The sequence below is a fragment of the Argentina anserina genome, chromosome 1, assembly GCF_933775445.1.
Source record: "Argentina anserina chromosome 1, drPotAnse1.1, whole genome shotgun sequence".
Taxonomy (NCBI): domain Eukaryota; kingdom Viridiplantae; phylum Streptophyta; class Magnoliopsida; order Rosales; family Rosaceae; genus Argentina; species Argentina anserina.
This window is the reverse complement of record NC_065872.1, coordinates 5831479-5947893: the sequence shown is the minus strand read 5'-3', so window position 1 is coordinate 5947893 and position 116415 is coordinate 5831479. Positions and strand designations below refer to the sequence as shown.

Below are 116415 nucleotides of genomic sequence, written 5' to 3'. Positions count from 1 at the left end.
TTAGTTGGCTTAGACTCCATCACCACCACAACTCGTAACTCGCATGTGTTGACGGTTGTCACTGCGTGGCTGAAAGCTACGCAAGCAGGGAGCTCTAACCTGTCCAGCAATCGGAGAAGGTGAAAAGACGAAGGTCAAAGTGTGATGAGCTTTGAAGTTACTGGAGTGAAGTTAATGTGGGAGAGGGTTTTGACTGTTTTACGGCACCCGTAACCTGGGTCTTGTGTAAAGTCACTAAAGTGTACTTTTCAGTACTACGCTTTATCTTTTGGTCACGTTTGGTTAGTAACTAAACCTGTAGGGTTTCAACACTTTATAGATGGAACAATAGGGGTTCTACCTAATTAGATCGTATAAAGTTTTGTATACACTAAATTCATTAAGAACTTGTGTGTATACCCAAACACTAGTTTTTTTGTTAAAAAAAAAAAGGAAATTAAAAACCGAAGCCTCTAGGTCATCCGGTGTTGATGAGATCAAACAACAAAGCAATCGATGCTTCTTTGGGACTCTGTCATGCCAAGAAGACGAGTTGGGGCGCCGCTTTAACATCCCGGAACTTGTGCTTAATAACCAAGAAGACAACACATTTTATGAAACACTTCAAGTACGCTTAAAATAAGCACATATTATGTAAATCATGCATCCTATATGCTATTATTATTATTTTGTCACGTCAAATCACCCACCATATGTACCGCCTAAATGAGTATTTCATTTATTGATTTTTAGTTAACTAACTTGTAAATACTAATCTGCTAACTCTCATTCCACTTAACTATGAGCATTGAAAAATTTTCTCAAATGATCAAATTTATATTTCCTTTTCTAGGTAAGCAAGGGTGAACCATGAGAGCAAACTAGCAACGGAAGGTCTTTACTAGCCAATATGGCTATGAGCCGCAGGGGCCTAACTGCGATGCAAGAGTGGGAAAAGAGTAACTAAGCAAGGTCTCAATTTGCTGCTTTTGTCCCTGAGGAAGACAAGTCGACCCACCACCGTGGCATCTGCATGTGAACCTCGAACCCTCTTCGTTCTTTTCTTTAGGGGTCGTCGTCATGTGAAGCCGAAGCTCCATCTCATCTTCTTTCGATCGCCCACATAATATGTCACATTTGCTCGTGTCAATTTCCTCGCTTCACATCTCCACCAACCTCTCCACCACCTTTTTTGTCCCAGTCTCTTCCCCCATATTTATACAGCATGAGCGAGATACACCCAGTAGATCTGATATGATCTGATTTCCCTGTCGATCACAGAGACTAGCTGTCAATTCAAGCTCCATGCGTGGGAATCAATATTTTTCTAAATATATATGTGTGTGTGTATTCTGTACTTGCGTACTATATGAGTATATGTACATCCATTTTATGCGGAGCTAGCTGGGATATATACGGTTGGGCGGATAAAATGGGATATTTCTAAATCTTCTTTCCCTTTTTTCAGTTTTTTAATTCCTCATAATCTTAAAAAAAATCATAATTCTTCAATTAGAGTGATTAATCACACTTATGAGTTGTGACATTGGGATTGAGCTCACTCCACCAACCAGTTATGCACATCATCCACTCATCCAGTGAGCACTGGATGTCATGATCAAATTGAGAATTTTGTAATTTAGGGTTTCTGCATTTGCTTTCCATCTACCCTCAATTACATATGCTTGGAGGTAATTATTCCTGAATTCATTGTGTTTTCTTCATCTAATGAACTTGATATATGAATTGCTTATTGCTAAATAAAATTTTAGATTTTTAAATTGTTATGTGGCTTGTGTTGAACCGAATTGTTTGGTAATGTATGTCATTGTTTTGGTTGTTGTTTAATTTATGTTTGTTGTTCACTGATTATAGTTATTAGATTAAGTGAATATAATGTCAGAAAGCTCATAACCATATTTTATGGTTTTCAAGGACTGAGTCTGGAGGTTCGAATCTGAATTCTAATACATCCATAATTTTTCCAATTTTCTGATGATGAACCATAACCTCCAACAAAACCTTCATTGCCCAACTCTCAATCTTGAGAGCCACTAAATAAGACAAATGCTCTTCAACGTGATCCAGGATTACGTTGTCAAATATGGGAATGGCCAGTAAATGAGCATGATAGAGTTCGAAAAACCTATATTGCATTGAGGCCTTTTCAACCTAATGTAGCATTTGCAATGACCAAATTTGGGAGTCAACAACATAGGTTTCAGTATTCTTGGTTCAAGATCTACACATGGCTTGAGTACTCGGTTATTGTTGATAGAGCATACTGCTTTTCTTGCTTTCCTTTTGACACTAAAGATTCTAGCAATCATGCATTTACTGTTGAAGGAGCTCAAAGTTGGAACAAGGTTTATGCTGGTAATAATATGTTGTTAAAGCATGTCAGAAGCATCACATCTTCACATATGGTTGCAATGCAAAAATGGGATATGTTGAGAAACTCGGATGGTCATATTGAAAGAGTTCTTGAGACAAGGACAATGAAAATGTTTGCAAACTTGCCAAGAAGTTTTATCCTAAAGATTTTAATGATGGTGAAATGTGTACTCTTCAATTAGAATGCGTATATTATGAGAAGCATATGCGACGTGATCCAAAATTTCAGAAATTAGAAGCTGATTTGTGCCACACTTTGGTTCAAACAAGGAAGAGTGAGTTTTATCCTATTTATTATAGATTGATTTGTTTAGTTTTGGTTATTCATGTTTCTACAGTAACAACTGAAAGGACATTTTCATCTATGAACATCATCAAAACTAAATTTAGAAATAAGATAGGATATGAGTTTCTTGGTGATTGTATGGTTCTTCATATTGAGAAAGAGTGTTGAATCTATAGGGAATGAAGAGGTTATAAAAGAGTTTGAAGAGCTATCGACTCGTATAGTTAAATTTAGTTATTTTAAGCTTTTCTATTATATGCATTTGAGGGATTAGACTCATTATGCTTCCCCCTAATTAGTTGTATCCATTTTGGCTTCGATTAATAAAATTTTCTCGCATTATTGAGATTATCACTATTTTCTTCTTCTTATTCGACTTAAAACTTAAGCATCCCCTATGCAAGCATCTAAGATCCTGGTTCCAATTAATTTGTTAAATTATATATATCTGATGCTAAGTTCCGACGAAGGTTTCCATGTACTTAATTATACTGCATGTAAACAATCGAAGCTCTTCTTCTTGCGAGGAATGTGCTGAACTTTACTATTCTATTGCTTCTAGGGACTGATATATATACTTACATGCACTAAGCTCATGGTCAAACTAAGACTCGATCGAAAGGATTCGAAGCTAGCTAATGAACACTTCTGGCCAGATTTTAGTATAGCCTAATACTCGAAATCTTGCAGACTCGACTATCTCTTTTTCTTTCAATGCGCACGTACAATACGTCGAATAGCTTACTTATTTTTACACTTGGATTTTCCTTTCAAGGTGACAAACTTCACGCATTTAGCAATGCATCCTCCAAGCTTAAGACAATCACAGCATATGTACAACATATATCTGTACGTATTTGTGTGAAATAAGATTATATATACAGAAATGGAAAAGGATTACACACTTCAAATATTAATTATCCTCATACTTTCAACAGAAAGTGAAGGGTAATTCATATCCGTAACTACTACTACTACACATGAATCCACTAGTGTGTTACAAGCCATCACCTTTAGGGTTTCATCAGCAGCTAAGAAGATTCAAAACCCTAGCAAGTATTTGACTCTTAGTCCTTGTATCTAGCAAAGCACGCTTTAGCCAACTAGACAAGACAGATAGTTTGGCGCGCAGTCCCTTCATATATGGCGCCACACTAGCATTCCACACTTTCTTGATTCACGGAGAAAAGGTAACTTACCAGAATCTCATATCCTCCAATAATCTAATAGCCAGCTTTCCTTTCTTTCTTGTCGTAGCAGAACAATATGGTTTATAATTACAAACCTTTAATTAATCCTGCTACTGTGCTACAATATTGTTTACTTATATATATCTAAAGATTAATTAACAATCTAATGAGGCCTGCTAATGTAATCCATGATGTAACAAGATCATGATTATAATAAACACATCCTCATGTGCTCGATAATTATAGTAATCCGTTATAGCTTGGCTAGTACACATAGTCAACACTGAGCAGGGTTTAGTGAAAGAGTTTGGTCATAAGCTATCGAGCATGTGTCTCCATGTGGGTCATCTTTAGCAAGTGATCCACCAATTGGGTACCAAGAAGCTTCTATGTCTATCTATTTCCGTTGCCTTTGGTTTTCGTCTCCGATGATTCTCTGTGATCTAACTCGGCCATATTTATAGGCTTGAGCGACGGAAAAGATGGAATTGAGAATTCGTTGGAACCCTAAAACAATGGACCTTCGTCGAACTGACCACTTTGAATCTGATTAGCTAGTTAGTTGGCGTTGGAGTTAGTACAAAACGGTGTGGATCGACGTCGATGGTGCAAGATCCTATGTGTTAATTAGTTAGCAGCCTCACCGAACTCTTTTAGCTAAGTACGAATCAATTGCATCGAAGTATCGAACCCTGTTCAAGTGATTAAGTCATGAGCCGGTGCAAGATCCTAAGTTGATTGCACTAATGTTCTACCCAACGACTATTCTATAACCGGATGACTCTTTTTTTTTTGTACAAATAACCGGATGACTCTTCAATACAGAGAATTTTGATTGTCAATGTAATTGAGAGTTTACAATCTGATTGTGAAAATCATTATGGAATTTTAATTCGAATAAAAATTATCAATTGATCAATTATCTAACAGATTATGAGCTTTCATCATCACACATATTGTTAATCTAGTTCATGCAAAACACCATTTTCAAACGAGAACTAGGAATTGATCAAGACACACACACATATATATATATATATAACATTTTAGCTTCTATACATGATACTAGTAACATTTGCAGCTAGCTTCATTTTGTGAGTGCTTTTATAAGTTAAAGACAGAATATAGTGGGGGGGGGGGTAAATTGTTGTTGATTAATTAGAAGTATTGAGCTGGATCAAAAACAGAAGTACAAGTAATAGAAGGTGTTAGTTAGTGTCAACAAAACTGTCTTCTCTCTAAGTAGCTTGCACAGTTTAACAGTATATTACGTACGTACGTACGGACCCTATGAACAAATCAATAAATATACACCAAATCCACCCGATAAAAGTACAATTAACAAGTAGCTAGTGCTGAAGTAGTGCATATATATCAATAATTGATTAGGATGCAAATTGAGTTCATTTATTGACCAAAAAAAAATTGAGTTCATTTTCACATTATAATTAATCCAGCATAAGCAAGTTCTCGACTGCATTAAACTTTGGTTACATTAACTAATAGCACAAACGTACCATAAAGATTAAGATCCACTACAACTCTACAAGCATATATATATATATATATATATATATATATATATATATATTCCCTCGAGGTAGCTAGGTTAGGAAAAAAAAGCAGTCAGAGTTCAATATTCCCCTCATCACTATCTTCTTTATTATTGAACCACAATATATGTATGAGTGTGTATATATATATATATATATATATATATATATATATATATATATATATATATATATATAGCTTTGATGAGAAGAAGACTGAAGACATTAGCTTTTGTGTTTTAGGTTGGCCTTTACTAACATATATTGATATACATCTGATATATGAGACAACTACTTTAGGTTTCTGTAATAATCTTGTTCCATACGCACGTCCTTGTCTAGGCATGACCATTACGGTATTAGGCACCCACCATCGCCTACTTCAATTCATATATGACCATCGGTACGTACTACCAACCATCCTCCCTCCTCTCGAGTCTCGATCTAGATCTCCAGTCTCTATCTTTTTGTGCCATTGGCATTAATGGTTGGAAGACTACCATGGATCGAGTGGTGCTATAAGTTTAAAACGTGATCGATGCTCGATGTTAGGGCACATGTGGATGTATGTGTTGAGTAATGTACCTGTTGTCTGTTTTCCAGTTTGGAATTTAGGAATGGTGGTCATGTAGTGAAGCTAAATTTGTGTTACACACATACTTGCTTTGAGTTTGTCAGTCTATATTTGATAGATCCAAAATCATTTCAACAAGAAGCTAGGATTCAAATTTAGGTTATGGCATAAGGATAAATATTCACCTCAGCATTTTATTTATTTTTGTTAAAGGTTATGTGGACTATGCATGTCTCTAGCTTGCTTCTTCTTATTTTGTTTTTGCTTTTAACCGTAAAATGCATGGGTAAGTTTTAAAATCTAATCACGACATGATCATAAAAAATTAGACTACATTCCGGCTATAAAAGAGACTACAATCCGGCTACAATCGAATGAGTTAAAAGAAAAAAAAGATTTGTCACATTAGTTTAAAGAACAAAGCCTCTAGTAACATCACGATCATCCAAAGAAGTCACTTCAAGATACAAATTAATTCAAGAGATAATGTTTCTGATATGTTAAGGAAGGGTTTAGGTTTAAGGCCTGCCTAGCTTGCTTCTGCTACGGAAGGAGAAGACCGTACACTAGATTGCCCATCGTGATGACGTGGCACAAAGTGCGGTAGGTGGTGTTGGTATACTAGCAATATCCGTCGGTGCACGTGCCGCACTGGATTATTGCACAGGACGTTCTAGATTGCGCGCGCCGTTGGGCACCGTTTTCGCGCCATAATGAGCTGTCGCTTTGTGATTGGCTACCGGACTCTCGTGATCCTTCTTCTGTTAAAGTCGGTGGGAAACAACCTCCGTTCATTCTCGTGTGGAATCTTCTATATCTGCCACGCGCCGTGATGGTATTGTTTGAGCGGTGGTTATATGTGTGAGAATTTGAGTGGTTGTTTGAGGAAGGTGTATGTCACGCGAATTTTGGTCGAGGGCTGTGGGTATGTTCAGTTCAGGGCAAAGCTAGACGATAAAATGATGGATTTGACAAGTCAGAAAGAGGATCTTTGTTGGATGCTCTGCTACAAATCCTACAATGCTGCCACGTTAGCTTTCAATGGTTCTCAACTTCTCATCATCTAAAAGTTCCAAGGTTGTAGAGCACTTCTACTTATACCTACAGTATCTACTAAGAAAATTTCAGGTTTTGGATTTTCTTCCGTTAGCACGTAGCATGTTTCTAAATATAGCAGAAGCTTGATATTTTTGAGTCGTATATTTTTAGGTTATAATGATTTAATGTGTACAATTTAGTATGATTGTTTATAATTTATCGGTTCGTTCTTGTTGTTACCATAGTAAAGTTAGTAGAAAACAATTTAGTATGATTGTTTATAATTTATCGGTTCGTTCATGTGTAAGCGTTCATAACATGACATTTTGGGTAAAAGTTGTTGTTAAGTGTTTATGACGCTATATCTTTTTGGTAGTATCCAAAATGTACTTAAGTCGTATATCTTAAACTTCGTTCTCCACAACTTGAGCTTAAAACCAATGCGATATCGAATCGAAGCCACCCTTCGAGCAGGAATTACACAAAACCTAACCTTGCTTGTCCCAAACCTTTTTATTAATTTCCACCCACCCTATAGAGTCTAGCTTCCAACATCTCATTATGCGTGATAATTCACTCTTTTACGAATCCTAACGGCTCTAAAATCCTATCACACACTCATGAACAACTAAGAGTATATTCATCCTTAAGCAGTTAATCGCTTTTCATGCCATCCATCAAGGCCAAGGAGAGAATACAACTGAAAATGTGTAACTAGGAAAATCACTCACCACATCCAAGCAATCAGACAAAAGAACGGTAATATAATTAAGTCGTTAAAACAATGATTAAGATTCTCATGGAACTCCAATCACGATTAAAAGTGAACTAAGAATGTGGCTACCAAACACAATTTCTCGGGGAATTTGATTCATTAGGATTGTGGCACGCGCTTTCGCAAGAGACATTCCTTCGTCTTCAAGATTTGCTTGGATTAGCTAGTGTTCTTTTTGCATCCATAATTATTTCGAAGACAATCTTCTTATCATTCTAAAAAAAAAAAAGACAATCTTCTTCTTCTTCTTCTTCGTATATATGGGACCAAAGGTGGTGTTGGCCTCCATTATAATTCTTAAGGTTTCATCATGCATGGAATATTGGCATTATAACCTCATGCATTATATAACCAACCCTCTAAAAATCCAATCAATGGGTGCTACCTCCCGCAAAGAACACAACAATTGGTGTTTATTAAGTACACTTTATAAAAGTGGATTGGATACCTCATTACAATCCTCAATCTTTATCTTTTCCTTTTCAGAGGGCCATCGACGGAAAAAAAAACTAGGGCAAATGTACGGTTCGTTGAATTTACACTATGCTTTTGAGATTTCCCTATCGAAAGTGATATATGCAAACTAATTTATCATATAATTGTAGAAAATTGTGCCGCTCATGCATGCAAGATAGTGAAGAGAAAAAATGTGAACTGTTAAGTTTTAGATCGGATCATCAATCTATATCAGTCACGCAGACAATGCTACTCAGTACATGTTTTCCATTGGTTTAAGAACATCTGGAGGGCCATCAATGAAAAAGACTAATTAAGGCAAATGTACGAATAAATAAAATGAGAAACAAAAAGAAAAGATATACAAGTATAATGTAATCTCAATTAAAAACGATCTCAAATGCATAGTCAGATAGAAAGAATTATAAACAGTGTCATCATCAAATCAAAGTTCATAATGTTTTGATTAAACAAGGGTTCCACTTAAGTAACGGATCAGCATGCACCTGCTAACTAGTGCTACAATTAATGTGGTTTTTTGCTTGTCATTAAAAGAGTTAACAAGGAACAAGAAGAACACAATAATAAGTTCCCTCCAAAACATAGCAAGAACCGATTCACTTTTACATGTAAATACAGACAAGTGATCGACAAGAAAAAAAACCCTAACCTGAGCTTGAAGCCTTGCTTGAAGGGAGTTGAAGCTATTATTACAAGTATTCCATGCTTTCATTATGTTCCTCTTTTATCAAAACTTTGGGTCGTTAAACGTATCTATCAAGCATCGTATATATTTCTTCGTATAAAAATGACAAACATTCACTATAGCAATTATACTCTCAGTACTTTCTGTCGGTGCCTAACTAGCTTGATTTAAAAAAAAAAAAATCTTAAGTAGAGTTTGGGTCTAGTGAGATCCCAATGTGTGTTGGGCCTAGTACGAGGTAGCCCAAGACTTTCGTCCCCGCCTTTTCTACTAGTATCAAACTCCCGGGAACCAAAACTCCCACCACCCGAAAACTGAAATTCAAATTTTAACGGTCAATTGATTCTATGAGAAAACCAAATTAAATCATAAACCCTAAACCGTACACATGCTTCGAATCTCAAGCTCGGTTTCTAGACTCATCCCCAAGCAACATTTTCTTCGTTTGATTCACGCTAGGTCAAGAAATCGCGGCTATTCTGGTGAGGAAGATCATGATTTCGATAAGGCTCGGAGAAGAGAGGCAAACAGAGATGACTATTTTCAATTGTACAAGAGTAAGGGCCAGCATCTTTTGACTAATCAACGCATTCTCGACAGCATTGTTCGGAGATCAGATATTAAACCCACTGATACTGTCCTGGAGATCGGCCCCGGCACCGGAAATCTGACCCTGAAGCTTCTGGAAGCTGCGAACAGGGTTGTTGCGTTTGAGATTGACAAGCGGATGGTGGAGGTTCTTCACAAACGCGTTGCGGAGCGCGGTGTTGGAGGTCGGCTCACTGTAAGTTGGGTGCAGATTACGTGTTCGAGGAAATTTTTGAGTGACAATGTGGGACTGAGATTTTATTTGGTGATTGGTTTTCGCAGGTTGTGTGCAAAGATGCATTGAAGGTGAAGTTTCCGGAATTTGATCTTGTTGTGGCTAATATTCCGTATGGGATATCTTCTCCTCTTGTGGCGAAATTGGTGTATGGGGAAAGGCAGTTTCGTAGCGCTACTCTGCTGTTGCAGAAGGAGTTTGCGAGGAGATTGTTGGCTAAGCCTGGTGAGTCAGAGTTCAACCGCTTGGCTGTGAACGTGAGCATGGTAGCGGATGTGGACTTTGTCATGGATGTGAGCAAGAGGGAGTTTGTTCTTTGTCCGAAAGTAGATTCGTCTGTGGTGATTATTCGTCCGAAAGCTGAAGTGCCGGATGTTAATCTGGATGAATGGTGCGCTTTTACGAAAGCTTGTTTTGGTAAGAAGAACAAGACACTTGGGGCGACGTTCAGGCAAAAGAAGAAGGTGGTGGAGCTACTAAGGTTGTCCGAAATGACTAATTCAAATGCGGAAACTGGAAATTATATTGCTAGCAATTGCGTTGGTGATGAAGAAGAAAGCGATGAAGAAGAGGAGTGTTCATCTGCTTGCTTGGAAATTGGAGGAGCTAGTTCTTTCAAGGAGAAGCTAATGGGGGTCCTAAAATCAGCTGATTTTGAAAGCAAGAGGCCTTCCAAGCTGTCAAATGATGAGTTACTTCAGCTACTTGCACTGTTCAATCAAGCCGGAATATATTTTCGTGATCGGTCCATGAGTAGAAGCTCAGTGATTGAATCATTTGACTGATTGTTCTAACAGGTTACAGCTACTACCTTTCCTATATACATCGTCTTCTGGAAATTTCGTTCATTATTTTTCTAGTAAAGAATGTCAGTTGAGGCTCTCATCTTTTCTCAAACAAAAACACCAACACATGCCAAGCTTTGTTCCATTTCCAAACTACCATGAACAAAAAGTCCAGGATTTTCTTTTCGCTTTCAATACTAAATTCCACAACTTATTGCGATCTTGCGCACATATTGGATTTCGGGGTAAAAAGCAGCTGACATGTTGTTTAAAAGAGAATCCACAGTAACTAAAAGAACATTCGAATGCATTCTCAGAAGATAACATGTCAGAATTCCGACGAGAATTTCCCTTAACCATAAAAGTAAAATGACGGTAGCATAGTTTGACTCCACCAGCTCAAAATTATTGAGAGATGGCACTGGAGCCCCTTTGCAGAATAGAACCAAATTTGGGGATACAGAATTCAGATCAAACACTAAAATTTAATGTATGGGGACTTGGATATAACCATATTAAGAGTTAGATTCCTTCATAACCCACTTGCATTCATTTTATAAGAACCAAGGGCCCTAAAGCACCTGCAATTGACAAAGATGGTGACACCAGAGCTAACCCTATAATAGAATAGAGCCCATCCTCAATCCACCTCTATTAGGCTGTCTATGGCTACAATGATATCAGTCATATCACCATGATTGATCTTAGCTAAAACATGCTGTGCAGAATTTCTTGGATAAGCTAGAGCAGCTTATGTGCCTGTGGATGTGATTGAAATGGGCAGCTTCCTCTTCATCTTGACCGTCGGGAAGTGGATAATGTCATCTTTCTCAGCTACCCATCTGCAAAGAAAAGGTACCCGATCAGCTAACCATTACAATATTCATTGGGTTCATCTGATAACATTGTCTTAAATTCGAGAGCAACGTTAGTTTGAGCATATCTTACTTATAGCTGGTGACAAGATGATGAAGAAAGATTGATAATTCAAGACGAGATAATTCCAAACCAGGGCAGAGTCTTTGTCCTCCCCCGAATGGTGTAAAACTAGTACTATAGTTTAAGGCAGCTTCTCCCTTATGCAATATCAAAGAAATTAATGTCTTATACGAATGATTAGTAGTTAAGTACACATCCAGAGACACAAGATTAGGGTATATCATCAAGAGAAAGTGAAGTATAAAACTGAATAATGAACCTTTAATTTACCTTCCATCTCCGTGGATCAAACTGATATGGATGTTCATAGTTATCTTCATCCATGTGGACAGAACTAAAAGACGCCAAAACACACCATCCTTTTGGAATCAAATACCCTGTCAAATCCAACAAGAAATCGTAAGCAAGTAGCAACCTCGAAGTGCCTCCCTCATGTACATAAAGATATACATATTCATACTCTCGATTATCAACTGTTTGGTCAAGTGAAAAGAAAAAACATATTAAACAGTTGGAGTGTTTTAAGAGTATATTTAGTGTTCTAAGAGTGTAAAGAACATATATACTGACCTTTGATTTCGACATCTCGGAGAGCTTTTCTCCAAATAGCATTGATAATATTTGCCATTCTAAGAGTCTCACTGATTACCTTCAGATCCAAAATCAATTAGTTTCAGCAAAGAATAAAATTAAGGAATATGCGATATATTATGATATGGAACTGTATATAAGTTATGAGACTCACATTTTGAGTAAAGGGCAAGGACATGTAATCAGTCCATAAATAACTCTCCGAAGAATCAATCTTCTGCTTCTTTAATTCCATGTTCTCCTCCTGCACATATATACAGTAACTTGAAAAGGACCCTCACTTCAAACTTAAAGCCAGAACTGGACTGATTCATCTTCAGTTTCCTTTCACAAAAATGAGCCATCATCACTTCAATTCTTACGGATACAAGGTAACGTACTTGTTGTAGAGATATAGTAAGACTACTAAAAATGAAGGAGCAGCTTTACAGCTATGAGTTCTCACCCACTTTCCCAGCAACTCTTAATATCAGAAGGAAACAATTGGTTTCTTATCACTAGTACTTTGATGAGTTTCCATGATTTTGATACCGGTACTGCACCAGCCACTTATATCACTATTCAGTTCATCTTCCATTTATCTAGCTTTTGAACCACTCTTTCTGACCATATATCTAGTTACTTCCTTTTTTTTCATTTCTAGTACGAATTTATAACATTACAAAATAACACCTCGTGGACATCCTACTCCAAAGAGCATGAAATTAAGAGCCATCACTAGAGGGTGGGAGAAGTTATAACTAATTCCTTTATTCATTCTCATTTAAATCAAAATCCGACACTTAAGATCCGTATATTTAAACACTTCTTGTATTAGAGAAATTTGTCAGGGCCACCATAGCACCACGTGACAATGCCCAGTGGTTTATTATTCCAATCATAATTTAACATGCAAGATTTAATTAGAAAAATTATATTTAAGCTATTTTGTCAAATACTATTTTGAGTTTATTTATAAAACCATACACGCTACACTCTAATACCATAAACTCTAATACCATAAACCTTAAATCCTAAACTCTAAGCCCAAAATCCTAGTTAAAAATCATCAATACTTATTAATGTCATTTCACAAATAATAAAAATATTTTAAATTATAATTTTAATGTAATAAATCCACATGTCGAAATATAACAAATAAGGAAGACCACTAAATATTAACACATGGTACTACAGTAGTATATAAAAATTTCTCTTTATATCACTCGAAATCAAAGCTCTCACAAATATAGAGGACCTCATTTACTATTTCATTGAGTTAGACATTTTTTAAAAACCTACTTAACCTAGAATTTAAACTATGAATCCTAAACATTTCAACTCACTATCATTTTGTCGGTGTGTAGCTTAATTTTTCACATTGTGGTCAATAAAATTATGTAATGTTTTGGGTAGAAAATGGACTGAGTGGTTGCAGTCGCACAGCAACGAAGTCAATAATAGTCTTGTAAAAAAACAAAGTTAATAAAAGTGCCGTACGATTCAAGATCGTACGATTAGGAAGCGTCCGGACTCCACTCAGTGGGTCCCAACTCCCACCACACGGCGTCTCCAACTGCCATTCGAGTGTCTAATAAAAATCCGAAAACCACTTGAGAAAGGTTTGACCTTTCAGAAAGGGCAAACTCTCCGATACGAGTGTGTAAACCAAATCCAGCCGTCGGATACGAGATTACAAAGCAAATATAGAATCGCAAAGTAGATGATCACGTACCCTTAACTTGTCTAGAGCGACGGGGCTGTCACTGAGGTACTTGACGGCAAGGGTCATGGCCATTGGCACCGTCTCCTCTCCCGGAATCATCATCTCTATAATGTTCCCGGCGACGTAGTCCACCGGCAGCCGTTGCCCGTCGTTCGAATCGCAGCTGTCCCGTAACAGCGCGTCCATTGCGTCACAGACTGGTATGGTACTATTTTCCATGACCCTTCTCTTCTCCTCGACTATTTTCCCTACCTTCTTCAACAATCTTTCCCTAGCCTGCACAAGAATGCACAATGTTATTTATATATATGTGTTTGTATTGAGAACTGAAACTGAACCCAAAAAGGCTAAAACCCTAACTGTAAATCTTGTTGTTGTACCTTGAGAGATTTGTAGAGCCTAGTTCCAGGGAGCTTGATAGGTAAGCAGATCAAACCTTTAATGAACTCTTCAAATTCTCTCTTGAGGAAGTTTAACTCTTCACCAGGACCAACGCTCATTAATACTCTAACCAGAACTTCAAAGGTGATCTAGAAAACACAAAATTAAGCTAGTTGTTAATTATTCTTCTTGCTGTCATAATAAATATATTAACGTGGATGTAAATCAGAATCTGATAATCACAACATGTTCGATAGTGTATGAGGAATGGACCTTTTGGGTTTCGTCTTGGATGTAAATGGGGTGAGGCATGTGTTCTGTCCAGCCAGCCAAGTTGAGCTTAACAGAGTTTTCTATGTCCCTGGTGATTCTGGCTTTGAATTGTGGGGATTTGAGGAAGCCGCCAATGAGTCCATGAACTCGTTTGTGGAGGCTTCCGTTGATTTGGAGGATAGAATTTTTCCCCAGAAGTTCTTTGATTGATTTTGGATAAGCAGGAATGAAGGTGTTGCCATGGTTTTGCATTACCACCTTGTTTACTTCGGCATCTGTGGACACTATGATAGGGGTTCCCAGAATGTGTGTTTTGAAAACCTTCCCATACCTGTATAGAGAGAAACTAGTGTCACTATTAACCCCAATTCAGCCTGCTGGACACTATTCATGAATAGAATAGGGTTAATGAGTGGTACTAGTAGTTTCTGCAGAAGCAATAAAATTTGAGATGGTGTCTAAGGACGCCTATATAGTTAGTGTGGAGCAGGCTTTATTTTCCTGTCATTTACTTTTTGGGGCTGTTTCTTTTTCACTCCTGGGTTTCTCTTCTCTTGCTATTGTCACCATCTGTCATGAATGAACAAATTACATTCTTTAATATTCTTCTTTTACTATGTCTTGGTAAGCCTCATTTGGTCATCCATTACCTTAGGAATTCAAGCTTAACTACTGTTTAGTACAAATAGTTGTTTCTATAATATTAGCTTAGCTTCTTCTCCCCTTTTCCTGTACATGTTAGATGATTCCCAGTAAAAGCTACCTTTAACCACTGAGAATCTCTATACCACATGAACGCATCAAGAGTTCAAGACTATACAAAAAGTATCATTTGGAGGTTTGGTTTAGTCAAGTAGCTATACCTTTGAGAAAGGACACCAATATATCCTAGCTATTTACATAGTGGATTAGATACTCAAAATTCCCGCAACTTGCTTATTCGCTATATAAATATAAACAGACACATCCCATATATACACATATTCATCTTCATCATTGACAGCATAAGCAGGAAGATCGAGATTGAACATATATATATCTTTAATTTGACCCATATGGTCCTATGAAAAAGATGCTAGTAATGTGATTTGAACACTTTTACATAGTATAACATTAAGACTAATCACATGATTAACATGATAATGAAAAAATGATGGGATACGGAATTCATTAAAAGCATCTCTATGATCCAATCTGAGGAATTAGTTTTTGGAAGAAATATCGGAAATTTCATGTTTTGGGAAAGAAGGTATAATCAAAGGATTCAAAGGGCAGGGAAACGACAAAATGAAAACTGAAGAAGGGATGAGAATTAAGCAGATCGAAAATGATGAGACTGAGAGAGAAGGAGAGAAGCTTACTGAGATGTGCGATTTTCCATGAAACTGACAGGTCGAGAGGTGTAGCCACAAGCAATGAAGTCGAGGGTTTCTCCTATCAAAGGCCAACCTAACCTCCCTTTCGGAACTTGAGGACGACCTGTGGCATATTGATCTTGATATTTATCCTCCTTCTCCTTCTCCTTACTCTTAGTAGAACTAGTAATAAACCAGTAATAACATATTGATCCCACAACGATTCCCACCAGAACCCAACACCCCGTAACCATTTCAATCTATCCTCAGTTCCTCACCCCAAAACAACTCAGTTTCTCTTATCGATTTCCTGTAACCCTAGCTAGCTTGCTGTTAGCTAGCTTCTCACACCATGCAGCTGGTTTGCTGTCTTGTGTATTGCAGTGTTTTTTCTTCTGCTATATGTGTGTGTGTGTGAGAGAGAGAGAGAGAGAGAGAGAGAGACTTGGTTATTGACAAGTCAAGGGAGAAAGAAACAAAGCTATATATCTAAGCTTGTTTTTTTTTTTTGGGATAAATATAGCTAAGCTTGTTGGGTGACTTGGGTCTGTATTTTTTTGCGAGGGTGAAATAAATGACTAAAATGAGAAGGGGGATAGGTATTTAGATGACAGATTCTAATAGAGAGGCAATATTGGGTGCACCAAACATGACACGACTTCTTTCCTTTTAAATTCACAGAATTTCGATAATTTGCCAAATTAAATGAAAAACAATTATAATTTGGATATCCAATTCCGACTCACCAACCCCAACAAAAATAAAAATAAATCACCCTCTTATCAATATTTCATAAAAGGATTAAACCTGTTAATACTAATGCATAATTTATACTAATTAGAATCATGTTTTTCTTTTACGAGTTTTACTACACCTTTCAGTGCATGAGGTTTTATTCCATATTACTCTCGTATAGATCAAAGTCTCAAACAAGAAGTTAGCTAGTATACATTTTTCTTTCACGATTGTTTCTAGACTTGTCAATACATATTGATCTTAATTTGATCTCAACTAAATAAGGAGTACTCGGTTTCAGTAAAATTGCAGGTATGTGTTCTTCCAATCTTTTGATAAGGGTAAAAACTGTATTTTCCAATTCAAGGTCTACTTTCTATAGTATAAAGAGTTGCACTGAATAATCCAATCAATAGAATTGAAGCCTCTAGTTTTCGTTTTCATCAATTTGATCTGTGCTCTTATGCGTTTCTTTATTTTCATAAGAACTCTTTTATGATATTAGAGCGGGTTACTCACGTCCAGGTGTGAAGTCCAAATGGTCACACGGACTCTACGTCACCTAAAATGTTGTCCACGTGTATGACTTGAATATTCGCCACACATGCGGAGGCGTGTTGAGAATATAAATCTCACATTGGAAATTGAGACATAGTCTGTGGATTTATAACGATTCGAGTCACTTCATCCATTGTCAATTGATTTTGGATGTGAACCATATATCACTTTATCATCTTCCACTATAAAGCGATATATGTATTCCAGTCTCCAGAGTCAGAGTCGAGCTCAATTTTCTAGTTTAGAGGTAGCCAACATGTACATTACTGTGGATTTCACCATATTCTTGTCCATGATACGTTTGGCATATACAAGTAGTCAAGTACTAACGCTTTGGCTGTGGTGAAATTCATAAAGTTTTTTTTTTCTCTCTTTGATCACGAAGAACAGAGATCCAAAAATGGATAAAATAACATAAAGTTGGGATGATCAAATTGATGGAGGAGCTTGAAAGCTTTCGGTAGATCTTTAGACTGGGTGATGTTTGCGTCTTGCATGATGCAGGAACCAATAGTATTAGGGAAGCAACATAATATCAAAATCGCTAGTGCAGCTGCTATACAATTAGCATCGATCGATTATGGGGGTTTAAGTTTACAATTGTTTATGCGTGATGCCATAATGATTACTTGGCTAGTTGCAATAATTGAGTTTCACCAAGTAGCTATATATAGTTAGGGCCCTCTAAGTTTTTAAGTATTGAATCATGATTGGGTGTGTTATTTGCCATTACTTCACTAATTATCATAAATTGAATAATAGTTTGTAGTGATTATCATCAATGTTAATAAAATAGAATTTCAGAATGCCATCTGTTTTAAATAACTGTAGTTCGGCGATGCTTTTCATCACAATGTAGGACAAGTCTCCATCTACAACCTCTCATGAAATTGCAACTGTTGACGTTGAACATGATTATACGTTTGGAGTTCAAGATGAAATTAGTTGAAATTTTTCCAAAGAAAGATGATCAAGTAGAATTATCAAACACAACGCTTCCACAGAATATTAGCCTTGGAAATAAACATGACAAAAAATGTGGATATCTTTTCAAGAGTTTTATCTTACTTTCCCTAGTGGAAACTACATGATCTTCATGACTTAATTCACATTCTCTCCCTTTTGTAGTTACTACTTACTACTCATCTATCTTTCTCCCTCACACGAACAACCGTGTAGAACCCTATCAATACATACAATAAAACAGGTGTGAGAAAAGCAAAGAAGCATACAATGACAAGAAGAAAAGAGTGGTGTGACTACTGCTTAGTGAGTGGTGAGTGGTGACAGGGGTCTAGTCGATCATCAAATCCTATCTTCCTCATTGTGTAACAATGCAAGTCAGGAGGTGTCTGGTAGTGGGTGGGCGCCTTGGGTGGTATACTATTCCTGACCAGATGTGGACTGCTCATGAAGGGTCCAACTCAAAAACCCAATGGGCCGATTCGACGTGCCGCCGAAACCCATGAGCTTCTTCTTTCCATCACCACCACCACCCAGTGACACCAACAATGGAGTTTAAAGTGTGTTCTTCCTTTCTATGGGTGGCTGCTACTAGCTGCATGTGGACAAGGTCAGTCCTAGTGATGCTCATAGTGAAGGAGCACTTTCTGTTTTCTGTTTAGGGTTATGATTACAGTTGAGAATTGACAGTGCAATGCCACCCATTAGTACTAATGAGGAACATGTAAAGCAATCCAATCACTGGACGATTTATATGATGGAGACCTGATCTGCATTATTTTGTGGCTGCTTTCATCATTGTCATTCTGTTGGGATCGTTCGGTTCAGAGGGACTATCATTTTTTAAGAATGTCCAGCTTTCCAACTAGCTTGGCTTTTCTGTTGCATGCACTCATGTGTTCTGAGGAATTATATCAAAAAGAGGAGGCGTCTAATTCTGAAGAAGAAATATAACAGTTTCTAGCATGATCCTTTGTATTTATTCAGTAACAGGTTTCTGAAATTTGAACCTATCAATCAATTATAATGCAAGTAATCTATACTGAGAATAGAATCGATCGTTTTGGATCATCTTCTGGTAGACTAACAACTTTACGCTCAATGCAATCATCTGTGTAGAGAATTACAATTCACATTCATAAAGATCAAGTGATCAAATCAAATCAAAATTGGAGATAAAATACGTCAACTTTTATATCACATCGGAACGCTGCGGTAGCGCTCTTAACTGTTTTGAAAAGGCTGTCACTTGTAAGGCTGAATATATATTCCTAAAGAGTCTCCATCGGAAAAGGATGACAAGATGCATCATTTTGAACCAATCATTGTTTTACCAGCATCCTTAAATTCTCAACCCTCCAGCAAGAAGCCGATCCATATTCCTCAGCCATGATTCTGCAGTGATATAAAAAGTAAAATATGCTGGCACATTCCCGAACAGCTCAACTACTTGCACAAGCAAGGGCTTCTTCATTCGCGATGTTGTAGAAAGAGCTCAATTTACTAATCGCAATTGCCTCTCCATAGAGTGATGCTCTCGAAGATTTCAGTATATGAACTTCTACATAATCACCCACTTTGGGATTTCGTTCCTCATTTGAATTAGCATCTCGATCTGGTAATGGCACATTGATAAAAGAAACTCTATGACCTCTGTCGCTTTTGCCAATGAGTTCTGTATCCGGAGCTCTCTTATTGGGTCCTTCTACTAATACAAGTTGGGTAGTTCCCACCTGTGTGTCATAACACTGACCTGTGCTCTCACGGAAAGCTTCAATAAGTTCAGTCAGCCTCCTCTGCTTCACTTCCTCCGGAACATCATCATCATAGTTTCTGTTTGCATGGGTTTTCTCTCTCATGCTATATGCAAACATGTAAGCCATATCATAACCAACAGCCTTTACAAGGCTTATTGTCTCTTCGTGGTCCTCCTCAGTCTCCCCACAAAATCCTGAAATAGATCAAATAAGTTAACAAGGGAAGCACAACGTATGCTGAAATAAAAGTAAAGAGTATATGTAACAACTTTAGGCATGCAAACATGATTTGAAGCTTCTAGTGAAAATAAGAGTGGAAAATTGTCAAGAAGCTATATTTCAGCTTCTCATCTCTTATTCATAAAAGCCAGAATAAACACTGAAAATAGGCAATAAGAAAATGAAATAGCCTTGCAAACAAATACATAATGCAGTTGACTAACACAGAGATTCATAAACTAAATATTTAAAGAAAGAAAAGAAGAGAAGCATAAAACATAAAATAGAGAAGAGTGGGCAAACATTATATGGCAAAGACAAATCAAAGCGAGAATAAAACCGAAGTGACAAGTTGATGCTAAGAAGCAGTGTTTAGCGCAATAATGCGTATTTAAGAATGACATACAGTTCAACAAGCATTGTCCGACTTTCATAAGCAACTTTTTAAAAAATTTATACAGCTTGTTGAAGACCTCTTACCACATATGAAATCACTGCTGATGCCGACATCTGGAATAATCCTCCTAATCTTTTGCACGAGATCTAAGTATGCCTCACGTGTATAGCCCCGTCGCATTCTTTCTATAACTCTGCTACTACCACTTTGAGCAGGCAAATGGATATAGTTGCAAATATTATGCCTGTCTCGCATTATATAGAGTAATTCATCAGGGAAATCTTTAGGGTGGGGGGATGTGTATCTGAATCTCATCTCTGGGAATTCTCTGGAAAGTCGATCCAAGAGATCAGCAAATCGTGAACCTACTTTTTTAACCTTGCACAAGCTGGAAAATCCTTCACTGTAGTTCCAATTAGTACCTGCTTCAGCTTCCTTTTCATAATCTGAGGCATCATTATAGCTATTCACATTCTGGCCCAGCAATGTTACCTCTTTCACACCTTCTTGCCAAAGCTCTCCCACCTCCCTGACAATTGATTCCACAGCACGCGACCGCTCTCTTCCTCTTGTGAAAGGAACAATGCAAAATGAGCACATATTGTTGCAACCCCTCATAACAGAAACGAAAGCACTGATTGAATTCTTGGAGATTCGAACAGGACTAATATCAGCGTAAGTCTCTTCGAGTGAAAGAAGAGTATTGATCCCCTTCTGACCATAGTCCACATCTTGCAACAGCCTCGGCAAGTCCCTATACGCATCCGGTCCACAGACCACATCAACCATCTTATCCGCATCTAGGATCTTGTCCTTCAACCTCTCGGCCATACATCCCAAAACGACAACTTTCGGAGGGCGTGTGGACTGCGACCGCCCTATCTTAACATTACTCTTCCAGTGCCTCTTAAGAAACCAAAAGTAATTAAGCCGCTGCCACACCTTCTGTTCTGCATTGTCCCTGATCGCACAGGTATTAATGAAAATAACCTCTGCATTCTCTGGAACATCCACAACTTCACTATATCCAGCCTCCTTCATAATCGCTAGAACAATCTCCATGTCATTGATATTCATCTGACATCCATAAGTCTCGTGATAGATTCGGCCTATCGGAGCACCTTCAGGAGCTACCACACTCCTACACACCATAATCAGACATCAAAACAAAATAAAATTTTCGGCCTCAAGATGTTCTTCAGTATATAATTCGATTCCAATTTCCAAATTTCTCCCATCAAACATAGCAGAAGAACACATCACAGTAAATAAACACAACTTCTACTCCAAATTCATCCAATTTTACTTCCTGAATTTTACTACGAGAACCGTTAGAGCAGTAAAAATCACAGAATAATCCAATCCAGAAAATAATGAAGTGTTAAATGTGGGAAACTGTGAACTCACTGGGCCTGGACTTCGGCGGCGGCGGCCTGGGCGACGAAGTGACGGAGACTCGGGCCGTCGGAGTGGTTTGGCAGCGAAGAACCGGAGCTCGAGAAGCTTCTCGAGGCAAGGCTCCGCCTTTGCAGGCGAGTAGTTGTCCGGTGGCGATGGTAGCATCGGATTCCGGAAGCTTCCACCGGCTTCCAATTGAGGACTTTCAGAGCGAAACGACATGGCTTCTGGAGCAAAACGACATGCCGAGGCTGGTTCAGAATCGAGGACAGGGACGAGAGCGAGGTCGCCATTGACAGTTAGTACTAGTGCTCCTGCTTCGTCCTCATAGATAGATAGGGATTCACCTCGACCTTATGTACGACACGTCGTATTTTCAATCAGGCCAGCTGACGGGTCGGGTCATCGGTTGACCCGAGAAGTCAGTTGCGTATAAATGCAGAGTACTACTGCCAAGTTTGTTGCAGACTGATCACTGAAAAAAATGAGAATGGAGAAGCTGAGAGCCACGCGTCGTTTTCTCAGACACGCTTCAGTCTTTGATCGGCGATTGAGCTCTAATTCCGGCAAGTCAAACCACAGCTCCGCTTCCGGTGATATTACTATGATCATAATTTTATTCATTTATTAGTATTAACCATTTCTGGTCAAAGTTTTGCTGAACTGAATAGAGAGGGCTGTGTTTGATTTTCTAGCTGCATGTCGTATGAGGTGAAGATAATGTCATTGTTTCTGATAATTTAGATGTGTAGAATGCAGAAAATAAGAGTTCTTTATGGTTATTGGAGCTTATTAATTTTTTTATATTCTGTTATGCCTTTAATATGTGGATTAGTTCTGTGTTGAATTAATAAGGAAACTAATTGTCAGATATAGGTTATGGGAATGGATTTGGCAAGAAATGTAGAGGTGATATTAGCGGCATGTGGAATGTTAGGACATGTTTTGGTTTGTATGGATATCAGGGGGGAATTTTCCAAAATTGTATGGTGGGAGGTGTTGTTGAGGATGTGAAGAGGATTCAGCATCGAGGTTTTGGTTCTGTGGCGGAGAAGGTGCAGAGGGATGCTTCGTTTTCGGAATTGAATTCTGATGATATTAGCTTTTTCAAGGGGGTATTAGGGGAGAAAAATGTGGTTGAGGATGAGGAGAGGCTGGCTATTGCGAATACAGATTGGATGCAGAAGTATAGAGGCTCGAGTAAGCTTCTGCTGCAACCGCGGACCACTGAAGAGGTTGACTTCTTTAACTCTTGAAAGCATTATCACTATGAGTCAAGTATTTTCTGTTTGATGATAGAAAGTGCATTAATGAATTGAGGGTTTCTTTGTGTTTATATCCTCCTTGCAGGTCTCGCAGATACTTAAATACTGTAATTCCAGAAGCTTGGCTGTTGTTCCTCAAGGTGGAAATACCGGTCTTGTGGGTGGAAGCGTTCCTGTTTTTGATGAAGTATGTGGTTACTAATGGAAATTTCTAGCTACTACATGAATTTCAGAAATGATAGCTATATTTGTGGCTCTCATTATGATGCGATCTTTCATTGATTGTGGTATGATAAGCTGTGTGGTTTGTTCAAACCCTTACATGCTTCTAACGAATTCACCTGATAAGCTTAATGTTCTGTACTTTTTCAGGTGGTTATCAATATGAGTATGATGAATAAAGTAATATCTTTTGACAAGGTAGACATGCAGCGACACTTATTTAGTTCTGGTACTCCAACAATTCCGGAAGCTTATTTTAGCAATGGTTGCAGAACAAAAATGCATGCTTATGAAGTGATTCTCTGATGTCTGCTTTCAGGTGAGTGGTATACTCGTATGCGAGGCAGGATGCATTTTGGAAAATCTGATTACTTTCTTGGACAACCAAGGGTAATTTTCTGTAAATTATCACGCCGTTTGCTTACACCTGCATGTGTTTTCAAATGCCTATAAACAAAGCTACAGCATTAGTACTTATATCTCCTCCGACCTGCTCACTCTCTTTTCATCATTAGTAATTAGATCCTTCTTTCGACAAATCTTATCTCTGGCTATGCAACGTGATTGATTCCAAGTTTGCTGTATACTGTTCTAAAGTGTTCTTACACAAGCCCTTTTGGTATTACACCTCAAGTAAATCTAGCATATCTCCATTATCATTGCAATTGAGCATGTTATGCTTCCCTCCAGATTTATAATGCCACTGGACTTGGGTGCAAAAGGTAGCTGCCAGATTGGTGGAAACGTGTCAACCAATGCGGGTGGTTTGCGCCTTGTGCGCTATGGATCACTTCATGGAACCGTACTTGGTGAGAAGTTCTGCTCTTTGTGATCTGAGTATAGAATGCACTCAACATTACACCGCTTTGTTCTTGTTTTGCTTCAGCTGAAAAGAATAAGCTTTTACTCATAACTTAATTAAGACTGCCTAGAAACTTGAAATTTGTGCAACTTAAATGTCATGATTCTTAGTGAATCTTTCCTATTATTAGTTCTGTACCAACCTATATTTTGTGGATCACAGGTTTGGAAGCTGTTTTGGCTAATGGTGATGTTCTCGACATGCTTGGGACTTTACGGAAGGATAATACAGGCTATGACCTAAAGCATTTGTTCATAGGTCTGTCAGACACTTTATTTTTTATTTGTGTTGAAGACAATGGGTTCCAAATGAATCTGATCACAATTGTTGTTTACTACTGATGCAGGAAGTGAAGGATCTTTGGGAATTGTGACCAAGGTTTCCATTCTTACCCCTCCTAAGTTATTTTCAGTGAATGTAGCTTTCCTCGCATGCCAAGATTACTTTAGCTGCCAGGTAATTAGTTTCTTGGAAATTTTTGTGCTTCTTCAGGCTGACATTAAGCCCAATAGTGTGTGGATGTTGAGATCCAGTTTTGTAATTGTTTCATTTGATCACTCTGTTGAACTCACCGTACTCTCATTGTTATCAGAAACTTCTAGTAGAAGCAAAGAGGAAACTTGGGGAGATTCTATCTGCCTTTGAATTCTTGGATAGCAATGCTCTCGACTTGGTCAGTTTTCTTTGGGAATTTTTTTTTAAATTTCTTTCCACTTATAGCTTTAATTCTTGGATGGCTTCCACTCTTTTTATTGTTTTCATTCTTGAAGTTTTTTTTTTTTTGAGATTCTGAAGAATCCATAGTTCGTTTGACATCCAAACTTACAACTGGAACTTTACTTAATTTCTTTTCAATGCAATGCTAATAAACTCCTGTTCAGATACTAAATTCACAGCATACAATTGCATGTTCTGTGCAAACTTAATCATTTTGAACACTTCTTGTATTTGATCTGGCAGGTTCTGAATCATTTGGATGGTATTCGCAATCCATTACCTCCCACAATTCACAACTTTTATGTTTTGATTGAGACAACAGGCAGTGATGAAACTTATGACAGGTAACCCATTTTCCATATATATTTTTTAACCTGCTTGGATGAGAAAGCTTCTGGGCCGTTGTTTAAATTAATTTTCTTTTGGGTTCAGATATATTGAAGTGGCTGAACCAAATTCTGATTGCTATTTATTTTAGTTCAAACATCAAATTTTGAATTAATTAATGGTACAAAAATGCTGACACCTCATTGTAAAAATAATCTCTATAGTCTAGACAGTATAAGTGATTAAGTGACATGCTTGTATATACATTAATCATGTGACATATTTGGAGACAGAGAGAAGCTTGAAGCCTTCCTAGTTCATGCGATGGAAGGTGGTTTGATTTCTGATGGAGCTATAGCACAAGACATAAACCAAGCGTCAGCGTTCTGGTATATACGAGAGGTAGAATTTTGTTTATGACACTGAGACTTGTAAAAGTTATTCAGTGTGGTGCTTTTTTCTCATGAATATTCTTTTTACTGCCTTTGGGCCTATATATTGTTGTTAATGATATATCAAATCAACTGCCTTTGCTTCCTGAGTTCCTGGAGAGTTTCATGAGTTCTTATCCTATATGTTTCTATTGATTCTTATCCTTGCTATTAATCAATTTAATATTACATTTTTGACTTTTTTCATTTACTTTTAACTAGTGATTAACAAGAGAAAGATATATGGTGTATGTGGTTATCTTGATCTATTCATTTTTTTTCTTAGAAATCAGGTATCATTCAAATTGTCACCATGTATGGTATGTTGCAGGGAATCCCCGAGGCATTGATGAAAGCAGGTGCTGTTGTAACGACCCTAAAATTTCGAGCTTCAAAACTCAAAATCTTAAAATCGTTAAACACAAAATAATCTCAATGAAATCGAAATCATTTTAATGTCGCAGCGGATCATATCTGAGTTTAAAATATAACTCTGTCAAGCCGATTATTACAAACCCAAATGATAATTCAACATATAACAAATGGAATTGTATAATTCTCACAACCTCACAAATAAAATCACACCAAATCACACACAATCCACGCTGGAACCTCACCACGACTGGATGCGATCGACTTCGAGTCTTCGGAGTCGTCACTCAATCACCACTACTCAGCACCTGCGGAAGTATCCCCTACACCATTGAAATTGGTGCACCGGGATTGCAACACAAACCCGGTAAGCTTTACAGCTCGTATGAGTAAAATATTAAAATAACTCTCGTCTCATAAAAGACACAACTCCACATCAACACAGTAAAATGAAAATCATGAGAAAACGAGCAACCCATCTGGTTACTCTAATACTTTCACAAAATGGTAACTAATGAGCGCTGGTACACGTCTGTTACCCCTCACTTAGTATACCGCTGATGTTGGGTAACCACCCGCCACCCAACATCCAAAACAAGCTGAGTACCCATGATCAGATAACCACCCGTTACCTCATGCAGTACTATGGCAGACAGACTAGAGCTCTAACTGTATCGTAACTTTCGCCCGGCCAAAGGCTAGGTTCCGACTTGCCTCACATGTACAATAATCTCACATCATATTGTACCACACATCACGTCCGAAGACAAATCACAATATTTCACATTTTTCCGTGATAAAATCACATGTACAATAATCTCACATCATATCGTACGTTTTAAAACTTTCACAATATATCATAATAAAAATCATAACAGTATATTATATAGCAAACTATATATATTCGTATTTATTTACCATTTATACAATATATACATAGCCCACTATATCATATACATGTCATATTTCATAAACACCTGAAAAATTATGTACGATAATCTCACATCATATCGTACCATTAAAATCACACATGCACAATTTTTCTGTCACCGAAATGACTATTTTTAATGAATTAAATAACAGTATGTAATTTAATGAACTATATATATATATGTATTTATTACCATTATACTATATATACGTAGTCCACTAAGTTATATACATGTTGTAATTCATTAAATAAACACACTTGCAAAAATGTTGAATCACCACGAGGGTAGATTCGTAATTCAGTGAGATTTTACTCACCTTATTGACTCGAGCGTAATTCCACAATTCGCGATGCTAATTCCTTTCCTCGATTTAACGATCACCTTAAAAGAATAAGAAAAGAATTTAGAATCGTTTCGTAAACCTTTAAATGCCAAAACAGTAATATACGGTTACTGTTCAGCAATTTTGGTTTATACGAAGTTACTGTTCACTGTTCACTATTCACGGTTACTGTACAATACTCAATTAATACGTATTACTGTACGTATAAATACTAAATACGTATTTCTGTACGTATAAATATTAATACGTATTTCTGTACGTATAAATATTAATACGTATTTCTGTACGTATAAATATTAATACGTATTTCTGTACGTATAAATATTAATACGTATTTCTGTACGTATAAATATTAATACGTATTTCTGTACGTATAAATATTAATACGTATTTCTGTACGTATAAATATTAATACGTATTTCTGTACGTATACGTACGATTTAATGTAAATACAAATTCAGTAAATAAAATTTACTAAATTACCCTTTTTACAATTTACTTTTTACATTTACTGAAAGTAAATTATAATTACATTTACCGTAGGTAAAACTTAATTACATTTACCATACGTAAATAAAATTTACATTTACTTTTACCGTTACACAGTAAATTACCAAAATACCCTTTCAGTCGAAACTATTTACACCGCCTCACACGGCGGCGCGTGTGGCACACGCGCCACCTCCGGCCGGCCGCGCGTGGGGCCCACGCGCCGAGGCTAACCACGGAGCGTGTGACGCCACCGCCGTGCCTAAACTCTCCCCCTCCTCCCCCTCTTCCTTCCTACGGCCTTCAACCACCCCTAGGCTACCCCTAACACCCTCACGCGCCGCCTAGAGGCGGCGGTATCTCCCACCCTCCTTCTCTGCCGATTCTTCCCCAATTCGAATCCAATTCCTCCCAATCACCCCCAAATCACCATACAAGCACACAACATCAATCAACAATCATACCTAGCTCAAATGGAGATTCGATTCGTCGGTGGTGACGTGAGGGAGGCCGACGCAGTCGATGCGAGTGGGGGTGAGGCCGTGTGGAGGCGAGGCCGTGTGGAGGTGGAGGCTCCGGAGGCAAGTGGAGGATGGTGTCGGCGAAGGAGCTCGGGGAGTGAGTGATGCTCTCGGCGGTGAGGTTGAGCGCCGCAAGCTCAGGGGTTGGAGAGGAAGGTCGCGCGATCCTCCTGAGCACGGCGGTGTGGCTCACGGTGCGCCGGAGGGCTAGATCGCCGATCGATCGTTTCGGAGGGGGGAGGGAGAACTCGAGAGAAGAGAGAGAGAGAGTTCGAGGGAGAGAACGGCGGAATGAAAGGGTTTCCTGTTATGGAAACCCTAGTTAAAAAAAATTCCTTTTTATACTAGTTTCCAAATCGGAAACTAACTTCCGACGTTTATAACTTTTACGTACGTCGTCCGATTAGAACGCGTCACATATACCCGAACTCGTATCGACGAGCTCTACAACTTTCATGAAGGAAGTTTTCGTAACCGAGCGATGAAATGAAAGTCGATAATTTCGTTCGGAAACGTAACGTTTTTTCTTAATAACGTTCCGAAAACGTTTCCGTTTTTCGTTTCAAAGCATCGTAAACAATAAGTTTCATTTTATTTGAAATTCCAAAACTCAATAGAATTCAAATCAATTCACATATTGTTTTCAAAATCTAGGGTTATTACAATCTATCCCCCTTAAAGGAATTTCGTCCCGAAATTCAAGCTCACTCAACAAACAGCTGTGGATATCTGGTCATCATGTCTGACTCTAGCTCCCAAGATGCATCACCCTCATCATGGTGACTCCACAACACCTTGACTAATCCCACTTCTCTCCTCCGTAGCTTCTTTGTGGATCTATCCAGGATACGAACCGGTTCGACCACAAACGTAGCATTTTCCTTCACTTCAATGGTGCTATGATCGATCACATGTGACTCATCTGGTACATACCTTCTCAGCATGGAAATGTGGAAGACGTTGTGTACGCCCGACATGCTAGTAGGCAAGGCTAGTCGATATGCTAGTTCGCCTACTTTCTCAAGTATCTCAAAAGGCCCAACATACCTCGGTGCCAACTTTCCCTTCTTGCCGAATCTCACTACACCCCTCATAGGTGAAACTTTCAAGAACACATGGTCACCAATCTCAAACTCCACATGTCTCCTCTTCAGGTCTGCATAGCTCTTCTGTCTACTCTGAGCGGTCCGGATTCTATCTCGAATGATCGAGATCTTCTCCGTGGTTTCCTGAACCACCTCTGGACCCATCAGTGCCTCATCACCAACTTCGGCCCAACAGATCGGAGATCGACATGGTCTACCATAAAGTGCCTCATAAGGTGCCATGCCGATGCTAGAATGGTAGCTGTTGTTGTAGGCAAACTCAATCAATCTCAAATGATCTTCCCAGCTACCCTTGAAGTCCAACACACATGCTCTCAACATGTCTTCCATCACCTGATTCACCCTCTCCGTCTGTCCATCAGTCTGAGGGTGAAAAGCTGTACTCATATCCAAAGTGGTGCCCATCGCCTTCTGCAAACCACCCCAGAACTTCGAAGTGAAACGTGCATCTCTATCGGAAACAATAGAAACTGGAGCACCATGAAGTCTCACTACCTCATCCACATATAGTTTCCCAAGCACGTCCACTGAGTACTTCATCGACACTGGGAGAAAATGAGCCGACTTCGTCAATCGATCGACAATCACCCATATGGCATCGTGACCCTTCTTCGATCTAGGCAACCCGGTCACAAAATCCATAGATATCTGCTCCCACTTCCAAAGAGGAATAGTCAGTGGTTTCAACATGCCAGCTGGTCGTTGATGCTCTGCTTTCACTTGCTGACATGTAAGGCACTTTGATACAAACTCTGCTACATCTTTCTTCATACCGTTCCACCAGAATTGTCTGCATAGGTCCTTGTACATCTTGGTGTTCCCTGGATGGACCGTATAGCGTGAACGATGTGCCGTACGAAGAACCTCCTCTCGAAGATCATCACAGTCTGGGACACACAATCTTGCCCCAAACCTCAACCCTCCATCGGGTCCAACTCTCCACTCAGAAGGACACTCATCAAGCGTATCAACTACAAGATCCGCCAACTTAGCTCGTGAGAGTCTATCCTGTGCCTGACCCTGTATGATCCTCGTGATCAATGTGGGTTGCACTGTGACACTACCAAGAAAGACCCTCGGTTCTCCTCCTGATGGTACCAAATCAAACTCTGATGCAGCTTCTAGCATGAACCATTCCTGGACCATAAGTGAAGCTACTACGCCTCTCGGTTTCCTGCTCAAGGCATCGGCTACCACATTTGCCTTCCCCGGGTGGTACTCTAATGTGAAGTCATAGTCCTTGAGGAGTTCCATCCACCTCCTCTGCCTCATATTCAGCTCCTTCTGTGAGAACAAGTACTTCAAACTCTTATGATCTGAAAAGAGTTGAAATTTCTCACCATACAAGTAATGTCTCCAAATCTTCAGGGCAAAAACAACTGCCGCAAGTTCTAGGTCGTGTGTCGGATAGTTCTTCTCATGAATCTTCAACTGTCTCGAGCCATATGCAACTACTCCTCCATGCTGCATTAACACGCAGCCCAAACCCTGGAGTGAAGCATCACTGTAAATGACATAGCCACCACCACTAGAGGGAATCGTCAACACTGGAGCTGTGGTCAGTCTAGTCTTTAGTTTGTTGAATGCTTCCTCACATGCATCCGTCCACACAAACGGAGTATCTTTCTTGGTCAACTTGGTCAATGAAGATGCGATACTAGAAAACCCCTCGATAAACCTCCTGTAGTAACCTGCCAACCCGAGGAAACTACGTATCTCTGTAGGGTTCTTTGGACGACTCCAATTCTTCACTGCCTCTACCTTTGCTGGGTCCACTAGTACTCCATCTTTTGAGACAACATGACCAAGGAATTTGACCTCTTCTTTCCAGAACTCACACTTCTCTAGCTTGGCATACAGTCTCGCCTCCTTCAAGGTCTGCAACACTGTTCTCAGATGCACCACATGTTCTTCTTGTGTCTTGGAGTATATCAGAATGTCATCCACAAACACCACCACAAACTCATCCAAGTACGGGCTAAATACTTGGTTCATCAAACTCATAAAGACAGCTGGTGCATTCGTTAGACCAAATGGCATGACGACAAACTCATAATGTCCATACCGGGTCCTGAAGGCTGTCTTCGATATATCTTCTTCCTTCACTCTGAGTTGATGATAACCGGATCTCAAATCAATCTTAGAGAACACTGTGGCACCCTTGAGCTGATCGAACAAGTCATCAATCCTAGGTAATGGATACCTATTCTTGATGGTCACCTTGTTCAGTTCTCTGTAGTCCACACATAACCGCAGAGAACCATCTTTCTTCTTCACGAACAAAACAGGTGCTCCCCAAGGTGAAACACTAGGTCTAATGAACCCTTGGTCTAATAGCTCATCGATCTGCACCTTCAGCTCCTTAAGTTCATTCTGCCCCATTCTATATGGCGCCTTTGACACAGGTGCTGTACCGGGTACTACATCAATGCAGAAATCTACCACTCTTCGAGGAGGTAGCCCCGGTATCTCTTGGAACACTTCACCAAACTCCGATACTACCACAATGTCTGTGATAGTCACTTCCTGATCCACTGACTCCACATGTGCCAAAACTCCTGATCTCATGGCGTTGTCGGACTTGAGGCAACGATAACGAAACACTGGCTCTCCAGGTCTATGAAAGGACACTACCATGTCGAAACAGTCAATCACAGCATGCTGTGGTCTCAACCAATCAATTCCCAAGATCACATCATAAGTGTGGTCCGGAATCACAATCAACGAAGCAGAGAACTCTCTACTCCCAATCAATATAGGACAAGCTTTGCAGATTGTCTCTAACTCAAGTGACACTCCAAGGGGTGAAGTGACACATAAGGCGTCCCCGAGAGGTGTAGGAATCAATCCTAGCAACTCCACTACCGAACTAGCAATGAATGAATGCGATGCTCCCGTATCAAACAACACTCTAGCAAGGTAGTCAAAAAGTGATAATGTACCTTCCACTCCTGTGTCTCGCTGACCCACTGCGAACACTCTAGCTTGGCCTGCTGGTAGCTGTCTCTGTGGCCGTTCCTGTCTACCCGGAAGTGGTCGGGTACAATCTCGAGCTATGTGCCCCACCTGCCCGCACCGGTGGCACCCTCCTCTCTTCGGTTTCGGACATGCGGAGGCGTAATGTCCCATCTCATTGCAGCCATAACACCTCACTGCTGCTAATGGTCTGACTGGTGCTGCCCTGATAGCTAAGGGTGGTGCCCTTGTCGGGGCCTGATAGTGGGGTCTTGGCCTCTTCCATGACCTATCCCTCTGCCCTGAGTGCTCGCTGCCTGTATAGACTGCCTTGCCTTTCCCCTTCGCATCTCTGTTCCCCACATCACCCACTCGAGTCTTCTCTGCTTGCTCCAAACTCATAGCACTCTCAAATATCTGCTCCCGTGAAGTCAGGCAAAGGACTGATATCATGGTCTTGTACTCTTGCTTCAGCCCACGTAGATACTTCTGAGCTAAAGCAGTCGCACCCATAGGCCTGACATACCGATACAATTGCGAGAATCGAGCATCATACTCTCTAATGGTCATGTCTCCCTGTACCAGTGCCAGAAACTCCAACTCTAAGTCCTCCTGTACTGAGGCTGGGAAATACTTCTCCTGGAATATGGTGGTGAAATCTCCCCATGTGAATGTAGACACATCCACAATCTGTCTCATGCTCTTCCACCAATCTAGAGCCTCACCCTTGAGAAAGAATGTAGCTATCTTTCTCTTCTCAATCTCTGTGCACTCTATCATCTCAAAATAAGTCTCCATACCCTCGATCCAATGGTCAGCTACCATATGATCTAGTCCCCCATGAAATGTCGGGGCTGACAGCGCACTAATATCCTTGATCAACTTCAACACTCGACCGTCATCTCTAACCGCAGGAGCTGGCTCATCCTGCTCCTCCTGCGGAGCAGCCTCCTCATAGAGGTTCTCCACGTTGCGGACTCGACCTGTGGCCCTAGCTCGACCTCGGCCTACCCGCTCTACCTGTGGAGCAGCCTCCTCATAAAGGTTCTCCACGTTGCGGACTCGGCCCGTGGTCCTACCTCGACCACGTCCTCTCGCCCGTCCTCGGCCCTGTCCTCGGCCCTTGTCACCGTTCATCACCTTCAAACAACGAAACACTTAGTCAATACTTGTGAAATCTCGAATTCAACTAAAACAGATTCAATAGGTATTAACATGGAATTTCAGGATATGATGAATCATCGAAGTATCATCACGATACATCTCGGAGGACCAAACCATTAGGTATGGCTCCTAAAACACTCTCGCGTACCCGACGACATATCAATACCGAGGAGCATGTGATGGGGGCCCGCCTGCAGTCGGATCATCGCTCCCGGATGATATTGATAATCGCCAAATACGCACTTAGGCTCTGATACCAACTGTAACGACCCTAAAATTTCGAGCTTCAAAACTCAAAATCTTAAAATCGTTAAACACAAAATAATCTCAATGAAATCGAAATCATTTTAATGTCGCAGCGGATCATATCTGAGTTTAAAATATAACTCTGTCAAGCCGATTATTACAAACCCAAATGATAATTCAACATATAACAAATGGAATTGTATAATTCTCACAACCTCACAAATAAAATCACACCAAATCACACACAATCCACGCTGGAACCTCACCACGACTGGATGCGATCGACTTCGAGTCTTCGGAGTCGTCACTCAATCACCACTACTCAGCACCTGCGGAAGTATCCCCTACACCATTGAAATTGGTGCACCGGGATTGCAACACAAACCCGGTAAGCTTTACAGCTCGTATGAGTAAAATATTAAAATAACTCTCGTCTCATAAAAGACACAACTCCACATCAACACAGTAAAATGAAAATCATGAGAAAACGAGCAACCCATCTGGTTACTCTAATACTTTCACAAAATGGTAACTAATGAGCGCTGGTACACGTCTGTTACCCCTCACTTAGTATACCGCTGATGTTGGGTAACCACCCGCCACCCAACATCCAAAACAAGCTGAGTACCCATGATCAGATAACCACCCGTTACCTCATGCAGTACTATGGCAGACAGACTAGAGCTCTAACTGTATCGTAACTTTCGCCCGGCCAAAGGCTAGGTTCCGACTTGCCTCACATGTACAATAATCTCACATCATATTGTACCACACATCACGTCCGAAGACAAATCACAATATTTCACATTTTTCCGTGATAAAATCACATGTACAATAATCTCACATCATATCGTACGTTTTAAAACTTTCACAATATATCATAATAAAAATCATAACAGTATATTATATAGCAAACTATATATATTCGTATTTATTTACCATTTATACAATATATACATAGCCCACTATATCATATACATGTCATATTTCATAAACACCTGAAAAATTATGTACGATAATCTCACATCATATCGTACCATTAAAATCACACATGCACAATTTTTCTGTCACCGAAATGACTATTTTTAATGAATTAAATAACAGTATGTAATTTAATGAACTATATATATATGTATTTATTACCATTATACTATATATACGTAGTCCACTAAGTTATATACATGTTGTAATTCATTAAATAAACACACTTGCAAAAATGTTGAATCACCACGAGGGTAGATTCGTAATTCAGTGAGATTTTACTCACCTTATTGACTCGAGCGTAATTCCACAATTCGCGATGCTAATTCCTTTCCTCGATTTAACGATCACCTTAAAAGAATAAGAAAAGAATTTAGAATCGTTTCGTAAACCTTTAAATGCCAAAACAGTAATATACGGTTACTGTTCAGCAATTTTGGTTTATACGAAGTTACTGTTCACTGTTCACTATTCACGGTTACTGTACAATACTCAATTAATACGTATTACTGTACGTATAAATACTAAATACGTATTTCTGTACGTATAAATATTAATACGTATTTCTGTACGTATAAATATTAATACGTATTTCTGTACGTATAAATATTAATACGTATTTCTGTACGTATAAATATTAATACGTATTTCTGTACGTATAAATATTAATACGTATTTCTGTACGTATAAATATTAATACGTATTTCTGTACGTATAAATATTAATACGTATTTCTGTACGTATACGTACGATTTAATGTAAATACAAATTCAGTAAATAAAATTTACTAAATTACCCTTTTTACAATTTACTTTTTACATTTACTGAAAGTAAATTATAATTACATTTACCGTAGGTAAAACTTAATTACATTTACCATACGTAAATAAAATTTACATTTACTTTTACCGTTACACAGTAAATTACCAAAATACCCTTTCAGTCGAAACTATTTACACCGCCTCACACGGCGGCGCGTGTGGCACACGCGCCACCTCCGGCCGGCCGCGCGTGGGGCCCACGCGCCGAGGCTAACCACGGAGCGTGTGACGCCACCGCCGTGCCTAAACTCTCCCCCTCCTCCCCCTCTTCCTTCCTACGGCCTTCAACCACCCCTAGGCTACCCCTAACACCCTCACGCGCCGCCTAGAGGCGGCGGTATCTCCCACCCTCCTTCTCTGCCGATTCTTCCCCAATTCGAATCCAATTCCTCCCAATCACCCCCAAATCACCATACAAGCACACAACATCAATCAACAATCATACCTAGCTCAAATGGAGATTCGATTCGTCGGTGGTGACGTGAGGGAGGCCGACGCAGTCGATGCGAGTGGGGGTGAGGCCGTGTGGAGGCGAGGCCGTGTGGAGGTGGAGGCTCCGGAGGCAAGTGGAGGATGGTGTCGGCGAAGGAGCTCGGGGAGTGAGTGATGCTCTCGGCGGTGAGGTTGAGCGCCGCAAGCTCAGGGGTTGGAGAGGAAGGTCGCGCGATCCTCCTGAGCACGGCGGTGTGGCTCACGGTGCGCCGGAGGGCTAGATCGCCGATCGATCGTTTCGGAGGGGGGAGGGAGAACTCGAGAGAAGAGAGAGAGAGAGTTCGAGGGAGAGAACGGCGGAATGAAAGGGTTTCCTGTTATGGAAACCCTAGTTAAAAAAAATTCCTTTTTATACTAGTTTCCAAATCGGAAACTAACTTCCGACGTTTATAACTTTTACGTACGTCGTCCGATTAGAACGCGTCACATATACCCGAACTCGTATCGACGAGCTCTACAACTTTCATGAAGGAAGTTTTCGTAACCGAGCGATGAAATGAAAGTCGATAATTTCGTTCGGAAACGTAACGTTTTTTCTTAATAACGTTCCGAAAACGTTTCCGTTTTTCGTTTCAAAGCATCGTAAACAATAAGTTTCATTTTATTTGAAATTCCAAAACTCAATAGAATTCAAATCAATTCACATATTGTTTTCAAAATCTAGGGTTATTACAGCTGTTTACAAGTATGATTTATCGTTACCTGTTGAGAAGATGTACGATCTTGTAGATGAAATGAGAACAAGACTTGGTAAGTAACTGTTTCTTGTTGCTTGCTGTTTTTGAAAATAATACATTGCATCTTTTTTCAGTGGCCATTGATATACTCTTTAATGGGAGGGTGTGATCACTTGATAGTTGATATCTAGGCCTGGTTTCTTTGGTTATTGAAAGTTGATTGTTTTTATCAGTTTTAAAAGACACTTTTTTGCAATTGTAAACTCTAGGTGATTCAGCTAATGTGGTTGGATATGGTCATCTTGGGGATGGCAATTTGCATCTTAATGTTTCAACTCCGCAATATGACGATAAGGTATTTTTTCTCCTTACCTCAGCTGTAAAGCGTTTATGTTTCTTTCTCCACCAGTTTAATTAAATGCCTTTAATCAACTTGCAGACTTTGTCACAAATTGAACCCTTTGTCTATGAGTGGACATCTGCACATCGTGGAAGCATTAGTGCAGAGCATGGCCTTGGACTGATGAAAGCTAATAAGATTTTCTACAGCAAGCCAACTGCCACTGTGAGTTAACGTGTTGTGTCATTTACAAGTTGGAAATCACTTGATATCTCTTCACCTCCACAGAACACTTAATTTGTAAAAATGCTAAACAAACAAATCTGCTTGAGCAGGTGAAAGTGATGGCTTCCATAAAGAAGCTGCTGGATCCAAAAGGAATACTCAACCCGTATAAAGTCTTGCCACACTCATTTCATTCTCACAGCTGAAGTAAGACACTTCTTGTGAATACTCTTTTCTATCCATGATGTTCCCATGGATCGGTCGCGCTATCATGGGAAATAATTTTGGAAAATTGGGTTTCTCATGTAAATAAAAGTGGGAAACAAAGCATCCCGAGTTGTAACTACTAGCTATGTATTTCAAGCATAGTATCTTGATCAGTATGGCCTCCATAATCATGATGCTTGCCTCCAGTTGTAATGGTTTTTCCTTGTTCTCCATCCTTAATTGTATTATTTGATTATAATGAGCGTGTTTAATTAGCATAACTTCGAAGTGACGTGATTCTGCAGGCATAGCTTGATGTGGTCGATGAGTGGAAACAAAGTCAGTTTACTACTTCATCCGACTTTTTAGCATCTCTCCTTTCAAAGCCTACCATCGAAATTGGAAGACTGAATGTTTCCAATGGATGAATTGTCCAGGAAAATTTCCGCTAATCAAGTTTAGAATATGCTATCCACGGAATTTCATATTGATAACCTGAGGAAAAAGTTAACTCGGGAATTTTCTATTTACTGTAGCGATGGGAACTTTGGAACACTGCTAAAAGGGAATAGTTGGGCAGAGTTGGTTAACAAGTCACTTCATAGGAACTCATATGCACCGTCATAGTTCAGCCATAAGGATATACATGAATTTTGGGTGTAAGTGGAAGTGAGAGCTTAGTTCCCAGATACTGATGTTGATGCCAAAGTGCTCATTCAAGTGGCCATGGCATATGCTGATCGAAGCTGAGCTCAAAAAGTTGGCTGCAACTTATTCCCGGGGATAAATGGGAATCAGTACAAAGTGATCACAACAGGATCCGATTCCCAAATCTTTCTAACAGTGGAAGGATCTTTCTGCAACTGTTTTTTATAGTAAATCGGAAAATGTCATCGAAGATAATGGCTTTCCGGCCAAATTTCCATCAGTAATTTACGCAACGCTTTATTGAAGCATCATGAGCAAGAACATTGCAATACGAATGCGTGTTGATGTATGGATTTTGTAGTGTGAGTATCCGTTATTTCATTCAAAATGGTGAGCAAAATGTCTTATGACTAGAACTAGAAACCCAGTGAGATTGTAGTCAAGAGTCTTTGCATGCAAGAGAAAGCTATATAATGGCTGCTAGAATGCCGTGAAAGCAGGCAGTATAGTATGATTGTTGTCTTGCTGATGATGACATTTCCCTCTCAGAGTCTGAAATCTACATCAGACAAGAGATGCCACAATGCTAGTTTTCCAAGTTGTTAAATTATTTGGTCAGATTTGTTGGGAGAATTTAAGATTGGATAAACAAGTTACAAAAATAACTAAGATCAATTTACAAATCTACGATATCGATTTGTGGTAGTGTATTTCGATGATATCCCAAGTCTTCAACACAAGAAAAGGTGAAGAGAGGAGGCTGGAACGGCGTCGTTGGAACAAGGTGCTTTGCCTAGTCACCAGGAAAAACCACATTGTCAAAGATAAGATCAATATTATTAAGAATTAAAGAGATCCCAATAAGAAAAATATAAATAAGAACAAATTGGATATGCTGGAGAGCACAGAGCAGTTGTGAAACCCCTCCTCCTTCTTTGTTCCTCCTCGTCAACTCTCTCTCCGCCATGACCAGCTCCTCCGCCTCCTCCCGCAAGGTCGTTGCTTTTCACCCCCAATTTTAATTCACATCAATTTCTTCTTCTTCTTCTTCTTCTTCTTCTTCTTCTTCTTCTTCTTCTTCTTCTTCTTCTTCTTCTTTCTCGGTCGAAAATCATGAAATCTGTTGTTGAATTCGATATTGATTTGCGATTGTTTCAGATTCTGAGTAAGATTGCATGCAATCGCCTCCAGAAGGAGCTCCTGGAGTGGCAGGTCAATCCTCCCGTCGGTTTCAAACACAAAGTCACTGACAATCTCCAGAGGTCTCTTCTCTTTCACTCTCTTTTTTTATTCACAATTTCGATTTTTTTTTGGTTGAGATGTTTAACTGTAATTGCTGCTTTATTTTGGTTTGATTGTGCAATTCAATCACTGTGTTGTGGAATTTGGTGATCTACAGGTGGGTGATCGAAGTGACTGGAGCTCCGGGGACTCTTTATTCGAATGAGACCTATCAGCTTCAGGTTGATTTCCCTGAGCATTACCCAATGGAAGCACCGCAGGTTTGTGCAATTTCATCGCTTGTTTGCGATATGTATTGTTGTTTCTTTTGTTTGTTGTATTTGTGTTTAAGTATTGATCTGAAATATTGTGGTTGGATGGACAGGTTATCTTTGTGCCTCCAGCTCCGATGCATCCTCATATTTATAGCAATGGCCATATTTGTTTAGGTAAGTTTAAGGGTTTCGTTTAAGCTGTTACTGTTGTTAACACTTTGATCTGTTATGTGGTGTCAAGTATCTGATTCTAATGTAATTAGCCAGTTCTGTATACCAGTGTTTCCTTTGTTCCCCCATGTTTCGAAAGCAATAATCACGACCTCATAATGAGACTTAACAACTTTTTTCATTCTACATATTTTTATTTCCTCTGTTAGAAACACATAGTTAATCTTGCCTGTTAGCAGAAGTGAAATTGTTTTAGATGATAAAACTTTTTGATTTATTGCGAAGACAAGATTGTTAAAAAGGGAGGGAGAGGGAGAGACTGAGAGTTAACTCACCTCTAATTGCTAAGTTGTGATACTTTGTTTTGGTCGCAGATATTGCCTAGTCCTATGGAATCCTAACAAGAGTTGATTATCACTTTTGGTTATATGGGGCTTTGTATACTGAAATAAATAGTGATTTTAATATAATGGACACCAGTTTTAGGTCTCACTCACATGAATGTAACTGGTCCCAGTTATTGATCTTTAGTTGCGATATGTGTAAATATAAACAGTTGAACTTTACCCTCAATTATATGATTTACTGTTGGATATGTTTTTTGTAGATATTTTGTACGATTCTTGGTCACCAGCCATGACTGTGAGTTCTGTATGTATTAGCATCCTCTCTATGCTATCAAGCTCGCCTGCGAAGGTTTGTATTCCACCTTCTGTCTGTCTTTGGTCCTTGCAGTTCTTTCTAGTTTTATGTTTCAACTAGTAATTCTAAAATATGGGCAATTTCCTTATTTTTGTTATGTACTTTGTAATGAATATGGGAATATATATATATATATATTATTGGGATATGTGTCTGAATACTTCTTCTTCTATACCTGCAGCAACGCCCAGAAGATAATGACAGGTATGTAAAGAATTGTAGAAATGGAAGATCTCCCAAAGAGACGAGATGGTGGTTCCATGATGATAAGGTGTAAAATAGCCATGCAGTCTGTTCCATCATTAGCGGTACAAGAAATTAGAGTAATTGGGTTTCATGTTCAGAGGACAATGAAGGCAAAAAAGAAAGCAGCATTACAAAAAAAAAATGAATTTCTGGATTTGTCCCTAATTGCTCAATAACTCTCTTATAAGTTCTATGGCTGGTACTTGTAAAGCAAAGGGAACAAGTTCTGTTTCTACCAATTTGTAAGGAACAAATGAGGTCAGAAAATGTTGGTGTGAGTTCATAATTCAAGTCCTTTCTCTCAGTTCTCCCTACTTCTGGAGTCGTGTTGGAGTCATGTTGGTTTATATGTCTACTATCTTGTTTTACCAAGGTATTAGGTAAAATTTTAGCTGATCGATTTTAATGGTTTGTTTGTTAGGGTTGTAATTTCCGATTAGATTGTCTGATCCGGTTAAACAATTACTAGAAGATGGACGTGGAAGTGACTGTACTTGCAAATAGTTGAATCAGAAACAATACTGATTAATTATTATATGATCAAAATATCATATTAGTTCTAGAATCATCCAATTTATGACATTAATTCAAAATTATTTCAGTTGATCTCATATTAGTTTAACTCTTCCGGATTTATGTTTTTATACAACTTTTTGTAATGTAATTATGTTTGCATCATTCCAAGTTTACATAATGAGCCGGATGTCCTCTTAATATTTGGAGAGTTCATCAATGAATCAAAATTATATTGGTAAGAAACAAAAGGTTACAGCGGCAGATTGATTTTTGATGATGCCCATCTTTAAGATTACGGAATCTAGTCTTATCCCAAGAAGAGGGAGTTTATTTGGTTTGCTCACAGAATGAACTTTTTACAGCACCCTCATCTTGTCCATCACGGTAAGATAAAGCTTGATTACATTGATGGATGCAAGAGTCTATGCTATCCTATGAGGAACATGGGGTTAAAACAATAGAATCTAGTTTCAAAGTATTTTAAAATTAGAAACTAAAAGAGTGTTTGGCTGTTTGACTCGGAAATATCTTACAAGTCCTAGGTTACTAGTTTTAATATTTTAATTATATAAAATACCGAAAGTGATCAAGTATATATTTTTATGATGTGAGATTCTATTAGTTTCCTCCAATATTTCATATCATATTATAAGCTCCAAGAAATCTTCATTTATAACCAACTAACAGGAAAAGGAAAAGTCATATTACCAGGTCCACTTAAGCAATATCTGCTTATTTGAGAAGGAGTTAAGCAAATATCTCATGAACCCTATATCACAAAATTTGATGTGTTTTTTATTATATATGATCTCATGCAGTCATGGGTCATGCCATGCACGTAACATCTGTGAAATGTTAATCACACGATGAATGCATATGCTTCTGTTCTCACTAAAGCATTACGATAATGAAGTACTGTCTGGAATTAATACATCATATATTAAGCAATGGAGCATGTTAATAAACTGATACATAATGATTTTCCTAACTCATGGTAAGAAATCATGAGTTACCATGTTAAACGCTGAATCGCTGAATGACTGACTTTCTTTCTGAGTAAATATTGAAGAAGCCGGTAGACGTCTCTAGAAAATTCTGAATCACCAAATCAAGAACAAAATCCCTAATAAATCTGGATTTTTTTTTGCCTTGGTGAGCAAGTATCACGTACTATTAATACGGGAGTTTGGGTTTTCAGCCATGAAACCAAGGCCGAAGGCCTTTTTCTTCTTTCCCCTCCTCTGATGAGAAACCTAGTTTGAGTTGCTGAAACCCCTACCAAATTTTCCATCTAAGAAATCTCAAAATCATGGTTCAATTAGCTAACCCCTTCAGCCTTTTGGCTGATAAACATGTCAGCGGGGGTGTAGGAGAGGAGAAAGCAGAAGAGGCTTCGCTCCTAGCAGCAGAGAAGAAGAAGGAGAAAAAGCATAAGAAACAGAGACCGCGTCGACGTCCCGTTTCTTCAGCCGCGGAATCAAAGTCCACTAAAGGCGGCCAAAACCAACATAAAGGTACCGATTCTGTTTCAGTCTCAAGTAGTACTACTCTTAATGATGTTGATCAAACTCAAGGGAGCAACACTAAGGAGGCAGATCCGGATGCCGAGGGATGGCAAGAAGTGAAGTATCAAACTAGCAAGAAGAGCCCTCGTAGTGTTGATGGTCAGACTCAGAAGAATCAAGGTGCAATTGGGAACAATCAGAAGAATCAAGGAGTCATTGTGAACAATAAGGTCAATGTGGAAGAGGGAATCAGGCAATTACAGGAGAGTGTTAGATCCATGAATGGAAGCCAGGGTGTTAAGCCCAGAAAGCCAAATGTCAATGGAAGTGCACGCCGGAGAATGCAAAAGAATAGGGCTGGAGCTGGCCAGGATCAACAAATCCAAGCCAACAAGGAAACTGTTGCTGCTTCTGATGTTACTGAAACTGCTCCTGTTGAGAAGAAGTTACCAACATACACATTGGAAGAATATGAGATGATGAAGAAGAACGGCCACGGCAACAAATTTGAAGAGCAGCACCATCAGCCTGCAGGGAAAGATAAGAGATACAAAGGGCCACGGAAGCAGCAAGGCGGCAACAGATCCAATTGTGACATTGAGGATGTTCCACAAGCCACTGTGGAGAAGGCTGTTGATACTTCGTTTACCATGGTTCCTGGTGAATTTCCAGTCCTTGGAAAAGCCTTTTGAATTTTCAGTCCTACTAAAATTTGATTCTCCCGTTCATTTTCTTTAGGATATTTTATGTTCTTCTAGTCTTGAAACAGAGGTGGCCTTAGAGGCAATTTTGGATTGTGGGGAAAACCAGTTGAAATATTTATTTTAGTTTAAAGGCTTAAAACTTAATGAGGATCTTCCCAGACGTTTTCCCTTCCTTTTTGTGTTCTGAACTTACGCTTTTTTGTGCATGATCATACATTCATGCAAGAGAGAAATCGAAGGAACATCATTAGTTACATAGCTCAGATGATATTGATGATAAATTAAAGAGTTTAAGATTCATAGGTTATGCATAGGTTACATATATGTCATCATGTGTTCATATATTGAACACTAACAGTCTTAACACATACAGCACAGGTTGTGAGTGACTGAGATCCAAATACTAATACCTTTTAAGTCCAAGCATAAGCAGAATTGCTCCAAGGTAGTCAATATCATAGGCTAGTCTGATGAATTTCGTTTTGTAGTTATTCCAAGGAGGATATCTAGCCTCAAAATCAGGGAAGAAGCCTCCTCGGAAAACTGCTTTCTCGTGGCTGAAAGTATCAACAGAAAACTTCCCATGGTACCTCCCAAATCCACTAGAGCCAACACCACCAAAGGGTATACCCTCACAGACAAACTGCACACAGAAATATTAAACAAAGTTAGTATCGTTTGCCACATTTAAGCCAAGACAAATAAAATTCCAAGTCTTTTGACGTACTTGAATCAAGACATCATTGAAAGTCACACCCCCGGAGGATGTATCTGATATAATTTTCTTCTTGAAGTTTTCATCTTTGGTGAAGGCGTAAACGGTCAGAGGTTTGGGCCTCGCGTTTATGAATCCAATGCTTTCTTGAATGTTCTTCAACTGCAGAAGTTAAAGCCATTCTTCAGATCAATGTTTTCAGAGAAGTTGACACTCAAAAAGCAGTACATATATAATTCTCACAGTGATTATTGGAAGCAAAGGGCCAAAAATTTCTTCATTCATGATCGCAGCATCAAGTGGCGGATCTAACAAGATTATTGGCTCAATGAACCTGAAAATTAGGCCCCAATAATAGAAGGATACATGTGAACTTTGTTTTGAACTAAAAAGTAAAAACTGCATTCTCTGGATACGAAGTATTTTATGAAAAGCAAAATAACAGCTTTGCTTCCGAACTATACAACTTCAACATCTTCGGTTCGGAGTTATCGCTACCAATGCAAAAAGTTTGGCTAAACAGAAGTGAGAACTTACAGTTTTTGTTCATCCAGTGAGCCACCATGTACAATGGAAGCTTCAACAAGAGGATCTTTGAGGAGATTCTGCAATCTCTGAAAGTGCTTCATATTTACAATTCTGGCTATGCAGTTTGCATCTTTTGGGCTTTCAGTATAAAATTTCTTGATCGTTTTCTTTAGCAGTTCGATCTAAATGACATGGTTAGGACCCTAATGATCAGAAAGGCACTAGACCTTAGATTTATTAAAAGTGAACATCACTCAAGGCCATGCTTACCACAGTAGGAGCCAATTTTTCCTCGACAAGCATATAATCTATTCCTATACATGCTTGCCCATTGCAAGGCCCCCATTTTCCACTTGCGATTCTCTTGATTGCCACCTTCAAGCCAACACAACAATAGCAAACTCAGTAACATTCATATATTGCAACTTTATTCCAACAGGCATTAAGCTAAGCAGCTAACTCAAAACCTTTAAATCTGAAGGATTGGAGAGTGAATCAAGGATGACAGGGCATTTTCCACCCAGCTCAAGTGTAACTGGTGTTAAATACTTGGCAGCTGCAGTCATGACAATGCGTCCTACCTGTGGACTTCCTGAAAGAGCCAGTATGAGCATAGCAATATAAATTTCTATGCCACATTTTACAAGATCAAATCTGAGACAATTATGAAATTTGATCTGTACCAGTAAAGAATATCTTATCCCACTTGTGCTGCAGGAGTTTTTCACTAATTTGTGCTCCGCCCTCAATGATTCTAATGGCTTTAGGGTCCATGTATTGAGGGATTGTTTTAGCAATTAAAGAAGAACATGCCGGTGCTTGGTCTGAAGGTTTTAATACCACTGTGTTACCTGCAGCTATTGCTCCAATTACAGGTTCAAAAGCTAAAGCTGCATTGTAAGTAAAAATTTAGTTTTCCACTTTTCTTTCTGTGTACTACCTATTGTTGATAAAGAGTACAGTTTAGAGAATTAGGCAAATTACTATGCTGAGACCACTGAGATGAACTGATTTAATTTACACTCTTTTACAATTTTAGTTAATATTGCTGCATAACAAAGTTACAGGCTAGGCAACCTAATGTTGATAACAAGTTGAGATTTGAGAATCTATAATAGTCAAAATCTTGAAGAGACTTTCCATTTTCACAATCTTAGATTCTTAATAACCATCAACAAACATAGTCTAAAAGTAAAAACTATTTCGCTCATTCAGCTGGATACTTGTCAATTTTTCGGAACATCATAACAGCTTTGCTTCTGAACTAGCAGAACTACAACAGTTAATCTGCATTTTGAGGGTTTCAGAAAGATGAACTGATTTCACACCTTTCAATAAGGTAACTACAGATCAGCATAGACAACAAACATAGATCTATGCGTGTTTCAGAACTCGTTAGAATAGACTAAACTATTCTGTTGCATAAGTTACACTGCTTATAGTAAAGGAGATAACTGGACTCACATATTGGGAAGTTCCAAGATGCAAAGATGAGAACCACGCCGAGTGGTTCCGGCACCAGCTCTGCTCTTGACAGAAATAAAGCCAAAGGTAATTTACACTGCCAAAAATCACAAAAATTCACAAAGATTACAGAAGTCCCAGATTAAAACTTTCAACCAGAAAAACCTTTAAACCTCTTTTGCCTTTTTCCGGAGTAGTACCTTTTTAGGTGCCACCCATTTGTCTAAGTTGCCCAAACAATGATTGATCGATTTCACCAAAACTCCGACCTGCAATGAATTATACAAAAAATCAATGAGGAAACAGCAAAACACAGAACATATGCATATACTCGATCAAGGCTCAGAACAAAGTAACAAACTAAGAACACCAAGCTAGCTACCTCATCCTTGTAACCTTCAGTTGGGTGCTTGCCAAGATCTTGATAGAGTGCTTGAAGGATCTTTTCGTCATTATCTCTGATGAGATCAAGAAGAGCATTCAGCTGGGTTTTCCTCCATGCAACACTTCTGGTTCTACCACTCTTGAAGGTTTCCCTCAGCTCACACACAACTGCTTCTTCATCCGCTATATCTGTCATTGCTTCTATAATACTCCAGGTTACCCTCTGCGCGCTAAAGTTTGTTTCTCTCTTTCTAATTTTCGTGTGCCTCTCTTGTCAGCTTTACCATGGTTATATATATATTGCTTACGCATACTACACAGATCGATTCCCCCAGCTATATGAATGACATTGAAGGCCTCCAACTAATCTTGGTCGATCGATCACCACATGCTAGACACATGTATACCTAATTACTCATTATGATAGTAGCATCGTGAAGTTTTCAAGTGACCACCATGTCAGCCTGTCAAACCACAAGCATGTTTGGATATCACTTACAAAAAATTTACCTGATGTGGAGAGAAGCTAGGTTTTGGGAATGCTTGCTACTGTTGTATAGACATATTTGAAGTATTACGCAAAAGAGATGCTAAGTATCGTTTCAGAAACAATCGTGTGATCAATTTTGTAATAGTTTAGGCGAGAATAACATATAAGATTGGCAGAAATTCTTTGTAAAATGTATTATCATATATACCAACAACTTCTGTGAAACTAATCTAATTTATAACAAAACTTGCTCACCTGAAGAACATTTTCAGGGAACAAATTTAAAGGGATTGTTCTATCATCTAGCTAAGGTAATCCCCATTTGTAAATAAACCCACACTTTTTTTTTAATCTACAGCCAAAATATATATTAACCTTCCTTATAGAGTTTTTTTTTTCTATCATTGAAAAGTTCAAATTATTTGTTTGAGTTCACGTTTTTACCCTTCCAATTGAAAAAGGAAATTGTCTCCCTAAATATGGTTGTTAGAATATTCATGCAACTCTTTAATAAAAATCCAAGATTAATGACGTCCGTTTTGGGAGTAATATCCTACAACTAATTAATTGCACGAATTGATGTCCGCCAAAACTAATTAGGGACATTGACCCACAAAATATGCTATTTTGAAATCAATTAAGTTAATAGGTTCATGCATGAATTAGTACGTGAAAGTTGAAACATATGGTAAGTTAAGAAGAGGTATCCCTAAATCTCAAACATAAACTATCAACAAAGAAGTTCATTGCATAATTGGACTGAACTCTGAGACATATTCAATAAACATTTGCAAACCAAACAAACTCTACTGTCCAATTCAACAAGAGGTACAATCAGTAAGCAATTTGTTATAAAATGTCAAGTTCTGCATTTCACGCATTCAATTTAACCCTACATCACAGGTAAATACTCTTTCACATAGGCAAAACGTGCACCATAACCAACCAGAAATCAAAACCTCCAAAGTCCAAACCCCACACTCCATACCAAATAGGTAGATACTATCACCCATACAGGTAGAACACCCTACCCGTACCCTTGAAAACCCACACTCACTATCTAATCCTACCTATCTCACAGAAAGCCCCTTGTACATAGGTAACACACCCTACCCAACAGGTAACTCATTACTACCGCACAGGTGAAACAACTCCCTCTACACCCACATGCCAGGAACACTACCCACTCGACAATCACAACCTGATGCACAGGTAATAAACACCTATGTGAACATAAATTACCCAACCCAGTATCCAAACACAATGGTTAAACAACCATATGAAATCAGTTGCACACATAATGGATATACATGTTCAATGGAAATAATGACAAACTGGAATGAGTAGAAACAACAGAAGCCGATGAAGCAACACCACCCACCACCCTCTGATTGAGCTATCCATTTATAGCCAAGAAAAAACCCGTCGGATATTGGAATTAAAGCTGCAAATCAGAAATTGAAACCCCTCTAATCCCTCTATTGATTCCATCGTATCAATTGACAAATGAATGAGCGAAACGCGGTTCAATCACCGAATAAGGATAAGAGCTTCAATCGCGTGGAGTACTGTGGTTTTGATTTTGGCTTGGTGGCATGTTTAGTAAATAATTGCAAATATAGGTTCTGTTAACTAGGTCTGAAATATACTTTTAAAATTTAAAAAATCTTCTTAATAAATAGATCTAGGTGTAACTTCAATAAGCGGCAATTTAGTATAGCTATATGGATGTATATCTTTTTTTTTTTCTAGTTCCCTTACATTTTTTTATGTGGGACCTGAAGACAAACCAAACAGAGGACAACCCCTTAATGCTTTAGGGTGGTACACCGTTACATACCAAAACAGAGGGGCCAGTGTCTAGAATTCGGACATCAGGGTATCCCAACGGCCGAAGGTAATACCTCCGGTGTGAGACTAATTCCTTACGGGTCCCATGTGAAATGATTCCAACCCGGAATTTCACCGGGTGCACTGGCCATAGAATGCCCTCAATGCCCCAACTCAGGGCCATATTGTGGCCCAGTTAGAAATAAAGAGGTGTGTAATGTCTCCGCCAACGATCGAACCTCTAACCAATGTCACGTTTAAGCTCTGGTCAAAGAGTTGCCGCGTTCAGAAACCACTACACCACACCCCGTGGTTGGGTGTATATCTAAATCTTAAATGTATAGTTTTTTTTTTAAATAAGTGACGTATAGTCTAGTTTTGAAGTAGTGATAATTTTTGCTATTTCATTTAATACATGAAATTGGTATGCATTGCAATCCCTTGAATTTTATCGGTCTAAATTTATAACATCGATCTCTTTCCGAAGTTGAAACCTACTTTTCTTTTATCAGGCATAATGATCCAACCGCCAAATTGTTAGGAGCCAAGTGTACGTAAAAGCTCTATTGGAAGACTGGGCGTTTCACTCGATTGTGCATGTATGATGAAAATGAACATTATATGTTTGGTATATTTATGAGATTGTAAACTCATCTCTAACAATTTTGACATTTTATAGAAAAAGCAAACTTTTAGAGAATATTGTGTTTTTTTTTCTATTTCAACAGATTATGCATTTCATTCTCCAAAATAAATAAAGAGATGAGAGAGAATGAGAAATTCTTCAAATTTGCATATTACTGTAAATTTTTACATAAACAAGAGCATTAAATGCTACACTTTCTCCAATAACTTAAGTTTTAATAACAACCAATCAAAATAATAAAAAAATTGAATCATTTATTTCAAACTAGCAAATTAAATATATAAAATAATTTATAGTTATAAAAAAAGATTATATAATATTTTTATTTACTTGTAATAAATGCAGATATATGTAAAATAGAGAAACTGTTGGAGCTTGAGCATAAAATTTTTAGAAATTTTAACATTTATTTCTCTATTTTAAAAAAAATTGCCAACATTATTGGAGATACTCTAACAATATAGCTAGGCATGATCAATGAACATTGTGTATTTGTCCACCCAAAAACAATTAATGGGGTAGGAGAGAAGTCGGTTTCGTCATAAACTTACAACTAACCTTAGTACCGTACTACAGTAAATAATATAAATGAGAGGGGAGTAGAGTCCTTCGGATTTTCATGAATGCACGAAATGGATTGCAAATGGGATGCCAAATTTAAGTTTTTGTATTTTAAATTTGGGAGAAATATATGAACTTTACTATCTTGATTTTTCTTAAAATTTTAGCCACCTGGAAACACTGAATAACTATTCACTTAGTAAATGCACGGTTTAAAGTGACAGCTTAGTACATCAATAATTTTAAGATGATAATCTATGTTATAGGGGAATAGATTATCAATCTTTTTTTTTGTGTGAGAATAATGTGAACTGGTTTTTATGAAAAAGCTAGAATTTCGAAGGAAAAAAACACTTGTAGGCTTCTAGCTGATTGTCAAAACATGTTTCTTTGAGATCAATCAACCTCATACATTGCCTTAAAAGAGGGTCTGCTTGCAGCGCGCTATCTCCCTCAACTGCCCTCAAATGTGCCTTAAAGAGGAGAATATGCCCGTCTGTCACTGGCTCTTGTAGAGTTCAATGGGGAACATGCAAGCTAAAATCTATTGTGCGCCCATTGGTCACTTATTCAAGTACTTCACCAAACCCAACTTTATTGCGGATGTCATTGACTCTGTGTGTCATACATTTTCCTCCCCGACTTGCTGGCAACCTGGCACCACAGAGTTCCAACTTCTTTCAAATATTTCTCTGTTGGACTCATTAGAGGCGCTTCGTTATAATTTCATTTTCTCCTAAAAAAATAAAAAAATAGAAACCTGTATCACATTTTGAATTAGTATATCGAGCCCAAGGAGCCAACGGCCTTTTGAGCCCAGAAATTTGGGGGATTATTAATTATCTAGCCCACTATTTTAGACTATGCTATGATCAGTATGATGGTTTGCCTAACCCATATATAGACTACCTTATTGCCGTCAAATCTAAACATATACATCAAATCTGACAAATCAAATCAAAATCTTCACACTCAAATGAGTACCGCGGCAGAGCCAATTGAAGGACGCAGAACTCTTCTTATGAACCATAACTTACATTGCATATAGAACCAAGCCATGTATACCATGACGTACATCAAATCTTTGCTTCGATCAAACTTACATGCATGCAGCGATAGATTAATTACCAAGCAATGAACCGTTGAACCCAGTGAAGTGAACAAACTGAAAACAAGTGAAAGAAACCGGTCTGTTTAATTTGGTTCAAGTAGAGACTTGAGAGGTCGTTATTTGACCGCTATGTACGTGGTGATCATGCTGCTAATTTTATAATATAGCATGGTAGCATCACTCTTTCTTTCTCCAGATATAAGCTCTGTCACTTAAAAACATTTTAGATCAACAACTACAAAGAAAATGAAAAATGCAAAGCATCTTACAGAACATTAGCTTGTCTGGTTAAAGAATGCATCCTTTGCTTGTAGGAAATTAGATGAGATCTCCTTTTTAATGTGTACAAATACAAAGCTACACTAACCCAAAAGGCCTAAACCCTATATTTTCCATAGGAAGAAATGAATCTTCATCAACAAATTAAGGCTTTGAAGAGGCCATTACCTGTTCTTATCATATATATCAACATGTAACTTAGGGTTCTTATCATTACTTAGCAACATGATCACCACGTACATAGAAAATGCGCGTTAATTGACCGTTCAAGAGTAGCTAGGATTGATTCAATTAAAACGAAATGCAAATGATATTTCCACTTTTGACCTAAGCTCAGTTGCTAGCTGATTAGCCGACCTGAGAACTTAATTCACGCAATGAAATGAACCAACACGCGAGAACAAAACGAAACTCTACATATACCAGTCTTCATGATGTTGTGCTGCCATGGTCAAGATCGAGCTGACTTGTGACTAGCCAAGCAGTACGTAGTACGTACCCTCTGCATCGCAAGCTATCAGCAGTAACCTAAACTTGGACTTGACATAGCTCTTAGCTTTAAAATTGACATAACCTAACCTTAGCTTACAGACATTCTCAGTTACACTACAACCCATCTTTTCCCCCCACTTTCCTGATATAGAAACCCCTCCACCTCCACAATCTCATCTCTTTAAGACTTTATATCCTTTCCCATTGTTCATTTCTTGCACTCAACAACCACCCAGAACAAAGCAGAAGCAAGAAGAAGTTGCAGAAGAAGGAAGAGCAGAGAGTTTCTGAAATGGGTCGTGGGAAGATTGAGATCAAGCTGATCGAGAATCAGACGAACAGGCAGGTGACTTATTCCAAGCGACGGAATGGGATCTTCAAGAAGGCTCAGGAGCTCACGGTTCTCTGTGACGCTCAGGTCTCCCTCATCATGCAGTCCTCCACTGATAAAATCCACGAGTATATTAGCCCTACCACTACGTACGTCCATATATCATTTCTCATCGTTATTTATAATTTTCTGTTTACTTTTAATTTTCGATTAACTTCATAGAACTGATATGTATATCAGGACCAAGAAGATGTTAGATCAATACCAGAAGAATTTACAGATTGATCTATGGAGCTCCCACTACGAGGTACTCAAAATTAAACAAAGGACCCTCTCTCTCAAGTTTTTTACTTCACATGGATCTTTTTTTGAGTTTCTATTCTGTATCAATTAACGAAATTGGGAGGGATGCAGGCAATGAAAGAAAACTTGTGGAAACTGAAGGAGGTTAACAATAAATTAAGGAGGGACATCAGGTTATTAAGTTAGATATACAAGCACATCTCTGCAGCTAGCTAATTCCAGAAAAAAATTATAAATATACTTTATTTCTTACATTTGGAATTGATTGATTGATAGGCAGAGGCTGGGGCATGATCTAGATGGTCTGAGCTATGCTGAGCTGCAAGATCTGGAGGAAAAGATGTCCCAATCAGTGCAAATCATACGTGAGAGAAAGGTACTCCGATCTTATCGTTATATCTCTTTTTCCAACTTTTTTTCTTTCTATTTTCCGGACTAGGTTAAATAAAGCCTAGATCTATGGATCTGCCAATTCAATTGTATTTAAGATTTCAAGCTGCAGTTGGTGTTTGATTTTAATTCTTAAGGATAACTCCATATTAAACTAGTTCTTCATCCTAATAGCCGGCCGTGTATAGCCTTGAATAGGAAGTTAGGAAATCCTCTCTATAAGAACAGATCACTTTCAATTCAGAGCTACATATAACATATGTACAACCAGTTTAATTTCTGTAGTTGAGTTCTTCTAGCTATGATTCAAATATATGACGGTTTTGATATTGGCATTTGTTGTTAAATTAAGTACCACGTGCTGAAGACTCAAGCAGAGACTACCAGGAAAAAGGTATAATTACTCAGCTGGAACTTCTTAGTTAATCATTAAGTGATTACTATCGAGGGGCGGAGTTCTATATCTTAACTTAAGTTACAGATTTTCATTTTTTGTTAACTTTTTGATCGAGTTTTCACATCTCCACCGTCTAGTTCTTAGGTAATAACGTATAAATCACCTTTGTAAATTTTCAGCCAATTTTGTAATAACTAAGTTTTTCTATTATACACATGGACGTTTCAAATTCGGCAGATTTAATTTGTTCATTGGTTTAACTTAGTTAAATACCGTAACGATTATCAAATTGGCTGAAATTTTACAAAGATGATCTATACGTTATTACCTAAGGATTAGACGGTGGAGATGTGAAAACTCAATCAAAAAGTTAATAAAAAATGAAAATCCATACATTAACTTAAAATACGGACCTCCGCGACTTAAATGTGTTATATATATATATATATATATATATATATATATCTTGGTGTTATAGTATTGTATATATGAAATATACAGTAACTATATATTCCCACTGCTGCAGAATAAGAGCTTGGAGGAGAGACACAGTCATATGCTGCATGGCTATGTAAAGAACATTCCTTAAACTACTCCTAAATGCTTTCTAATACCTCAACTCCTCGATACATGTATACATTTCTGCATGTTTCTTGAATAGTTCGTTTGAAATTTCAATTGTGCAGGGAGGTCCCGTTAATGAGGATCCGCAGTACGGGTATGTCGAAAATGAAGGAGACTATGAATCTGCAGTTGCATTGGCAAATGGAGCATCCAACTTGTATTTTTTCAATCGCCTGCACAACAACCACAACCTTGACCAAGGACATGGTGGAGGTTCAATTGTCTCCATTACTCCTCTCCACAACCCTATTAACCACGGCAGCCACAACCTTGATAATGGACATGGTGGAGGTTCACTCATGTCCTCCATTACTCATCTCCATATATGATCGATCTCAATCCGTCTTGCTCGATTGATCCAGAGGAGAACAGTCATGGTACGTATTTAAACTAATTAAGCCAAATTATAACTGATGATATCTATATTTCAGTACTAATGTACTAGAAACCCGCGGCCGGTCTGATGAAGCAGTACTGTGATATATTCCTGGCTATTCGATTCTATGTATGTTATAAAGAAGCTAAACTGAGAGAGACACTGGCTTTTATATATATGTATCAAAGTATGTCTTTTAGAATCAGGCATGATCTTCCCCTGTCTTCTCTATTTTGTATGATTGTACTCCACATATATGCGTGTATATTGGCTGGTGGTAATTAATGCAATAACGATGTTGTGTTTTACATGGTGTCTTTGTTCTTGCTAATAGTACGTATTGGCTCTAAGCTAGCTAGGGTATTTCCCTAGTTAAGTTATTTGAGAAGGCTAAGTTATTTTGTGTAATAACCCGATTTTTCGGAAACGATGTTTGGTTTGATTAATTTCTATAAGTTGTGAAATTCATTTAAAATGAAAATTGGTTGTTTGCGATATTATGAAACAAGAACGGAAACGTTCTCGGAACGTTTATTTAGAAAAACGTTACGTTTCCGCGACGTGAATGTCGACTTTTATTCCATCTCTCGTTTGTGAAAACTTCCTTCATGGAAGTTGTAGAGCTCGTCGATACGAGATTGAGGACACGTCACGTGTTCGAATCGGACGTCGGATGTGAAAGTTATTAACGTCGGAAGTTAGTTTCCGATTTTAGAAACGAGTATAAAAGGGCATTTTTGAGATTAGGGTTTCCATAATTGGAAACCCTTTCTCTCTCTTCTCTCTCCGCCTCTGTAACGACCTCAAAATTTCGAGCATAAAAACTCAAAATTTCAAAGTCGTTAAACGCCAAACGATCTCAATAAAAATCGAAATCATAAGAACTGTCACAGCGGATCATTACTGAGTTTATGATACAACTCAGACAAACAAATTATTACAACCCAAATTTATAATCCATATTACATAAAAATGGAAATGTAATATTCCTCACAATTTCTCACAAAACCATAAATAAATCCTCACAAGTTCTCACACAAATCCACAATAGAACCTCACCACAAGCAGGATGATGAACGACTTCAAGTCCCCAGAGATGTCCTTCGATTCCCACTAATCGACACTTGCAGTAGTATCCCCTACACCATCGAATTGGTGCACCAGGATTGTCAACACAAACCCGGTAAGCTTTACAGCTCGTATGAGTAAAATAAAACAAATATAACTCGCATAACAATATATATGTCAATCCACAATTAACAAATATAAATGCACTCATGAGTCAATGGACGGCCCATCTGGTTGTCCCGAAAGTATGAAAATGAAAATACTCATGAGAAATTGGGCAACCCCTCTGTTTGCCCAAATGCATTTATAATACGAGTACTAATGAGCGTTGGTACGCCTATGTTACCCCTCATATAATACACCGCCGACGCTGGGTAACCTCCTCGCCACCCAACGCCCGGCATAGGGCAACCTCCTCGCTACCCTAAGCCCGACATAGGGCAACCTCCTCGCTACCCTATGTCCAACATCGGGCAACCTCCTCGCTACCCGATGTCCGGCAGACAGACTAGAGCTCTAACTGTATCGTAACTTTCGCCCGGCCAAAGGCTAGGTTCCGACATGCCACACACGTCCGAAGACTGGTCCGAAGACATAAGCACGTACAATAATCTACTTATTATTGTACAAATTTCATCACGTACTCAATATATAATTCTCATTACCACTGTTATCATAATTCACAAACGAAATCCTAACAGTACATATTTACCATTTATACCATATATATACAATCCACTTTATTATATACATGTCATATTTCTTTAACACGCCCGAAGAAAAAACGATTTAACAAATCACAACGTTAAAATCACGTACAATAATCTACTCATTATTGTACAAGTTAAATCACATGCTTAATATTTAATTCTCGTCATTCGAAATGACCAATTCCAATGAATTCATAACAATATATAATATAGCAAACTATATATATATGTACTTATTACCATTTATACAATATATATGCAATCCACTATATTGTATACATGTCGTAATTCAATATTAAAAATTCTTGCAAAATTGTGAATCACCGCAAGGGTAGATTCGTAAGTAAGTGAGATTTTACTCACCTTATCGACTCGGCGTAATTCCACAATTTCCGAAGATAATTCATTTCCTTGATTTATCGATCACCTTGAAAAGATAAGAAAAAAATTTAGAAACATTTCGTAAACCTTTAAATGCCGAAACAGTAATAATCGGTTACTGTTCAGAAATTTTCGGTTTTACGAATTTACTGTTCACTGTCACTATTCAGTGTTACTGTTCACTGTTAATATTCACATTTATATATTAATGTACAAATACACATCCAATACGTATTGATGTACGAGTACATACTGTTTACGTATTCTTGTACGTATAAATACTATTTAAATGTACGCACTGTTTCAGTAAATAATAATTACTGAATTACCCTTCTAAAATTACTTTTTACCTTTACTAAAAGTAATTTATTTACATTTACCGTACGTAAATAAAATTTACATTTAACGTATGTAAATAAAATTTATATTTACCGTACGTAAATAAAATTTACATTTACATTTACCGTACGTAAATAAATTACAAAATTACCCTTCCGGAAACACTGTTCATGCCGCCGCACGTGGCGGCGCGTGGGGTACACACGCCCCCTCCGGCAGGCCGCGCGTGGGGCCCACGCGCCGAGCCCAAAACCGGCGCGTAGCACGCCACCGCCGCCCCAAAACTCTCCCTCATCTCCTCCACCTCCTTCCTACGGTCTCAGACCACCTCTTACGCCTCCCACGCTCCCCCACGCGCCGCCTAAGGCGGCGGCATCTTCCCCAAATCCATTCTCCTCCAATCTCCTCCAAATCGAAACCAAACAACCACAAAACAACAAAAAGGCATCACAACAACCTAATTAAGCTAACCCTCACCTCAATCGTGCTTTAAAATTACCGGAGATGGCTCGGGTACGGCGGAGGAAAATTTGCATAAATCAACGTCGTTGGTGGAGCTCCGGCGTGGCGTGAGAGAGAGCGTCGACCTCGGGGTCGCCTGTGCGGGGTGGTGCGACACCTCCTAGACCCGCGGTGAGGGCCACGTCTCCCTGAGGAGGGAGATCGGTGGTGAAGCCGAGTGGAAGAGGGAGAGAGCTCGGGGAGGAAGAGAGAAAAGAGAGAAAGAAAAAAGAGGGGGGCTGAGAGAAGAGAGAGAGAAGGGTTTCCTGAAATGGAAACCCTAATCACACAATTATCATATTTATACTTCTTTTCAAAATCGGAAACTAACTTCCGACATTAATAACTTTCACCTCCGACGTCCGATTCGAACGCGTCACATGTCCACGCACTCGTATCGACGAGCTCTACAACTTTCGTGAAGGAAGTTTTCGCAACCGAGCGACGGAATAAAAGTCGATATATAAGTTGCGGAAACGTAACGTTTTTCTAATTAAACGTTTCCGTTTCTCGTTTCACAACGTCGCAACCGATCACATTCATTCTAATTACATTTCACAACTTCATAGAATTTATATCAAACAAAAATATTGTTTGAAAAATAGGGTTATTACAGCCTCCCTCTCACCCGAGCTCTCCTCTCTCCCTCTCGGCTCTCACCACCGATCTCCCTCCTCCGAGGGACTTGCTCCTCACCGCGGCACCAGCAACTTCGCAAGCACGACGCGACGCACCACCGAGCAAGACGCTAGCCAGCTCGCCGCCATGAAGCCTCCTCACCGAACCTGCACGCCTGGACCGAGCTCTTCGACGAGCTCATGTGCTCCCAAGACCAAAAATAGGTGAGGTTTCGACTATAAATGATGTTGTGATTGTTGTTGTGTGCATTTTGGATGTTTTTGATGGTTTGTGGAGGAGATCGGAGTAAGATCGGAGGAGGGGAGGAAATAATGAACACCGCCACCTTAGGCGGCGCGTGTGGGAGCGTGGAGCGGTCTAGGGGCGGCGTGAGGCCGTGGGAAGGAAGAGGGGAGGAAGGTGAAGGGTTTGGGGGCGGCGGTGGTGTGCTACGCGCCGACCTTAGGCTCGGCGCGTGGGCCCCACGCGTTGCCACAGTTAGTGGCGCGTGAGCACCACGCCTGGCCTGTCGGAGGTGGCGAGTGAACATTGTTTTGAAACAGTAAATTTGTAAAATTTTATTTTTACGACAGTGAATGTAAAAAGGTGATTTACGTACTGTAAATGTAAAATTATTTTACACACGGTAAATGTAAATGTAAATTACTTTCAGTAAATGTAAAAAGTATTTATACATTTGAATAATTCAGTAATGGTAATTAAGTAATTATTATTTACTGAGACAGTATTTACATTTGAATAGTATTTATACGTACAGAAATACGTAAACAGTATGCATACGTAATTTATGTATATTTGTATAGAAATAAGGGAATAGTAAATATGTGAATAGTGACTCCGTGAACAGTAAATTCGTAAAACCAGAAATTGCTTAACAGTAACATATTATTAATGTTTCGGCATTTAAAGGTTTACGTAACGATTCTAAATTCTATTCTTATATTTTCAAGGTGATCGATAACTTAAGGAAATGAATTACTTTCGGAAATTGTGGAATTACGCACAAGATTATAAGGTGAGTAAAATCTCACTTATTTACGAATCTACCCTTGCGGAGATTCAAGATTATGAAAAAGTTTAAAGAATGAAATATGACATGTATTTGATATAGTGGAATATATATATTCGTATTAATGGTAAATAAGTACATATATATAGTTTGCTATATTATTTACTGTCATGATTTCGTTGTGAATATATTCATTTTGATGATGAGATTATATATTGAGCATGCCGTTTTAATTGTACAATATGAAGTGATGATTATTGTATGTGGTTTTAACATGGAGTTTGTTAAAACGTTTTGTCTTCGGACGTGATTTGATGTCTTCGGACGAGTTTTGTCTTCGGACGTGTTTATGTCTTCGGACCAGTCTTCGGACGTGTTTGGCATGTCGGAACCTAGCATTTGGCCGGGCGAAAGTTACGATACAGTTAGAGCTCTAGTCTGTCTGCCGGGGTACTGCATATGAGGTAACATATGAGTTATCGGCTTATGAGTACCCATATATTTTTGGTATTGGATGACAGATGGTTGTCCAATATCGACGGTGTACTACTTGAGGGGTAACATAGGTGTACCAACGCTCATGAGTACCCGTATTATAAATGTATTTGGGTAAACAGAGGGGTTGTCCAATTCTCATGAGTTCATATATTTTTCACATTATTAGACAACCAGATGGGCCGTCTAATTTTTCATGAGTGCATTTATATTTGTTGATTTGTGGATTTTCGCATATATTGATATGCAAGTGGTATTTGATGTTTTTACTCATACGAGCTGTAAAGCTTACCGGGTTTGTGTTTACAATCCCGGTGCACCAATTCGATGGTGTAGAGGATAACTCCGCATGTGTGGATTAGCGGGAAGTGACAGCCGCTCAGATAACTCTAAGTTATTTATTTCCAGCTTGTGGTGAGGATTTATTTGTGGATTTTTGTGAAAATTTGTGAGGATTATTACATTTCTATTTAATGTAATGTTGAATTATAAATTTGGTTTGTAATAATTGGTTTGTCTGAGTTGTATTGTGAACTCAGTAATGATCCACTGAGACATTGAAATGATTTCGATTTATTGAGATTGTTTTAGCGTTTTTCATGTCTTCGAAATTAGAGTTTCATACTCGAAATTTCGGGATCGTGACATTTTGTGTTGATTCACCAAGCCACTCTCAATGAATTATTTATTAGATGGAGTCGAATCATCTTATTTGTGAATTTTTACTCAATCTAGATGGTCAATAGTAATAAGAAAAGAATTATATATGAAAATTGGCCTCCCATATAAGGACTGTCAAATAAATATGAATCTAGTTGTATGTCTACCTTATGAATTTTTCTATTTATAAATATTTTTTGATGAAAAATTTTCCGTTTATGAATGGGGAGTGAAATTTACACTCATCATAAAAAAAAAAAAATTTACCTCCACACCCATCAGGTGTGTGTTTATTCTAGTATTAATTATTTCATTCTTACAATATTCAAATGAAAAACAATTATATGGTAAAAGAAATACAATAGTGGGAAAGCAAAGAGGGGGTTGTATGATAAATGTTTTTTTTTGTCACTATCATTTACCCCCCGATGATTTATTTTATTTTAAAATATATATAATTTTAAAGGTTAAATATGTCGATATTGCATGTATTTTGGCTGACAGGCCTGTATGGTTCCTATTTTATTGGATGTCCCAAAGAGACTGGCTAACAAAGTCATGTATTTAATTTGCATATTCTAAAAAGAAAAGAAAATCTTTGACCTTGACGGCTTGTTGACTGGGAAAGAAAAAGGGGAGATATTAAAACGCAGCGTTGCAATTGCTCAAACCCTCTCTTCCTAAACCCCGCACCAGTAACTCCTAAAACCTCTATCGCACTACCACAGTCGTCGTCCTCTGAATTTGGGGATCAGGAGGAGGCCATGGAGCAGTCGTCTGAGGAATTAATGGTGGATAGAGATGTGTTGATTGTGTATTTGACAACACAATATGGGGAACATGTTTCAGAGTTGAGAAATGAATTGCGCTACATTAGGGATGAAAGGGGAGAACTGGAAGCCGAGATTACAAGGATCGAGAATGAACGTGTTACATTGGTGACGCAAAACGAAGAACTGGAAGCCGAGATTACAAGGGCCAAGGATGAACGTGATACATTGTTGATGCAAAAAAGAACATTGGAAACCGAGATTACAAGGGTCAGGAATGAACGTGGTATCAGAGCGGGTCCCTCTTCAGTCGCTATTTAACATGATATCAGAACGGGTCTCTCTCCAGTCGCGCCTCCAATCTGTCGTGGGCCCGAGTTGGGTGTCACTTTGTTATGGGCCCAAGATGGGTGTCATTATCATGTTATCGGAGAGTTTCTGATTGGATGGTCACCAAGTGTCGTTGGTTACTGGACCTTGGTTTATTTCGTCCCAGTATGTGGGATGTTAATCTGTCACGTGCAGACCTAAAAATTAGGTTGCACGTGAGGGGGCGTGTTGGAGAGGAGAGATCTCACATCTAAGAAGTGATAAAGAAAATAAAGCTTATAAGTTGGTGGATAATAACTAATTGTACCGATGCTTTTTGTGATTAAAACCCAACACATGTGTGGTGGCTAGGTTTGGACAATATCGGTACAGTTGGTCCACGGGCCACGCTTGTCGCTATTTAACAAAAGGAACACTGGAAACCGAGATTAGAAGAGTCAGGGATGAACGTAATACATTGTTGACTCAAAAAGGAACACTGGAAACCGAGAATTTAAGGGTGAAAAAGGAAAGTGATGAAGCAGTGCAAGCATGGCTGGATATGCAAAAGCAGAAAAACGATTTGGGGAGTGATCTCGAAAAGGCAATTAAGACTAATGAGGATTCGGCTGGGCTTGTTTGCAATTTGAGGGAGGAGATACGTAGATACAGGTTCGTTTCATACAGGGCTCGTAGCCACAGTTAATTTGTTTCCTATATTGATATTGATATAGAGTGATATACTGATTCCTATATATTTTGAAGTTCTGTATGTTTATCTTATGCAGGTTCGAGGCTAACAACCCCAATCAGTTGATGAGATGCTGCATTTGGTACATTCTCTTATATTTTGTTGATGTGTCCACGTTTTGCTACTATCATATGAAAGATTTCGAAGGCATGGATGATGGTAAATTATCTACAGTCCTCTATTTTGTGCTAGTGGTTACTCTGTCCATAGGGTATGGGGACATTGTTCCAACTACACCTGGTGCAAAGCTATTCACTTGTTTGTTGGTAGTACTTGGTGCACAAATCTCTGTAGGCTTGATATCTGTGCAATGTTATGTATGGAAGGTGATCAAAACTAGGTTTCTCGGGAATATAAGTGACACCACAAGAACAATAATTACCTGGGTTTTGCCCGTGATAGCTATTCTCATTTCAGTGTTTGCAGGCATGTGTGGAATCGAATATTTGGAGAATGGGAAGGGAGATCATAAGTTACTGGACAACAATATGAATGGTACTGATTCGTTTTATATGTCCATGATGAGTTTATCCACAGAAGGCTTTGGAGATTTCTCGTTTAAGACTCAACATGGGAGAGCATTTGCTGTGGTTTGGTTGTCAATATGTCAACCCATGTATGTTTCTGCACTGACACATTTCGTGCAACTTATTGCATCTTCGACAAGGTCTTTTTTCCCAGGTATGATTCAACTATCACTAGACTCAGTAGGCCATATATCTTTCTTAACTTCTGTGATTACTGATTAGTTTGGTCAAATTTTATTAATTACAAATCATCTTCTTTTCAGGTTGTTTCTACTCCTTTTAGTTCCTAGAGAAAAGGAAGGTAAATTTCTCGACTTAATGTTCTAACTTCTAATCATTTCGAGAGGAAAGAGGATACTCAGGATAGTAAAGGTAGCCTACATGGCATTATAGTTAGAAGAACGTTGTTGTCAGCAGTGTCCTGTTAGATGCAAAATTAAGGAACCTTAAGCAATTGTTATTGGCTGTGCATCACAATTGTCAATTATCACTGTCAGTGGTGAAGGTAAAGGATATGTATATGTAGTTAATTAAGAGTTAAGACCAGCAAGTAAAGGGTATGCATGTCATTAATTATGTGTTTAATTATGTGTTTTGTATATGTTCGTATTTTGTGTTTTACTTGTAAGGGTGGAGCCATGATTTTATAATTGGTTGAGCTCGAAAAAAATGTACGATTATTTATGAAACTATATATAGAAATTTAGAGTGTGCTAATATTTAAAATTTGTTTCAGGATGAAATAATTGTGTATTATTGAATGATATGGGGGCCTATATATAGGCATTACAAAACCACAATCCCGTAGGATTCGGAGTCATAATCTATTACGGAGATACTAATCTATCTCCTAACAGGAAACCTATTAGGCTAAGACACACACAAGGGTAGAATAATAATTCTCCCGGAACACTCCCCCTTGTGTCGCATGCCTAAGTTGCATGGTGCACACATCGTTGTCCCGGTAAAAACCTTGTCAAGCAAAATAAAAACCTCTTGGGTAAAAACAAAAGTTTGATCGAAGGGAAAAAGAGCACAACGCACCGTCTACATTTGATAGCATCATGTGAGGTAGACTCCCCCTGAAGTCTACGAAACAACTCCCCCTGACTAGTGCCATAATCATGGAATACAAAGAACAACGTATACAACGTTCATTACATGCTTCTCAAACGTAGTTTGGGCTAATGATTAATCATTAATCTAGCCACACATCCTTAGATCATATATGTTATACTTAGCCAAACTTAGATCTTAGGAAATAAGATTGCATAACAACTCAAAACAAGAGTTTGTAATGAAAATCAGATTCTCGGATAGAATGACCTTCAATCACTTAAACGGCCATAACTTCTTCATCAAAATAGGTAACAGCGAACCGTAAAATGTTCTGAAAAGTAGACACCCGTAGCTTTCCAGTGACATAAGGTTCACAACCTAATTCGATCGGAGCAGTTCATAAAAGATGCTTTGTCTCCTTTTCAGGGTCTTTTTGTGGATCATTTTCTCTCCAAAATGATCATCAGATAGTGTTAAGAATTTATGCGGCATCAGGTGAACCATCTTCCCTCAAATCTTCTGATTGCAGGAGATATTATCAAAATTATTCCGTAGTGTTTGTATATTCTCTGGCCAACTGATTAATGTTGAAAAATCATCCATCTCTTTGCAGTCTGATTGCTCCCTTAGAGATATCAGTGACTGATCTCCTATTTAGGCCTCCAACAGTTTGGCATTCTTCAGAAAGGCTGCTCTTGGTTTTAACTTTTGAGTCATTTGAACACATCCTCCTCACATATCCTTGAAGAGGATTATAACTTCTTTGTTTTCTCATTGTTTTTCTTAAAGTCCATCTCCAAAGCTTCACCTCTTCCGAGGGCTTATTATTTTCTGTGAGTCCGTTAGAGAAGGCTAGTGAGTTTGCTACACACATCTTACATGGCTCAATTTTCTTCCGTGGAGAAGTTGGAACATTGATGTGATTGTGTATTCGAGCATATTACTCCAGAACCGGAGCTTATTCTGTCCATGGCCGTGAACCTATTAAGATTGTCTTGTCATGTATCAAGCCAAACGAGTTTATTACAGAAAGCACACCAATTGGGTTTCTCGTTCCAAGACAGATTGCAGCATAATTCCGAGTCTCTTGCCACCAAAGATGGATCACATCACTTATGAATTCCATTGATGCATCCAAATTGTGGGTTACTAGAAGTCTAAAATTGCAGGATTTGTAGCAGTTGGAAGGTATTCAAACTGTTTTTTTATATCCCTGCTCATGATGATGGCCCTTTCTGCAACGGCTAGCGTGTAAAGATGCTAGTATTACATTATTATAAGTACCAAGTAGAATAAATTAACATTCTGAAAAAAAAAATAAGTAGAAAGAAGAAATTAAGAGCAGCGCACAGTGACACCTTAACTGGAACTTTTTACAGAAATTTTCACCAAAATAGATAAGCCCTTTGTTGGGACTTGGGATTGAAGCTATCCAAATTGATATTTTTCAACCCAAACCGTGCTAGGGAGCCTTGCAAGCAACAACAATACAGAATTCAAGATATGATTCACAATATAAAGTGAAAATCACCTTATTCACTTCATTTCCGTCCAAATTTAACGCAGAAACTCAACGTTAGCAGGGGGTACAACAACTGTACATGCAAAAAAGTGAGACACCATAGATTATAGGTCCATCGGTTATACGTCCAACACTCAACGCTCAAACGCAGCAGCAAGGGTCGTGATCCTAAGTTGGGCCAATGAAACAATTAACCAAATCACAATAAGAACTTGCTTGGAAACTGAAATCAAGCACTGCAAGCAGAAACAAAAATTTCAACATGGTCATATGATCAAACTATACGAGCATCAGCAATAAGAGGAAGCCATGAGTGCCTCCGATGACAAAGCCAGTAGCAGCAGAGGAGGAAGAGCTTCAGCAGGAAGTATCCATTTGTTGGCATCAGCAGGGTTAGCAACTTGTTGTAGAGAACGATTAGCAGAGCCAAAAGAGGCAGTAGCAGCACAATGGAGGGAGATTGAGCAGATTGGAAGATGAGGTTGTTTCAGGGTCTTCCAGATTTTCAGCACACCAACAACTCAACAATAATGGCATAATTATTTTCTGAGATAGCCACCATTACGTCATTAAAGCTTGAGCAGACCTTGCAGAAGACAATGAGAGCAGGATGAGAAGTGTTTGATCAGTGGTAATGAAGATATAGGGAGAGTACGGATCTCCCTGTCTTAAGGTTTGAAATGTCCTTCAGGCTTTCCATTAATTAAAATAGTAAAAGAAACTGAGCAAATACAGTTCATAATAAGATCAGTCCAACCAGTACTAAACCAAATTGATCCATCGTCCAATCCAAGAAATCGTAAGCTTTTTCAGAGGCTAGTTAATAGCCATATATGGCACCACTGCCAGCTTTTTATTTTTATTTTTTTTTGTTTATTTTTTATTTTTTAGGGGACCATTGCTATCTTTCAATTATTATATTGTCTATAATAGACCTCCCAGGAGCAAAGCCTCTTTGATTTTTTAGAGATACATTTGTCCAGTAAGGGTTTAAGTCTAAACACTACCACTTTGGTGAGTTCATAAATGCCGTTACATAAACTAATTGGTCTAAAGTGATTAACACAATCAAGTTTGTCAACTCTGGGAATCAAAACAATAATAGTATGGTTAATGAGATGTTATTTAAGAAGTCAGAAATGACTCAATAAGAGAATAAATACTTCCCTTTAAAATATTAAAGCTGGCCACATCACGCCGGGGAGCTTTGAGGCCGCATATGGAGTTGAAAGCCCTCTTCACTTCAGACTCAGAAACTGGAGCCAAAAGCATAATATTGTCATTAGTAGTAATAACTACTGCAGCTATGTTACCGAAATTCAGCTGCAAGTCACCAGGAGGGGGACCTACTGCAGAAAACCTCTTGTAGAAAATCTGCACAAACACATTGGCACTAGCATTATGATCGGTAACAAAAATATCTAAATCATTTTTGATACCAGTACTTTATTTATCTTTTTTCAAATATTAGCTTGAGTATAAAATAATTTGGTATTCTAATGCCCCAAGAACTTCTTTTTTTGGCTATCTGGGCCCAAAAAATTCTTCCCGATGAAAAATGATCAAACTCAGAAATTAAAGCAGCAAAATTTTGTATTTCTTTGTAAAGTAATGAGTATAGGGAGACTGCAGTAATTGCATTTGGTACAGAACCAGATAAAATTTGGCCTGGAAAAACTATTAAAGAAATTTCCAAAACACTTCTTCACCCAGATAGCTCAAGTATGGGAGAAAATAAACTGGAACAAAAGAATCTAAGGGTCGGTGGCAAAGACTTGTTTGCAAGAGTTTCCACAAGGCAAGGAAGAATGACTCAAGCAAATAACTTCCATTTTAACTTTTAAGTATTATCAACTTTCAAATGAAGAGTTGTAAGCATAATGGGACAGCAATCTGAACCTACCATTGGCAGATTCTCAAGACTAGCAATCTAGTATAAGAAAACATTCATCCAACAATTATATTCAGTCCTTTAATGTTGACGGTATGATCCTTGTGTTTGTTGGACCAAGTTAAAAGTAAGCCTCAGCCGGGGAGGCTGGACACATTACGATTGAGAAACTGAATAATGTTATGCATGTGAATTGAAGCTGGATTACAGCCTCCAACTTTTACCTCCAAACAAGTCATTCTTGAAGTCCCCAACTAAAATCCAAGCCTCATTGTTTAAAAGATTCAAATTCATTCCTAAATAAAAGTTGAAGTCTCTTATTAGGATACACATAAAAAAAAGGTAGTCAGTCACGCAAATCTTATTATTAAAGAATTAATTGTACCAAATTGCATAAGTCCATCATGTTTATCAATAACATTTATATCAACAGTAGAGAGTTCCAACAAAGTAGCATACCACCAGATTGACCGCCTAAGTTGACAAAATTTAATTTCTTAATATAAACGGAAAGAAAAGGGGAGATCTTATTGGTAGCCTGATCAAAATCAGGGATCCAAGTATCTGTGATACACAAAATGGCAAGCCTAAAAGCAACAACTAGTATTGCACCTGGTCTAGAAAGCCTGGCCAGGAACTACCGTGGTGAATACAGCTTAGAATTCTCTTAGGAATAACAATAAGATGTGCAGATGGTCTCAGAATTTGGTCCTCGATGTTAAGGTCATTTTTGACATGACCATGGTCATGATGCTGTTTCACTTATGAGAGAAAATGAAGGAATTTCAACAACAAAGGTTGACATGATATCATGATAATTGATAGAATAACTAATTCCAAAAATCAAACTGCAAGAGTCAGCTTAACAATTTTTTTATAGAAATCAAGTTTAAGAAGCAAAGCCCAAATTTTTAAGTTGGTAAGCAGAAATCTGAACACTTATCCAATAAGCAAAAATATGATAAGGGTAGCACTAGCCGTGAAGTAGCAGGTTTATAATCTTTCAATGAGTTCCCAAATTTCACCCTACCCATAATAAAAAGGAGTAAGGCTGAAAACATTGAGATCTATTGAACAAATAGAATTTAAAATAACCAGCAAAGGCAACAGACACACCATAATGTGAAACTAACTCCAAATTCAAATCAATAAAACATTCAGAGGTTGATATTTATAGAATTGCTTACCACCAGAGGAATTTGGGATGTCGTAATTACGAGTGATGGAAACAAATGACGTCGCAGCATAAGAAGGAGCCACACAGCCAAATGTAACCCAATCAATTCCACGAAAGGCAAATCCTAGAAAATTCAAAATTTCCGGCTTTTCAATCTGCGAAACCACCATGATTTTTAGATAACAGTTCTGGTAAATCGAATAAGTCAGAGAGCACGAACTACCCAAGTGATTCAAAGAAATGGATCAAAGTATCCCAAAGTAGCCAGAAATCAAAGTTATTAAAGACTAGATCCCCAATTTACTTAAATACAGTGTGTGAGGGCCATTCCTTCACAACCATATTTTCAGATGCTCATGACTTATATTGTCCAATCAATCAATAAACCTGTTACTCTAACATATTTCCAATGAAATTGATTACACGGAAATCTCCTCCAAACTTCCTGTGCCATGATGTGACTTGGACAATCTGCTGATGAAGATGTGCTGGCATAGCTCTAAATCAATACACAAAGGATCTCTGCTTGTCTTTTGGAAGAGCAAGTGAATCCAAAGTTTACAAAAGTAAATTGAAGACAACGGGGAATAATCCTCAACTTGACCTCCACAATAGCACATCACCATATCTTGAAGGAGTGCCATCTGCTGTACACTATCAGTAAGAAGTTACTGACCTCAGAATAGCAATAGCATGTAAGGGGATTTGAAGGAAAAGAAAATCACAGACATGTATTAGACTTCAGTCTTCAGATTAGTATTAACATGTATGGCAATTTCAACAAGAAATAAATCACTAGTATTATACCAGACATACCCTTAAAGCAAGAGACTCTACGAAACAAGGATTTAATCTACGGATGTAATCTTAATACCTCGACAAATTACAGTTACATACCTTAAATAACTCCACACTCAACTGCTACTCTTCCTGTAAACAATTTTGCTCTCCTTGCCAAGTACTTCAATATTGAAATCGATCTTCTCCATTCTGTTCAATTTACAATCTTGAAACTCTGCTGTAAATTGTATACGTTGAGATCTCCAAGAGAAACAGATAAATCAGCTCAAACCGCATATTTACAAATTTTGGAATTGCAAATGATGCTTCAGATTACAAGGTTAACAATATTAAACAACTGAGGACCTCAAATGTAGAATTATCTATATTCGAGTTGCATAATCAAACTCTAACAACATAGGCAGAACCCAGAAGTTAATGCAATTGAAACATCCAAATACATTCCTCTCTCCAACAGTAAAACTCTCTTACTAAAGATATGAAAATAGGGTGAATGGAAAAGACAGAGGGCAGTAAAAGAAAAGAAGTATTCTGGTATAGAATGTGATAAAGCAGTTGAATTAAGCATGCTCGGCATGCCAAGATAGAATAGAACTAGCTTTGTCAATTTGGATCATATATGTTCATCATAGGTACCATCAGTATAGTCAAACATTAGTAAACTGAAAATTTATAGAAATAGTTTTGAGAAACTAACTCTATCATCTGAATACTAAATTCTATTTAGTTCTGCCGGCATTCCCTGTCATGACTCAGCATATACTAACTACTCACCAATTGCTATACATACTAGGCAATTATCTCCATGCAAAGACTAAACAGATTGCAAAAATAAACATAATTTTTCCATTTAACCAGAATTATAACATCAAAATACGAAAGATGACTACATGCTACAACAGAACCTAACGTCCATGGTTGCATACAGTTGATGGACCTGTAAAAACTCCGGTGTCATTATTTGGGGAAAAAACAAATTGAACCGGATTACAGGTCATAGATGACTTCCACGGTAGCATACAGTTGACGGACCTGTAAAGACTCCGGTGCCATTATTTGGGGAAAATACAAATTGAACCGGATTACAGGTCATGGCCGTATATAAGCCGGCATCTTCCAAATCCCAGACATCCCGAAACTTGGTCCTATAAGTGAAGAATACCTCCAGCCTGAGCTGAAAAGTGACCAAACCTCGAGTGATTGTTTCTTCAAAGATGTCAATGGCGTCACTATCGCTGATATAGTGGTCCACTAAACCCAATTTGAAATCGACATGGCTGTGACCGGAGGAGTTGACAAACAAGGAAGGCAGCCGGTTGGTGGTGTAGTAGGGTTTGTAATGCTTGAACAGCGAGACGTCGATGGTGTCGCAGTTGATGGTGACCTTCTCGTTGGGGTTTGTGGCAACAAGGGTGAAATCCCAAGTGCCGGTTAACCTAGTGCCATTGAGGTTCAGTCCGGACACGGTCGCCGACTCAATCTGGAAGTCTACGTTTAGGGGGTCACCCCCCCACAGTATCAACTTCCAAATAACGGAAAAGAAAACTATAACTGCCAACAAAACGCTGCAGATGGCCACCCCAGCGGCAGCGTTATTGACGTCGTCTACTGTTTTAGGACGACGGGTGAAGCCATAGTTCCACATATCGAACACGGAGAGAAAGAGAGAGGAGACAGAGAGAGATGAGAGAGACGCAGTATACTTATCTACTTCTAAGGGAACTTGGAAGTTCCGAACTCAGTTTGGAGTTTGGAGTTTACTTGTGTTCTAGACGGAGTTGGTTTTATTCATTGCCCCCTGTACTCTTTCATATTTGTTGGTTCACCCCCTTATTTTTCAATTCTCAGAAATTACGCACATTGTTTTCTATACTTTTCTACTTCCCATCAGTTTTCACTTTTCACAGGCCGATGGAGTCTGTCGAGTGCCGACATTATTCACGGGTGTTTCTTCCTACAACGGAGGATAAGGGAGATTACCAATTTACCTTAGTGTCCATTTAAAGAACGTCATAATGCCATAATGATCAATTCGTGAATAACTGGATATGAGTTCCTGGTTACTCTATTTTTCAGAGGTCTTTATAGCTGCCATGACCGTGAATATTCCCGATTGGTTTTGCCAGGGTACTCCACAAGAGTCGGAGCATACGCCTTTCATGATTTTATTTTATTTTAATTTCAAGTTCGTAGCTTAGTGCTTTAGGGCGTCTTTGGTCATTTCGCCAACTTTTCAGTCAAACGAGAATGATGAAACTACTCGTCGATAATGGAGATTATGACTTGAAGTGGGAGATCATGACAGTCTTTGACACTTGAAGTAGGAGATCATGACTTGATGAGCAAACAACAAAGCAATTGATCAGCTTTTAAACTTAACCTACTTACGCACACACGCCAGCCAACCAATCACGGGCTGGGCGGCAGGGGTTGATGGTTCCCACATTGAGGAATTTTTTTTATTTTTTTTTAAAACACCAGTATTTAGCCAACCTTAGAGGAACTGAAATTTACACTCTAATTTTTATAATCCACTCTCTTACCTCATTTGGTTACTTGTTAGGATCCTGAACAAGACTGCTAAGTGCTAACTCAATTTTGTAAATAAATAAATAACGCACTAAAATTGCTCACATGTAGAAAGCCATTGAATTACATATTAGGATCCATCCTAAACAATACTTACAAGGAATCACAGTAAATATTTACATATTAATCCAGTCTAAAGTGGGGTTATATTCTTGTTGAACGCTTGTGGTGGAGTACGCACCAATTTTCTCTTCAATCACAAGCACCTCTTTGGTTTGTGACTGCCCGTCTATAACACTGGCACCATTAGGGTTCCTTTGAATTGGAGGTTTTTATTGTCTGCAAATAATTAAAAAATGACAGTAGTTTCAATATGAGCTGTTTACTCCCAAGGTTCTAAAAAACGCTAGGCGTTAATCAGACGGACAGCTAAAAACCAGCGCCCAGAGGATTAATCGGAGATTAATCGGGGATTAATCGGCCTAAAATCTAGGCGGCCAAGGATCTCTGAGCGCCTAGGCGGTCCTAGGCGGGGATTTTTAGAACATTGTTTACTCCTACATGCTTTGATTTGAACAAGATTAGTTTTACACACTATTGTTCTTTGACAAGGAACACACTTTCTTCAATTAAAAAGTTCAAGATTACAATGGAGAAGAAAACTAGAAAAGGATGTGGTGTTGGGAAGATGTGCTTTGAATGAGCTGTTTCATGGGTTGTGTTGATTGAAACAAGATGATCTGATATTGCTGAGGGTGAGATGGCGGATGGAATGTCCGTGCTTCTTTTTTTTCATGCAAAACATTTCCTAGCTTAAAAGGTTGAGCAATTCGAGCTCTCCAGTGATGGTTTCTCCGACAATTTCTAATGCTTCCACATTCACTAAGTTGGATTGATTTCCAACTAAGTGGCTTTTCATCACTCTTTGGTAGACCAAGCTCTTCACGGAGTGTACTGTATCTGACGGCAAACTATAAACAGCAGCAGGGATCTCCATCCCCTTAATTAATTCCATTATCATCAGGATAAAACAAATTCTTTTACGTCTACCTTTCCATCCAAGCTCTCAGTAGTCGTAGTAAGACTAGTAACTTGAAGTAAGGGGAATGTCTCAACTATCTGTATTACATCTGCTTGTAATCCTTGTATGGAGGTCACTCTGGACCAAATTGTTCGTGAAACTTCCTTAACATTCTTCTCTAGTTACTTTCAGAAGTCGTTGTGTAGATCTGATACCTGTAAAAAACATCAGAATATTGGCTTAAATGACCTGCCTTCCAGGCTTCCAATTCACAGATAGAAAAGTAGAAAACTCTATATTACAAAAACAAAATCAAAAATACAAATTCAGAGGCTTTGCTACGCTAAGACTTGAGCTGAATAATTCCTCCAACTTCTTTGATTCCCTTTTTCTTTTTTCTTTTTTTGCCGTTTTTACATATATCACTCCTAATTTTAAAAGCAGTGATAAACGGACTACATCTACCTAAACAGAGTTTTAGAGTGGCTGTATTAAACTCAAGAAGAGTATGATACACTACATCATTCATGGGAATTTGATATATGATACAAGTGGATATAGGCTTAGTTTGACATTGTTGTGTTGTGCGCACAGTTGCTTTTAAACCTATTGTGAGCAGAATTATTTTTAAATTTGCTGTGACATAAAACAGTGAGTTGTTTGGTAAACTATTTTTGGAAGTGTTGTGAGAATGTAAATAAATGTCCTAAGTGTTTGGCAAAGTCTTGAGTGAAATTGCTGACTATTTATAATTACCAAAAAGACCAATGACTGAAAATACTGTACTAAAATTCACTAATATGTTCATCTTGATCTTTTCTAATTTTTCTTCTCTTGTGTCTCACATTTTCACTAAGAACATGCCCAAAAGAAGTAACATTATAAAAGATTAAAAAACCTCCCACACCATTATCTTCGCAGAGGGAAGAAACTATCTCTTTCAACTGTTTTCTCTTGATCTACATCTGGTCACCCTACCAATGTGTTTCTTCGGTCGATTTCATTTTACCGATATGCGTTCTTGTTTCTTTTTCACTTTCTTTCTCTTCAATGTAAGAAATTCTGGATCTAGATTTCAGTTTATCCATATTCCCACTCAATCTTGCAGATGCGGTTATGCTTTCTTATTTTTCGGGGAATTTTGGGGAGGCTTTTCTAGGTTTCACAATCATTGTCGATGAGCTCTTGAGGTATGAGGATAGGTTTGAGTTTGATTTTGCTGAATGATTTCGATAATTTAATGTTGTGGGGTTAGTTGTTTTACATTTTCATAATCGGGGAATTTGCTCTCTGGGTTTCAATGGAGGTTGAATGCGATTCGCAAATTGCAAATCTGACGATGAATAGAAACATTGTGTTTCGAGGTTCAATGGAATTATCAGAGAGAACTAAAGATAAAATAGGTACTAGAGCACAATTCATTAAAAAGCTTTGTGTTTCTTCGATGATTCCGCAAAAACAGCTCTCACAGTTAGGGAATAGCTGCTTCTCAAAAACAACCGGTTGGGATAAGCGCTTTGTTTAAAATCAGTTTTATGAAGTTTTACCAAATACTTCAATTTAGACCCAAAAACAATTATGACTCAAAAGCAGCTCCAAAAGCAATGTCAAACTAGCTCATAGACTCATAGTTATGGAGAGTAGCTTTGATTGCCATCATGGAATGCGTAGCTAGAAGGAATTGAATAAAAGACAAAATGGTTATATGAGAATTGGAGAGACGAATTCTGCATATGTCTTTTCAAGGGAGATGAAATGGAAGGGGATCGAACATAATTCCGTCCATGTTAGAGAATTTGAGGGTAAAATGGAACTTTTATTAAACAAGGAGTGCAATTTGCAAAAAGGCCTATATGAATTTGAATTCGAATTCCTTTCCGAGAATTACTCTCCAAGCAAATTATACTGCAAACTTAAATATTAAAAAAAATCAACTACAAATGCAAGATTGATTTTCTGATTTCTCTATGTAGCTCCATCTCCTGTCTGGGAGTGTCTGCATTCTTTCTTTCATCTTTTTCTCCCTTTTGCACCACTACAACTACAAATGCAAGATTGATTTTGGATCCAATGATAGGATGCAGAAGCATGCACCTGATCCAATGTCTGGGAGTATCAGGTCTTTTGGGTTTGAATGGAGAGACTAAGAGAGAAAGAGACGGAAGCATGCACCTGGGGCTGAAACGAAGAGGCTGAGAAGGAGATAATAATAGGTATGGGTGTGCACAGTGCAGTGCGGTGCGGGTTGGATGTAAAATCATATCCAATTCATTTTAAAATGGTTTGGCGATTTTGTAAACCATATTGAGTATCCGGTTTAGTCAACTTGTTTATCCGGTAAATTGAAACAAAAAAGATTTGATGCGGTTTCAGATAGACCACTTGTTTCCACATATTAAATTGAAATAAATAAAGTCAGCAAGTTTCCATATAATATTATAAATCAAAATACTAACTAAATTTTAAAGGCACAAATATTTGATTAATACTACATAATAATGTCTTTTAAGTTTTGAAATATACTAGAATATAAAATGCAAAGAGAGAAAGAAACCAAAGTGGTAGAAAGAAATATAATTTAGTCAATTTAGAATAAATCTTGACAATCTTACGGCTTATAGCCTTAGAGATAAGGTTTTGTTACTGCATTACTATATTACCCATGTTATTGTTAAATAAATAATAAAAATATATCTCTAAGGCGCATAATAATCACTCTAACCTCTCAATGATAAATAACTTGAAATTTATCAATTTCTTATGTGCAATGTAATTTGGTTTTTATTCGATTTAAGAAATGTATAATCCTAATTTAGTGTATTTATAACTAGTTTAGTATTTTCACGATCTAATCTAGTTCGCATAAAAGCGGTGCGGTTCGCTATCTTGTTTAGACTGGTGCGATACCACATTTCTGGTAAGAAATACACACCCCTAATAATAAGATCCCATCTCTCACACATTAATAATAATAAACTAATTATCGACCGATGAATTTACCTCTTAAAATTTGACTGAAACACACTGAATAACAGTTGAAATAACGGCATGTACATATTTATAGTCGAAATTACAAATTCACGTACTGTTGTGATTGTTTTGGAACTTAAAACAACAAAATTAAAAACGAGTCATTTTTTATGCACTGTTCTTTAAATTTTGGGTTATTTTGCCTCTTTTTTGTCGGACTTAGACCCGGTTTCGGCTACCCACTTCGGTAAACGGGAGTACCAAGTTCAAGTTAACCGCAAGAAATAAATAAATAAAAACTTTTGGGGTTGAATTATCCGAGCTTTTCCCTGAAACGAATAACGCAAAATCAAACCGACGAGTCCGCGAATCGTTACCCGGTCCCGCCAATCGTTCCCTGACTCGGACTCCCAACTCAGTCCCTACTCCCCGGTTCTCACTCTCTCCACCACTCACTGCTCTCAGCTCCGACGACTCCTCACTCCTCCTCCAATACTCCACTGTAAAAACTTCACAAATCCTCCAAAGCTTTCAAACTTTGGAGAAAAAAAAATTCACCGTAAATTTCAAACATTATCTTATCGGAGCAGCCAGATCCGCATGGCAGCGACGGCTCCGGCGCCGCCGTGGATCCCCGAAGACGACCTCCTCCTCAAGAACGCCATCGAGGTATTCATCTCCTCCTGCAATTTGGAGTTCGTGTTTTCGAGTAGAGCGATATTGATTTTCCCGATTAAGCTGTTGCAATTTTGAATTTTGATTTTGTTTGAATTATTGTTTTGGTCTATGAATTCAACTATTGCAGGCAGGTGCTTCTCTGGAAGCGCTTGCCAGAGGAGCGGTGCGATTCTCCCGCAAATTCACGGTGAGGGATTTGCGGGAGCGGTGGCACTCGCTGCTGTATGATGCTGACGTGGCGGCGGAGGCGTCGGCACGGATGCTGGAATTCGAGGCGTGTAGTTCAAATGTGGTGCCGTCCAAGTCGAATAGGTTCAGTCAATCTAGGGGTTCGAAACGGAAGGGGGAGAGCATGAGGAAGCAGTATCATGCTCTGAAGAAGAGACTGTGTGCTGATAGTAATTTCGGTGTTAATGATTTCGACATTAATTTTCTTGGTGGGCAAGCTATTGGGAACCATGGGAGCTTGGATGCAAATTGTATGGTTGGAGGTGGCGTTGAGCCGGTTTTCGATGGTGGGAGTGTGTTTCATGGTGGAGAGTGTGTCACGATTGGAAATCGTGGTGTAGATGGAGTTGGGAGGGAAGGTTGCGGTAATGAGTTTTCGGATCAGGTGCTTTTAGTGGCGGCGAATGGATTGGCAGAGAATGCTTATTGCCGGGATAATAGTGCTCATGAAGATTTATCCAATCGTGGGGTTAATACAATGGATTTCGGGAATTCGTTGGATGCGGAAGATATAGGGGCACATTTATGGGATGTAGCAGCACCGGAAATGCCAGCCGAGGAGACATTGGTAATTGTTAATGATGCGGATGTTGATGGGGATAATATGGACTCTTCTCATTATGAAGTTGGCCATAATGAGGCAATGTTGGTTGATGGAGAAGGGTGTGATGAACTGAATAGGCCAGCAGCGATATCGGGAGGTGATTATGGAGATTTGGCAAGTTTTTTAATTAATGATGAGGTCAATTCGATTCTGTTGAGTTCTCCCAAAGATGTTCATGACGATGATGTGCCTGAATTCTGTGAACCTCAACAGCTAGTTTTAGGCTCATGTGAGGCTGTTTCAATGGATTCGCATACTGGTGAGATGGCCGTTTCTGTCGAACAGACAGGTCATGATGATCAGCAAGATATTTTATGTCCGGATGCCAGTATGCCATCATCATCTACATCAATACCACTCCATCCTTCTGAGGTTGCTGTTGCTCCTGTGGTGCCAGATGCTCCAGAGATGACCGTTGCACCAGAGGCTCAACAAGAAGAGATGACTTGTTCATTGAACACTGAGGTTCTTGACATCCCTTGCAATGATGATATCTTCTTTCTTACTGCGGTTGTTCAGACTTCCCCGCAACCAAGCTCGAACGAGGCTATTACTGACCAAAGAAAATGTGATCAACAAATAGAAACATTGGAGACAAACGCAGATCTTGCACAGCCTTTTAGTAAAGAAAGTCCAAACCCTACACATGATAAAATTGACCTTGCTGCTGGTCATTGTGGATTAGCAGATGCAACTCTCAACTGTATCACTAAGGGATTGCTCAATGAAGAGGTGATGATTTTTTACTTGGGATCACGTCACACTGTGGATTTATCATACATTTGTTCTATATAGGATATCAACTATTGGAAAACTGTATCACTAAATTTGATTGTTGCAAACAGGAAATTAAGGTTCCAGGTATAGTTGCAGACCTTGCATCTCTAACTGCAGAGCTAGGTTCTACTAGTATACCTTTCCCGGAACCACAAACCAGACCCTCAGCACTAGAATGTGAAGAGTCTGACGAAGAATCTGATGACGATATTGATGATGGATGGGATACAGACATCCCTTGTTTTTCTGATATCGAAACAATGGTAGGCTAACATATTTTTAGAAAATATATGATTCAGTTATAAGTTCCACCAATTGCAACTTACGTATGTTATATTTTAGATACTTGAGATGGATTTATGTCCAGCTGATGAGGAGGCGGATATCAGTAAACGAGGTAACTACTGTAAACTGGTTAGTTTATCCAATTGGTCTTTTATTTGATTAAAAATTATTAGGTTTGAAAGAAGAAATGGATTTTGTTTAGAACCCAAGGAACGTCAGATAGCCCATTATTTTGAGTTTAAAGAAATATGTAATTTTACTAGATAATACCTTTTGTGCATTAGTGCTGTGGCTTTTTATTACTTGAACAGTTGCATATATTCTTTTAAAGGGGTGTATATCAGTTCAGTACTTAATGTACTGTCTGAATATTTTCATCGAGCGTGATTATTGGCGTTTTGTTTTGTTAAAAATGGTTTCTGTTATGCTTGCAGTCTCAAAGTATCAACATGAGGATGCTAAAAGGAAAATAATAAGGTTGGAACAGTGTGCACAATCCTCCATGCAAAGGGCGCTTGCATCTAAAGGCACACTTGCTGTATTGTATGATCACCATGTAAAGCATTATATCAAGAAAACTAAGGTATGATTTTCAAATATGAAGTTGCAATTACTTGTATATGTCTATTGCAAACATTATTACAACCTCTTTTTACTTTGTAGGTGATAATTGGTAGAACAACTGAAGATTATCAAGTTGATATTGATTTAGGAGATAACAAAGTATCTAGGCGGCAGGTGAGACTTGTTTTTTTCCTAATATTAACAGTTTCATGAATTGTGTTTTTTATTGCAGCTTACATGAAACTAAATACTAGCTCATTGATTTGTAGATCAGAATTGTAGAATAAGTTTGATATATCCATTAAATAGATTCCTGAACTTTCAGCCAGTGACATTAAATTGAGAAGGGATAATGCAGGCTGACTGGCTTAATTTTGAAATAGAGTCTGGTTTGTACAAACCGTTTATGTCCTTACAACCTTGATTTCCTCCCAATTGTGAAGCATAGAACTTGGTTGTAATTTCATAGATTTTTGTTGTGTTGTTAGAACAAAGAAGCATTGATCAGTTCGTTCATTATTATATCCTTATTAAGGCTTAATGTGACCATCATTTGTCCTCTAGGCTATTATACAGATGGATGCAGATGGTTCTTTCTCTTTGAAGAATCTTGGCAGGAACTCAATTTTCTTGAATGGCAGAGAAATCGCTAACGGGGAGCTTTTAAGTTTTGCTTCCACTAATTTGATTGAGGTAAATGGTTTTTCCATATATAACTCCAGACTTTTTGGAGCTTTTTGTTAGCCTTCAGAATTTTCTGCTTTATGCTGTCTCGAGCACACATCTTCGTCTTGGTTCAAGTCCTTTTCATCTTCGTTCTGAATTTTGTCATCCTGAAGGGTCTACACTTTCATATGCAACCCAATTTTGTTCCAGCTTTTTTTATCATGCCTGCTTCCATCACTATAGTAAAATAAATGCATCATTAGCTTACAGTGTGCTTGGTGTATTCTTGTTTAACAATGTGCAGATTAGGGAGATGGCGTTTGTCTTTGAGATTAACCACAAATCTGTGAGACAGTATCTGGCCAAAATTGCCACGAAAATTGAGGGACACGCCAATGTTGAATTGGCACCTGAGGGGTTTTCATAAGTGGAGAAATGCCATGACAATTGACAAGGTGCCTATCCTATATTCTAATATTTTATCCTTGGACTATAATTGGTCTGTTATACTCAGAGGAGCCTCCTCAGTCTGCCTAATTAGAAAAGGTATAGGCATTTTTAGTTTTACATTAATTTATACACAGTGATCCTTTACTGAAGAGGGAAAAGGACACTAGGAATTTTTTTTTAAATCAGAAATAACAAGTTAATAATCTGTAGCAGTAAATACCAGCTCCATCTTAATCTTAGTGCCTTTTTTTTTGGATTTCCAAAGATATTAATTGTGAGTGGTTGTTAGAACTTGGAAATACTCGATAGAATCTGCATTCTGGAAATTGGGTGGCTTTTGGTAAAAGCTTGCTGTGTTTTCAAGTTTGGGGAGCTACTTAGCTATAATAATAGTGCTTAATGCAACCGCTGATTTGACATTCGTGATATTGGTTGCTTCAAATCACCACCAACTGGAGTAACAACTGCTTCAAAGGAGTATCGATTCCATGAGCTGGTATTTGATTCCGATGGCTAACCACTCAATTTTTATATTTTTCTTTGTTTCTCGTTACAATTAGTTTTATGGTGCCTATGATTGTTCGTTTTTCATTATAGTCGCACTCATAAAGGGGCTTCTCTTTGCCATATAGAGATAGTAAAAAAGGGTCATCTCATTTGAGTGGCTTATGGAGCAATCAAGGAAAAGAAACTAATTCGCTTTTGTTCATCATGCTAGGATTTCTCGTATCTTAGTTACGAAGAATGTGTTTGGACTTTTCTTTTTCCTTGATACACTCCCAAATGACCCGCCAGATTCCATAATAGTTAGAAACTTGGAATGATGTTTAGCGAAAGTTTAGGAGTAGAACCTCTTGGGGTAGAAACCAAGTCAAGACTATCTTGCTTTGAACTGATTGGGGCATTGGTAAACCCAATTATGTGCGTGGGATAAGCACTGTTAATGTGTAGAAACTAGAAACTCAGCACCGCAATGTAGTTCAATCACTTTAGTGTAGAACAACTCGAGTTAAAAAAAACTACAATATCAAGACTATGAATCAATCCTACAGTATGGCTACTATCAAATCGGAAAATTACTGTAAACGCGAAATTCAAACCGAGTTTTCGTATCATTATCACAGTTTGATCATCTTCAATCCAAAGACAGCTCACTCCAAGCAAGTGTAATAGTTTAAGCTATTATATCCAAAAACAAAATGATAGTTTAAGCTAACGAACACACACGTCACTTTATCAACGACCAAGGTGTCGCCACCATTGCCGACAATATATAGCCAACAGCGTCCTCTCCTCTGTCTCTCTCCCTCTCACTGACAAGTGCCCGTGAATCTACTTATCTCCACCCTTGTCTGACCCAAATCAAAAACAAAAAACTCGAAACACTTTCCCTAAGCTCAAAGCTTCCCCCTTTATACGATACCCCATTCTCATTTCCACCAAAACCAACGGTCTCGATCATCCTCACTCTCCCTCCAACCCTTATCTTCATCCACCCAAGTTCCACAGTTACTGTAACACTTCATCCCTGTCCCTCAAAACCCAAAATGAGGGTTCTTGTTCTGCTACTCACAGTCTTAAGTTTGCTCCTTTTAGCAGAATCCAAGACTTTCTGGGGAGACACTCAAGTTCTGAAGCAACTGAAGAACACGCTAGACCCCAACTCAGTGGCTCAAGGCTCCTGCATTAGCTCATGGGACTTCAAACTCGACCCCTGCGACGCTCTCTTCAGCGACCGCTTCACTTGCGGCTTCCGGTGTGACCTAGTCGACGACTCCGGTGTGAGCCGCGTCACGGAAATAGGCCTAGACCAGGCTGGTTACTCCGGTTCTTCGCTCTCCTCCCTCACCTGGAATCTCCCTTACTTGGAAACTCTAGACCTCTCTGGTAACTACTTCTCCGGTTCCCTCCCCGAGTCTTTCTCCAACCTCACTCGCCTCCGGCGACTCATCCTCTCTGGAAACTCGTTCTCCGGTCCTATACCCTCTTCATCAATTGGGTCTCTTTCCAATCTAGAAGAGCTTTTCCTCGACAACAACAACCTGCAAGGCTCGATCCCGCAGAGTTTGAACAATCTAGTCAGGTTGAACCGGCTGGAAATCCAAGCTAACAGTCTCAGCGGCGAGTTTCCAGACCTTAACTCACTCACAAGCCTTTACTACTTAGACGCCAGCAGCAACGCTATTACAGGTCAAGTTCCGTCCACATTACCAGCCTCATTGATCCAAATCTCCATGCGAAACAACAGCCTAGTCGGAACAGTTCCCGAAACCATCAAACAGCTAGGTTCTCTACAAGTGCTCGATCTGAGTCACAACCAACTCGGTGACTCCGTTCCGGCACATCTCTTCTCCCACCCATCTCTCCAGCAGCTCACTCTCTCCTTCAACCAGTTTACCTCCCTCCAAACCCCGAGCTCCGCCGGACTCCAAAGCCAGCTCATCGCCCTCGACCTCAGCAACAACAACTTACTAGGCTTCTTACCATCCTTCATGGCCCTAATGCCAAAGCTCTCTGCTTTATCCCTCGAAAACAACAAGTTCACCGGCATGATTCCTACCCAGTACGCCTTCAAAGTGGCCCTACCCGGAACCGGAGTCTCGCCGTTCGTCCGGCTTCTTCTCGGCGGGAACTACCTCTTCGGACCCTTACCCGGTCCATTACTCAGTATGAAACCCGGTTCGGCAAACGTGGGTCTAGGCAATAACTGCCTGTACAGATGTCCAAGGGTTTTCTTCTTTTGTCAAGGTGGTGACCAAAAATCGTTATCCGAGTGTAGAAGCTTCGTCCCTGTGATCCCCTGAATCAATGGACGTTATTAATGTCTCTGTAACACTATGAATTCTATGACATAGATATTCAATAATTAAATTTGATTTATTTTTGTTAACGTTTTCTCTCTTCTACTGGATTCGATCGATTTTGTACTGGGGAAGGAAATCTGAGTTGAATGAATACTGTAAATCTGTAATAAAAGTTGAAGGAAGCGTGGATCCTTGTCTGGTAAAACCCAGTACAGTAGTATAGTAACGAAAGAGAGGGAAGTAATGAGCTTCTCTGGTTGAGATTATTTTAGTCATGGTGGTTCTGACAAGAGGAACGTTAAGACCCACGTGGAATTATGTGGGAGAGGACCCAGTTCCGAGGCGTTCCCTGTGGTCCGGTGGGGACTCTACCCACCTTAAATACCATCATCGTCGTCGTCTTCTCTGTAACGCACTAACTACTGGTTTTGCTAAAAAGGGGTAAAAGGGCTGAGAGAGTTGCAGAGATTCCTGGGTTTCTGCTTCTTTATCTGAACTCTGAAGCACAGTGATGGATGATTTTGTCTGTATTTACCAATTACCAGAGGTAAATATGGCAAACATTAAACCATTTAACCCTCTGCACACAGTGTGCATGGGGTTTGGCATTATTGTCTGCATTTGCATTGCATGGTTAACGAGTTGCAATTGATTTTTTCATGTATTTAGCCATCGTATGTATTTATGTGCTAAGAAAATGAAGAACTTCGTCTGTATCGGGTATTGAAATCAAATTGTTGAGATAATTGAGGAAACTAATTTAGATGTTTATTAAAACTGGATATGTCTTTCAATTTGTACATGAATTGAAATTACATTTCCTTGTTAATTCAATATAATATCACAGTATGTGAATCACACAATATAATTTGTAAGTAGTTGGTTTGAACTACTAAATTAGGATTGAACTAACTTAAATCAAGACTATGCTCACGAATACCAATACCAAAGAGTTAAACATTTGATGTGAATGATCATAGACTCATAGTCACTGTCATATTATGTGTTTAATTTAGAATTCATTTGTATCTTAATTGAGAGTACACCTAGTAAATTATGAACGGTAACGAATATATAATATGTTTTTGTTTGAACGATAAAAGAATACACAATATCTTATCTATGTAAAAAAAAAAAAAATCATACCCTACATATCGATATATACATATTTCCTCTATAATCTCTTAATTCCTAATGCATACGTCAATACTTACTACTTTCCATGTGCATAGTTAACTGATTAATTCATAAATTAAACAGTTAATCTGAGGCTTACAACAAATTTATGGATTGTTACAAGTCAAGGATTAATAGTATCTGATGCTTGCATCGCTATCTTTTATTGTTTTTTAATGCTTGCATCACTCAATATTTTCTTTTTAAATTTCTTAATGTAATTTCGTCATTGTTAAAAAAACATTTTTACATCTTTTATTTTTCTACAAATTCATATGTTTATTTTTGTGATTTTTATTAAAAATGCTCTCTCTATCGTCTTCCTCCCCAGCCGTCACTAGGGTTGGAATTCCGATCAAATCGTTACTTCTGGTGACAAATCTCCCAAATTTCAAGGCTTCTCTTCTCTCTGTTGGAGTTTTGGGGCTTATCAACTTTGCTTCCCTGGTGTGGGTGCCGACGTTTATTGGTGGATGGTGGGGGAGCGTGTCTACCCAATCAGATCTCTTTGTCTTTGATTTTGTGTGGGATTTTGGTGGTGTTAGCATCGATCTGGATCTTGGGTTGTTGGATATCAACGAATTGGTTTTAGGATGAAGGGTCTTATGCAATGGTCTAAATATCGTTTTCGACATCGTATCAGTCGAGAGGTAAAACGATATATCGGGGGATATATCGGTTTTATCGGATTTGCTTATTTCAATAAAATCTATAAAATTATACTTCAATATGTACCAAATAAACTAAAAAACGGTACTAAGTAAATTAAAGAAAATAAATACTTGATTTAATGACAATTAAAGTACACAAACGACATCTAATAATAAAAATAGGTTTTTATGAATGATTATTTAGACTTGAAATTCATCATATATATTTAAAATTTATATAAATTAAAAATATATATGAAAAAATGAAAAAAAAGAGGAAATAAATATTAAAAAATTAAACAAAATTGAAAAAATAATAAAAATCAAAGTTTGACCGATATTTGACCGTTGATTATCATTTTTGCGTTGACCGATAAATTTTGACCGATATACTCTTTTCGTATCGGATTCGATATATCGGGGATATATCGGCGATATCGCCGATATTTCGAACAATGGTCTTACGACCTCTACCTCTCAATTTGGCAGCAGTGTGGATCAGGAACCGGTTATTCCTGGTGACGTCAACGACATTGGAGCTTGGTTGGGTATTGGTCTTGGTGGTGTCATTTGGTGGCGGCCAATCATTGGTCGTCCAAGACCAGCGGGCGGAGATGATGATCTAAAGACGCCGACGTTGCAAATTTGGGACAATTGTTGGTGGGCCTGGAGTTTGGGCCTCTGTTTGATTATGGGCTTTGCTAGTTTTGGGGTTTCTAGCCCTGTGGTTGGCCCAACTAGTCGTGGAGAAGTCCTCTTCTTCCACAATTAAAGTGGATTATAATTGAGTCTAGTCACAGTGTTTAAAAGGCTTGGTTGTATCATTTATTCAATATTCTAAGTCTTGTTAGGCACTGAAATAACAACTTTATAAAATGGTATTCATGATAGGTGTGTTGAAGAAAAAACATCATTAATGTGCATTCGTTAAAGTAAATAACAGAATGAGTTAATGACGTTTTTGATTAACGGGCGTAATAGATCAATCATCATTATATAGAATTAATTACCATTGTAATTACTATTTATTTATATTGTAATTCTGATCCATATATAAAGGGGAGTATTAATGGAATGAGTAGACTAATTACATATTTCCTACAACAAGTTGTATGTTTTTGGCTTTGTAAGCTTAGTTTTTTTCTAGTTTTGGATGACCAAATAGAATAACTTATTGGTCTTTTATGAATAGGTTATTTTGTATTCTTACTTAATTAAATACTTTCGTACTAAAAAAAGATTAATAGTATTTCTGACTTTCAACAAATTTCTGTCTTACACAATGGCGCGTGCAGTCCCTACTCTCAAGTATATATTCAAACACAGATATGACAAAGTTTTCAGCTTTACACCACTCTGTTCAGCTCCCTGGCTATCTCAAAAATGGAAATCTCCGTTCATAGCAAAACCTTCTTACTTTCCATTCTCATCATTCTCTCACAGCCACTCTCTTTTCTTGTCTCACAAGCATGCCATTCAGTAGACAGAGAAGCCCTTCTTCATTTCAAGCGCAATATAATTTCCGACCCTTCAAAGCTTCTCCATTCATGGTCACCTTCCTCCGATTGCTGCTCAGACTGGGAAGGCGTCGGATGTGGCTCCTCCTCCGGCAGAGTTGTCAAACTCTCCCGTCCCGGACTTAGTTCAGACAATGACTTCATCGTCGACACATACATGTCCGGTACTCTATCTCCATTTCTTGGCAACTTATCCTCTCTTCAATTTCTTGACCTCAGCAACCTCAAGAACTTGAAGGGTCCAATACCACCAGAGTTTGGGAAGCTCTCCAACCTCACTCATATTTTTTTTGATACAAACAAGCTCACAGGCTCTATACCGTGGACCTTTCAATATCTTTTTCGATTGGAGAAGCTCTATCTTGGTAACAATGATATGTCTGGTTCTGTTCCTAACTCTGTTTTTGAAGCTTTAGGTTCGCTTTTGGAACTAGGCCTATCAGGAAACAGATTCTCTGGGGTAATCCCAAACTCAATTGAAAATCTGGTGCTACTAACCAAGCTTGAATTCCAAGGAAACAAATTCTCTGGCGAAATTCCTACCAGTATTGGCAAGCTGAAAAGCCTCACGTATGTCGATTTGTCACAAAATCGGATAAGTGGAAGACTACCTCAATCTATAGGTGGCCTTTCCGAACTAGTCTTGTTGTATCTCAATCATAACAAGATAACTGGAGCTATTCCTTCTTCAATTTCCGGGCTTAGTTCTCTCCGGTTTTGTCAGTTATCCGAAAACAAGCTCAGTGGCACTCTGCCTGCATCATTAGGCCAGCTCCCAAAGATAGAGAGGCTCATTTTCGAAAACAACAGACTTACAGGAAAACTGCCAGCAACCATTGGCCATCTCACAACTCTTACCGACATTTACTTCTCAAACAACCGGTTTTCAGGCAAGATTCCTTCAAGTTTTGGCAATTTACACAACTTACAAACACTAGATTTGTCGAAGAATAGACTTTCGGGTCAAATTCCTCCTGAGCTAGCAAAACTACAGAGGCTGCAAATTCTGGACCTTTCATCCAATCCTTTGGGGTTGGTTAGTATACCAAGCTGGTTCTCAAAGTTGAAGCTTTTTCGCCTACTGTTGGCAAAAACTGGTGTTAAAGGGCAGCTTCCATTGTGGTTATCTTCATCATCTATTTCCGTTCTTGATTTATCAGGCAATGCCTTGGCTGGAAAGTTGCCTCATTGGATTGGCAACATGACTAGCCTTTCATTCCTCAACCTATCAAACAATGCCTTTCATTCCTCAATCCCAATTGAATTCAGAAACCTGTCACTTCTAATGGATCTTGACCTACACTCCAACTCGTTCGCTGGTCCATTGGATTCAATATTTTCAAAACAATCCCAAGATCCACTCGGTCAATTCAACTCCATCGATCTTTCTAACAACATGTTCACCGGCCCCATTGATGAGCACATTGGAGAAAGACCAGCAATGTCCTCTATCAAGAGCCTAATTCTTTCAAGTAACAAGTTGAGTGGCACTATCCCAAAGCAGGTGCTGGATTTGAAGGATCTTCAAGAACTTGATTTGTCAAAAAACCAACTGAATGGGGTAATCCCTCCTCACAAAGCTAGTTTCCCTGCTTCTGCTTTCATGGATAATCCTGGTCTGTGTGGAGCTCCACTTCCTCCTTGTAATCATTCATAGCATTTTCCGATTAAATGTTGTTAATTTGTTAAAGTTTAGTCTTTAAAATTTCATGAAGGTTTAATAGTCATTGGATCATTTGGAAATTGGAATGTATTTTGTATACCACTCAAAGCTTGTGGTAAAAAGTTCAGTAGTGCTCCAAAGTTGCGTAGTATTGAACTCCTAAGCTGCAAAATAAAATAGGTTGTGCTCCAAACCCGAATTTTAATGCTCCGAAACACTATAAAACTTCTGACTCATATCATGCCTCATAATAAACCGTCTAAAACTTTTGGAGGAAAATTCTCAAAAAATGGGGTAACGGCTATTAGCCAAGGCAGGTACTATCTTATTTATTTACACTAGGTCACTGACATTAAACAATGTCCCATCTCCATACCTGTTCTGGTAATCTGTTGAGGATAAAAAGCTTATAATAATGTCATTATTCTTATTGCTATTGTTGGATCACCGGGAAATTACTGTGACATTATGACTAAATGGTACATCTCTTCAACCAAAGCTTGTCTTGAATATTACTCCACGTACAGTATATAGTTGTGCGTTTTGGGGTCTTGTGTTTGGTTTATGCTCACTGCCTAACTTCTGAGGAGCAAGAATAGAATATACACCCTTCTAACGGCTAGCTGCATCTTATTCAGTGAATGAAGGAACAATATTCATATGATTGTAGCTGATATATTTAGAACCGAAACCAGAATTTTCTTGAACATCAGTGAAAATATTATATGATAGGATAAGCGTGTATATTCATCAATACATATAAAAGAGGACTAAACGTAACAGCACCAGTGGTCTAGTGGTAGAATAGTACCCTGCCACGGTACAGACCCGGGTTCGATTCCCGGCTGGTGCATCCATTTTTAATTCTTCAATCTCGTTTGTTTTCTCTGTCACAATTTGTCAAAATACGTGTGTGACAGATCACGATAAAATGTTTTGGAATTTGGATAGTGCTCCATCATCATAGGGGGGATATTTTCTTGGGTCAATATACATTCAATATTGGGTGCTATAGATTTTGATCATAATATAACTGATATTGACATCTTGATAATATATATCTGCCTAACTTCTACCAAAATTACCGGATTGTGGTGGCAACTAATTGTAGGTTACTTATATTGTGAGTGAACTACTACTCTTTCCTCCACCAATTGTCCACTTTGCTTCAAACAGATGCGAAATGCTTATCTTATTCTATAGTCAAGGCCATGATCTACACAGGAAGCAATTTGCAGCATTCTGCATGTATCACCCTGGTTTTCAGGGTAAACTTACGACTTTAAGTAAAACTTCCAAAGCCTCTCAATTTGGAAATTTTCAGAGGAATATCATGCCTTAACAGCCAGTCTTTGCAATTGGTTTCTTCTCTGAACCAGTCGGGTTCGAAACTTAATGGCCAAAATCTGAAAACTAGAATGGATCGAATTCAGAATTTTTTAAGAAGATGCACGGAGCTTTGAAGTGTTTGGCATGATAATTGTTTTAATGTTGACTATAATGACCTATGGAGCAGAGGACAAGTACGCTATCATGGCCCCTGGCACTTCAAAGAATTTACGTTTTCGTTTGGCGTTTGGTCATAGAAAAGTTTGCTGTAAGTTGCATTGATGGTTTTTGCTTCTTTATCATGTCTAACCAGATCACATGTATGCAGCAAGAGGAAGGTGACTGATATATAGATGAGAAAAGAAGCACATTGAAGGACCCCTCTCCGGCCTACATCTTTCTTTAGGTATCATTTTCATCCTGCATGCTATATATGATGCCATATGAAGCAAGCCCTTCGATCACTTTCTTAAAAAACAAATGAGTTATCACTAGCTACAATCGAACACCTTATGCACGCTTAATTTAACGAAACCAGAAACATGGAGTGTATACACATGATGGTGCCTGAAGTAATTGCTAAAGTAATTTAACGTACATAACTTGTTAATTCTGGATAATGCGACTTCATTGATCAAAGGACTAAACCAGGTATAAAATTGGCAACGAAGGGCAGTCACAATGGAATGGCTCTAGCTAGGTTGAACAAAACTTGCCCAAAAAAAATTTATATATATATACATATCAGTCCCTATCCAGAGTGAAGCTTCACTCTGAAATTTTAGAGTGAAGTTCCAATTTTGGCACACTTTTCGGTCAATTTTTTTCACCATAATTGATTCAATATTTAGGTATGTTATTCAAGATCATCTCTACAAAATTTCACCTAATTCGGACATCATTAAGGTATTGAAATTAGATTAAATCAATGAATGAATTAAAACTGTTCAACGTGAACCGTTCGTGTAAATCTCAATTTTGAAAGCTCAAACCATTGTCAAATTGGATGAAACTTTGTAGAGATGATTTTGAATAACATACCTAAATATTGAATCACTTATGGTGAAAAAATTTGACCGAAAAGTGTGCCAAAATTGGAACTTCACTCTAAAATTTCAGAGTGAAGCTTCACTCTGAATAGGGACTGTATATATATATATATATACCTGGTTTACACAACTTTTTAGCCATTCAATCTAATTAGGCATTTAATTTATGAAGTAGGTTTAATGACCTTGATTAGTTTCTCACGTGATGTGAAACTGACATGGAATTAATTTTGTTTAAGCCAAAAAAATAAAAAAATATAAATCAAACTTCTTAAAAATAAAAATAAAAACTGAGAAAGAAAAGCATCGATCATCTTGTTGGCATGTTGGGAAAGAAACAAACTATAAAGATTGGCAAATAAAATCACACCACCTTTATAGGATCAATATGGTTCCTTAAAGCTTGTGTGCATGTTCCTTATCTCTTACCTCTCTTTGCAGATCTTTGTACTCAAACTGTTATCATATGAAAATATAAATTCTCATGACGAGAAAATGAGGCAAGGATCATATTCTCAAAAAAAAAAAAAACAATGCATCTAGGAATTGATTTTCATGTCAACTATTTTTTTTTTCCTCTTATTGGTAGTATCCGTAATTCACCTAATTCACAACAATGGTTTTGATTAAGACCCACTCTTATAGATATCATAATCACCCCCGCAACTACACACTACGATCTACTTCATTCTGATTTAGAACCACCATCCCAGAATGAACCTTGATTAATTCTCCCAAAAATTGCAATTTTTGAACCATCAAAATGAAGCCTTGGTTCTCTATTTACCACACCACTCCAACACTTCATCAATTTACTTGAAAACCCTTTAGTTTTCATATCCATACACACGCTGCTAATTTATTATCTTTGTCGACGCCGAACTCACCTAGTTCTTCTTGTTTCTGAAGAACATATTGTTTATTCACATTGTATTTTTGTTTATTTATGTTTCATTTGGCTGAGAAATAAAATTAATTCCATGTCATTTTCACATCATGTGGGAGACTAATCAAGACCATTAAACCTAATTTGATCTAATGAATATAAAATTGTGTAAAATTATGTGGCTCTTGAATCAGACTCATATATATATGGCTTCTCAGTTGCGGACGTCCACACCGTGTGGACGATGCGGATACGGAGATGCCGGTGTCCAGTGGCGCGCGACAACGACGTAGAAGGTGTTGTCCGCACTTCCCCCCTTCTCAGCGCTCTTGTTTGTGTCGGCCGGAACTGCAGTAGCCGGAATCTCGAAATTTCAAGTTTCTAGGCACTGTGCGGAAATTTCGAGATGTTGGTCGTTGAAGGCCGACGTTAGAGTTCCAGCCGGCACATACATGAGCGTTGGGAGGAGGGAGTACGGCCGACACCATCCGCGTCGTCGTTGCGCATCGTCGGTCACCATAATTGCCAAATTCGCACGGTGTGGACCTTGTGGACGTCCTCACCTAAGAAAATATATATATATATATATATATATATATATATATATATATATACAATGGTGATTAGGTGCGGACGTCCTGATCCAACGATGGCGTGCCAGCACAGCCGCACTACCCACCTCTCGACGATCCCGTATGTGTATGCGGGAGCTCTATTGGCGACCCACAACGGCCAGAATAACGAAATCGCCGGAATCTACCTAGAAACTTTATTTTTGCAGATTATGGTTGTCATGGGTGGCCGATGGAGCTTTGGTCGGCATAGACGGGATTGCCGAAAGATAATAGTGCAGCTATGCTGGTGCGTCCCGCCGTTGCGGCTTGTCGTCGTTGGAAACAGGACGTCGCACGGTACGAACGTCCGCACCTGAAAAGCCTTGTGTATATATATATATATATATATATAATGGTGATCAGGTGTGGACGTCACGATTCCGGTGACGGCATGATGCAACGGCGCATCACACCACCACATGCGCACTACTCACCTCCCGGCGATCTCGTCTGTGCCACCGGGAGCTCCATTGGCGACTCACGGCGGCCGAAATCTGCAAAAATCAAGTTTCTACACAGATTCTGACGATTTCGCGATTTCGGCCACCGTGGTTCGCCAATGGAACTCCGGCATGTACAGACGGGATAGCCGGGAGGTGGGTAGTGCCGGAAACGGGATAGATCAGACTTATATATATGCATGTATCAAGTATTCACGTATATGCATGAAACATATAGTTTATTTGAAGTACTGGATTCTCTCCGTGAGCTTGGTCAAGTTCTAGTCTTCCTCATCATATGATTCATATCTTCGAACGTACAAACGCCATACATGTGAGCTTGATAGATCAGACTTATTACCGAAAAAGTCCATCACGTGAATCCCCCTAGCTTGGTTCTGTATTGCGTTCTGCATCAGATTCCTGTTGATATCATCTTCTTTGGTCCTTTGTGCTCCCTCATAATGATTCAGCTGCTCGTTTTATCCCAAATTACGAAGGGTCCAGTGCTAGCTAGATGGTTTGGGGTCGTCTTGGACAAACCCAAAAGGCAATGAGATGCAAGATGCTTCCCTCTGGTTTTTAGCCAAACTCAAAAGTGACCCACACGCATGCACAAACGATTTTAATTAACGTACGTGTCGGAAGTTTTTGATACACGAAGAGATATTTACCCAGAAGAAGATTGAGGATACGGTGTTTATTAGTGATCGAATATGACCCTTGCCGACTTACTTCCGTTAGTAAAACTGTGCCTACAAATTCTCTGGATCTCCCACTTCATTCCAAGTATACATACATCATTCGCTCACAAATTAGAAACTGAAAGCAACATGTGCATACCTGTTTGTGATATTTGGATGGAACACTACCTGTTGCCGTAATACATCTAATATATATATATATATATATATATATATATATATATATATATATATATATATATATATATATATACAGTCTCTATCCAGAGTGAAGTTCCAATTTTGGCACACTTTTCGGTCACATTTTTTCACCATAAGTGACAATATTTAGATATGCTATTCAAGATCATCTCTATAAAGTTTCATCCAATTTGACAATGATTTGAGCTTTCAAAATTGAGATTTACACGAACGGTTCACGTTGAACAATTTTAATTCATTCATTGATTTAATCTAATTTCAATACCTTAACGATGTCCGAATTAGATGAAATTTTGTAGAGATGATCTTGAATAGCATACCTAAATATTGAATTGCTTATACTGAAAAAATTTGACCGAAAAGTGTGCCAAAATTGGAATTTCACTCTGAAACTTCAGAGTGAACCTTCACTCTGGATAGGGACTGATATATATATATATATATATATATATATATATACATATATAGTCATGTTAAAACATTGCCGTGTTTAGAAATTCCCCTTCCAAATGTTTTTAAAATAGTTGAAACTGACGCTTCAGACATAAGATATGGTGGTATACTTAAACAACGAATTTAAATCTTTAATCTTGAGTTGGATCGTGGTATATCATTTTTTGAGTTGAATATGATTAATAACACTAAGAATATTTTGTCCAGATGCTTCTTCATCATTTTGTATTTTATTTTCTTCATCTAATATTTCATTAATTGGAGGATTTTCTAAGTTGGAAAATGCATCATTTATTTTAATAATGTTTAATTCTTGTTTGATATTTATATTATCGTCTATAAGCTTAGAATGAGATTGTTGTAAAGCATGAATTTCTATTTTAATGTTCTTAATTTCTTGTTGTAAATCTTGGATGGTAATTTCCTTTTTACTTCTGTTGAACCTATCAAATGTTAAGGTAAGGCTGATTTTTGGTGAGGGTGTTTTACCAACATCTTCTTGGGTAATTAATTTTTTTAATTTTTTGAGGTACTCAGTTTTTAAGTCAGGGTTATCAATTTTAGCAATTAAATCAATTAATAATTCTTGTTTTTCTTCTTGTTTAGAGAGAACATTAATTGTTTTGCAACAAGCATCGTTGCAGCCAAAAGTGATTTTTTGAGAGGGGGGAAGATTCTTCTTCTGATTCGGAAAAAGAAGATCCTGATAAAGATCTAATATCTTCACTTATGTCATTCTCTGAATCTTTATTTCTTAATTCTAATACTTTAATTAGATTCTCTTTTTCAACCGGTGTAAGTGTTAATTGATTTATTGTAGTTTTAACTTGACATTCATTTGCAAAGTGACCGGTTTTATGACATTTAAAACATTTCGTTTTACTTTTATCAAAAGATCTTTTCTTTGAGTAAGATTTCCGGTTTTTTGTTCCAATTTTTCTTTGGCTTATTTTTTGAATAAAATTTGTCTGGTTCAAAATTTTCTCTTTTTTGAAAATAAGGTTTGTGACGACTAGACCTGGGATGATGAATAAATCTATTGGATGACTTTCTTCGTCTGAAGGGAGGTAAGGATGGTAAACCATATTGTTCACAAAAATTTCCCAATTCATACTTGGCTATGTTTTTTCTGATTTTAGTTGGGAATTTAGTTTCATATCAATACACATTTTCATCCATTCTTTCTGTATAACTGTAATTATATTTCCATAGGTTAAAAAGTCATAATTAATAAATCATGTTTCATTACTGATGACTTGTCTAATTTTGTGTGCAAAAAGTTTGGGAAGACCATTTATGAATTTTTCTTTCCAAAAGGGTTGGTTACTATCATCTCGAAGCATTACTCTGGATATGAAAACATCTTTGTACCATTTAAAATCACTTAAGGTTGGACATTTTATAGATACTCCGAGTCATATCACTTCTCGAATTCAAAACCTCCGAAAGAAATGCAAACCCTTATTTGACAGACTAAATAAAAATCCTCCTCCATGGACTCTTACTCATACATCTATAGTCAAGGAAATCAAAAGTCATGTTAAAACATTGCCGTGTTTAGGAATTCCCCTTCAAGATGCTTTTAAAATAGTTGAAACTGACGCTTCAGACATAGGATATGGTGGTATACTTAAACAACAAATTTCTCCTACCCATCCTTAACAAATTGTCCGTTTCCATTCCGGAGCCTGGAACAAATTTTCTTTGTTGGATCTTGATTTTCAAAGATGGCTTTAATTGAAATTGACTTAAAAGCAGCGAGACAATTGTGATAGAAAGATAATGATTTACTAGGAGGATAATGGTTGATTGGGCCATAGAAAACGATTCTATTCGTTAATACAACGATGGAACTATAAGAATTAACTTCCAAAATTCAAGAATTAGCAAAATTGTTAAAAAATCTACAAAATGAACCAAGATCATCTAATACAATCTCTGTAATCAATACGAAACAAACTCTTGATTCTACTTCTGATAGCGATTCAACCATAATTTCCCAATTAGACAAGGCATTCCAAACTTTGAATATTGATCGAATAATGCGACCAAAGAAACAGCATTCAAGAAATTGGACTGAAAGGCCACTTCCAATAGATATTCAACCAAACACTCATTCAAATATACAATTTGCAGTTTCTTCTGACAAAACATATGAATGGAACATTGATAATTTATAAGAACAAAAGATATTAAATAAACTACACCACATGTCAATGGCAGCAAATAGTTACATCACAAATCACAACTTCACACAACCCGAAATTATTGATATTCTATCCTCTGGGTTCACCGGAATGCTGCATTCTTGGTGGGAAAAACATCTCACCCCTTATGCAAGGTCCGATATTAAACATGCAATACAATGTGAACCGGATGGAACCCCAATCTTTGACGAACGTTGTAATATGGGCGTTTCAGATGCAATAAATACCTTATTCTATACAATCATTCAACATTATATATATATATATATATATATAGTCCCTATCCAGAGTGAATCTTCACTCTGAAACAACACTAGAGATATATTTTCATAATATATTCGTAAATAATATTTATCTTATGTTACATATGTAATCTTATCAAAACATTTGAATCAATATCTACTGTATATAGGAGAAGTCGAGCACCCGTTGTGCATCGATCAAGTTAAAAGTAATGCACCTAAATTTCTCCCAAGATGACTAAGATATTAATGCATGCATAAATGACCAAGTAAAAAGTAAAACACCATATATGAAATCAATGTGAAAGTGAGTGTTCTTGTATCAAAACTCAAAACCCTCTATAGTTTTCTTCACTTCTTTAAAGTTCCAATTTCCAAGTAGATATTGTACTAACACCTTTACCAAACAGACCTTGCAATGTTTCATATTGATTGAGCTGCCTCAGTCCACACCAATTAGCATAATAGCCCACCTCAGTAATCTCATCAGACAATTATAGTGCAATTGCAGACTTGCTCTTGCAAGATGGAGTGACTTGTGGGATTAATTGAAGAAAGGAGTGTAATAGTGGCTCTGTCTATTATTACTACTTTCTCCTCTTTAATGGCTTAAATTTATGCGTCAAAGGCAGTGGCTAAAGTTTGAGATGGCCCATACTCTTGAACTCCCCAATTAACATCAACTATGGATGGGCTTTCATACCTTCAAAGAGGAACTCTTCTTTGAATGTTGGGCTATGTGTTCCAATATTAGTAGTTACTACTCTCCCTCAGTCCCTCCCTAGTCCCTACAATTCATACACCATGTACAAAAGCACACCCCTCTTCTTGGGTTTTTACTCTCTACCCAAGTAGCTACAGAAAATTTTACTTGTAACTGCTAGATTCTGGTTCAATGGAAGAAAGAAAGAAAACTGAGTCATGGCAGTCTATATCAGAGCAGCTCAATGTGTTACCCAACTCTGGACCAGCTGGAATCACAGGAATCTTCTCAATCATAGAAGCCGCATGCAGCATAGTCCACACACTCATCCAATACTGAATTGCCTAATGTCACTTTCAGTGTGCTTGTTATATCACTTGTCAGTGCTTCCTTTCTGATTAGTTATCACAAATATATATCTACTATTAGTACTAAAAATGGCAATTTCATTACTGTATGTGACATATATGGCTTGCTGCTATTGATGACCTCACAAATTAATTTTGAAATATCAAATTATTATACACTTCAGGATTGCAACTACTTGAATCTGATTCTCTGATATAAGAGGAAAATCCATCAAGAGACTGAAAGATATGGCATACCGTTTCAAGTTTTGCTACAGTAGATTATCTCCATCCTTCATGGTTTTCTTACTTCTTGTAATCAATGTATCATGGTAAGAAAATGTGCTTGTAAACGAATATATGTAGGGTCTAGTAGCTTTGTTATTATGTTGGTTCTACTAATGTTAGACCTATTGTGGTTATTGATTGATTGGGAGAATCAATCTAATTTGAATTTGATACCAAAATTGAGGAAAGCACTTGTTTCTACTTGCAACTTCCTCCGTAAGGTTGTTCGCATTATAGCTTGTACACTTGTCACATAACTTCGACAAAATTTGCATCATTCTTCAACCGGACACTCGATGACACGTACAAAATATCGATTGCTCTCCCGCTTCGTATACACGAAACTGTGTACTCATTACAATTCCACTAAATCCGAAACCCTAAACACATATATCGAACATTGCTCATTGCACTGAAGAAGTAGGGTCTCTTATGTTCTTGGGGAAGTTCCTCTCTTATTTCCGTTAGATAAAGCCATAGCCAGAGAAAACCCTATCAAGCTCGGAGAAGAACAGACGCAACAACAATAACAACAACACAAGAGACACCTCCATCCTCCCCCTTGGAAATTTCACAACATTCCGTACTCTCTGTTTGTTTCCCCCCATTTTTCACAGTCCCGTACCGTCACAGGCTCTGCAGTCCACCACTACCCTCCAACCAGGGGTGTTCCCGTAATCCACCCAGCGCCACGTTCCATGCCGGGTGGGCTCCGTTCGCCGAGGTGGGCCAATCTCATTCAGGCCCACAGTTCATGTTCACGTTTTACTATTTCAGTCTTCCAAGACATAACCACATCCCACCTTTGAAAAATCTAATTTTTCAAAATTCAAAATTCAAAAGAAAAATAAAGGCGAAATAATTGTGTGGGAGGAATTTATTGTATTGCTCAACGTCATCTGTCCAATAGTAACACTACACGTGAAGACACCACTTTGGGCGGCAGATAATGACTCTGGGATCCGAGTCCGACCCGCCCCAACTCACCCCGAGTCAGTCCAATGCCGGCTCCCCTTGTTTTACCGCCTTAATAGTAAACCCGTCAACTCTCGGGATCTCACGTACGTATCTGACCGTCTTTATACGTAACCCCAATTACCTAAACACCCCTCTAACCCAATCCCTATTAAGGTTTTTACTGGGAACTCGTGCCAATGTGGCAGTGAGAGAATAGTAGGTTTGGCAGTGAGAGATTAACTGCGGGTCACAATTTCTGTAATTGGGCAATAGAGTGAGCTCATAGGGTGGGGAATTATTTTACTTTCTAAATTGGTAAAAAGAAATTTGGGGCAGTGCTCCAGTGTGCTCAGTAACTTTCAGTCGGGGCAAGCTAAAAAGAGCGGAAGGAAGGGAATCATTTCAGTTCTAGGAGACAAAAGGTGAGGTCATGTCGGCCAGTGATTAGTCGGAACTGGCTTTTTCATCTCTGCCTTTGCTTCAAAGCCATGCATACGTGCCTTTTTGCTGGAAGCTGATCATGGAGGAAGATTGGGTTTTGGATTCGGGTCTGAACACTTGGGTCGTACGGTTTGTACCCGTTGGAGTTTGGAAATGGGTTGAGATATTTGGACGGGATTGCTTTGCGCGCCATAATTATTTGAAGTGGTTAAGACTTCAGAAAGTAAGTTTAAAACTCTAAATTTTGTAGAGGTTCGGTGGGAATTGTATTACCAAGATTTCATAAAGTCTACATATTTTCTTTGTGATAAAAGTGTGGATCAAAAGTTTAAACATAATTTTATTAATCTACAATCGAACGTTGTTTGAAAAACTGATGTACAATTGCTTTCCAGACATCAATCTGTGCAAGATTTAACGATTGTTAGTTTCTACCATATGCTCTTACGCCCAACAATATTTAAGATGTCTACGTGATATTAACCTCTACGGTTACGATTATATATTTTTTAGTTCCATTAAATTTCGTGATTTTCAAATGTGATCGTGGAATCACCGTTAGACCCTTGGTCTCATGATAACTTTCCACACACCATGTAAAATAATTAATGCATATTGAGCTCTCATATCAGACATTTACAGAAATAAAGAAAATAAAGACTAATAAACGCAGAATCCAAGGGTTAGTTCCGTGATAAATTATCCCCCATGCAAATGAGCGGGAGAGTAAGTGGAGGACAACCGAAACGAGCGGAGTTGAACGCGGCAGAGGCAAATCACGTAAATTTGTCAAAAGCGATGGGCCATCTGTAACTTCCCTAAAACGAAAAAGTACAAAGAAAAAAACAATATCACAAAAAAGAAACACAAAGGGGCAGTTTCCTAGGTCTTCACGACTTAACCACAGCCATAGATTCTTATCTTTAACCCCCAAAAACCAAGCAAATTCCCAAAATAGGTCTTAAACATAGTTTTTATTCAAATAGGTCCCCTGCCTCTGTCGAGTGTGGATATGGTCCGCCCTGGAGGTCTGGCCTACGTGCACCAAAAATCCAGACATGGAAAAGGAAAATTCCATTCAAGGCCAAACAGGGGTAGTCCTCGTAATTTCAGATCCAAACAACAAAATTAAATTTGTTTATTACCGAGTACGGTTCAGTAGAATTTTAACGTACTGGGAGTGTAAATAGAGAGAGTTGGTGGAGATATAAAAAGGGTGTGCATGTGTGTCATGTGTATGAGGTGTATGAGTTATGTGGAAAAGAAAAGGTAAAAATTAAAGAGAGAGAAATAAACGGGCACCTTTTTAGTAATTAGGCCAAACCACCCAGAGCCCTAATTCAATGCTTTACCAAACTCACCACCCCTCCTTTTTATTCCAATTTCATCCTCATTCTTCAACCCCTTCTTCTTCTTCTGTGACCAAGACCACCTCCTCTCTCTCTCCTCTTCCTCCTCTGTTACACTATCTTCCTCAGGTAATTAAAGGGTCTGTCTTTGTTTCTTTCTTATTTGAGGAAAAAAAAAAAGAACCGTTCTTTGTTTGGTGCTATTGTAACTGGCGTTTAGAAATGAAGGAATGCTCCTTATTCTTGGTGTGTTGTGTTTTCTGGTTTTTAGGTTGTAAGAAGTGAGATGGAATGCGTTGCGGCGGCGTTGAAGACCAGTATCAGGACGGAGATGGCTGTTAAGGAGGCGGCTTTGGACGACTCTTTGGGTTTGAACGCCGCAAACGGCGGTGTTCAGAATTGCGAGGACTTCTCCGTTGACGACCTTCTTGATTTTTCCAACGACGACGGATTTGTGGAACAAGAAGAAGAGCAAGAAGACGATAAAGGCTCTGTTTTGCCCAAGAAAGAAACTACGGTGGAAGAAGAGAAGGAAAATTCGACACCGTCTTCTTGTGTGTCCGAGAAGAACGAACTCGGGCCGGAGCCCACCAGTGAACTCAGTGTTCCGGTATGTAAACAGTTTCAGTTTCAATTATTCTCCCAAAATTGGTTGTGTTTTGTTTTTCTTGTTTAATTGAACAGAGTTGCTCTGTTTTTGTTAATTTCAGGCAGACGACTTGGAAAACCTCGAGTGGTTGTCTCATTTTGTGGAGGATTCCTTTGCGGGCTTCCACAACTCTCTCCCTGCCGGGTTTCTTGCCGTGAAACCGAAGAACCCGGCAGAGAAAAGACCCGAACCGGAGGCCCTCAAGCCTTGTTTCAAGACTCCGGTTCCAGCCAAGGCCAGAAGCAAGAGAACCCGGACCGGCGGCCGGGTCTGGTCACTAGGTTCACCCACCTTCACCGAGACTTCGTCGAGTTCAAGTTCGTCTTCCTCGACTTCCTCATGTCCCTCAAGCTCATGGCTCATTTATAGCACCACACAAGGCCCGGGAGGGTTGGGGTCGTCAGTGGAGAAGCCTCATAAGAAGGCGAAGAGACCAGCCGCCACGGAGGGAGGTGGTTTTAGCCAGCCACCTCGGCGGTGCAGCCACTGCGGCGTCCAGAAGACTCCGCAGTGGAGAACCGGCCCGAATGGAGCCAAGACTTTGTGTAACGCATGCGGGGTCCGTTACAAGTCGGGTCGGCTCGTGCCCGAGTACCGCCCCGCTTGCAGCCCGACTTTCTCGAGTGAGTTGCACTCCAACCACCACCGCAAAGTGATGGAGATACGCCGCAAGAAGGAAGTTCCGGTAGGCCCCGTACCTCTGATGACGACAGCAACCGGGACATATGTAGTTCGTAGTTTTTGACTAGAGAAGGAAGAATGGTTAAAGGTTCAGTTTCACGTTAAGGTTCAGAGTTTAGTTTTAGCAAGTAGGAAGGAAGAGAGTGACATCGAAGTGAACCGGTTTAGAGTTAAACCCCGGTTCGAGCAGGCCCAGCTTAGTGTACATTTTTTCTCCATTCCATTATCTCTTTGCATGGTTGGTGCGGTAGGTTTGTAGGCAATGTAACTGATTAGGCAGAACCTGTTTTTTTCTTACTTGGTATGTACTATTTACCTTCTTTGCCTCTTTAATTTCTCAATTTGGGTAAATCAGTGTTAACTTGTGCCAGGGTTTGTTTAGTTTTAGAGGGAAAGGAGGATTTCGTGGTCGATCTAACTGGTTCTTGTGGGTGAGTGTGAGTTTGAAACCGTTCACCATTTTTTTCATATGGTGGCCGTTGGCAAGCATAAATGTTATGAACAAAGGCGCGCGCCAAGCGACATGGATTCTCGTGGGGTATAATGCATGCCGTGTCAAGTCTCAAGTCGTGTCCTGACAGTTCGAGGTGGTGGAGATTCGGGGCAGATGTCCGACGATGGAGGAGGAGGCAGGCCGGGCGCTTCATTAGCTGCAAATTCTGGGAGGGGGATAGGGCTCTCTTGGTTTTCCGAGTTATGATGCTGTGGTTTTCGGAAGCATTGTACCGGGGTGCTTGGAGGTATTAGTTGGTGAAGTGTGGTTGAAACAGATAAGGGGGTTTTGGTATAGTGAGGGTGTGACAGGGTTTGAAGCATGCATTGGGTTTCAAGTTTGAATAATCAAATGAGGATGGACACTTCACGAGCTATTAAAATAAATGGTCGCAGAGAGTCACACAAGGCCAATTTTTATTTCTTTTCAGAAATTTGAATCATGGTGCCGCGCGCACGCACCTGAGTGGTGTGATTTCTATTATTACTTTGCTACCATGCAATGCCATAAACTCATCATTCCATGTATATGATGCTTCTATGTCCGGAAGAAATACTCTCGAGTGCGTCGTACGTACCACGTAACACTTGAAAAATCTGATAAATTGTATGAATTTTGAAGTTACATTTCTTCGAGTTACCTTCTTGATGAATTAAACACGTGTGCTCTTGAACTTGCTTAGTTGATATCATCGAGAAACCAGCAATGTGCTTTTGATTCCTTGAGATTATTTTGTGTAGAAATCATCAAGAAACAAATATGTAAGCCCTACGATTCTATCTTTATTTGTTTTAGTTTGATATCCTATGTACCGGCAGCGTTTTTGAGATATTTCATCGAACACATCGTAATACATTTTTTTTGTCGTTATACCATGTTAATCTCCCAATGTCCCATTGCCCAAACATGCATAATGTAGAAGCTTATGACGGTAACCTAATTGATGAATCTGTTTCGTATGATCTATGAATTATATGATGGTGAGACTGCAGAGAATTGTACAAATTGACAATGAAACCTATACGATGTCATGTGAATATTTCATAGACTTAATCTAGTTGCAGCCCTGCGCATGCCATGTGTCGTCATTATTACTATTGCTCCCAGTTTTTTATCGTCTTTGTAAAACTTGTGCTGGCCGGTTTACAATGCAGGAAGAAATGGGATGGAATGGTGAACCAGATATATCGTATTTTTAAATCCTCACAACGAAACAATTCACACTCCAAAGTTTTTCTAATATTTCCCTTCTTTGTTTCTCTTTGTCTGTTTGAAAGTTTAAAGTTTCAAACCCCAAATGGCGCCTATTCAATTGTTAAAGCCTAGTTGAATACTGAGCTTCCAAGTTCCAAGTAGAAAACGATTTATACGTACGACTGGTAATAGTCAAATGTGTATTATAGTCATTTCTTGTTCTCGTATGTCTACAAGGAAAATAACCTACACTTCAATATATTTTCACCCAACTTTGAGTAAGTCCGCCAAACAATTCGCAATATTCGACAACTATGGGATCGTTAGATTAGCTCTTGAACTTGCGTGATTTTGCATAGAGTTCGTCTATTACCATGAATTGTTATACGTCTACCATGTAATATGTCGCGAAAGTTGAATGGAGAGGATATTAATGCCAAAATTAGAATTTTAAGAAGTTTAATTTGTAACGTAACAAACTAGACCGTATTTTGATGTACGTGCTTAGTCATAGAAGTGCATGAGTAGTAATGTCAAATGTGAAGTCACTTCCCGACTTGGTATGTATTCATCATGTGGAGTTTGGCGGGGGCAAGGTAGATTCAAGTCTTAGCCATAAACTGTTGTTGCGTTTCAAAAATTATCATTCACTCACTCGCACCAAATTCAATACTAGCAAGAAAAAACTAGCTGTGCTTGTGCTAGTGATATAAGAAATACCAAGTGTGGCGAAGTGCCAATCTCTAAGGCAATGGCTTGGATTGGGCGCTCCTGCTTTCCCCTTCTATAATTGTTGAGTGGCAATTACGTGATGGCCATCTCCCACCAGTTCCTCCAACCACTATGTTTCTCTCTCGAACATCTACAGGCTTGTCCTCTTCTCCTTCTTCCTGCTGTGTTGGACTTGCCGACTTGGCTATATCATCCCACGGATTTGCTTGGTATTATTGACCTTGAGAGCCTCTTCCATACCACAGAAGTTTTACGAGATCTTCCATAATCTGGTTCTGCTACCATAGAAGGGGAATGTGCAGTAGTGATTGATCATTTGATCATCTCGGTCTTTTAATTAGGACATGCGTATTTTATCTCAAATTAGATCATGTTCGGAAGTTGAAGCAAATTATAGAAGGATAACATTACGATTCTTCATATAGTTAACATCATTTTATATACGATAAAAATCACAAAAATTAGCGTGTGTACATTATCGAATTGTCCGTAAAGTAGTTATATATTCTTAGCTCTATATTATAAGAGCAAGGTTATTTCCAAAACTACTAACTTCTTCAGGTAAATGAATTGAAGCGTTCTATTTTGTAAGAGATTGGAGTCATACAACATTCAGATAAAGATCTTTCAAACTTGTTTTTCCTTTTGTTTTGAAGCAAGAAATCTTTGAATATAGTCCAAAGGATAGAATCATAGAATCTTATGGATTTAGACTACTGTGGTGATGCTTTTGATAACAGAAATATGACAATTTACATGTCACATTCAGAATAAGTGAAAAAAAAAATTGGTTTTGTGATTTCATCGAAAGACCATCATCAACGCAAGAATGATGATCTTGATGCAGATGTGTCTAACTATGTGTCTGTTCATATAGTAATAATAAATCACCTTTGATTAAGAAACATGCATGTTTGCTTAGTAAGTACAAAACAAACTTACTAAAAACTTTGTTTTGCTCCTTTTGGATCAAGATCTTTGTATAATCTAAGCTACTGCTTAAAATTTGGTATTAGACAAATATTTTGGGGCCGGCCTTTTACCTAAATAAAAGACTTATAGAACAAACAGTGGTGCTGATTCTGCATTATGTGCTCCATTTGCAAAATCCAGAGGCAAAAAGCTCAAATCTAACAAGATGAGTATCAAAGATGAACATGGTTGCTAGGTTGTGACTTTGGTCACTTAGTGAGTAGTGATTGTGCCCACACCTCACCTCAACCAATCTTTATTGACTGGCCCTTCTGGGTAGTTGTTCTACTTTTTGTACCTGTTTGCAGTGAAGAATCTTACTTATCATCTTCCATACAAAACTGAGTGGGTCATTTAGTTTAGGCATAAATACCGATTTGCACCACAAATTTGGCTGAAATTGTTAATTTGCACACCGAACTTGTATTTGAGTCAATTTACCTCCTAAACTTGGTAAAAATTACCGATTTACACCCCGAACTTGTATTTGAGTCAATTTACCTCCTAAACTTGGTAAAAATTACCGATTTGCACACCATCTGTTAAATTTAACTGTTTCTATCCAATTTTGCGTCACATGTCATGCATTTAAGGGGTAGTATTGTCATTATATATTTATTCATATTGAATAATGAAATAAATTAATAAAATTACTTAAGAGGAACACTTGCTAGAATGTTTGTTTTTTCGAAACATGTTATTGATTTATATATTTATTATTTTATGTGGTATGGTATGTTAAAAGATATTAGAAAAAATATGAATAAATAAATACATTGAAAATTAAAAATAAATGTGTGTTCCAAGAGAATTACTATTCTACCATTGTGTGTGTCTTAGCCTTATTAGGTTTCCTATTAGAGATAGATTCGTATCTCTGTAATATATTAGGACTTCGAATCCTACATGATTGTGGTTATGTAATGCCTATATATTGGCCTCATTATCAATCAATAAACGGTTACGTTATGTTCTATTACGTCGTTATTATTCTCATTTTGTTCATCCTCCAACAATGTGTACATATAAAAATATATTTATACACAACACACTATATTTGAATGGGTGGGTATATTGAATATATAATTCAAAGTAGGGTTAAGTATGTAGAAAAAAAGATGTAAATAAATAATTTGATTAACAAAATAATCTTCATTTTAAAGAATATTTTTATTTGTTTTTAAGAAAAATATAAATAGAAAATGACAACATTACCCCTCATGTGCATGACATGTGACGCAAAATTGGATAAAAACAGTTAAATTTAACGGATGTGGTGCAAATCGGCAATTTTTACTAAATTTAGGAGGTAAATTGACTCAAATACAAGTTCGGGGTGTAAATCGGTAATTTTTACCAAGTTTAGGAGGTAAATTGATTCAAATGCAAGTTCATGGTGTAAATTGACAATTTCAGCCAAATTTGGAGTGCAAATCGGCATTTATGCCTTTAGTTTATGTGCTTCTAAGATCTTTGAGTATTTTGTGTTTGGTTTTGCTCCTAAAGTTGGGTTGATTTTATATGTCCCCTATAAACTAAGCTTATAGATAAGCGGTGACTTGTGGAGGGACGGGCAGTAGGTTCTCAAAAGCGCATACACTAATATTGTCCGGGCTCGTTTCCATGCTCACACGCACCAATAAGAGAAGGCACTCTTTCAACTCCTTGTGTGCCCGTTATGTTCTCCTAATAATTTTCATATATTGAAACCAAGTTCTTTACCTTTCAATCCAAACACTTAAATAAGTTGCTCGATAAAATACCTTTATACAGAAAGATTTTAGTTGTCTTTAGTTTATCTTCCTCTCTCAATGAAGAATTCATGAACCCATCAATGGTTTCTACTATCGACATTTGAACATGTTATATAACCACAAGAAAGCTAGATGCCTAGATCAAGCCCTTTTGTTGAATTCAACTACAGCCCATTTCAAATCAGAGTTGTATTCAAGTCTCGCAGTTCACTCCAGGGCAGGTAGTCTTGCAATGAAAAAGAAGAGTGGCCCATCAAGAACAGTGAGGGTAAAGAACAACCTCAATCTTTAGCCTAAATGAAGCATAACCCCAGCCCAGATGAGAACCTTCAGCTGTACCTAGTTATGAGTTGGAGTTCTGATAGACCCATTAGCAGAAATGTTTTTTTTGTTGTTGGAATTTCGTGTACACTGTTTATGTGCATTACTCAAATTATAGTTCCAACTTACAAGCCTGTGCAAAATAAACAAGGTAGGCAAGAGGTACACAAAGCAATTGCGGCAACAAAAATTGGAAAAGAGTATTACAGCAAGCAACCATGACAGGAGAATACGAATGAGATGGAGCACTCAAACAAGTGATAAGATATTTATTATACTTTCTCAAATAAGTGTTTGCAAACCACTAATAATTGTCTAATACAAGCAAAGAGATACAGGCACACATCACACATGACACACCACTCATATGTGAAAAACAAAGATTTCGTAAATGGATGATTCGTGACATGAATCATTTACTCAAAATGTATGTGTTGAAATACGTCTTTTTTTAATTTTGAATGTTAGATAAATTTTAAATAAAAATATAAGTTATCTATTCAAATCCGATATAAGATTAACTTTCGGACCGGCCAATTGATTTTGGATGACCACCACATCTCCAAACCCAACAACCTTTACCACCCCCTCCTCCACCACCTCCACTTCCTCCACCGCTTCTGTGGCCAATGCCATTTCCTCCACCACCACCTCCCCCACCTCCACACCCCCGCACCTCCATTTCCTTTACCCTTGCCATTTTCCTTTCCTTATTTCTTATGGCCTTTACCTTTCCCTTTACCCTTGCCTTTTCTACCTCCACTTGCTCCCCCACTTCCTCCCCATGCTCCCCTCCCACCTCCAACACCTACTCCACCTCCGCTGCCACCTCCGCCACCATTACTTCCACCTCCATTGTAGTTGCTCTTGACTGAAGCATGTTCCTCGGAGGAAGTCAGATTGTGATTATTAGTACTAGTACTCAAAACTGCAATGTCATGATATCCAAATTATAAGAAAGCCCATTGAGGACACAATTGCGGAATTTTCACTTTTTCAGTTTCATCTTTCAGCCCAACAACCAAAGATGGGCTCAACAGTGCAATGACAATAACCAAGAATACTCCAAACCCTACTACTCTAGCCTCATTAACAACCTCCATATTCATTTTCTCCCTCATTCAGCAGCCTCAAGTTACTTGAGAGAACGCGAAATCCCAGTAATCCCTAAAACCCTATTTATACTATTCCCATTGTCAGTTTTGTACTCATTCCAGTAGCCATTGACAATCTGATCCCCACTGGGACAAACTTCCAAACTAGTTTACCAAATCCTCGATCCAGAAACAGATCATAATCATTAAGCCTGCAAAAATAGATCTTGATCAGATCATTGATAGATAAAGAGAGCAGGGCCGGCCCTGAGGGGGGGCAGCCAGTGCTACCGCACTGGGCCAAGGCCCAATTTTTTTTTTTCTGTTTGTTTGTTTTTTTTCAGTATAAGGGTCAATTTTTTTTTCTGTTTGTTTTTTTTTGTGTGGGGGAAGGGCCCTTTTTTTTTCTTTGCACTGGGCCTCAAATTTTTCAGGGCCGGCCCTGACAGAGAGTCGTACTTGCACCATTGTAATCGATATGCCTTAGCTTGTGGTGCAATTCATCCCCACTTTGTAATTTCAAAGGAGCACACTTTATTCATCTTCTAATGGTTATTGCTAGTGCTGAGCTATACAGAACTACATTATACATAAGAATGCAGTAATTCTTTGATAAACAGCATAATGTATAGCCACAGTAAGTCAGTAATGATGATATCGATCTATACGAATTTCTTAAGCTAATTAAATAACTGGTTCAGTTTATTGAGTTTAAGCATAAAGGGTTCTCATACATATCTCAATTATTCACATCAATCCAACAGTTTCTTAATTAGCTAGCTCTATATATAAATAAATATATATATATATATATACAGTCCCTATTCAGAGTGAATTTCCAATTTTAGCACACTTTTCGGTCAAATTTTTTCACCATAAATGATTCAATATTTAGGTATGCTATTCAAGATCATCTCAACAAATTTCATCTAATTCGGACATCGTTAATGTATTGAAATTAAATTAAATCAATGAATGAATTAAAACTGTTCAATGTGAATCGTTCGTGTAAATCTCAATTTTGAAAGCTCAAACCATTGTCAAATTGGATGAAACTTTGTAGAGATGATCTTGAATAGCATACATAAATATTGAATCGCTTATGGTGAAAACATTTGACCGAAAAGTGTGCGAAAATTAGAACTTCACTCTGTAATTTCAAAGCTTCACTCTGAATAAGGACTATATATATATATATATATATATATATATATATATTAAGGCCCTTCCACTAAGGGATTCCTTTTTTGGGTCTTTTAAAGGGATATGTCACTTACCAATGTCTTTGATCACATTTCAAAATCTCCACCGTTCAACATTTAGATTATAATATGTAGATCACCTCTGTAAAATTTCAGCCAAAATGGAGGTATTTAAGGCATTCAAAACTAAGATTTAAACTGATAAGCATGAACGGTTCAGGTTTGATAGATTTTGTGCGTCAATTGCTTTCACAAAGTTTGATACTTTAATGATCACCATTTTGGCTGAAATTTTACATAAGTGATCTACACATTAGACCCTAAAAAGTTGAATGGTAGAGATGTGAAAATATAATCGAAAAGTTGGTTAATGAGTTATACATTTAAAATACCAAAAAAAAGGATCCCTCATATATATACAGGCCGATCAAGAACGGACGTCCGCAACTCTCCAAAAGTGTGGATGTTGGTGATTCCGGCGACGCGCAACGACATTGCGGATTGTGCCGGTCGTGCTCCCCCTCCCAGGGCTCTTGCTTTCCCCTTTTACCATAGTTATGGGCGGTGGCCTTTGGCGACGACCGTCGTCGTCAACGAGATGTTTTGCCCTGCGTCAGAGGCAGCGACAGGTTGGTTGCAATCTCGGCTGGTTGTCTTCTGGAGATATGGTGGGTGGGCCTGGGTTTTTTGAGTGGCTTGGGCTCTTATGGGTCTTTCTAGGGGGTTGGGTCTTTTACCCAAATTCATTTTTAGGTTTTTCTTGTTTTTAGGTGTTTTGTCGTCTCTTCTCTGTTAGGGAGGGTTTAGAGTTCTAGTAGGTTTGCATGGTTGGTCGTGTCGTTTATGGTACATGTCATCTCTAGGGACTATCTCAATGTTGGTTTATTCTGGGTGTCAATAGAATAGGGAGGTTGTCTCTGCAAATATATCGGAGGTTTGGTATGTGATGTTATTAGAGCGGTTATTTTCTTGAGATTGACGACAAGTACGTAGTGAAGACTTCTGGAATCGGTTTTAACTGGTTCATGATTGGGCCTTCTTGGCTCATGTCTATTGCTTTTTGCGATAGTCCTGTGACTAGCAGTCTTTGTAGGAATGAGCGTGTGAAATCTAGTTCTACCACCGAGTGTTCCTCATGGTTGTAATCTTATTTTGTTGCAATTTATATATATATATAGTTTATTTTTCTAAAAAAAAACTCGGTAATTTTTTGGTGGAGTTTCCACGATTTCTAACCTATTTAATTAGACTGGGTCTCTTGGAGCTCACCAGTGAGAAATTTTTCAGTGTTATTGTAGCACCACGTGACAATGTCTAATGGTCTACCATTCCAATCTCAATTTGACACACAAGATTTAATTAGAATAATTATATTTCAGCTATTTTGTCAAAGACTATTTTAGTTTTTTTTCTTTCTAAAACGCTACACCTTATACTCTAAACCTTAAAACCATACACCATAAACCATAAACCCTAAACTATAAACCCGAAATACTATAAAATCATCAATACTCATATATGACATTTCACATATAAAAAAATATGTTAAATTATAATTTAGTGTAATAAATCCACGTGTCGAAATATAATAAGGAGTACCATTAGGCATTGTCACATGGTATTAGGGTAGCATATAAAAATTTCTCCTCACACATATAGAAATCTGAACAGCTTTCGTAAGCAAAATGTCACTGAACGTTTAAAAGAGAAACAAAAGCCGGATTATCTACTCCACATTAATCCATTCTCATATAGACAACTACATACATAACTACCATTCCTGACATGCAAGGGAATAATATAAAGTGAAACGGAGTGCAACGCTTAGCAACAAGCGAACGGCCGGTGTCGGGGACTAGCCGGAGATTTCACACCAAAAGAAATGTCGCCTACGAAAAGATCGCTTTGATTTTAGAAAGATTCGCTTGGTGCAACTACTGAACTACTAAAATTAAGATAAGTTATATATCCGGTACATAATTCACGTGGCGTACCCCCTTAATGTTATTGGTCCATTATTTACTGTGTTTTATTTCTGATTAGTTACTCATATTTAAATAATTTTTTTACTATTTTCACCGCGTGCATGTTTACCACACTATATGTAATATGATTAACTGTGTACATCATATGACATTGCTACGTGGTGTTTCAGGTTCACCGAATAATTACTCATAAAATTAATTATTCAATTAATTGTTCCTTTTACGTTGCCTTTATGTGAATATCGCCATATCAAAGGAAGTCTCACCTTATATGTAATTTCATATGAGAATAAGCAAGCGATGCATGTGAATCATGGGACCTGAACAATGAAATATTCGAATTCGAAAGGTTGAGGGCTTGAGGCTAGGGTGAAGCATTACCGGCGTGCAGTGAGGTCTACTCCTTTTTTCAGTTCAAGATCGACTTAGTACTTTTCTTTTTGTGTACATTGTGCAACTACCACCAAACTCGATCATTTTCCAACATAATGCAAAAGAACCCCACCAATAAGAAGAAGAAGGTTGAAGTGTGTACCACAAAAAGTTAAGGGGAGTTCTATTTGTACCTCCGAAATTACTGTGTATACCTCTATCATTTTTCTATTTTAATTTGACTTTATCAATTAATTTGAAAAGACAATTACAGACCAATAAGTAAAAAAAATTTCACAAACATACTTCATCCATTTTTATCTCCATCTAAAATTGAAGAAATTGCAGCACAATGGCAGAAATATGATGTTCTTTTCGGATTACATGCACCTAGTCGTTTCTCCATTGTCAATGGGGGTTTGGGCACAGTAGGATTATACTCAAATAGTCAAACTGTGGAGCAAGATCGATTATTAATTATCATGCAATACAATTGTTTAGAAGCACCTAATCACTATTAACATCATCTCCTCCACACTATCGTTCGATGTTTCCCCATATATGACTTTTCTCCCTTCTCCAAAGTCCCAATCAATCATCAAATCACCAAGCAAAACCAAAAAAAAAACCCATAATCCATGTAGATAGGTGGAGGCCATTATGGTCAACAAAAAGAGGTGTACTTAGGTATTCTAAGAAGCTAAAAAGTAACATAGAGGTATATCAAATAACGGAGGTACACTCGGTATTTTTTGAGGTGCAAATAGAATCTCCCAAAAGTTAATGTTCAAATAATATATACAGCACATGTCAATTAAACACGCGCTTCATATATATATATGGGGACTAGATTATAGGCCAAATTAAGCAAACCCTCTGGTACATCATATATGCAGACATGAACTCAGTCATCAAATACTCGTTCAAAGTGCATGTCATGTATGGCAGAATTATTGAGTTAAGCAATATCACCAAAGTTTTGATGAACCAATCAACCAAAGAACTTCTGGCCTAATTTGTCTTCAGATTGTAAAATAATTCAAAAGCTTGCCAGGCATGAACTAAGATTAATTATCAGCTGAGATCTGCTGCAATCCTTTAAGATTGAATGGAGCTAGCTGGAAAATATTAGGACATGGTAGAATTTTAATTTGACTCCATCAGATAAAAAAAAATTATTTCTAGAAATAGTTTATCATGTTTATGTCGATCCCATTCATTGACTTGTATTATCAAACAATTAAGGTAGGCTGAGTAGGTTTCAAGTCGTCAATTAAACAATCATGACCTTAATTAATTAATATCTAGCCGTAGAGGCTGATAGTGTTAATTTATTTAAATCTTTTATAGTTTTGTGGTTAAAGCAGGGCTTGTTTACACAGGCAATGAAAATGTGCAACTAGAAAATGATCGAGAATGTGGGTTCTAACTTCTAACAGATCATTAATATAATGAGATAACAAAGATTTGGATTACTAAATTCGTTAACCAACTTGTGCTCCAGCCAAATTTGGATCAAATCAGTGTGATATATCTATATATGCTCCCACGGTACCGCCAGTCCTGACATGATTGATTATAAAGGCACAGGGAATCGATCACTTCACAATCTTTATATCCTCTTATTCTTTTTGGCACTGAAACAAATGGATACAGCAATAATTATGATGGAAGCATTATGCAACATCCAGTAGGACACAAGATTTGAAGCAAATGTCAATAGCAATGTGGTAGGATATTCATGAGGTGAGGTCAGAATGACTAATCATGAAGTAAGATCCAGAGCAGGGGTGGCAATGGTATATAAAACCATCCCAATTAATTTATATACTAACTGTATTAAATATGTTGGTATAGTAAATATTCGGTACACGGTATATGGTACAGTATACCGTACTAACATTAAAAATATGGTAGGTAGGTGGTATAGATTTTCCATATACCATGATATATCGTATCTACCAACTTATATTATATTAAATTATTTAATTAAAAATATATATTTTTTAAATTTCAACCGTAGATTTATTGAAAAATTAAATCCAAACCGTATAAATCTACTAACTTTAATCTAATCTTTCTGAGTTTTTTTCTCAAGTACATTTTTTTTCTCGTCTTCAATTTCTTTATTTAATTATGAATGAATCGATTCAATCGAATTCCCAAGTACAAATGCTTAGACCTATCAGTAGCACCATGACTGCTTACAACATGTCAACATATATTACATTTAAACCTAACATTTATTTTTTAATTGTTTTGAGAATTCATAAGTACTTTAATAGTTTGACCATTTGGACTTTGGTTTTCTATTTATGACTTTGTATTTGGTAATTTGGTTGAAGTTATATAAGACTTTATAATTCTATTGTTATTTCACTTATTTGTTATTACTTATTTAGATTGAGCCTTTTAAATTTTTGGACCTTAAATATATTGGTACAAACTCATTACCAACCGTACCACTTAATTGGTATACCAACGTTATTGGTTAGTATAAATTGTGGATTTTTCATATCAAATATATATTAGTTAGTATATGGTATTGGAAAATTAAGACTAGTATACCAACCAATCCATCATACCGGAGACGATCTCCCAAATTCCTGAATTTCGGTCTTAATTAATTAGCTGTTCCCGACTTCCTGTCGGTGGTACTATAGCCATTAACCTGACCCTTTCTCCAATTAGCATGAAACAAATGTGGTGGGGTCTTGACAACATTAACCTGACCCTTTCTTTTTTAAGACGGGAATCGATTCAATCGAATGATGTTAATGGCTCACCATATTGTTACTTTTATTCATTATCTAATTGATCAACTCTTCAACGAGTCAATTAAACAAGGTGGCTTAAGCAATTTGTGATCTGATTTACAGCACCGGCCCACAGCGGCCGGAATCTCGAAATTTTAAGTTTATGGGCATCATGCGGAAATTTCGAGATTCCGGCCGGCACGGGCCGATATAGACTCAGGAGCGCCGGGTGGAGAAGAGTGCGACCGACACCTTCCGCGCCGCCAGTCACCAGAATCGCTGAATCCGCACGGTGTGGACGTCCGCAGCTGAGAAGCTATATATATATATATATATATATATAAATAGCAATGTTCATTTGTTGTGGTTTATAGTTTACTTTTACTGATAGTAGGGCTAAATTTATTCGCCGAATATAAACATGAAATTATAACTATACATATCTTAGTTTATCTTACCCTTATCAACTTTATAGCATTTTATAATATATAGACTGCGTTCGGTGCAACATTATGTACAATTACGATTATGATGTTTTTGGCTAACAAGCACAAAATATACAATCTACTGTAGTATTGTAGTAATTAGATATCAAAGTTCCGAATCATGAATCACCACCTAACACAGTATACGTACTATATATCATATAGCACATATGCGTGCTTCTGAACTGTATACGAGAAGTTAAGAAGAGTCGTCGACTGTGCTAGCTTCCGAAAATTTCTGATCTCATGCTCTTTAACTTCAGTTCAGATCCAAGGTATAAATTTTTATGATATGTACAGTTAGTTCTTCTTTTCCAAATCAATATATGGCCACTAGCTAGCCGGATTTTGAAGGTACTATAGTATTTCAAATTAATTACAACCCGTGTTAATTACTTTACTTATTTTATATCTTTAACAGCTTCTAGCTTTAACAAATTTTCTATCTTTGATAATTACTCTACTTTACTTATTAAATGACATTATTGTTCTTGTTTGTTAATTGAATAAAGTTTTAAAGTTTATAATGATTTCAGGATCTTAATTAATCATGTAAAAATAAAAGAGTAACTGAGCTTAGATGATAGATTTTAAGAAGTGAAACCCTTAGGATGACGACATGACGTACATCAATGACTGATTAAGATGTTATTTTCGATATCTTCAACATGCTAGCTCTAGATCGACGTCACGTCGTCACCGATGACAAAGATGATGCTAATATATAGTAAACAGATCGACGATGTACGTTGATAGACGTTGTTATTTTCTCTACATGATCTAGAGACTAATGGCTAAGATGATTGCCACGGTACGTTAACAGACGCTACTTTCTCTTCATGGTCTAGCTAGCTAAGATGAGCATGTTCTTTTAGGTAACATACTTGAAGCAGTAAATTCTACTCAAAGATGGGACTCCATATTCTTCTTCATCCCAAAATTAATCAAATTTTACACTTAATTGAGCACGAAGAGTTGTTCAAGCTATTTCATTTAGTTGACAAAATAGATTTTACCTCGGGTATACGATTTGCGCACAGATAAACCTTAAATGTAAATGATGTCAAGTATGATTGTGTCCACAATTTTGAAAATGAAAATGCTCGCTCTTATATATATATATATATAACAACTTCTACAAATTTCCAGAACACACGTACGTTTATCCAAGAGCGTAATTACACAAGGGCTATGGTGGACTATAACCCACATCAAATCATTAAAAAATTTGTTTTTCTAACTAAATTTGAGTGTAAAAATTAAATTTTAAATATTATCTCACCTTAAATTTCTATATATAACCCATAAATAATCGTAATTTTATTTTCTAACACAACCCTTATAAAATGTTGGCTCCACCCTTGCATAACATTTATCACTGTTCGTTTTCAACTATTTAGGTTTAATGAACCTAGGACATGCATATGCATTCATGTGATTGAATACAATTTCGTTAGTCTACTCAAACTTCCAGCCGGCCACTTTTATATTACGATCGAAAGTTACCTATCGATCAAACCACCAAAGTTAATGAATTAAATTTGCTCGTGGCCTTAAATCTAACCCTTTGACCTGGACTACTGGACGAAACTAATTGATTTGGTAATCGATCAGAACCATCAGATTGTTCATATTCCTTAGGCGCTAATTTATCAATTTATTTCCTTTAAGAGTATGAAACTATAAGTAATCTCGCCCATTCCTCCTTTTGATAAACAGAACAGGAGAAAAGATGAAAGCACTGTAGCGCAGTTGCATTGCTCTTGCTCATATGGTATGCTGGGTTTTACGTACACTGGTACGTACAATGTTGCATATGCAAATGCTCTGAAGCAACTTCCTAACCACAATGATTATTGATGATTCTGAAAATGATTGTTAAACGTACAA

General features: G+C 38.1%; 13 protein-coding genes, 1 long non-coding RNA gene and 1 other non-coding gene across 18 annotated transcripts; 9 read left to right on the top strand and 6 right to left on the bottom strand.

Annotated features, from left to right (window-relative positions):
• The first annotated feature begins 9297 nt into the window (after positions 1–9297).
• LOC126793287 (ribosomal RNA small subunit methyltransferase, mitochondrial) lies at positions 9298–10559 on the top strand. The gene is made up of 2 exons (XM_050519758.1): positions 9298–9735; positions 9822–10559. Exons 1-2 carry the CDS (start codon positions 9340–9342, stop codon positions 10557–10559), a joined length of 1134 nt encoding a protein of 377 aa, XP_050375715.1. The 5' UTR covers positions 9298–9339.
• Positions 10560–11043: 484 nt separating this feature from the next.
• LOC126793328 (3-epi-6-deoxocathasterone 23-monooxygenase CYP90C1) lies at positions 11044–16200 on the bottom strand. Its single transcript, XM_050519819.1, has 9 exons — positions 15810–16200; positions 14449–14779; positions 14175–14324; positions 13804–14070; positions 12244–12333; positions 12069–12147; positions 11769–11875; positions 11508–11635; positions 11044–11401 (listed from the first exon to the last, which is right to left on the bottom strand). Exons 1-9 carry the CDS (start codon positions 16055–16057, stop codon positions 11311–11313), a joined length of 1491 nt encoding a protein of 496 aa, XP_050375776.1. The 5' UTR covers positions 16058–16200; the 3' UTR covers positions 11044–11310.
• A 2930-nt stretch (positions 16201–19130) lies between these two features.
• On the bottom strand, positions 19131–22123 carry LOC126793245 (CDK5RAP1-like protein). Its single transcript, XM_050519710.1, has 3 exons — positions 21840–22123; positions 20516–21573; positions 19131–20010 (listed from the first exon to the last, which is right to left on the bottom strand). The coding sequence occupies exons 1-3, from the start codon at positions 22121–22123 to the stop codon at positions 19502–19504; spliced, it is 1851 nt and encodes a 616-aa protein (XP_050375667.1). The 3' UTR covers positions 19131–19501.
• Positions 22124–22655: 532 nt separating this feature from the next.
• Positions 22656–37758, top strand: LOC126793271 (D-2-hydroxyglutarate dehydrogenase, mitochondrial). 2 transcript variants are annotated; one of them, XM_050519748.1, is made up of 15 exons: positions 22656–23030; positions 23181–23282; positions 23468–23515; positions 23637–23707; positions 24008–24126; positions 24342–24437; positions 24526–24635; positions 24772–24852; positions 25140–25240; positions 25517–25625; positions 25986–26021; positions 36757–36826; positions 37023–37108; positions 37193–37318; positions 37429–37758. In XM_050519748.1, the coding sequence occupies exons 1-15, from the start codon at positions 22962–22964 to the stop codon at positions 37522–37524; spliced, it is 1320 nt and encodes a 439-aa protein (XP_050375705.1). In that variant the 5' UTR covers positions 22656–22961; the 3' UTR covers positions 37525–37758. The 2 variants fall into 2 exon arrangements, with proteins under 2 accessions (XP_050375705.1, XP_050375697.1); XM_050519740.1 differs by having other exon boundaries at positions 22656–23065.
• Positions 33251–35201, bottom strand: LOC126793337 (uncharacterized). The gene is made up of 3 exons (XR_007672054.1): positions 35050–35201; positions 34049–34126; positions 33251–33512 (listed from the first exon to the last, which is right to left on the bottom strand). It is a non-coding gene; the product is annotated as an uncharacterized LOC126793337 (long non-coding RNA).
• Positions 37759–39064: 1306 nt separating the features above from the next.
• LOC126784153 (probable ubiquitin-conjugating enzyme E2 18) lies at positions 39065–41092 on the top strand. Of its 2 annotated transcripts, none has more exons than XM_050509649.1 (6): positions 39065–39168; positions 39332–39435; positions 39573–39675; positions 39780–39843; positions 40448–40536; positions 40724–41092. In XM_050509649.1, the coding sequence occupies exons 1-6, from the start codon at positions 39139–39141 to the stop codon at positions 40817–40819; spliced, it is 486 nt and encodes a 161-aa protein (XP_050365606.1). In that variant the 5' UTR covers positions 39065–39138; the 3' UTR covers positions 40820–41092. The 2 variants fall into 2 exon arrangements, with proteins under 2 accessions (XP_050365606.1, XP_050365598.1); XM_050509641.1 differs by having other exon boundaries at positions 39095–39171.
• Positions 41093–43766: 2674 nt separating this feature from the next.
• Positions 43767–48675, bottom strand: LOC126804985 (aldehyde dehydrogenase family 3 member F1). The gene is made up of 11 exons (XM_050532068.1): positions 48430–48675; positions 46603–47068; positions 46421–46489; positions 46221–46317; positions 45440–45646; positions 45224–45348; positions 45027–45131; positions 44766–44938; positions 44472–44562; positions 44241–44390; positions 43767–44156 (listed from the first exon to the last, which is right to left on the bottom strand). Exons 2-11 carry the CDS (start codon positions 46798–46800, stop codon positions 43917–43919), a joined length of 1455 nt encoding a protein of 484 aa, XP_050388025.1. The 5' UTR covers positions 46801–47068; positions 48430–48675; the 3' UTR covers positions 43767–43916.
• A 3630-nt stretch (positions 48676–52305) lies between these two features.
• On the top strand, positions 52306–54387 carry LOC126804986 (agamous-like MADS-box protein TM6). Its single transcript, XM_050532069.1, has 8 exons — positions 52306–52493; positions 52585–52651; positions 52759–52820; positions 52924–53023; positions 53390–53431; positions 53961–54005; positions 54121–54271; positions 54350–54387. Exons 1-8 carry the CDS (start codon positions 52306–52308, stop codon positions 54385–54387), a joined length of 693 nt encoding a protein of 230 aa, XP_050388026.1.
• Positions 54388–58074: 3687 nt separating this feature from the next.
• Positions 58075–101511, top strand: LOC126793106 (GATA transcription factor 5-like). Of its 2 annotated transcripts, XM_050519551.1 has the most exons (4): positions 58075–58084; positions 99931–99964; positions 100107–100445; positions 100546–101510. In XM_050519551.1, exons 3-4 carry the CDS (start codon positions 100122–100124, stop codon positions 101227–101229), a joined length of 1008 nt encoding a protein of 335 aa, XP_050375508.1. In that variant the 5' UTR covers positions 58075–58084; positions 99931–99964; positions 100107–100121; the 3' UTR covers positions 101230–101510. The 2 variants fall into 2 exon arrangements, with proteins under 2 accessions (XP_050375508.1, XP_050375499.1); XM_050519542.1 differs by lacking the exon at positions 58075–58084 and having other exon boundaries at positions 99830–99964; positions 100546–101511.
• On the bottom strand, positions 69865–70760 carry LOC126793130 (uncharacterized). The gene has a single exon (XM_050519574.1). It carries the CDS (start codon positions 70686–70688, stop codon positions 70038–70040), a length of 651 nt encoding a protein of 216 aa, XP_050375531.1. The 5' UTR covers positions 70689–70760; the 3' UTR covers positions 69865–70037.
• LOC126793029 (uncharacterized) lies at positions 75899–80055 on the top strand. The gene is made up of 8 exons (XM_050519512.1): positions 75899–76232; positions 76369–77805; positions 77919–78113; positions 78193–78247; positions 78570–78718; positions 78799–78873; positions 79264–79392; positions 79670–80055. The coding sequence occupies exons 1-8, from the start codon at positions 76164–76166 to the stop codon at positions 79790–79792; spliced, it is 2232 nt and encodes a 743-aa protein (XP_050375469.1). The 5' UTR covers positions 75899–76163; the 3' UTR covers positions 79793–80055.
• LOC126793077 (probable inactive leucine-rich repeat receptor kinase XIAO) lies at positions 81168–82691 on the top strand. The gene has a single exon (XM_050519516.1). It carries the CDS (start codon positions 81363–81365, stop codon positions 82617–82619), a length of 1257 nt encoding a protein of 418 aa, XP_050375473.1. The 5' UTR covers positions 81168–81362; the 3' UTR covers positions 82620–82691.
• Positions 85795–87652, top strand: LOC126793045 (LRR receptor-like serine/threonine-protein kinase RGI5). The gene has a single exon (XM_050519513.1). The coding sequence runs from the start codon at positions 85829–85831 to the stop codon at positions 87617–87619; it is 1791 nt and encodes a 596-aa protein (XP_050375470.1). The 5' UTR covers positions 85795–85828; the 3' UTR covers positions 87620–87652.
• Positions 88408–88478, top strand: TRNAG-GCC (transfer RNA glycine (anticodon GCC)). The gene has a single exon. It is a non-coding gene; the product is annotated as a tRNA-Gly (tRNA).
• Positions 101512–107148: 5637 nt separating the features above from the next.
• LOC126800562 (putative glycine-rich cell wall structural protein 1) lies at positions 107149–107740 on the bottom strand. The gene is given in 2 exon segments (XM_050527946.1): positions 107149–107296; positions 107298–107740. Coding segments are annotated over 2 exon segments (591 nt in total).
• Positions 107741–116415: the final 8675 nt, after the last annotated feature.

Coding starts and splice junctions, on each gene's coding strand:
- LOC126793271 (XM_050519740.1), top strand. CDS start 22,754: ATGTGGAATGTTAGGACATGTTTTGGTTTGTATGGATATCAGGGGGGA. Junction 23,516..23,636: donor AAGTAATATCTTTTGACAAG/GTAGACATGCAG, acceptor GTCTGCTTTCAG/GTGAGTGGTATACTCGTATG. Junction 37,109..37,192: donor CTCCGCAATATGACGATAAG/GTATTTTTTCTC, acceptor ATCAACTTGCAG/ACTTTGTCACAAATTGAACC.
- LOC126793106 (XM_050519542.1), top strand. CDS start 99,830: ATGCTTTACCAAACTCACCACCCCTCCTTTTTATTCCAATTTCATCCT. Junction 99,965..100,106: donor TGTTACACTATCTTCCTCAG/GTAATTAAAGGG, acceptor TCTGGTTTTTAG/GTTGTAAGAAGTGAGATGGA. Junction 100,446..100,545: donor CCAGTGAACTCAGTGTTCCG/GTATGTAAACAG, acceptor TGTTAATTTCAG/GCAGACGACTTGGAAAACCT.
- LOC126804986 (XM_050532069.1), top strand. CDS start 52,306: ATGGGTCGTGGGAAGATTGAGATCAAGCTGATCGAGAATCAGACGAAC. Junction 52,821..52,923: donor AAATTAAGGAGGGACATCAG/GTTATTAAGTTA, acceptor ATTGATTGATAG/GCAGAGGCTGGGGCATGATC. Junction 53,432..53,960: donor CAGAGACTACCAGGAAAAAG/GTATAATTACTC, acceptor CCACTGCTGCAG/AATAAGAGCTTGGAGGAGAG.
- LOC126784153 (XM_050509641.1), top strand. CDS start 39,139: ATGACCAGCTCCTCCGCCTCCTCCCGCAAGGTC. Junction 39,172..39,331: donor CCGCCTCCTCCCGCAAGGTC/GTTGCTTTTCAC, acceptor CGATTGTTTCAG/ATTCTGAGTAAGATTGCATG. Junction 40,537..40,723: donor TATCAAGCTCGCCTGCGAAG/GTTTGTATTCCA, acceptor CTATACCTGCAG/CAACGCCCAGAAGATAATGA.
- LOC126793328 (XM_050519819.1), bottom strand. CDS start 16,057: ATGGTTACGGGGTGTTGGGTTCTGGTGGGAATCGTTGTGGGATCAATA. Junction 14,071..14,174: donor GGCTCTACAAATCTCTCAAG/GTACAACAACAA, acceptor ATTCTTGTGCAG/GCTAGGGAAAGATTGTTGAA. Junction 12,334..13,803: donor TCGCTCTAGACAAGTTAAGG/GTACGTGATCAT, acceptor ATATATGTGCAG/GAGGAGAACATGGAATTAAA.
- LOC126793077 (XM_050519516.1), top strand. CDS start 81,363: ATGAGGGTTCTTGTTCTGCTACTCACAGTCTTAAGTTTGCTCCTTTTA.
- LOC126793287 (XM_050519758.1), top strand. CDS start 9,340: ATGCTTCGAATCTCAAGCTCGGTTTCTAGACTCATCCCCAAGCAACAT. Junction 9,736..9,821: donor GTGTTGGAGGTCGGCTCACT/GTAAGTTGGGTG, acceptor TGGTTTTCGCAG/GTTGTGTGCAAAGATGCATT.
- LOC126793045 (XM_050519513.1), top strand. CDS start 85,829: ATGGAAATCTCCGTTCATAGCAAAACCTTCTTACTTTCCATTCTCATC.
- LOC126804985 (XM_050532068.1), bottom strand. CDS start 46,800: ATGACAGATATAGCGGATGAAGAAGCAGTTGTGTGTGAGCTGAGGGAA. Junction 44,563..44,765: donor TCACTGGATGAACAAAAACT/GTAAGTTCTCAC, acceptor CCTAATTTTCAG/GTTCATTGAGCCAATAATCT. Junction 44,157..44,240: donor TCAATGATGTCTTGATTCAA/GTACGTCAAAAG, acceptor TTCTGTGTGCAG/TTTGTCTGTGAGGGTATACC.
- LOC126793245 (XM_050519710.1), bottom strand. CDS start 22,123: ATGGCGACCTCGCTCTCGTCCCTGTCCTCGATTCTGAACCAGCCTCGG. Junction 21,574..21,839: donor GCCGCCGAAGTCCAGGCCCA/GTGAGTTCACAG, acceptor TATGGTGTGTAG/GAGTGTGGTAGCTCCTGAAG. Junction 20,011..20,515: donor CAGCAGTGATTTCATATGTG/GTAAGAGGTCTT, acceptor GATCTATTTCAG/GATTTTGTGGGGAGACTGAG.
- LOC126793029 (XM_050519512.1), top strand. CDS start 76,164: ATGGCAGCGACGGCTCCGGCGCCGCCGTGGATCCCCGAAGACGACCTC. Junction 78,719..78,798: donor ATTATATCAAGAAAACTAAG/GTATGATTTTCA, acceptor TTTACTTTGTAG/GTGATAATTGGTAGAACAAC. Junction 78,874..79,263: donor ACAAAGTATCTAGGCGGCAG/GTGAGACTTGTT, acceptor TTTGTCCTCTAG/GCTATTATACAGATGGATGC.
- LOC126793130 (XM_050519574.1), bottom strand. CDS start 70,688: ATGTGGAACTATGGCTTCACCCGTCGTCCTAAAACAGTAGACGACGTC.